General features: G+C 44.7%; 1 protein-coding gene across 1 annotated transcript; it reads right to left on the bottom strand.

The window, feature by feature from the left end:
• Positions 1-53,666: 53,666 nt before the first annotated feature.
• Positions 53,667-140,728, bottom strand: PPP1R14C (protein phosphatase 1 regulatory inhibitor subunit 14C). Its single transcript, XM_052645671.1, has 4 exons — positions 139,972-140,728; positions 73,815-73,898; positions 72,432-72,464; positions 53,667-55,237 (listed from the first exon to the last, which is right to left on the bottom strand). The coding sequence occupies exons 1-4, from the start codon at positions 140,278-140,280 to the stop codon at positions 55,163-55,165; spliced, it is 501 nt and encodes a 166-aa protein (XP_052501631.1). The 5' UTR covers positions 140,281-140,728; the 3' UTR covers positions 53,667-55,162.
• Positions 140,729-144,179: the final 3,451 nt, after the last annotated feature.

Genomic DNA, 144,179 nt, shown 5'->3' with positions numbered 1-144,179 from the left:
AATGGGGGTGGGGAAGCTAATTTCTACTCGTCTTTCACCCATCTCTTTCTGTTAGAAGCTCAGTGCAGGCAATTTTATCACGAGGAGAAGGAACTCAGGGTACTGGCTGGTGTTTTATTTTCACATCTGCCTATGCCCTTTTGTGGTCAATGTCACATCAACAATCATACACGGGGGTCGTTTGGTACGCGTGATTCTGCACTAGCATTCCTGTGTTGTGAATACAGTTCCGAAGCTCTCAGCTTGGCCGGCAGGAAACACCCCAAAGACCCCAGAAGTTGCTGCTCTCACTCTTCCTCCCTCTCATTGCCACTGCCCTCCATCTATTCCATCCAGACACAGAATCCACTGTCTCTGGGAACAGCCAAGAGGCATCATCTGATAGTGAACACATCTGAAAGGCATGTGAAAGACATCGCTTTCAGATGCAGAGGCATCTGAGAAAAGAGACCACGAAAACCTCTACTGAACACACTGCTCGTTGGGCCCAGGGAAGTCAGATGTAAATCACACAGAGTCGCCATGTTCACTTGCTAAGGTCTACTGCATACGAAGCAGGCAGCAGGGAATGTTGTTGCCGAGGTACCCACCAGGTATGAAGGGAACTGCAGCCTCTGGCCCCCCGCCCCGCTTCTGCCACCCTGGAATCTGAAGATTCACTGCTCCCCTGTCCCCAGCCAGGCCTGTGGGCGGAGCTGACTCTGCCCCCAGCTCCCAGGAGGCAGGGGCACCTGATTGGTTTATGCTAATTACTGTATCTCTTCTTCCTGGCCTCAGTGACTGGTTCAGGGATAGATACTGGACCCGAATGGTCAATATGGCAGGAAGAGATTTGCAGGGGCTTCAGAGAAAGGGAGGGATAGTCTCTTCCATCAGAACCACAGGAGCAAAAGCTCTCTTTCCCTTTGAATGGGATGGAGGGTGGATATAACTGCAGGACCTGCTGGCAGCCCCTCCAGTCCTCCTGAGACCTGGGAATGGGGCCAACATCACAGAAGCAGAGCCAAGGAGGGAAAGTGGGGCCCAGTCACACTACAGGGGGCCTGAGTCCAACCAGACCTCAGGCCAGGCAGACAACTGGGCCTGTCAGTTACGTAAGTGAATCAGCTTCACTACCTGAGCCTGCTTGATTTGTGTTTTCTCTTTCTTGCAACACAGTAGTAGAACTTGAGCGTTGTTTGGCTGGGAAAACTGGCAAACCAACAGCTGGCTCTAACATGATGTGACAGGTGCCACTTCCACGGAGGCCAAAACCAAGCAGAAGAAATGATTTGCTCTGACTCAGAGGGAAGGGATTCTCCTACTTCACAGGAGACCGGGGAGTGACCTGATGCCCGATTCCCTCCTCAGACACCTTCACGGGCAATTACAATGCCGGCCCTTAGAATGTTTCACAGTCATAAGAAAGCTCCAAGTCAGACAAGGGAGCACAGCGCCTGAGGTCTCAGAGCTACATGTCACTGTTGGAACCAGAATAGAGACCTATAGATTTTTCAGGATTTTTAAAAATTTTAATCCAGCAAGGTTTTAAAGAGCCAAATTTGTTTTGTTTATAAATTCAAAACTGGTTTGTTATTTTTAAATTATTATGACCCTTTCATTTGGGATCCGCCTGCAGTGCAGGAGACCTGGGTTTGATCTCTGGGTTAGGAAGATCCCCTGGAGAAGGGAAGGGGCTACCCACTCCAGTATTCTTGCCTGGAGAATCCCATGAACAGAGGAGGCTGGCGGGCCTCAGTCCATGAGGTCACAACAAGTCAGACATGACTGAACGACCTTCACTTCACTTCCCTTGTTAAGCAGTAAATCCAGCTTTTCTCTATATTTGAACTCATCTTTTTTGTTAACTCACAGATAGAGGGGTTGGGGGCTGTAGACATTTTGCAGAGTGGAAAAGTGCTGACTTGGAGGCAGTGTTCCAAGTGTCATAGGATCCTATCACGAGGTAGGTTGTGATGCTGTTAGACTTCTTTTGAGAAAGCCAGGGAGCGAGCCTTGGGGGGTTTCAAGGCTCCGTATCCTAGATGTCTATGAGGATGAAGGTGCTTCGGAGTCATGAGGCCATAAACAGAAACATGGTCTCAGTCCTGGGATTCAGCATGAAAGAGGCAGCACATGTTAGAGTAGAAAGGAGTGAAGCTGAAGCAGGGAAGCGTTCGCCCATATTCTTGGAGAAGGGAGAGGCGGGCGCAGAGGAGAGAGGGGTTATCAGAAGAAATAGTCAGCACCATTCCTTACGTTCCCTTTGAACAAAATCTTACAAGGAGAAGGCTCAAGAGGAGGGGGAAGAAGAAGAGAATCCTAGGAATAGCATTTTCTATATCACAGGGATCAGGGTGAAGATGGTGAGGAAAAACAATAGAGGGATCCAAATTGTTAAAAAAAAAAAAAAAAAGACTGAAGAAAAGAGGTCAAATTGGGATTAAGGAGAGTAAGTGCAGGGTAGCAGCTTATGCCACCCCAAAATATGACTGCAAGTATTCAGGACATGCCATCCCCGAATATGCAGCTCTGATGGGTGGTTATTTCAAGCTGTAGACCCTTGAGAAACAGCAAATGCAGGAGGAGGTTTTCTCCGCCGTGTCCCCTTCTCGGTCTCGAGACTCTCAGCTGTCAACACCTCCCCTCTTAGGGAGTCTTATCAACCACAGAGGACTGCGTCGTCACAGGAGAGGAGGCTAGAGGTCAGCACAACACCTGGAGATCGTCCCAGACAACCACACCTCCCAGGGAGCCTTCACCTCTCCTAAAAATTACTCTTCCTTGAAAAGACTCTGATGCTGGGAGGGATTGGGGGCAGGAGAAGAAGGGGACGACAGAGGATGAGATGGCTGGATGGCATCACTGACTCGATGGACGTGAGTCTGAGTGAACTCCGGAAGCTGGTGATGGACAGGGAGGCCTGGTGTGCTGCGATTCATGGGGTTGCAAAGAGTCAGACACGACTGAGTGACTGAACTGAACTGAACTGAAAGAAGCCTACACCCTCACCCCTTTCCTTATTAAGATCATGCGCATGTGTGCTAAGTTGCCTCGGTTGTGTCCTACTCTTTACAACCCTGTGGACTGTAGCCCACGAGGCTCCTCCCATCCATGGGATGCTCCAGGCAAGAATACTGGAGTGGATAGCTGTGCCCTCCTCTAGGGGTTCTTCCTGACCCAGGGATCAAACCTGCGTTCTTTTACCGATCTAAGTCTAAAGCCTAAGCCACTTCGGGGAGTTACTCTCTGGGTTCTTTCCATGTATAGCAGGCATTATGCATTGTGCTCATGCTCAGGTGTGTCTGACTCTTTACGACCTCATGGACTGTAGCCCGCCAGGCTCCTCAGTCTGTGGGATTCTCCAGGCAAGAATACCAGAGTGGGTTGGTGTTTCCTTCTCCATCCTGTATGCATTAGTGATGGTCATAACAGACTGTGATTCACGGATCTGGTGTGGATGCAGGAGGGTGCATCTTCACAAGCATCCAGGTAACCCTGTCCAGGCACATAGCATCTATATCTGAGGTGGGGAGGAGGGTGAGAAACTCATCCAGAGCAATCCCTGGGAGAAAATGTCAGCAACTCGGATGAATCACCTGGATGAGGACAAACCATCAGAAGCGACCTGACTTCCTGTCCTCTTGGAGTTGATGGTTTACTCATTCAGTTCAGTGGCTCAGTTGTGTCCCACTCTTTTCAACCCCATGGATTGCAGCACGCCAGGCCTCCCTGTCCATCACCAATGCCCAGAGCCTACTTAAACTCATGTCCATCCAGTGGTGATGCCATCCAACCATCTCATCCTCTCTCATCCCCTTTTCCTCCTGCCTTCAATCTTTTCCAGCATTGGGGTCTTTTCCAATGAGTCAGTTCTTCACATCAGGTTGCCAAAGTATTGGAGCTTCAGCTTCATTATCAGTCCTTTCAATGAATATTCAGGACTGATTTCCTTTAGGATGGTCTGGTTTGATTTCATTGTTATTCCAAGGGACCCTCAAGAGCCTTCTCCAGCACTACAGTTCAAAAATGTTAATTATTCTGTGCTTTATGGTCCAACTCTCACATCCGTACATGACCACTGGAAAAACCATAGCTTTGACTAGATGGACCTTTGTTGGCAAACTGATGTCTCTGCTTTTTAATATGCTGTCTATGTTTGTCATAGCTTTTCTTCCAAGGAGTAAGTGTCTTTTAATTTCATGGCTGCAGTCATCATCTGTAGTGACTTTGGAGCCCAAGAAAATAAAGTCTGTCACTGTTTCCATTGTTTCCCCATCTATTTGCCAGGAAGTGATGGGATAGGATGCCATGATCTTAGTTTTTTGAATGTTGAGTTTTAAGCTGGCTTTTTCACCCTGATCTTTCACTTTTAGTTGGTGAAAAAAAAAAGATTCCAATTACGTAAGAATGTACTTTGTTTTCTTATCTGTTTTACAGCAATGGCTCCCCATCTTTTCATTATGAAGTATCATTTGTATTATTTTTTAATGTAATAGTTAACCAGAGCTTCTGACCAGCATGACACAACCAGGACTTGAGAATAACCTGACCCAAATTCAGGCCCAAAGCAAAGAATCTTGATTTTTGATCTGGGGTTGTAAATACATGCTAAAGAGCAGGTCATACCTAATAACCAGGGGTGTGAACCCAGCAGAGCAAGAATCAGGACCAATTGAAGCTGACACTGTCTTTCTGTGAAGGAGCCAATAGGAAACTGTGTCTGTAGAACAGGATGCTCCCCCTCTAAAGAAGGCTGCAGTTGCTGGGCTCCAGCCTGTGGCTGTCATGCAGGAACGTGACCAACCAGATTGCTCAGTTTTCCAAGAGTAGACAAAAATCAGACATTTGCAAGTGAGATCTCCTGGTTTGAGATCTCCAGGTCAGAATACTAGAGTGGGTAGCCTTTCCCTTCTCCAGGGGATCTTTCCAACCCAGGGATCAAACTCTCTCATTGCAGGCAGATTCTTTACCAGCTGAGCCTGTGGCTCAGGGAAGCCCTATATTATTATATATGTACTATATACTGCACTCTTACAAATAGAATAAGTTATAGAAAATAAAATGCTATTAATAAAATCATAAAGAAGAGAAAATATAGTACCGTTCTGTATTTATCCATACTGTAAATTTATGTCATCTGTTTGAGTCATCCATCTGTCAGTATATATTGATAGCTACATTTCTTATGATACAAAATGCTACAGATGTTATAAATATTACTAACACTAGACATCCAAAGTGAAAAGATAGTGTGAAAAAGAAACTCAGATATTTATTTACAGAAATAACTATTCATGCCCTGATTATGAAGAAGCAGCAATATAACTGCCTATTGTTGCCTGGTATAATCAATACAATTGCTTCACGGTAGACTAGCCTCTACAATAAGAAATGAATTGTCATAAATATTCATACCATAGTATTATAAACATTGTTACATTTTTTAAAAACATCACTTACCTGTGGTGATAGACCAATTCACAATTTCTCCAATTATTGGAAACTGAGATAAACTGTATGGTAATATAATTCTTTGAAAGCAAAGTAATAAAACAGTACAAAAACTGACATTTAAAAAATTTTATATTAAAGTATTAATTTTATATTAAATATCACCCACCTTATGCCAATGTAAGGGTAGACTAGTATCTACATATATTTTATGCAGTCATGACATACCTAACTTTTTCCTAATTTTTTTGTATTTCTAGACTGTGTGATTTTTTTTCAAATTGTGGCAAATCTCAGAAAATTTTTCCAATATTTTTTTTCTGAAAAAAAAATCCGTGTATAAGTGAACCCATGCAATTCAAATCCATGTTGTTCAAGGGTCAATGGTATTGAAAAGAACTGGTCCAGGGCCGTTGCTCCAGATCACGGGTCAGAAAATTCCCTTAAAAGGCCAGATGGCAAGTGCTTGAATCCTTGCACACCACTGGCTCTGGGTTGCATTGCCCAGCTCTTCCGTGTGGCCTGAAAGCAGCTGTGCATCATTCATGAACTAGTGGCTGCTGCAGTGTCTCAATAAAGCTTAATTTACAAAATCAGGCAGTTCTCCTGTGGACCAGTTTGCTGACCCTTTCTGTAGAGTGTCTTGTTCCAGAAAATTTTGACATGTATCTGATCAATCTCGTTTGCCTAATTTAAAAAAGAAAAGAAAAGAAAAGAAAGCTATTTTTAACTGTTTCAGTTGAAATTTATTGTGATAGGAATCTTCCAGAAATAGCCTGACTCCATACGTGCCTTGTGGTAGGATACACCACACAGGTGCACAGGCGGTACAGAGTACAGAGAAGGGGGAAATGGGCCCCTACAAGCCCCAGCTGGCCCAACATTGCAGTAGCAGTTCAGAGAATTGCTTCGGATCAGCCCCCAGCTCTGCTCGTTTCCTGGGTCCAACGTGCTTCCCAGTTGGTGTTGTTTTCCACCCTCGACACAAGGTCCTGCTGCTGGAAACTGTGCCTCACACTTTGCATCCTTGGGATGTTACCAGTCAACACCAATAAAGTCACATGCTAACTTTAGCACAGCCCTGCCTGTAAAACCAGTCAGAACTGTCACCCTGTAATTGCAGTCGGCAACACTTCCTAACGCCTTGATTCCTGCTGATTTTCTGTGAAACTCAGCCTCTTGCTTGCAATAAACCTGTGTGGCTGGCTTTGATCTTTGTTGCTGAAGTTGCCGAAGCCACTGTTTTATGCCAGCCAATCCCCTTCCACCTAGGAGCAGACCCCAAAGTTTTAACTGTCACAGCTTTACCAGGGGAGAGAATTGTTGGGCTGAAGGAGCAATAAGTGGTCACAGCCATCCTCCTATAGAGAGCTGGGTGGAAGACTAAACCAGGACCACACAAAGATAATCTCAATAAGCCTCTTTTTAGGGATGTTAGCTTGAGGATGAGAAGCGTGTTCTGGTCAAAATCTAGGGACAGGTGACAATATCTAAAACCATCACCATTGTGGGACTTACCTGACTATCCGATAGTTAAGACTCCATGCTTCTACTGCAGGGGGCACGTGTTTGATCCCCGGTCAGGGAATGAAGATCCCATAGCAGTGCAGCCAAAAGTTAAAAAAAAAAAAAAAATAATAATTAAACAAAACCATCACTGCCTTAGGTACACAGGGCCCACCAGCTGGAGCCTCATATAACTGACTTCATTCCCTCCTTGTCCAACTACCCACAGCCCCAAATTGTTAATAAAACAGAAAAGCAAGTGTTGCTTGTGAACGACCCATCGTTGTGTGTTGTGAGCACTTGGTTCTGTACAGACTCTTTCTCCTAGCTCAGCCCTCAAAAACCAAGTCACTAATTCATATGAGTCACTGTCCAGACTGATTTGACATGAACAAATCTTAATGTGATTCTGAAAAGCTGACACTAATATGTTGGTGACGTCTATCAACTCAGCCTCATCAGAAAAGAGCCCGGAGCCTCTTTTTACCCATGTGAATCCCTCAAAGACCCAGGGAGTTAAAAATATGGATTATCTTAGCAGCCACAGAGTGCATCCCATCAGGGAGCTCTGAGGTAGCCCGCAGGGAATGGGAGAATGTACGTGGGCTCTCTACTCCCAAGGTCACAGAAAGGCTAGCTTCTGGGAGCCCAGGAGCGCTGCACAAAGCTGTTAGGTGCCCTGAGCTGGAGGCTTTGTGCGCAAATTATTTTCTCCCTCATAAGGGTGTGTCAGTGTTAGCAGGCTTCCACTGTGTCCTGTGGCACAATGCAGGGTCAGGTTGGGGACATCACAGGGCACGTGGAGGGAAATCCATTAGCAGCCCAAACAACCCTGCACTGTCTCCTTGCCCTCGAGTGTGCTGATGAAAGGATGCTTCTAGCTATGCAGTGGGTGAGCCCTGCACTTCCACTGGGTCTGTGGGGATGAGGCAGCTCATTATCTAGTGAAACATTGTCTGAATCTCTCCAGCAAAGTAACAGAGAGAGTGCTGGCCTGCAGGTCAGAAAATCAGTCCAGGAGCAGACTTGCCACTCATAACTCAGCAGCCTTGAGGATATCAGCTAACCTCTTAGAACTCTGGTTTCTAATCAGACAGCATTGTTGGAAGAGGGTCACCCTAAATTCCATACTAAGAACGAGTCTGCTAACGTTTTATGACCCGTGTCTCTGTGGTACTATTACCCCAGAGCACGTGTGCTTGCTGCATAAAAGGCAGAATGTGCTGGAGTGTGTAGAAAAGAAACAGGAGTTGTTGAATGCAGCTCTTTTCTCATGAGTGGCTTTCACTCAGCTCTCTTTCCAGCAGCGACTTACACATGGTTCAGCCTCACCCGTCCAGTAATTACCTGGGAAGTGTAGAGAAGTAGGTCATCGTCAAGCTCTGATCACTGCTGCTGAGGACCTTCCATCTTACTTGACATCCTTTCCATCAGATTGCCAGGCCTCTTGCACAGGCATGTGTGCACAGTCTTCTAAATGAGACCTCTTCGTGCCCCAAAAGACAGAGACTCAGTAACAAGGCTCTTCAGGATGGTTTAACCTAAATTCATTTCATCTTCCCTCTCACGGCTGCCTGCATTTCCCCTGCTCACCCCTTGATTGACTCACGCCCATGCTGAACCCCATACTGGCCCTTGACAAGCTCTGCATAGAGTCACGTTGGCTTGGAAGGCTTTCTCTCCATATCCAAGCCCCATTGCTGTCCCCTCTTGCCAACAGTCATCACAGGGAGCCATCTCACAAATCCGATCCTCAGCCCCACGGAAGCCCAGACCAACATCTGGACTGCAGCCTCCCAACAGACCCTGAGCCAGAACCAGAGTGAGACCACCTTTGGATTCCTGACCCACAGAGGCTGTGAGATAAGAAGCTTTTGTTGCTCTAAACCACTTGATTTTAGGATCATTTGTTATGCAGCCATAGATAATAGATACTCTAGTTAAACTTTTAAGACACATACAGTGCAAATCCTAGATCTTGGCTGCCTGTTGCCTAGGGATATTACTGAGGATACCCACCCCTGCAGTGGGGTATGAAATACTTGTGTTACAGAGAAGGTCAGATATTCAGAGTGACAGCCGTGAGCGAGATGAGGGTGGGGGCTGGCATAGCATAGCTGGTGCTCTCCACAGTTTTTACTTTCTTTTCAGAAAGGCTAATTTCCATAGCAGTTGTCAGGAAACCTCGTGGTGCTCCCTGGCAAATATATTCTTGTTCTTGTGGTGCTGGATCTCTAGCATATATTTAAAATTTCTGGCATTTGCAGCTGACATGAAAACCTGGTCAGAGAAAGCAGTCCCAACTCCTCTCTGCCCCCATAAGGATCCCCATGATTCCTTCCCAGCCTCTCTATTGCCCAGTAAGATGAGCAAAGTGCAAGTTTAACAGAAGAAAAGTGCATCAAAACCAACTTTCTCCCAACGTATCAGGAGGGACACTTAGAGTTCCTCTCTTCAGGATCTCATGAGAAAAAGAGACTTTCTTTTTCTCTCACACAACAATTAAGTGTGAATTGTGTTGAATTATGACAGAAGAGGTCGAGAAAGACAGCAAAAGCAACACTGAGCATGAGGGAAGGTTCTTTCCTCCGCGTGGTGGGTGGTCTGCATGTGACAGCGGAAGGCCCTCTGCTACCACGACTACCCTGTCCCCATCGGCCGCAGCGCCTGGCGCTCCGTTCCAAGACGCATGGAGCCAGGGCGTGCTGTGTGGCTTTTTTTGTTGTCATTGGCATCAAGAGGGGCCAGAAACACATTCCCCTGCAAAAATGTGTTTCCCAGTGCTTCCGAGGGACTGTGATTATAAAAAACCGAAAGAGAGAAAGAGGCGGAGGAGGGAGAGCAAGAGAAGAGCTTAATAACTGGCAAGGGGAAGTCACTTAGTCTCAGGCCAAACCCTTCAGGTCTTTTGCAGGCCTGCGGAGGGTGGAGGGTGGAGGGTGGAGGGCTGCCAGCACCAAGGACCTAACTTGGAGGTCAAGAGAGGGCCCCGGGTGGCCTACGTCATTCACACATGTCCTTGGCGAACCCCAAGAAATTTTTGCACAGAGCCTCAGACTTGTTCCCAAAGGTGACACCTATGAACAGATGGGCCCTCACACCAAGGTACAGGCCCAAGAAAAAGGTGAGAAGCAGTGAAGTCATAAAAACCTGAAAAGTACCAGCAATCATTTCAGAAAGCAGCCACCTGGTGGATCTTCTCCTGGAAGTGCCTGTGTGTACCAAGTGGACACCCGTGAAACACACACAGGTGAGGATGTGAGAAGCTGTCAGGGTCCAGAAGCTCCTCCTGGGCCCCCATCTCCCAGTCATTGCCCTGGTCCACACTACTCCTGGAGGTAACCGCCATCTTGACTTCTAATACCAATGTTTAGTTTACCTGTCTTCAAACTGGATACAGTATATAATAATTTCACATATTTTCTTTGATTCTGGCTTATTTTTCATAATATTATGTTTCTAAGATTTATTTATCTTTTTTGGGTAAAGGATTAATTGTTTTGGACTTCCCTGATGGCTCAACAAGTAAAGAATCTGTCTGCAATTCAGGAGACATAGGAGATGCCTGTTCGATCCCTGGGTGTAAAAGATCCCCTGGAGGAGGAAACGGCAACCCACTCAAGTAATCTTGCCTGAAAAATCCCATGGACAGAGGAGCCCGGTGGGCCACAATTCATGGGGTCACAAGGAGTCAGACATGACTGAGCAACTAAGCGTGAGCACAATTAATTGCTTTATTTTAACAGCCATTCAGGATTCCATTGTATGAATTGTCATCATTTATTCATTCTACTGATGATGGTTGGTTATTGCTAGATAATGATACTATAATCACTCTTTGCATATCTCATTGTGTTCATAGGCCCCATTTCTGTAGGGTATATACCTAGGAGTGTGTATCTTCAAATTTAATAAGTTAAACTCTCCTGTAATGATGAATATATAGTTAAATTCAGAATATTTTAATAATATAATGGGGGAGCATGAATCACATATAATCTAATACAAATATTAAAAGACAAATGTGTTGAAAATAACTATAATTACAAAATTTTTAATAGACACATAATAAAAAAGATGTACATTGCGGCACCAAATCATAAAATGTGGGAGGGGAGTGTAAAAATGTAGAACTTTTGTATGTTTTTGAACATAACTGACTGTTATAACCATAAGATGTTTTATGTAAACCTCATGGTAACCACAAAGCAACAACCTATAACAGATATACAAAGGATACCGGCACACAGAAGGGAATCAAGCATACCACTGGAGAATATCATCAAAGCACAAAGGAAGAGGGCAAGAGAGGAGGAGAGGAACTACAGAAGAGCCAGAAAGCAACTAACAAGACGGCAATAGTATTTCCACACTTATCAATAATTTGTTTAAATGTGAATGGTCTAAATTCAACAATTAAAAGACACACAGTGGCTGAATGGATTTTTAAAAAAGATCCAACTGTATGTTGCTTAAAAGAGACTCATTTTAGTTTTAAGGACACACATAGGCTCAAAGTGAAGGGATGGAAAAGATATTCCATGCAAGTGGAAACTAAAAGAATGGAGCAGTAGCTATACATGCATTTTAAAAAATAGACTTTAAGACAAAAGCTGGAACCAGAGACAAAAAGGTCAACAAATAATGATAAAAGGATCAATTCCCCAAGAGGATGTCACCATTGTAAATATTTATGCACCAATATTGGAGCAAAACTGACAACCACCACCACTACCACCACCCCTAAAGAAACAAACCAACGAAATCCTCTATTCTCTAAAGAATGAACAAAGATTAGGCTTTGGCTCAATTGCCTGAGCCTAACCTTTGACTCTGCCTGGGCATCCCAGCACACCTGTGTCTTGGGATGATGCTGGTCCACACCGGGGAGGAAGTGAATGTCACCTTTGTTTTTACTCTAGGGTGGCATCACTGACTCAATGGACTTGAGTTTGAGCAAATTGTAGGACATAGGGAAGCCTGGCGTGCTGCAGTCCATGGAGTCCCAAAGAGTTGGATATGACTTAGCGACTGAACAACGAGGTTCATTTTAAAACATTCTTCACAAGACTCAGGAGCGAAAGGTGCATATAAAGAATAAATGCTCACTCTTTTTTTTTTTTTGCAGTGGTTCAGATCTAGCAGGAAAATGAAATTATAATGTCAAACAAGAAAGAAAAGAGAGATTTTTAAAAGTTGCTAGATCACACTACTCGAAATAAAATCTCAGTTTAATGCAAGAGTCCCTAGGTAGGGTCCCTCTTCCAATCCTGCAGACTCACTTATTCTGCTCCAAGTCCAATGCTTCCCACAGCGCCTCCTGCCCTTTATTTCTCCTTTCTTGCCAGGGAAAGCCCAACAATTAGTGGCATCCCTTCTCTCCCTTGTAAACACCTCCTCTTCTTCCCAATTCAAACACTCAAAGCTTCAAAGAAATGAAGAATTTCTCTTCCTTACAAAATAATCCTGGGAAGAACTGACCTGACACACCAAAGTGCAATAAACTCCTTTTTCCATGAAACTTGAAGCAACCAGTAGTATTGAATCGCATTAGACCCCTTCAGGATCCCACCGGCAGGAATACATTGGGTGAGGGCATACCTGAATTCCTCCGGCTTCACAGGAGCATGTGTGGTATGATCCAAACTCTTCCATTTCATAGCAAATATTTTATAATGTAACCCAAGTGTTTGCTTTTGAGATATTGTATTCCAAACCTTTCTCCCAGGGCTCACCCTTGCCTTTAATATCCAAGCAAAATGGCGTGATGTAATTGGAAAGGCCAAATGCCATGGAGCCCCAGCGAAATACAGGTGCTTCTGATTACTCAACAAAATGGATGTTTTTTGAGGACCTATTATGTTAAAAGTCTCAATGTTAGGTGCTTATAAAATACAGAGAGATTAAATAAAAATAGTGATGGCCCCATCCTCAAGAGCTTTTATAATCCAGTGAGTTTTCTGTGTCCTTCACACCAGATCTCGAAACAGCACTACTCCAGGGGCTGGTGGCTGTCCATTTCCTGTAAAGCCTGGAGAGGAAAAGTGACTGTGGACAGCCAGGGGTGAATCTTTTACTAGAAGCTTGTGCCTGTTTCTCAGGGTGGCCTGCGGTATAAATAATCACACAACATAGCGGATCAATTATTTGCTGTTTCTGCAGGCATTTGGAACCATGTCACTTCTCTTCTCCTAGCTGTGAGTTTTTGTCATCACATTTCGCCCCAGTAAGAGTTGGCAAACCTATTCTGTGCAACCAAATGCTTGAGTGAAATGGGATTTAGCTCCTTAGGGCTCAGCTCTCCCATGAGAAATGATCCCCCCAGCATCCCTACTAGGTCTCTCCTGTTGCCAGGCAACAGCCCTAAAGCTCCCTGAGCTTTCAGTCAGGGCTCTGACTGTGGGAATGACTTCCTTTGTCCTCATGTGTGCCTTCCTGCTTTCTAAATGTCCTCTGGTGGCTGAGGTCACCCTGCATGCAAGAATCTATATCCTGATTTGTGTCTACTTCTGAGCTTTTTCCCCCCAAGTATCCCAAATCGTCCTCTTTATGTCATGGATGTTATACCATCTATATGCACACAGCATATATGAACACATTTTACATGCAAATGGAGCTAGTTCCTTGGAAGTTCTCTGTTTCTTCCTTGCCAGCTGCCAGATTTGGCAGGCCGGCTGACACCCAGCCAGGCCATTTTATTCATCAAGGCACAAAATCGGGGTTTGGCCCCTCTCTTCCTAAGAATCACAGAATATAAAGGCTGGGAAGAGCTGGGGGTGTCCTCAATTCTCCTTTGACAACTCTGGCCCTTTCCTTGAAGCTAAATTAAACTGTTCTCCCCAGCTATTGTAAACCTGTCTTCCTTATGATGGAGTACTTGTGGCTTATTCCTTGGGGAGCACTAAAGACAGTGTCTAAAGAACAGCTGGATATATAAGAAAGAGGGCAGTCTCAGCCTCTGCGGAGAGTGTCCATCAGGACCTGAGGCTTCTTTGTGGCAGGAATGTGTGCGGCATGATAAAAACCCTTCCATTTCATAGAAAACTTGTGATGCAATCCAAGTGTCTGCTTGGGATGTCAGTTCCCAAGTCTCTCCTGGGAGGTCATTCTTTCCTTTAAGATCAAAAAGAAAAAAAAAAAAAAGGAAGCTTGAGTACATTGCACATTCTTTATGAAGCCTGAAGCCCAGTGTCCCATGTATTCTGGGAGTGTCAGAGGGATTGTATTCCTTGCAGTGTCCTCTCTTTCTCTCTCTCCCCATCCCCACTCTCCTCCCCATTCCCTGGATTTCTCTGCCTCTTCTCTTTATCTTCCACAGAAGGTCTCTTTAATATATATGAGCTGCTGCCTCAAGCTAAGCCTTTATAGGGTAATAGAGGACATCTTTGCTAGTTAAGTATTTCCTCTGGATTAAAAATAATCCAATCAATACTGTCCCATTCAAAAGGAAAAAATGGGGCAATACATATTTTATCCCTCCATAGAGTATTTTTCTAGCTTTTGTATTAATTGTTAATGCCCCATGTAAATTACAGCAAAATTTGGTGATTTAAAATAACATACATTTATAATCTCACAGTTTCTGTGAATCACAAAACTGGAAGTAGCTTAACTGGGTGGTTCTTGCTTGGAGTCTCTCGTGAGGTCTGTCAAGCCCAGGACTGCAGTCATCTGAGGGCTCAACTAGGGCTGAAAGATCTTCTTTCTAGTTGGTTCACTCTCATGCCTGATGTGGAGTGGGAAATGACAACGCACTCCAGTATTCTTGCCTGGAGAATCCCATGGACAGAGGAGCCTGGCAGGCTACTGTCCATGGGGTCGCAAAGAATTGGACATGACTGAGCGACCGAGCATGGATGCCTGATAAGTTAGTCCTTGCTGTTGACAAGTGGTCTTACCCCTTGCACCAATTTCTCCTTGGAACTGCTTGAGTGTCCTTACAGCATGGAAGCTGGCTTCTTCTAAAATGAGTGATCCAAAAGAGAACAAGACGGAAGCAGCAAGGTCTTTTATGGGAAGTCATACTCAGTCATGTCTGCAACATCCTGTTGGCTTGCGCAGGTCAGTCTTTTTCAATGTAAGAGGCGACACACAAGGGCATGGGCATCAGGAGCAAGGACCATGGTGGATAAGAAGGGCACCATGAAGACTGCCTGCTGCACTGCTTAAAATGAACATCAGACCTCAAAAAACACACATTTCGCTGGATCAAAAATACCATTGACTGCAAGATACATCTTTATTTTATGTAACAATAAGAAAGAAAAAATGGCCAATATTGGGAGACTCTCCAAATAAAGCTGACCCACCAAAGCTACACCTTCAGTTTTCGGATAAATAATAACAAATCCACCCCACAGAAAGAAACAGCAGAAAACTTGTAAGTCTCAGTTTGCATGGAGTGAAGGTAGGGAAAAAGTACTCCCTAGAGAATTTGAACTCAAGTGGATAGGAGCCCCCAGACTGAGACAGCTTTAAATAGAACCTAAAATCCCCTCTTAAGAAACTTGATCTCAATCTAGATGAACTAAATTGAAAAGACATTCAAATTTTAAACAAAGTTAAAATATGGGAAAATGTGTATCTTAAACTCAAGAAAACATGGTAAGTCACCTCAGTGAGAATTCAGGTAAAATGTACAGAAATGGTTTAGAGTCAGCATTCTTTAGGGCAAAATCACAAAAATGGAATCTTATTTTTGACAAAAGAACAGAACCTCGGTCCATCTGCTGTGTTTTGTTGGCCAATGTTGTGTCTTTTCTCACATCGGTTTCTTAGACTCAGCTAATTAATTACAGAAGAAGATGAAGAGAAGCAGAAAGTTTATGAAAGGAATCGGCATAGAATCAGTGGAAATAAAATAAACTTTGAATTAGATCCAGGTCTAATTCAAAGAAGATTGCAGGTCTTTATAGCTGTGCGATCTTAAACAAGCTGCTTTCCCTCTCTGAGTTGTAAGAATTAAATAGCACCTACGAAACACCTAGCACAATGCTTATCATATTTGTTCAAGAATGATAACTATTATGATAATTACCATATATTTATCAATTTCTAAAACTGCACTTCTTTTTTGAGATTTTTTTTTTAAACCTCAACTAAGAGAAAGCCTAATACCCAGGGAAGACTACCTTCCTCCTGCTGCTCATTCAGTAATATCTGTCAATAACTGAACATAGGTCCTGGGCTTGAGTGTTAGTCCAGCTGCAACAGCTAGACAAGGCACGTGTGTCTACATGATTTTATCTCCTTCCCAAGGAGCCTTAAAGGAAGAGCAGTGTTTTGCCAGATTTACTGTTTTGAAGTCTTCCATTCAGGCTGAGAGCTCTGCATCTTCAGTTGTGTCCAACTCTTTGTGGCCTTATGGACCATAGACCATCAGGCCCCTCTGTCCGTGGGATTCTCCAGGCAGGACTACAGGAGTGGGTTGCCATATGCTTCTCCAGGGGATCTTCCCAACCCGGGGACCGAACCCGAGTCTCTTAGGTCTGCTGCGTTGGCAGGTGAGTTCTTTACCACTAGCATCACCTGGGAAGCCCCACTGAGGTCTTAGGGGTTCACTGTATAATATCCTTTTTTTTTTTCCCTTCTCCCTTCTTCAACTGAAGAACAAAATGCAAGAGGTAGACAAAGGAGGTCAAAAATGGCAGCTATATTGCTGAGAAAGTCAATTAGAGAACATGGCGTTAGACCTGTGATCAAAAGAGCATGTCACAAGCAAGAGGAACTTGACAGTGAAGAAACCTGGCAGATGCTGTCTCAGCCAGGTGATCAAGGTCAATATCGACAGTTGTAAACCATGTAGATACAAGTACCCTTGGCATGTATGGTATGACAAGAATAACACTTTACCTCCAAGGTCTTCCTCCCCAAAACCTATAATTCTGGTCTAACCATCAGAAAAACTTCAGACAAGTTGAAAATGATGAATTTTCTACAAAATACCTGACCAGTACACCATCAATGTCCTCAAAAACAGGGAAAATCTGAAAAACTGACATAAGCCAAGAGGAGCCTAAACAGATGTGACTGAAGATTGCAATGTGATACCCTGGATGGGATGCTGGAATGGAAAAAGAGCATTAGGGAAAAGCTAAGGAAACCTAAATAAACAATGGACTTGAGTCAATAAGACTTCGGTCAATTTGGATTCTTTAATTTAACAATGAATCATACTAATATAAGATTTTAATAATAAAGGAAACAATACAGATTATACAGCTCTCTCTGTACCATCTTCTCAAATTTTCTGTCAATTTAGAACTGTTGTGAAAAACAGAGTATTGAAGAGAAAAACAGGTGGGCCATGCCAGTATACCCCAGCCCTTCATCCAAGTGTAGATGGTAGGGCAGCTACCTGGGACCTGCAGAGCAGACTCCCTGACCCAACATGGCTCCCCAGGACCACAGACAGAGGAAACCAAATCCCCAAGACATAAGTCGTTTCCCTGATTGACCCCACCCGACCATGGGCCACCAGCTGTGACCCCTTATCAGGTCATGAAGACAGCCGCCATGGAGGGTCAGGGAACCATTGCAAGGGGCCAGATATGTTTCCAAAGAGGCTCAAGGCAAAGCAGTCAGCTTGTGGATGCATGGGCTCAGCTGTCTGATCTCAAAGCCTGGGTTTGCCACTTTCTACCTGTGTGACCCTCGCAGGTGGCTTAACATCACTGAGCCTCAGTTTTGTGATCTGTAAGATGGTGATGGCGGTAGTATCTACCTCAATGGGCTGAAGAGGATTAAATTAGATAGTATAGCAAAGTGGCTGGAACAGTCCCTGCTAAGTCACTTCAGTCGTGACTACACTTAGATCAAGAAGTATGAATTTCTAGTACTCCATAAATCCATATACTCCCAGTCACACCTCTTCATCCCACAGACATAACTACTATTTTTAATTTTATGGGAATTACTTCTGTGCTTTTCTTTATAGATGTATCACCTAAATATGCATTCCTAAACAGTTCTATTGCTTATATTCTTTTGACTTTGTTCTTTAGCTTAACATTTTATTTGTAAAATTCATTCAGGTTAGGCATGTGACTGCAGTTCATTCATTTTTGCTGCTGTATAGTATTCTGTTTCATGCTGCTGCTGCTGCTAAGTCACTTCAGTCGCGTCCGACTCTGTGCGACCCCATAGACGGCAGCCCACCAGGCTCCCCTGTCCCTGGGATTCTCCAGGCAAGAACACTGGAGTGGGTTGCCATTTCCTTCTCCAAAGCATGAAAATGAAAAGTGAAAGTGAGGTCACTCAGTCATGTTTGACTCTTAGCGACCCCATGGACTGCAGCCCACCAGGCTCCTCCGTCCATGGGATTTTCCAGGCAAGAGTACTGGAGTAGGCTGCCATCGCCTTCTCCCGGAACAGTCCCTAGGACATAGTAAGTGCCTGATGATTGTATGTTGTTACTATTACTCTCAGAGAAACAGAAAGCCAGGGAAAGAGGGGCCCTCCCTGACCTGGGGGTCGGCATGGGAGAGCTTTCAGGGGGCTCAGGAAGAAGCCCTTGCTGAGATAAGGAGGTGAAAGGCAGTGAAGGGAGCGCGTCCATGCTGTGGCCGCAGCCCAGGGCACATGTGGGAAGAGAGGCAAGACCAGACAGGAGTGGAGATGAGTTCAGCCGTGAGGCCAAAGAGCACCAGGTTTCTGTATTTCTCTAGGGAGAGACAGGGCACATCAGGGCTGAGGTGTGTGTGCTTAGTCACTCGGTCATGTCCGACTCTTGTGACCCCATAGACTGTTATGTAACCTGCCAGGCTCCTTTGTCTGTGGGATTCTCCAGGCAAGAATAGTGGAGTGGGCTACCATTTCCTTCTCCAGGAGCTGTGGTAGGCAGGCTTTTTCTGTAAAAGGGCTTTATGTGCACAAAGGCAAAATCAAGGATACAATGCATCTCTGTTATGTAATGATAAATACACACATACCTTGTGTTATCATGCTTTGCTTTGTTGCATTTTTACAAATTGAAGGTTAGGGGCACCCTGCACTGAGTAAGTCTGTCGGAACCATTTTCCCGAGGGCATTTACTCACTTCATGTCTTTTATACAATTTGGTAATTCTCATGGCATTTCAAACGTTTTCCTTGTTATTAGACTTGTCATGGTGACCTGCCATTAGTGATCTTTGATGTTACTATTGTAACTGTTTTGGCATTTTAAATTTTTTTCTATTTTTTATTTTTTTGGTTTGGTGGTGCCATGCAGCAGGCAGGATTTTAGTTCCCAATCAGAGGTCGATCCCGCACCCTCTATGGTGGAAGCTAGGAGTCCCGACCACTATATCACCAGGGAAGTCCCTTGGCATTTTTTCGTTTTTACATGTAGTAGCCATTTGAAAAATCCTGATGTTGGGAAAGATTGAAGGCAGGAGGAGAAGGGGATGACAAAGGATGAGATGGTTGGATGGCATCACCAACTCAATGAATATGAGTTTGGGTAAACCCCAGGAGTTGGTGATGTACAGGGAGCCCTGGCGTGCTGCAGTGCATGGGGTCGCAAAGAGTCAGACACTACTGAGCAACTGAACTGAACTGAACTGAACATATGTACATTGATTTGTTAGACGTAATGCTATTGCACTAGACTACAGTTTAGCATTAACGTGTATATGCACTTGGAAACCAAAATCTTATGTGACTCACTCCGTTTTAATACTTGCTTTATCGCAGTTGTCTGGACCTGAAACTGCAGTGTCTCAGAGCATCGGATGGCTTCATTCCTCCCCATCTCAAATGCCACCCACTCTCATACTTTAATGTGAGTATAGGTGTAAAAATTAAAACAACCAATATAAATTGCAGGATTTGCTGGTCTAGAGTTGTTAGCAAGTCCATTTTCAGCAACACTGCGTTAGAACCCAGAGCTTCAGAGTCACTCACTTCTCCTCTCTTGTTCTCCATCCCCTGAAGTTTTTGGGACAGCTGGCAATAAGAAGCAAAATGAAATGCTCTGGTATGGAAGTAGGGGTGGCTTCCCAAATATTGCTGAGTTACAACCGCACCCCTGAGATTTGCGGTGCACAGAGCAGCAGAGCCAAGTGATGAGGTCACGATTTGGGCTCCTGGCAACCTCTCTGCAGCTATGGCAGGAAGCAACCATAGACAACTTGCAGACCAACGGGGTGGCTGTGTTCCCATACAACTTTATTTATAGACACTGAAATTTGAGTTTCAGGTAACTTTTACATGCCACAAAAGGTCATTCTTCTCTTGATTTTTTTCCAACCATCTAAAAACAGTGGCGGAGAAGGCAATGGCACCCCACTCCAGTACTCTTGCCTGGAAAATCCCATGGACAGAGGAACCTGGTGGGCTGCAGTCCATGGGGTCTCGAAGAGTCGGACACGACTGAGCGACTTCACTTTCACTTTTCACTTCATGCATTGGAGAAGGAAATGACAACCCACTCCAGTGTTCTTGCCTGGAGAATCCCAGGGATGGGGGAGCCTGGTGGGCTACCATCTATGGGGTCGCACAGAGTCGGACACGACTGAAGAGACTTAGCAGCAGCAGCAGCAGCAAAAACAGTGGAAAAAAATAGTCTTAGTTCCAAAACCCTACAAAGATAACAAGATGAATTCAGCTTTCAGGTTATAGTTTGCCCACTCCTATCTTGAAGGATGGTCCTCCCTGGTAGCTCAGTGGTAAAGCATCTGCCTGCCAGTGCAAGAGATGTGGGTTTGATCCCAGGGTCAGGACGATCCCCTGGAGGAGCAAACGGCAATCCACTCCAGCATTCTTGCCTGAAAAATCTCATGGACAGAGGAACCTGGTGGGCAACAATCCAGGGGTTGCAAAAGAATCAGACGTGACTAAGCGACTGAGCAAGCATGAGCGTGAAGTATAAAGAATGGTTTTAAATAAAGCCTTAATTCTATAAAGTCATCAGCAAACTACAGACCTAAAGCCTCTTCTTTATATTTTCTGGGGCAAATGGTAACAACATCTCTGCAGAGAGGGTTCTCCGCATCAGAGAGGCAGTTCACCTTACTCTGTTCATCCGTCTTCCTGGTTTGCAACATCTCACCCCACCTTTCCATAAGCAGTTGCTGTCTCGGATGGTAGGAGAAGGAAACTCAGAGAAACCCTTATCACTCTCAACTGGGTGATTCTGGGCTCCTGCCACCATTACAAAAAAGCTTCTTTTAGCCTCATAACTGTTGCCAGAACTGAATGAGTTCAATTCAGGTGCTATAACTCACTTCTATGGCACCTCCCAGGCAGGCAAGGTGTTACACTAGACGGAAGCTCTTAGCTCCCAGCCTCCCGGGAAGGGTAAGCTTAGGGTATGCTTGAGAAAATGACATGTAAACAACAAGGGTATGGTCCAATCTAGTTGTGATGCCTCCACCGTTAAAATAGTCTTCGGTTTTGTAATCAAGTGGCCTGCACGCTGAAACCGGAAATCTGAAATAGTAACAGTAACGGTAGGTGCTGACATTCACATGTGGGTGCAGAGTGTCAAACAGACGCTAGATGAGCAGGAGTAAAGAAAGAAAAGGAGAAGGGGAAGCAGAGCTCCTTAATCAGTCCTGAGACTGCACATCTGGACCATTTTTCAGAGAAGGAGACGAGGCCACAGAGGTCATGGTTCGTCCAAGCTCACTGGCCATTTTGCGGGTACAGTGAAAGCTGGACCTCAGTGTCCCCGGCTGGGACGTTCATGTCAGGCATAGACTTCTACTAACAAATTGGCTGAAATCACAGGATTTATATCTGTTTACGCTGACAGTCTCATGTTCCTCGACTTAAGGAAGAGGGCATTCGTGTGGGTGTCCAGGACAGTCTTGTGTATATTTCCATCCCGTAAGTAACAGTACCCTTTTCACTCTCAACAGTGTCTGGGCTGAACAACAAATTACACGATCACTCTAGTATTTGGCTGGACAGACGGCCAGTGTCTGCCAGACTTCAGAGACTAATCAGAGGGGAAATGTTCCCTGATTCAGCTTTAGGGTGGCAGGCTCCCCTGGGATGGCCAGAAGCCTATGTTCAGAGTGCTCTGATTCTCTTCACCCAGTTCTTAGCCGAGGCATCAAGTTCAAAGAGTCTTTTGTCCAGCGCACTCTGCAGGCATCTTCTTCGTGCTCTGGAGCCTGATCCTTTCAGGAGCAGGAGCCGCTCAATGCAGACATGGCCTTTCAGCACATCTGCCCAGGCCCCTCCCCTCTGAACAGCCCCGGCCCCTCCAGACCATCCCCGGAGAGCAGCCTCAGCAAACTCCAGAAAACCCTTTTACCCGGAAGGTATGGCTTCCAAGTTGGATGCCCTCTGGGAAACAGATTAGAAACTTACTTGGTGTTGAAAAACAAGTACCTAACCATCTGGGAGGGCTTCCCATGGGGAAGTCCATGGGGTCACAAAGAGCTGGACATTACTGAGCTGCTGGCCTGAACTGAACTGAGGGCTTCCCAGGTGGTGCTAGTGGTAAAGAATCCACCTCCCAGTGCAGAAGACCTGAGAGACTCAGGCTCAGTCCCTGGGTTGGGAAGATCCCCTGGAGGAGGGCATGACAGCCACTCCAGTATTCTTGTCTGGAGAACCCTCGTGGGCAGAGGAGCCTGGCGGGCTACAGTCTATGGGGTCGCAAAGAGCCGGACACAACTGCAGTGACTTAGCACTCGCACAACCTTCTGGACAAGAGAGTTAGAGGTAAACAGCACATGGGCTGAAGAAACACAGTGTGACCCTAACCATCCTGATGTTCAGTTAACAAAGGAAGAAAGGAGGGGAGAGACTGTTTTGAGCAGGTGTCCCCCAAAGTGACCCGAGGACCCTCCTGAAGGGCGTGGTAGAAGGCGGATTCCCGACCTCCCTCCTACAGAGAAGCTGAGGACAAGGCTGTGTGTGCTAAGTTGCTTCAGTGATGTCCGACTCTTTGCGACCGCACGTACTGTAACCCTCCAGGCTCCCCTGTCCATGGGATTCTCCAGACAAGAATCCTGGAGTGGGTTGCCATGCCCTCCTCCAGGGGATCTGCCTGACCCAGGGACAAACCAGTGTCTTGTACATCTCCTGCATTGGCAGGCAGGTTCTTTACCACTAGTGCCACCTAGGAAGCCCGAGGATGAGGTCGGAGGCTGCATCTTCCCAGATTCCAGATGATTCTAATGGGCACCACATGCTGGGGAGAAACTGCTTTAGAAACATGTTTCAATAAATGCACTCTGACCAATCTTCTCTCTCTGTAGCGTTTATACTGTCTTGTGGTGGCTTAACAGGCCTTTTTCCTAGAACTGAAAGGGTGAGATCCCCAAAAGACAGATTCTGATGAGAAAAGAACCAGGCAATCAATCAAAGAGGGGCAAAGGAAGCAAGAAGAGGGGAACAATCATGTGAGCATGGGTCTCTGGGAGCTTTTCCAGCTGGCCTGTGCTGAACACCCTTTCCCCTCGCCTCCCCAGGTAATACAACATGACTGGGCTTATTAACTCAAAATGTTCCTCTAGCGTTGTGGGCTGGGTCACTGGTCTGATTCTTCAGAGGCCAGTTTGTCCATTTACTCTGCTTTGCCATCAAGTATCTCTCTATGCATCTTGTGAGGGGAAAACAATTGGGAAGCACTGTAATTATTCCACCGCAAGCATATTTATTAGCCTTCTAATGATTGTGCACTCAAGTCTAGTGTGTGTGTAGGTGTATATGTGGCATGGATTCCCCACCACCAACAGATTCTCCCACACCAGGGGGGTGTTACACAATTCTGACCCTACCTACCAGGAGATAGCATCAGATCTCACAGATTAAAGAGCTCAGTCCTATAAGAATGCCCTCAACCTACTTCAAACGCTAATCACAAGCCTAGGTCGTCACCTGTGCTTCTGACTGACCAGCTATAGACCAGAAGTTCCCATGACCCCTCTCCTCGGGTTTGATTCATTTGCTTAAGTGGCTCACCGAACTCAGAGAAGCATCTTACTTACTAGATAATGGGTTTATTGTAAAAGGATATAACTCAGGAACAACCAAATGAAAGAGATGCACAGGGTAAGACATGGGCAAGGGGCGTAGAGCTTCCATGCCTCTCCAGGGGCCCTACCCTCCCCAAACCTCCCCAAACCTCCCCATGTTTACCCACCCGGAAGCTCTCTGAACCCGTTCTTCTGCGTCTCTCTGGAGGCTTCATTATATAGGCATGATCAGTTAAATCATCGGCCACTGTTGATGGAGGATTCAACCCCCAGCCTCCCCCTGTCCTCTCAAATTTGGGATTGGGACTAAAAGTTCCAGCCATCTATTTACCCACTTGGTTCCCCAGGCAACCAGCCCCCATCCTTAGGTGACCCAGGGGCTTTCAAAAGTCACTTCATTAACTTAACAAAAGACAGCTTTATCATTCTCATCCGTTTTATTTTTTTAACCTTATACTTAATCATCACTTTTGAAAAATCCCAAGGGTTTTAGCAGTTCTGTGCCAGAAACTGGGACGCAGACCAAATACATATCTTATTTTAATTATAAACCGCATTTTCACCCTGTCTTTTTACAGGTTTACTTGGGAAAGGGGGGTGGGGAGCAGTGATTTCAGCTTGCTTGCTATTGAACGAACGGAATGAGAATGCAACGTTGTCATATCCACGTGTCTCTATCAAAGTCCCACAGTCAGTACAGGGCTGGTTTATCCAGGAACAGCTGGAAGACTGTGCATCCCTTCAGAAAAGGCTGAAGCTCTCAGTGCTAATCTGATCAGAAAACCTCCCATCTAGGCCCTCTCCCCTCCCCTGGCTGGCTTTCTCTCTTTCCCGATTTACTCCTTCCTCCCAGAGCTGGTGGTGTTTCTGGATGCTTCTGAAGCATCAGCAATAAAAAGGAAAAGCCAGGGGCAGAATCCCGGTGGGGAGAAGGAAAGTGCTGAGGTGACTGCTGCCCCATAGCTGGGTCATTTTACATCAAGTCATTCTCATCGAAAGATCGAGAAGGCCACTCATGTCCTTGCAACACGAATGGATGCACATGGTCTTTCCCCTGAGAGAATCACATTAAGACTGATTTGCCCTTTTAAGCTACCCAAGTGCAACTCTAGAAGGTGTGGTGAGGCTATATTTAACCTCAAACCCAAATTTGAACGTCAGCCTCCAGTGAGGGATCGTTGTTCCCCTAGGAACCAGCCAGACTGGACTTTGCTCTCACCCAGCCTTCACTCATGGGGCCAGGCCTCCTGAGGGGGGCCCTCTGGGGATCATTTACTGGCAGCCACACCACAGACACTCCTTTCCCGGAGAAAGGACTGGACCGTAGCAGGCTAGACGGACACACCCCAGCCTGCCCTGCTTCACAGCAGACAGGGAAGGAAAGCCGTCCGCCAACTTCTCATGGGCTTAATAGCAGAGTCAGAACGCATGTCCAGGGACTTGTGGAGATGCTGCCCATTTAGTGAGACTTTGGTCCACACACTTTCTAGAACAAAAGCCCTTGTTAGTTCATGCATCCCTCATATTTTCTTCCCATTCCCCAGACATCTGTCAGACTCCTGACAATTCTACCAAGCAGGTTTTCTGTCTTCCGAAGGAGTCGGTGGGCCTTTCTTCATATCTTCCAGAGAGTGGGGGCCAAATGTTAACCTATCACTGTGGACCTGAGAAAATGGGCTACAACTGCACCAGTTTTTAAATTAACTATTGAAAAAAAAAGAATTTTGTACATACTGCTATATTTAAGATAGATAACCAACAAGGACTTACTGTATAGCACATGGAACTCTGCTCACTGTTTTGTGGTAGCCTGGATGGGAGGGGAGTTTGAGGGAAAATGGATACATGTGTACCTATGGCTGAGTACATTTGCTGTTCACCTGAAACCAACACAACATTGTTAGTTGGCTATACCACAGTAGGAAATAAATAGAAAGTTTTCTTTTAAAAGAGTTTTCTGAGAGAATGGTGAATATTGAAATGAAAAGTGGTGGTGTCTCCTTGATTATATTCCTTCAAGACGAGAGAGCTCCAGCTACATGATGAAGCCCTCACTCCACTGTTTGCAGATATGCATAGACTAACTTATTTTCTTGGATTTCTTTTAAAATCCTGTGACCTGTGGGAAAAAAAGAAAAGTGCCAAAATGTGTGGCAGACAGTGTGTGGTACAATTATAGATTTGTTTTCCCTTTCTTCCTATTGGATGTATTTTGCAATGTTCTAGAACAAGCGTATATTATGCATCAGAAAGAACGGGAGACACTGTCCTGGTGCTGGGACAGTCATAGGTCATACTGTGCAAATGGATTAACTTAGCGGCAGATGCTTCATGAGGGATGGGGAAGGGCTGGCACAGCGGCATCATTTCCGTGAGTCATGCAGCTGGAATCCAGAGTCAAGTCTTCCACGTGGGCAGAGCTGTCCTCTCTCAGGAATATGCCCAAATCCACCTGGGCCTACGGTTAGATTTGGAAGCAGAGATGGTTGAGGTATTTCCCACCCACCTTTATGCATGCTTGCGTGCTAAGTCACTTCAGTCATGTCCAACTCTTTGCGACCCTATGACCTGCAGCCTGCCAGGCTCCTCTGTCCATGGAATTCTCCAAGACTCCTGGAGTGGGTTGCCATGCCCTCCTCCAGGGGATCTTCCCAACCCAGGGATCAAATCCAAGTCTCTCATGTCTCCAAAATTGGCAGACGAGTTCTTTACCAATAACACCACCTAGGAAGCCCAGCAACATTTATGAAACCAGTTAAATGCCAGCTTCCAGAAACCTCTTTACAAATTTGAGAACAACAACTATGAGAGCTACCATCAGTCATCCAGTCTTGGCTAAGTGGTCCAGGAGCAATGGAAAGAGAAAGAAATGAATGGACTGCTTCCGATCCATCTGACTTTGTGTCTTTGGCCCATAAAAGTGACCCTTGTCAGCAATTCTCTTGGAGCTTGCCCCAGCCTGGTTTAGCAAATCATGTCTCCAGACTTTGGTTAGCTTGAGCACAAATTGGGGTCAAGGAACAGGGTAAGTGTTTGGACTTTTCTAGGTAAATATATTAAAAATAGGAAGCAAGTGAGAATTCCCCTCCTCTTGCCAGCTCCCAGCATTGATCTTTTTAATGGTATTTTTTAAATTTTTTTTTTTTTTTGGAGTATAGTTGGTTTACACTGTTGTGTTAGTTTTTGCCATACAGCAAACTGAATCAGTTATACATGGACGTATACCCATTCTCTTTTAGATTCTGTTCCCATATTGGGCATTACTGAGTATTGAATAGAGTTTCGTGTGCTATACAATAGCTCCCAGCGTTGCTCTTTAATAGCATGCGCTGGACAAAGGACTATTCAGATACTTTCTCAGTGAGGTGGAGATGGTAGCTTGGTAGCCCTTTATCTATTCCAACCCAAGGGCTATCATATGCTGCAATCACTTTGAAGGCTTAAAAGTACAATTTTCCAGACCTTTGATGGGTCAATCCTTAAATCATGTTCTCCTGAAAATCTTTTCTGGGGACCCAGCCTAAAATCCCACATCTTTAGACCTCCCAACAATTTTGTAAGCAGCTAAGGGCCTGTGTTAAATCCCTTTGTGCTTAAACTATAATGAACACTGTTATCTGCAACTGAACCCTGACTTTCAGCAAAGATGTACTGACTGCCCCATAAGACAAGCCCTGTGCTACTTGGTGAATGCATGGACAGTAATTCATCTGTATCGAGTACCTCTTATGTGCCACAGATCACTCCAAAGTTCTTTTCCTCCAAAACCTTATTGATGATAATTACAACTGGATAAACAAATATAATTACAAGTGTACATTATGATACAGCCAGTTAATACTATAACAGGAGCTCTAAACAGAGCTATGTAACAGAGGAGAAGACAGAGATCAAGAGTTGGGTAAACTTTCAAAAGTGGGGCTCCATACTCCCTATATGTAACACGGCTATTAACTCCTAGGCTGCTCCTAAAGCCCTCTTCCTTTTCTGGCTGTCTGTCCACCTACTGAGGCTTAATACATTTCAGTCCTGCGAGGTTGGTCTCCTCATGATTTCTCACCTCACCACCTCTGTTTATTTTATCCCCCATACTTTGAGTGTTCCTCTTTGCCCATCCAATCTGACTCCTTATTCCCCTCTACTTTCTCTGAATTCCTACACCATTTCCACACTCACTGTTTTGTGTTCAGTCTTCCTGATGTAGTTCATATAGTTTGTCATTTTCACCCATCTGCTTATCCTGCTTCAGCAGCCCTTGGAAACAAGGAACCTTATACTAAGCACATGGCAGTCACTGGATAAGGCGCTGGATAAGGCACTGGATACATCTGATATTTTAACAACCTCTGCTGCCTGATTCATTTGTTTACCCACATAGCCCTCACCCTTGCTGTCCTAAATGAGGTCAACACAAATCAGAACTCAAGGGAGAGGAGGAAGTGGGGTACTCAGTTTAAGAATGAAAAGAGGACAAGAAAGGCAGAAAATGGGGAAGGTAATACACCAGAAGTCAAATGAAAAAAGGAAGGGAAGAAATACTTTGTCCTAAGGCTAGACAACACATTTCTATCTTCCTCCGAGCATCATCTCCATTCTTGATGATGCTGTTTGACTTTCTAAGTGCTTGTTCAGATGATATGAACCATGTCAGAGTCTTCTGATGCTCATGCGAGTGTGACAATAGAGGTCAAGTTCCCAATCATGACCCCAGTCTGCCATTCACAATCCCCATCAGTTGCAATGGTGCACTTGCTTTATTTCCATCATCCAGGTACCAAACACAAAATCCTCTCCATTCTTTCCTGTCTACCATACTGCTGGGGAAACCAATCTGCTTCTCTTCTTCTAATGAACTAAAAAAAAAGCAAAATGCTTCTCCTGAGAGTAAACTAGGATTTGGAAGTTTTTGCAGTGTTTGTTTCCATCTATTTATCTTCCACTTGAGAGTAGACGGATGCATTCATCTTTATTGAGTATCTCCTATATGCCACAGATCACTCTGACATCCTTTCCCTTCAAGACCTTATTGATAATTACATTTGAGTAAACAAGCAAACCAAAAATTACAACCAGCTAGTGCTATAGCAAGAATATACCTGAGAGCAAACCAGGTTCGGAAGGCTTTACAGTGTTTATTTAATCTCTCCACCTCCACATCTCCCCATGCAGAGCAGTACATTTGACCAATGAAAAGGCTGGTCAGCAGCTGAGCTGAATATGTTATGAGCACAGATAAATACCAAACCAGCATGTGAAGATGCACGGCCCTTAAGTGGATCCAAGGTGTTTTTTGTTTTGTTTTGTTTTTAACTTACAGCTCAATGGCCTTTGCTATTAACACGGAGACTCTCACTCATGCTACTGCGGTTCTTCCCTAAGGACTCTTCTAGACACCATTTATTCACCTAGATGCTCCCAAGACAGAAATTACTCCCTTCGTGTCAGGCACTGAGGGCAGGCATGGTAACTCTCTGCTGCCCCGGGAGACTCGTTCATCACAGGCTGCTGATCATCCACTTCCCAGAGCAGAGGGATGTCATGCAGGTGCATCCGGGAGCCACCTGCACAGCAGCGCTGGGCCCTGCCCCCTTCAGACTCCCAGCAGGCCTCCCCCCACCCAACACTGATATTTCCCATAGCAGGCTCACAACCTCTCTAGGCAGAGGCTCCTCTTATCTGTCTAATCATGCAAAAGGAAAAGGAAAGTCACTCAGTCATGTCTGACTCTTTGCGACCCCACGGACTGTAGCCTACCAGGCTCCTCCATCCGTGGGACTTTCCAGGCAAGGGTACTGGAGTGGGTTGCCATTTCCTTCTCCAGGGGATCTTCCCGATCCAGGGATGGAACCCAGGTCTCCCATATTGCAGGGTGACAGTTTACCGTCTGAGCCATCAGGGAAGCCCAATCATGCAAAGGAACAGACAAAATAAGCAACAACAAAACCTAGCCCCAGGTGGAGTTAATTCTTTAGCCAAGGTCACACTGCAAGATGGATCCTCAATCCTCAGGCGCTACAATGGATCCCTGTGTGGATAAAGTACAAGCTGCTTAACACATGTGTGAAGCTCCTTTTGACCTGGCTTGTCAGCTCCACCCTTCCCGGCCTCAAGCTGCGCCTCCAGCCCTGCTCAAATCATTCGTGTCCAGATGCTTGAACTGTGCCATTACTGCTGCTAGAACTTTCTTCTCCAGCTGCCAACCCACCACCTCCGATGCCTCCTCATACTCATCTTTACTCATCCTTAGGGTCCCAGAACCCCATTCACCCTCTCATTCAATTGATCAACAGGCGTTTTGCTAGTCCTTTCCCTATGTGGTGTTGTTGGACTCCGAGGATATGACAAGGAATAAGGGGAACTGGTCCCTTCCACCCAGAGTTCACAGCCCAGTGAAGAGGCGTAAGTAAACAGGCAGTGATAAGATGCTGGGGTAGGTGGTGTGAACGGATAAGAACAGGGTGTGTATTCAAGGTTGTCCAGAGAAACAGAGCCAATAGACACTAGAAGGGATGAGTGTGCGTGCAGATCGAAATAAAGATAAAGAGATGTATTATAAACACTTGGCTCATGTGATCACAGCGGTAGGCAAGTCTCCAGTCCTGCAGGGTGGGAGTCATCAAACTAAGACCCATAAGAGCCCATTGGCTCTAATTCTAGTCCATCTCTGAAAGCTTGAGAACCAGGACAGCCAGTGGTGGAGTTCCAGTCCAAAGGCCAGCTGGCTAAAGATCCAGGAAAAACCGATGTTTCAATTCTAGCCCAAAAGCAGAAAAAGATCCGATGTCCCAGCTCACAGGCAGGCAGGCAGGAGGAACCCCGCCTCACTCAGGGCAGGGTCAGCTCTTTGTTCTATCCCAGCCTTCATCTGATTGTGTGAGGTCCACCCACACTAGGCAGGGCCGTCTGCTTTATTTGGTCCACACATTTAAATGTTAATCTCATCCAAAACGCCTTCAGAGAAACACCCAGGATGATGCCTGACCTAATTATCCTGTAACCCAGCCAACCTGACACACAGAAGTAACCATCACAAGGTGCTGTGGGGACACATAGCCAGCCCCTTGACTCTGGATGTACTCTCGTGACCACCCCCTAAGACTCCATCCAGGGTCCTTTCTCTCTGTTCCAACAGCCCTCACTACACTCCTTACCGTAATTCTTGAGGGCTAGCATTCTCTCTCTCCTGACTGTAAAGTCCTTGACGTTGTTAAAATGCTCTTCAGACCTTGCTCTGAAGTCAGACCTACTAGGCTGAAGTCCCAACTCTTCTACTTTTAGCTGTATAGCTGGGCAATCTTTCTAACCACCTGGGCCTCAGTTTTCTTATTTGTAAAATAGGATAGCATTAGTGCCTACCAGCCACACTCACAGGAATGTTGAGAATTAAATGAAGCAATACACAGAATGTACTGAGGGTCTGCTGACACACAGTAGGTCTCCAGAAAACAGTAGCTCTAACAGTCATTCTCTGCGTACTCCAGCACCCAGCAGGCTTCCGGCACATGACAGGTTCTTGTGGAGACCTGCACATTGCCACCTGACTCCCTCTCCTATCCCGTCAGCAGCTGCATCTGTGCCTACAAGCATCTCAGGGCCTTGTTCTTGCAGAACTCTGCTAGCATGCCCCCAGACAGGAGCGGTGGGAAGGGAAGTGTCTTGTCTTGCTGGAAAGCTGATGACAGGCTAGATGTCTGTGAAAGGCTGTAAGTGCCTGGAGCAGCTGCCCTGAGGACTATTCCCAACAGGTGACAAACGGTGGTCTTTAGTGACCGGCTTGACCTTCAGTTAACAGTAAGAATGACTTCAGTAGGGAAATTGATTTTTGGCCAATCACCTTCAAAAGATGGAGACCTTGGGACAACTCATTATCCAGTATTTGATTTCCACTTGGAGGAGAAACAGGACCCAGGGGAATGAATTGACATTGTGCAGTTTCATTTTTCCCACCATTAAGGCCCTGCCTGTCTTTCTGGAAGCTTTTAACAAGTCCTTAGTTAATTTTTTTTAATTGAAGTATAGTTGATTTACAATATTGTGCTAGTTTCTGCTGTATAGCAAAGTGATTCAGTTACACATACATATGCATTCTTTTTATATATTCTTTTCCTTTATAGTCTTGCATAGTATACACAATACATCTCCCTGCGCTATGCAGTAGGACCTTGTTGTTTATCTATTCCATATAGAATAGCTTACATCTACTAACCCCAGTCTCCCACTCCAGCCCTCCTTCAACTCCCTTCCCCTTGGAAACCATAAATCTGTTCTCCATGTCCCTGGGTCTATTTCTGGCTCATAGATAGGTTCATCTGTGTCATATTTTAGATTCCACATAAAAATGATATCATTCGGTGCTTTCTCTTTCTGACTTACCTCACTTAGTACGGTAATCTCTAGTGGCATCCATGTTGCTGCAAATGGAAATATTTCATTCCTTTTTCATGGTTGAGTAATATTCCAATGTATACAAGTACCCCATCTTCTTTATCCGCTCCTCTATTGATGTACATTTAGCTGGTTTCCACATCTTGGCTATTGTGTATAGTGCTGCTATGAACATAGGGTGCATGTATCTTTCAGGATTAGAGTTTGGTCTGAACCAGTCCTTTGTGTAGTGTGAACTCAGTGGTGTACAGACACGAAAGGATTTTTTAAATTAATTTATTTTTATTGAAAGATAATTGCTTTACAGAATTTTGCTGGTTTCTGTCAAACCTCAACATAAATCAGCCATAGGTATACAAAAGGGAGGGTATAAATCCCCTCCCTTTTGAACCTCCTTCTCATCTATCTCCTCACACCCCCCTAGGTTGATACACAGCCCCTGTTTGAATTTCCTAAGCCATACAGCAAACTCCCGTTGGCTGTCTATTGACATGGAAGGATTTTGCTGTCCTTCTACCAAGGTCTTCCGTCTGTGGTCATGGAATCAGCCCTGGAATGGTCCTCTATCCTGGCCCGGCCTCTCACTCTGTGCATCTCAGTGACCACACTTGTAAAGTAGAGAGCATCACCTTCCCCACAGACCTCAGAGTGGCATCTGAGATAGGACAGATAGAGTATCTATATCAGCTGGGCGGTACTTGTGAAAAAGCCTGGGAGAGTTTGCAGAGTTACGCACATACAGGGCAGGAGCTTACATAGGAGGAACTCAGCCTGAAGGTCTTCCATAACCCAAACTAATTTTTCATTTCAGTTCAGTCGTTCAGTCGTGTCTGACTCTTTGCGACCCCATGGACTGCAGCACGCCAGGTCTCCTATTCATCACCGACTCCTGGAGCTTGCTCAAACTCATGTCCATCGAGTTGGTGATGCCATCCAACCATTTCATCCTCTGTGGTCCTCTTTTCCTCCTACCTTCAATCTTTCCCAGCATCAGGGTCTTTTCCAACGAGTCAGTTCTTCGCATCAGGTGGCCAAAGTATTAAAGCTTCAGCTTCAGCATCAGTCCCTCCAATGAATATTCAGAACTGATTTCCTTTAGGATTGGCTGGTTTGATTTCCTTGCAGTCCAAGGGGCTCTCAACACTAGGATAAATGTAAAATGGGAGAAATATTTTCTCACAGCATGTAAGTAAAAAACCATGGAGTCGTGCTTTTTAAAAACAATATAGCTTTTTCTCTAAAACGTCCATGGTGTGTCAAGGTGTTTGGACTTCGTCATAGCTTTTTATTTCCAAATCGTTCCAACCCATCTTTCGGCATGAACACCACCAACTAAGCTAGTGCTTATGAGATACAAAAAAGATGTTAAAACGACAGGGAATATTAACAACAGCATGATGGCCCCCAATGTCACTCTGGCTGAGGTTCCTCAGCACATACCACTGTGTGGCTTGAAACTGGGTATTTACTCATCAGCTAGTGACTTCACTTTCACTTTTCACTTTCATGCATTGGAGAAGGAAATGGCAAATTACTCCAGTATTCCTGCCTGGAGAATACCAGGGACAGAGGAGCCTAGTGGGCTCTATGGGGTCTCACAGAGTCGGACACAACTGAAGCGACTTATCAGCAGCAGCAGCAGCAGAGGGCACTGCCCAGGCCAGAGCATAAGCTGATTATAATTCACTAGACCCAACACGAAAGCTGAATGTCATGAGTTTGTGTCCCCACAAAAGATATTGAAATCCTAACCCCAATACCTGTGAATATGGTCTTACACAGTCTTCACAGATGATCGAGTTAAGATGAAGTCATTAAGGCAGGCCCTAACCCTACATAGCTGTGTCCTTACAAGAAGTGGAAATGGACGCAGAGACAGACATGCATAGAAAGAAGACAACAGTCATGTAAAGACACAAGGAGGAGCCAGCCTTCTACAAGCCAAGGAAGAGCAGAGGCTAAGCTTCCGAACCTAGGAAAGAAGCATGGAACAGATTTTTTTCCCCAGCCCTCAGAAGAAACCAATCCTGCCAATACCTGAACTTAAACTTCTCATCTAATGAACAATGAAAATATGAATTTCTGTTTAAGCCACCTGGTTTGTGGCTGTTTGTCTTAGCAGGTATACTGCTAGTATATTAGCAAACTAATATACTAAGCTACCCTCGGTTTTTTTAATTTAGAGGGACTCTCTTCCATAAAGTAATATCTTCTCAATTATTTAACTAGCACATAGCTTCCAGTGTGCAGTTAGCAGTGGTAACCTAGGAAATGTTTGAGAAAGAAGGACTTGTAGAACTCTGGCCTTCATATAAGAATGTGGAGCTCAAAGCAAAAGAATCTAGGAAAGTGTACAAATAACAAAGGAAATTATAGCTAACATTTACTGGCTCTTTCTACGTGCCAGGCACTGAGTTCAGCCCTTCACATGCATTAACTCATTTACTTTGCACAACAACCTTATGTAGTAGACACAGTCATCATCCCCATTTTTCAAATGAGGAAGTCAGTCAGAAAGGTTTAGTTACTTGCCTGAGGTGGCACAGCTAGTAGTAGGTGGGAATTCTATGAATTTCAGTCCTTCACAGTCAGGCTCCAGAGCATACTCTAATGGCTAGAAAGAGCTGGAAGCCACCAGTTTTATAAGATATGGCTAACCCAGGGCCTTCCCTGGTGGTCCAATGGTTAAGAATCTGTGCTTCCACTGCAGGGGGCGTGGGTTTGATCCCTGGTCTGGGAAGTAAGGTACCACATGCCCTGCAGTGCAGCCAAAAAAAAAACCAAAGATATGGTTAATTCCATCATCGGCATCTCTGAGATAATGAGGAAGTTTTAAGTACACACCTTGAGTCCATATTCACTGATGGCCTCTCATGGCTACCCATCATTCCAGGCACTGGGAAAGCAAAGCTGAGCCTGATGCAGACCCTGCCTGCAGGGGGTGCAGGCCGTAGAACACATGTTAGGGCCCAAATCTTCAGTCTTATTTGCATTTCTCTGCTAACTCTTGGTTCTGCCCACCACAGAACTGAGACTTATCCTAGGAAAGATTTTTTATCATATAGCTGTGATGCTTAATTTTATGTTTCAGCTTGGCTAGACCAAGGTGTGAAGTGAAGTGAAGTGAAAGTCGCTCAGTCGTGTCTGACTCTTTGCGACCCCGTGGACTATACAGTCAGTGGCATTCTCCAGGCCAGAATATTGGAGTGGGTAGCCTTTCCCTTCTCCAGGGAATCTTCCCAACCCAGGGATCAAACCCAGGTCTCCCACATTGCAGGCAGATTCTTTACCAACTGAGCTGTCAGGGAAGCCCCAGACTATGGTACTCAGTCATTTTATCAAACAGTAATCTAGGTGCTGCTGAGAAGGTATTTTGTAGATGTAAATAATTTTTTCAAGTGGTTGATAGTAAATAAGGGAATTAAGCTTGATAATAAAGGTGGGCCTCATTCACTCAGCTCAAGGCTTCAAGAACAAAAACTCAAGTTTCTCAGAGAAGAGAAATTCTGCCTCAAAACTGCACCATCAGCTCTTATCTGAGTCCTGAACTTCCAGTCTGCTCAACAGATTTTTGGACCTACCAGTTCCTGTAATCATGTAAGACAATCCTTAAGATAATAAAATGATAATATTAATAAATAATAATATCATAATATATAATTCTGAAACCTAATATTTTAAAAATATACAATTATATTAAAAAGAGTGTATACACATAAATATAGACATACACGTTTGTATGGGTATATGCAAATGTGTATTTGTATATGTGTATTCTGTTGGTTCTGTTTCTCTGGAGAACCGTGAGGAAATAATATTCTCATTAAAAATCACGAGATTAAGGTTGAAGATTTGGGTCTGAGTTCCAGATCTATCACATACCAGCTCTGGAAATTTCAGAAATTTCTGGAAGGCCGAAAAATTCTCTTCAGAAATTCTCTTCAAGCTTTAAATTCCTTACTTATAAAATGAAAAAAATTTTAAATGTTTGAATAAAATTTGCTTCACCTGCTTCCTAGAGATGTGTCGAATGACACAGATTAAAAACAGTTTTGAAACAAAATGCCAACCCAGTGTCAGTTATTACATTCTAAGGGCATAATTCTTACAAGTGTAGATGACTATTTCTTTTTCTCTCCAACTTTGCACAACTGGCCTCAAAGTGGGACAGTAAAAAGACATGCTAGGTATCAGAGGGAATGAATGGAGACAGAGCTGACTGGAGGTCATGGTGAGTTGGTGCCAGAAGGTGATCAACACACACCGTGGGGCATCCTTGCCGGGGGCACAGGGAGGACAGAGGCAGGCAGCACCTGCATATACTGTTGGCATGGAGACAGAGGAAGAAGGTATTTTCCATCAGCCCTGCAATCTTCTTAGGAGATGCATGACCTGGAAAATCAGGCAGAGGGACTGCTCAGAGTTGTGCAGTGAAACTGCCCTCTGAAGGTTCAGCATCTTGGGTCCAGAGGTCCCTGAGTTCTAGCTGAGCAGCCCCCTGCGATATGACAGGTGGAGGGGAAGCCCCCCTGACCCTATACAGGGCCTGGAATAAGCCTTCAGAAGCATAGAGCATTTGGCTGGGTTAGGAGTGATATCCCTCGGAAGAGGAGCCTTCTGGTGGGTTAGACATGGGGAAGGCATGAGAGATGGGGTGCAAGGTGCCAGGGAACCCAGCAAGGGTATCATGAGAGGAGCACTCTATTTGCTGTATTCAGAAAGGTGTAGACAAGCTAGCCACCCAACAGCACCCTCCTCTCAATGACGGGATGCCCTGCAGTTACTTCTCTGTCTACACAACAAGGATGCCATGCTGCTGGTTTGGCTGAGTCCTCCCGCAAGCCCCCAGTGACTCCACCTGCTTCAGCCTCATGTATTACAGAGTGCTCAGCAGTCACCCTCTCCAGTGTTTGGGGGGCAGTCTTCATCCACCCCTTCTCTCTACTCCTCTTTAAGCCAATGACCCCAAAAGCCAAATGACACCACACCTGTAGGGTCACAGGGCCACTATTTCCCTGGTCTTTGGGGTTTTATCCAGGCCAACAAATTATTTCTGAGAACAAAATGTTTGCATCTCAAATCCAACAGAACCAACCCATTCCGCTAATATTGTAGCTCTAACTTAAAATGTGTCAAGTGTGACTGGTGTGAGCTTGTTTGATGCCTTGCAGCCATGGTCTGGAATTTCTCCATTTTCTCAAAGCTCCTTACCATATACTTGTCATGACAAATATTGATTTTGTATTCAGCCCTCAGGATGTGTCATATTTTTCTTTTGTATTTTCAAGACTGTTCTCTGTTAGTGTTTTCTTTGTCTTCCAGAACATTATCACCATTCCCCATATGTTTTCTCCCCTAGATAATCATAAAAATTAAAAGCCTTCACTAGCATGCACCATTGATGATGCCAAGTTTTCTAAGCACGTTTATGGCTTTGCGTCCAATGAACACTGTCTTCTCCCCTTGTCCCCACGTGGCACCTGTTCTGAGGCTGTAGTTCTAGAGGCGGAAAGCATTTCCACTGTTCCCACAGTTTACCACCTGCCCCAGCCACACACCGGTTTTCAGAAGTGGGATAAACCTCAGTCTGTAAGAATTTTATAGAGGAAGAGTGACTCTGGCACTCTCCTCCTCCAAAGTAAACCTCTGAGTTCAAGCAAGAAGTTTCCATAGAAATGATAAATCGTGCAACACATAACCATACCGGAAGGAAGGAAGGAGGAAGGAAGTCATGGACTATCAGGGAGACAGGGGAGGCGGCAGATTTTATGGCATTCCAAAGCCATCTAGTCAAGGCTATGGTTTTTCCAGTGGTCATGTATGGATGCCAGAGTTGGACTGTGAAGAAGGCTGAGCACCAAAGAATTGATGCTTTTGAACTGTGGTGTTGGAGAAGACTCTTGAGAGTCCCTTGGACTGCAAGGAGATCCAACCAGTCCATTCTGAAGGAGATCAGCCCTGGAATTGCTTTGGAAGGAATGATGCTGAAGCTGAAACTCCAGTACTTTGGCCACCTCATGGGAAGAGTTGACTCATTGGAAAAGACTCTGATGCTGGGAGGGATTGGGGACAGGAGAAGAAGGGGACGACAGAGGATGAGATGGCTGGATGGCATCACTGACTTGATGGACGTGAATCTGAGTGAACTCCGGGAGTTGGTGATGGACAGGGAGGCCTGGCGTGCTGCAATTCATGGGGTCGCAAACAGTCGGACATGACTAAGCAACTGAACTGAACTGAACTGAACTGAATAGGTTTACGGACATAGGTAGCCTCATCTCAGTGGTATTCAGAGCAGGGTCAGGCATAGGCTAGTGGACCAAATCTGCCAGCATACTGTAGACAGCCCTCAAATTAAGAATGGTTTTTATATTTTTTTGAGGATTGTGAAGAAGGTGGGCTGGAGGGAATTGACAGGGCCTGTCAAGAGCTTTGTCACCACAAAGCTGAAACTATTTATGATCTGGCCTTTTACAGGAAAAGTTTGCTCTAGAGTTTCCCAGACTTGCCTGATCACCTTGATTCACTTGTGAAGACTGTCACGCACACAGATCCCCTGTAATGATGAATCCATCACAGCATTGTTCATAATTACTGAAAGTCAGGGCCTAAACATCCATCCAAGAGAGAAAGGGCATACCTCCTTTAGAGTAAATGAAGTGGCCAAATTATTAATATTTACACAGGAAACCCTCACACGTGAAAAACAGGTTGCAGACAGATACATAGAATATGATGCTATTTACATGAAGTTTTTAATGTAGTATTATTTATGGATCCTTCATAAGTAGTGAAAGTATGAAGACATCCATGGCAAGGATACACGCCAAAGTCAGGTTCATAGTTACCACTGTAGAGAGAGGGATCAGCAGAGGGGCATAAAGAGGACTTCGATTTATCTATGTTTCACATCTTAAGCTTAATGGCTTGTAGATATCACAGGTGATAAATATATACAGATACTTACACAGACATAGATAGATACAAGTATAAAACATATTTGAATATTCTTCCTTGGATTTTTTTATACACTATAAATATTTTTGTTATAATGATTTCTTTTTAAAATTACTGCTCAGTAATTTATAGCTCTCAATAGATATCCAATATAGTGTGGAAGAAGACTCTTGAGAACCCTTTGGACTGCAAGGAGATCCAACCTGTCAATCCTAAAGGAAATCAATCCTGAATATTCATTGGAAGGACAGATGCTGAAACTGAAGCTCCAATCCATTGGCCACCTGATGCCAAGAGCCACCTCATTGGAAAAGACCCTGATGCTGGGAAAGATTGAAGGCAAAAGAAGAGGGCGGCAGAGGATGAGATGGATAGATAGCATCACTGACTCAACCTGAGCAAACTCTGGGAGATAGTGCAGGACAGGGAAGCCTGGTGTGCTGCAGCCCGGCATGCTGCAGGTCACAAAGAGTCAGACATGATTTAGTGACTCAACAACAACAATAGATGTTCCAGGAAGCTGAAGTATTTATTTAAGGGTCAACATGTGGATCACATGAGAGAAAGTGCACATTTTCTGTTCCCTTTTCTTTTTAGATTAATTAATTGAATGATGATTTAAAATATCAACTGAGTTTTTCTAATCATTTTAGGGTGCAATGTCAGCTGGGTGGATGCTTGAGTGAGAAGGCTCTGCCACTTTGGTTTTTCTGGCTGAAGGAGGGAGCATGGCTTCCATAAGTTTCTTTCTGAAAGTAGTAAGGAATGCTGGTCAATATCTTGATTAAATACATGGACAGGTGGAGACTAATTCTAGGAAGAGCCAGGAATAAAAGTCAGTAGGGTAGCAATAGGCAGGGGGTGGTGGTTTAAGAGACAAAGCTGGCTGTGGCCTTAGCTGGGGCTCACAACAAAGACACACTGGGAGAGAAAAAGAATGCAGCCTGAGGCAGCCAGGGAAGAAACTCTACAAATGCTGCTTCCAGACACAATGAAACAGATTGGAGCTGTCAGAGCACAATGAGACCCGCAAATAAAACCTCGAGGCTGGGAGGAAGGATTCTGCTAATCGGAGTGGATAATTTAAGAGGTGAACACAGCACAAAGCCCTAGAGGGACTGATGCAGGTTTAATTAAAGATGATTTTCTATAACCTTGTCCTTGATTTAAAAAACACTGGCCCCTAGAAACACTGGGGATTTAAAAAAAAAAAAAAAGTGTGTGCCTTGTTAGATGGATTTCACCTTCTTTGAGCCTTAGCTATGGAGGGCCATTTTCCCATCCACAATTTTGCCCCACTGGGATGACTGCTGGATTTAGGGTATTGACCCAAAGGCCATCTCCACCCCCAGCCAGGTATGACCTCAAGAAGGAGAAGTGATACAAACACATTTCAGTACTAATGAGGACAAAATGTAATACACAGACAGCAAGGATCAACCCAAAGTTCTTTCAGTTCCTCCAAGCTTCTAACTACGGAATTGGAAAACCTGGAGAACCCTGGGGTTCAGATCCTTGTCCCCCATGGGCAGGTGCTCCAGCCTTGCCCCTGGAGACTCTTGATGGTGGCCTCACAGACTTAAGCTGTGCTGTCAACTCCACTGACTTCCCCTGGCTTCACCCTTGTGGTTGAACCGAATCAGATTAATAATGGTAACAGATGCAGAAGGAAGAGAGAGGAGAAAAAGAAAGGGCCCTAAGGGTAGTGATCATCATTTTTGAAACTGAGAATGAGCAAGAAAGATATTCTAAGTAATGACAGGCATATAATAGTAATAAGGGGCTGGGTGAGATGTAAGATGTGAGAGTTGGACCATAAAAAAGGCTGTGCACTGAAGAATTGATGCTTTCGAATTGTGGTGCTGGAGAAGACTCTTAAGGGTCCCCTGGACAGCAAGGAGATCAAACCAGTCAAGCTTCCAGTAGACATTAATGCTGTGGCCGACCTTTAACGTTTATTGCTCATTCCTACTCCGCAAGATAGTTAGGGCAAATATTCTTGATTTTAAGAGGAGGAGGTGGAAGCCCAGACAGAATCACTTGCCCAAAGACACCAGGCTGGGTTCTGACAGATCCAAGTGCTTTTTTCACTCTACCAACCTCCTAGGGCCCACGTGGGGCCCTCAGTGGACTTTATCACAGTGAAGGCCATACCTGCCCCATCCACCCCTTTGCAAACTTATCCAAGGCCCCTCTGATAATTTTCTGAGCTTTACCTTTCTCTGCAATATTTGCATCACATGAAACATCCTGTGGACAAAATATTCAGATCCACGTACCAGAATCACAGACTGCTTCATCTAGTGCCAAAGCAGGGCCTGCCTTGATACACATTTAGTTTTGCTATGATACACATTTAGTAAGAGATGCCCTTACTCTGTTTGGTGGTGATTTAGTCACTCAGTGGTGTCCGACTCTTTCTAACCTATGGACTGTAGCCTGCCAGACTTCTCTGTCCATGGGATTTCCCAGGCAAGAATACTGCAGTGGGTTGCCATTTCCTCCTCCAAGGGATCTTCTCAACGCAGGGGTTGAACCCAGGTCTTCTGCAATGCAGGCAGATTCTCTACTGATTGAGCCACCAGGGAAGTACTTTGTTTGGGGAGCCCTATATCACACTGGGGGCCAAAAGACATGATGGTCCACACTTGACAAAAGCGAAGATAATTCAAGCTTAAGATCCCAGGAGTATGTGCTGGTTAATGTAAAGGAGAATGAATGAATGTGGGGCCTCTGATAAATTGGTAGGGAGGGTCACTGTGTGGAGGAAAACAGGGGCCAGGGACCTTGCTATGGCTGCTTAAGCCTCTTCTAGAAGGTGTGTGCTAACCCCACCCCTCTTAGTACCCCAAGCTTGCTTCCTATAAGATTCTTATAAAATCAGCAGCACAGCACTAAGGGAACCATATTCAATACCTTGTGAATAACCATAATAGAAAAGCATTTTTAAAAGAATATATATATATATACATATATATGAATTCAGTTCAGTTCAGTCGCTCAGTTTTGTCTGACTCTGCGACCCCATGAATCGCAGCCCGCCAGGCCTCCCTGTCCATCACCAACTCCTGGAGTTCACTCAAACTCATGTCCATCGAGTCGGTGATGCCATCCAGCCATCTCATCCTCTGTCATTCCCCTCTCCTCCTGCCCTCGATCCCTCCCAGCATCACAGTCTTTTCCAATGAGTCAACTCTTCGCATGAGGTGGGCAAAGTACTGGAGTTTCAGTTTTAGCATCATTCCTTCCAAAGAACACCCAGGGTTGATCTCCTTCAGAATGGACTCGTTGGATCTCCTTGCAGTCCAAGGGACTCTCAAGAGTCTTCTCCAACACCACAGTTCAAAAGCATCAATTCTTCAGCACTCAGCTTTCTTCACAGTCGAACTCTGGCATCCATACATGACCACTGGAAAAACCATATCCTTGACTAAATGGACCTTTTGTTGGCAAAGTAATGTCTCTGCTTTTGAATATGCTATCTAGGTTACTCATAACTTTCCTTCCAAGGAGTAAGCATCTTTTAATTTCATGGTTGCAGTCACCATCTGCAGTGATTTTGGAGCCCAAAAAATAAAGTCTGACACTGTTTCCACTGTTTCCCCATCTATTTCCCATGAAGTGATGGGACCAGATGCCATGATCTTCATTTTCTGAATGTTGAGCTTTAAGCCAACTTTTTCACTCTCCTCTTTCACTTTCATCAAGAGGCTCTTTAGTTCCTCTTTACTTTCTGCCATAAGGGTGGTGTCATCTGCATATCTGAGGTTATTGATATTTCTCCCGGCAATCTTGATTCCAGCTTGTGCTTCTTCCAGCCAGGCGTTTCTCATGATGTACTCTGCATATAAGTTAAATAAGCAGGGTGACAATATACAGCCTTGACGTACTCCTTTTCCTATTTGGAACCAGTCTGTTGTTCCATGTCCAGTTCTAACTGTTGCTTCCTGACCTGCATATAGGTTTCTCAAGAGGCAGGTCAGGTGGTCTGATATTCCCATCTCTTTCAGAATTTTCCACAGTTTATTGTGACCCACACAGTCAAAGGCTTTGGCATAGTCAAGAAAGCAGAAATAGATGTTTTTTCTGGAACTCTCTTGCTTTTCCCACGATCCAGCAGATGTTGGCAACTTGATCTCTGGTTCCTCTGCCTTCTCTAAAACCAGCTTGAACATCTGGAAGTTCACGGTTCACATATTGCTGAAGCTTGGCTTGGAGAATTTTGAGCATCACTTTACTAGCATGTGAGATGAGTGCAATTGTGCGGTAGTTTGAGCATTCTTTGGCATTGCCTTTCTTAGGGATTGGAATGAAAACTGACGTTTTAGAGTCCTGTGGCCACTGCTGAGTTTTCCAAATTTGCTGGCATATTGAGTGCAGCACTTTCACAGCATCATCTTTCAGGATTTGAACTAGCTCAACTGGAATGCCATCACCTCCACTAGCTTTGTTCATAGTGATGCTTTCTAAGGCCCACTTGACTTCACATTCCAGGATGTCTGGCTCTAGATGAGTGATCACACCATCGTGATTATCCCGGTCATGAAGATCTTTTTTGTACAGTTCTTCTGTGTATTCTTACCACCTCTTCTTAATATCTTCTGCTTCTGTTAGGTCCATACCATTTCTGTCCTTTATCGAGCCCATCTTTGCATGAAATGTTCCCTTGGTATCTCTAATTTTCTTGAAGAGATCTCTAGTCTTTCCCATTCTGTTGTTTTCCTCTATTTCTTTGCATTGATTGCTGAAGAAGGCTTTCTTATCTCTCCTTGCCATTCTTTGGAACTCTGCATTCAGATGCTTATATCTTTCCTTTTCTCCTTTGCTTTTCACTTCTCTTCTTTTCACAGCTATTTGTAAGGCCTCCTCAGACAGCCATTTTGCTTTTTTGCATTTCTTTTCCATGGGGATGGTCTTGATCCCTGTCTCCTGTACATTGTCACGAACCTCAGTCCATAGTTCATCAGGCACTCTATCTATCAGATCTAGGCCCTTAAATCTATTTCTCACTTCCACTGTATAATCATAAGGGATTTGATTTAGGTCATACCTGAATGGTCTAGCGGTTTTCCCTACTTTCTTCAATGTAAGTCTGAATTTGGTAATAAGGAGCTCATGATCTGAGCCACAGTCAGCTCCTGGTCTTGTTTTTGTTGCCAGTATAGAGATTCTCCATCTTTGTCTGCAAAGAATATAATCAATCTGATTTCGGTGTTGACCATCTGGTGATGTCCATGTGCAGAGTCTTCTCTTGTGTGGTTGGAAGAGGGTGTTTGCTATGACCAGTGCATTTTTTTGGCAAAACTCTATTAGTCTGCCCTGCTTCATTCCGCATTCCAAGGCCAAATGTGCCTGTTACTCCAGGTGTTTCTTGACTTCCTACTTTTGCATTCTAGTCCCTTATAATGAAAAGGACATCTTTTTTAGGTGTTAGTTCTAAAAGGTCTTGTACGTCTTCATAGAACCGTTCAACTTCAGTTTCTTCAGTGTTGCTGGCTGGGGCATAGACTTGGATTACTGTGATATTGAATGGTTTGTCTTGAAGACAAACAGAGATCATTCTGTCATTTTTGAGATTGCATCCAAGTACTGCATTTCGGACTCTTTTGTTGACCATGTTGGCTACTCCATTTCTTCTGAGGGATTCCTGCCTGCAGTAGTAGATATAATGGTCATCTGAGTTAAATTCACCCATTTCAGTCCATTTTAGTTTGCTGATTCCTAGAATGTCGACGTTCATTCTTGCCATCTCTTGTCTGACCACTTCCAATTTGCCTTGATTCATGGACCTGACATTCCAGGTTCCTATGCAATATTGCTGTTTACAGTATCGGACCTTTCTTCTATCACCAGTCACATCCACAGCTGGGTATTGTTTTTGCTTTGACTCCATCCCTTCTGGAGTTATTTCTCCACTCTTCTCCAGTAGCATATTGGGCACCTACTGACCTGGGGAGTTCCTCTTTCAGTATCTTATCATTTTGCCTTTTCATACTGTTCATGGGCGTTCTCAAGGCAAGAATACTGAAGTGGTTTGCCATTCCCTTCTCCAGTGGACCATATTCTGTCAGACCTCTCCACCATGACCCGCCCATCTTGGGTTGCCCTGCGGGCATGGCTTGGTTTCATTGAGTTAGACAAGGCTGTGGTCCTAGTGTGATTAGATTGACTAGTTTTCTGTGAATATGGTTTCAGTGTGTCTGCCTTCTGATGCCCTCTTGCAACACCTACCGTCTTACTTGGGTTTCTCTTACCTTGGGCATGGGGTATCTCTTCACGGCTGCTCCAGCAAAGTGCAGCCGCTGTTCCTTACCTTGGATGAGGGGTATCTCCTCACTGCCGCCCTTCCTGACCTTCAACGTGGGATAGCTCCTCTAGGGCCTCCTGCGCCCATGCAGCCACCGCTCCTTGGACATGGGGTTGCTCCTACCGGCCCCCGCCCCTGGCCTCGCCGCAGCCGCCCGCGCTCAGGGCACCGTCTGCAGCCGCCGCGCTCCCGGCAGCAGCCGCCTGCGCTTGGTTGCTCAGTCATTCCCAACTCTTTGCAACCTCATAAACTATAGCCCCCCAGGCTCTTTTCTCCATGGAATTCTCCAGGCAAGAATACCTGAGTGGGTTGCCATTCCCTTCTCTAGGGAATCTTCCCCACTCAGGGATCAAACCCAGGTCTCCTGCACTGCAGGCAGATTCTTTATTATCTGAGCCACCAGGGAAGCCCCACATCAGCGGCACGATAGCTTTCCTTCAGAACCACCATTTAAAGTGAAAGGGGAGACCAGAGGCCACAGCAGCATTATTGTAAAAACCTGAACCCCGTGGGGTGATGGGCAAGCTCCACCCACTTTCCTAAGGAGATGATCCCCTCTGACAGCTACAGGTAATTTAAAAGCGCTTGTGAAGCCTTGGGTGGAAAACCAACACAACTTCCAGACTCAGCCAATCCCATATAAGCATTTGAAGGGTCAGTCCTAAAGCATCCAAGGCAGACATTAACACTTACTTTCCCAGTGACCCATAAATAGCCACCAAGGACTTTTCAAGAAAACCCTGACAACACAAACGTGATGACCCTTCAGTAATGAAGTTAGTATCTGAGGGAGTTGACTGGATTGATGATTGGTTATAATCTTAAGAGCTCTTGCTGCTGCTGCTAAGTCACTTCAGTCGTGTCCGCTCCTGCTTGTTTTCCTCTGGGCGATCACCACTGAATGGACATTCTGTCTAATATTTGTTGTTGGCAATAAAATGGGAATTTCAATTCTCAAAGGGTTTCTGCCTTCAGGGTCTGGAGCGCATTAGAAATGTGGCTTTGTCTGGTTCATTCTGTACACGAATGAGTCATTCTTGATCTCAGGAGGTGGAAGGGTAAGCAATTACTTAAGCAGGGGGCAAATTCTGTTCTGAAATGTGCATCCTGCTTGCAGAGTGGCTTTAAGAAGCATCTTTCATGTTTCCTCTGCAAAAAGATTGTAAATTAGGAAGCAACACTTTGGATTAAATGAAACTCATGATAAAACATGAGCAAGAACAATTAAGGGTTGACTTCCTCCTAGAAATTAAAAAATATTTTATGAAATTTAAATTCCCAGACCAAATATAATACAATATATTTGTATGCTTCTGGAACAACAGAAGCATATACAGAGAAGTGGTTTGCAGAAGGCCAAAGCATTATTCTTTCCCTTTCTTTCCTTGCTTTTTCCCAGGGATAGGATGACAGAGTGTGGATTTTCTTCCACTCCTTCCGGTGCATGGTATACCACTATTCACAGGCTTGTTTTCATGCATTTTCTTGTTTGATGACCTAAGCAAGATTCCAGAAGGGACAGGAAGGGGAGGAAAGACATTCCTCCAGGTGGTCCGTCAGCTCAGAGTATGCACTGCTGAGGCAAAGGGCACTGGCTGCGGAAGCAGACCTGGGAAGCTGAGCCTGTTGGAGGTGAATCTACATCAAAAACGAATGATCCTCAGAGCCTATGAGTGGAATTCATCCCACAAAAGCAGAAGAGGAAAGGGACATGGAGCTCACTCCTGAATAAGTCAGTGTATGTGCGTGGGGGTGGGGAGGGGCGCAGGACCATCCCCAGCGGCTTCCCTGCTGGGCAGGTTGCTGTTTGCTCTGGGAGTAGCATCTCAGGGAGAAGCTAATATTCATAGAAGCAATTTAGCAAGTGGAACCTCTGAGGATGAGGTGGGAAAGACAGAAACCAGGGAATCAGGGAGGGCTGGGGCCCAGGACGGGAGGCTGGGCTTGCCCAGCTCTTCTGGAACACCCAGCAACCCTGGCTTCCTGTAGGACTATGGCCTCCAGAGCTTGGTTCTTCACCTGTTCTCGGGATGGACACTGTGGGAACCTGAAGGGAGCCTAGACCCTCTCCTGCCCGAAATGTTCCCACCTCTCTGCTCTTCCCTCTCTGAAGCAATTTATATCTCTCCTTTAGAGCACTCTCTCTCTCTCTGTTGCTCTGTGTGTGTCTCTATCTCTGTCTGACCTCTTGCTCTCTCTCTTACAAAGTTTCAGAGGTTTTGAAGACTCCCCTTAAGGCTACATGAGCTGTAGCTTTAAGAACTCCTAGCTTAAAGATGTGACTTTCCTGGTGGCTCAAAGGTAAAGAACCTGCCTGCCAGTGCAGGAGACATAAGACACGTGGGTTTGATCCCTGGGTCAGGAAGATCCCCTGGAGGAGGGCATGGTAACCCACTCCAGTATTCTTGCCTGAAGAACCCCATGGACAGAGGAGCCTGGCAGGCTACGGTGCATGGGGCCACAAAGAGTCCCGACACGACTGAAGTGCCTCAGCACAGCACGAGCTTAAGGAGATAGGCAGGGCGCGCTCAGCTCTGAAAGGAGCACGTGGGACTTCCCTGGTGGTCGGGTGGTTAAGCCTCCACACTTCCAAGGCAGGGGGTGCAGATTTGGTTCCTGGTCAGGGAACTAAATTCCCACATGCCGCGCAGCATAGCCAAAAAGTAAAAATTTTTTTAAATGAAAAAGGGAGCACATGTTTGAAACAGAATAAAAGATTTAAAAAATATACTTTTTTTTTTTAAAGCAGTTTGGGAGGTTTTGTTCAACTCCTCACCCATCATTAATTTCAGAAAGAGATGATTCTCTAAGCCTACACTATAGATTATGCATTTTGGTGCTCCATGTTGGGGTTACAGCCAAAAAGAGTGAGGTGCTAAATGCTATAAAAATATTTTTTGAAATTAAGATACTTTGCCTGATTTGTCTCCTAATCCATAGCTATCAGAAAGGGGGTTTGAGTCATTAACGGCCCCCTTTACAAACCTAATCCACACCAGGAGTAATTTTCTACTAATAATAAGAGGAAAACCAACCTGCAAAATCACTTACCCTCAAACAACTTGTGACCCCAAGGGGTATGATGTGTGACATTTTATATGGATCACTTTGCTGTCTGGGAGCACCAGGAATTCATTCCATGAGCTTGCTTTCCTATTTTCTTGTTCAGGGACCACTGGATTGACTGTGATACTGTAAATAAAGTTTACAGTCACTAAACTGCTTTTGGAGTTTAATTTGAGGATGTCAAGGTAGCATGTGATAAACTGCCACTCATATTATTTAAGTACCTATTTTAAAGAGAAAGATTCAAGACAAGAACTGCCATCTGCCTGTCTTCTCAGCTTCACTCGAGTTGTCAGTTTTCTGTAAATTTGTTATGTCTCTCTTCCATCGGCCCATTTCCCCTTATCTCTACCACACAGCATCCTCCTTTTGTTGCTAACAAGGAGAGAGAGAAAAAATAGCTTTTGTGAAAGTAAAAGTAAATTCTGCCCACAGAAAATCATTTCCAGACATGAAATCTCTCCAAAGAAAATTTCTGACTCTATATAATTGAAAACGATGGATCAGATTAGTGTCTAAACAAAAAAAAAGTATCTACTAGTTACACAAATGATGCAAATCATCCTCAAAGAGACCAAGAAGATTGATCATTGCCAAGACTTGGGCGGCGTATGAGATTTGACCCTATTTCCAAGTTGAAAAGTTAGCCTGCCTGAGAGCCAGGAATACATCAAAGACCCAATACTCCTGGGTCAGAGAGAGAGGACAGCTTATTATTCACAAGAATAGTAGCTAGAGAAGCAGCATTTTGGAATGATGATTTTGCAAGTCCCAATTCGCACAGGGGGTTGCAAAGAAGGCTGAGTGACAACCATACTTGCAAAGGGTTGCACTACAGGAGAAAGAACTCTGAACTTACGGAACCCGTATCTTTTATAATAGGCAGTAAGCTTACCTCTTTTTTGCTCTAGAAGGAGAAGCAATCTCTATCCTCCAACACAGTTTGCTGCACATACAATCATACTTGAAAACACTTGTGCAGCCCTAAGGCAGTGTCTGGCCATAAACACGCAGAAACACTAGAGACCCATATATAACTGTCTCCCAACAAAGATAACATTGAATTTGTGTGCATATGTGTGTCTGTAAAATGTGACTAAGTCAACATAGCACAAACACTTTTTTAAACCCCCATATACTTGATAGGACTTTCTACCTCTAGAATCCACCATAATAAGGTGAACCCAAACCCAGCAAGGTCATTTAATACACCCTACTTTGAAGAGCTTGAAGCTGAAGGAAATATGTACCAGAGATAAATCTGGTCTTATTTATCCAACGGACCCAACAAAAGCATCAGAAGACCAGATCTCCAGGGCCTAGTTTGCAGTTGTGGTAACAGTACTCCACTGAGATGCTCATCCAGTATGCTGTGGTGGGAACACCCACACAGCTGAGAGAGGTGAAGAACAATCCAGTCTTATACAAACCATTCATTCCCAGGTGCACGACGCCACGGTGGCATCAGAACACTGAAGAAGTGAAGCATTTCCAGCTCCGGTGTCTGAGTTGGGGAGGAGGGCATCTCCAGGAAGTCTGGATCTTTCTTGCTCACAGAAGACTGGGAGAATCCACCTGTTTTTCACAGGCAAATTACAAACACCCAGCTAGTTACATCCCAAACTTCAGAGAGAATGTCACCAGGTCTCAGTGATAACTCTCCAGGATCCTCTGGGTTGAAATAAATTCAAAGAAGAAAACAGCAGTGGGGAGAATCACTAGGACCCCTGCCTCTGTTCAATCTGAAACCAGCTTTCCCAAAGTTCCAATGCCAAATACACTGAGTTCTTTGTATGTTTTTAGACCATAGACAAGGGGCCCTCCCACCCACAGTACTTCTCCCCACCCAAGACCACTTAGGCCATTTCTGCCATCAAAGTGTTCTTAGGTTAGTGCCCAAAGCAGGGGTGAAACGATGTGGGTGAGGGGGGTGGTAGGAAGCTGCCCAAAGTGTTGGCATTCAAGGAAGATCCCTAAGAAACAGAGGGAATCACGACAACTTTAACTCAGAAGCAGAAGCGTGGTGCAAGTGCAGGAGTGTCAGTAGTCACACGAAGGGCTGGCTCTGAGCCCAGGTGTCTCGCCGAGCAACACTGGAGGGACAGGAATAAAAACAAGCCCCGCGCTTGCAGGCCGGCTGTGGAGCAGCACCCAGAGCAACACTAGGCACCCAGGCAAACACGTGGCTCCCACTCTGGCCATGGAAAGGGATGAGGTCGCCTCCCAGATGCTCTCCCACCTGCGTCTCTAGGTAGGGGCTTGGTGCCTGCCTGGCAATCTCTTGGCATTGACCCCTTCAGCCTGTACCCCTCAGTGTGGCTCGCACAGAGCTCATGTCCCCAGCCACTTCATCTTCTTGGAAAGAACCGGAAATAATGACTTACTCATCTACTGTTGGTCAACTGATTTCTGCACAGCACACAGCCTTTCATGGGGTCTCCAGTTTGTAAATGAAAATCAAACATCTGTGTGTAACAAGAGCTGGAAACCACATCACCCTGGGCTGCTCTTTCTCCTAAATTCACCTTCTCAGGAAACTGAAGAAAGGGTGCTCTGTACTTTGCTGCCAAGGCCAAACCCAGGAGCTTTTTGTTAGGGGAGACAACAAGAAGAGCCTGGAATAGGCTGTGCCACAGCTCCAGAGCAGGCGGGGCCCTGGGTTCTCCAGTAGAAAATAAAATGAGAAACAGTGTGCTCACATTATGGCTGCCACCTGTCACAACAGCACAAGCTGATGACCTGCCATCAGACGTGGGCTTTGGGTTATACAAGAATGGCCAGTGGCCCAGGCACTCAATCGGGGGACCTTAAAAATTGCCTAAGCTCTGCTTCTACCTACAGATGGGGAGGACCATCAGGAGGCCGAGGACCCCTCCAACCACAGAGCCTCCCCACCGCACCCACCAGCTCAGGGGCCCGGCCCACTGTAGATGCAATGAGATACTCTGATAGATGCAGATGAGGGGCCCTACTCCTGTGTATGGGACTGAATATCCCCCTTCTGATATTAGGGAGGCCTAATGGTCAAGGGCTTGAATCTCGGCTCTATAACTGTGTGATCTCAGGTAAGCTGCTTACCTTTTCTGAGTTGATTTTTTCTCACCTGTAAAATGAGAATAGCAATCCATCCCATGAGATTAATGTCAGATATAATGAGATAAGGCAGATAAACACTTAACACGGTGATCAAGAAGTGGGAGCCACTATTACGATTGCTGTAAATGGATACCACTCCATTTAAATGTGGATTTCCCAGGGTTCAAGCAATCACTGAGCCAGAAATTGGTTCCTTTGAAGTCATTCCCCAAGTGCTGACCCTTAATTGCTCTCCAGTAGAAAATAAAATGAGAAATAGTTAGCGTGCTCACGTCATGGGGGCCGCCTTTCATAACAGCACAAGCTGATGCCCTGCCGTCAAACGCGGGCATTGGGCTACACAAGAATGGCCAGTGGCCTGGGGTACTCAACTTGGGGACCTTAAAAATGCCTAACCTCTGCTCCTACCTACAGATTCTGATTAAGTTGGTCAGGACTAGGGTCTAGGTATCAGCAGCTTTTAAAGCTTTGCGGGTGGTTCAAACATACACTCAGGTCCAATATGCACTCTCCAAGGTGGGAAGGAGTCAGTTGAGTTTTCTCGAAGAATCATTTATAATGTTTATTCAATTGGAAAACACATATTGATCCCTCTGATGGGTCAAGCACAGAACCAGGGGCGTGATTGATAAGACCCAGTTCCAACCTCAAGAATCCTAGAGTCTAACAGATGAGACAACAGGTGAACAGCCAGTAGTAACAGTGGAGACATGCCACTAGGCTGTACACACACTTAGGAAGGGTCCAACCCAGCTCTCCAGATACAGCCTGTTGGTGGAGAGGGTGTACCAGACCCGGGTAATGATTTCTGCAAAATTTCTGAGGAAAAAAAATACAGAGAACATTTCAGACACCCCAAGGAATTCAGTAGGACCAGACATCAGTCCGAAAGGCCAAAAGAGAAGGCTGGAGAGGTAGGGACCAATTCTTTGAAGAGAAGTCAGAGGGGTTTGGGTTTTAGGTAGGGGAGTGGAGTGATCAGAGCTGTTTTGGGGAAAGATATTCTGATTACTGGGTGGAAAACAGATCAGAGGGACATAAGACAGAACACAGGGAAGTCAAATCCAAGATAGTTGTAGCAATCACGGCAAGATTTCCCTGGGACAGATTTAAGCAGTATTAACAGAGGAAAAGCTTGGTGACTATGGATGCGTTGCGACCTGGATGAAGAGGCGAGGAGGAGGTCCCAGCTTGTGGCTTGAGTGCTCCAGGGAGTCAGGTGATGCCCGGCCAAGAGCAAGGCCGCGGGGGGCGGGAGGGGGGCAGGAAGTGTGTGATGTGGTAGGCCTCAGAGGCCTTCAAAGGTAAAGTTCAAAGGAAAAGATTATAATTTGGGCTGGTCAAACCTAACAGAACTCCTGCAAGTTTTGATTTTTGTGTACTCATAGCGTGTAAGGCATTCTAACAATAACTGGAATATCTGATTAATCTGAAATCTTGAGAATATACACCAGATGGGCAAAAGGGAGTTTGAATGAAGTGAAAGACGCATGGCCTGGGGGAGTGCTGGTGTAGAAGGCAGGCAGGGCCAAGGCACAGAGTTATTTTCTGTTTCCTGCTCAAGCGGGGATTCTGTCCCAGCTCCCCTCGTTTCACCCCCTGATTTGAAGATGCCTCAGGTGAGGTCCAGGATCAAATGAACAAAAGACCTGAAAATGAAAAGCCAGGGGTGCTTGGTACCCTTGTCTGTGGCTTCTCAGTTGTAAAGAACCCACCTGCCAATGCAGGAGGTGTGGGTTCGATCCCTGGGTCTGATCCTTGGGTCAGGAAGATCCCCTGGAGGAGGGCAAGGCAGCCCACTCCAGTATTCTTGCCTGGGAAATCCCATGGACAGAGGAGCCTGGCGGGCTTCAGTCTATGGCGTCGCACAGAGTCAGACACAACTGAGCATATGCGCACACACCCTCGTCTTCAGAGCATCTGACAAAGTAAAATCACGCCCATGTTGTTTTGCAAGGCAAACATGTAAGCAGAGTTGTAAGCAGCTTTGTTTATTTGAGTAAATAGCTTGTAAATAAATCATTGGTAAACATTACAAAATTAAATACATTTTCAAAGCTTGCCAGTGTACATAAAATTCACAAACATAGTTTTTTTAAAAAATAAAATATGTTCAGAGCACCCTTGATATAAAATGCCTGACCCCTGTCCTCTGACAGGGCCACCTAGAGACACCTTACAGTAGGGAGGGGGGTTTCTATGGGAGGCAGTGGGGGCTTCCTGGAGGACACCAAGAGTTTCTACTCTGACCTTTGACCCCACCCACATCCAGCTGCATTTTGCTCCTTCTCCAAGGAGCTGGTATAAAACTGAGAGGGGCTCAGCAGGTGCCCCAGGCTCAGCTCCAAGCAAAGGGATCAGATCAGGGTGCACAATTAGGGCCAGAGTCCTCACCATAAGCCAGTGAGAGAAGCCAGAAAGGAAATCTCTACCACACTTCCAAACCAGCCAATGCTCCTGCATCGACCTTCTCCAGAAGAGCCGAGGTTTTCTCAGTTGTACACCCACTCATCGCTCAGCTCACCCACTCTGGTCTGATGCCCCCCAGGCACAGAAGTGCCCAGATCTACTTCTAAGGAGGAAGATACTGAATCTGCTCACTTCCTTATGACCTGCTTTCATGGAGAGAGAATAATAAATGGTATTTTGTAGAAAGCACAGCATGAATTGCTACACGGCGCTTCCTGGTTCCACCGCCAAACACCCCTCAGACAGTATGAACGTTTCTCGAGAAATTCGAATAGTCATTCAAAGAAAGGGTTCAGAAAACTTTAAAATACCACAAATGAGGCAATAAGTACATGACCTGGCGAAGCATCCCGATTAACAGAATAATACAAAGTCCATAAATTAAGCCCTTGACCAACTCCACATTGTCGTAGTGTAGCTCATTAAAATAACGGATACGCTGAGTTCTTTTCACTTTGGTGCAGAAAGTGAACATTGGCGGTCTCCAGCACTCACATGAGAAGACCTAGCGGCCTCTTGAAAACACACATGCTGTGACCTCCAATTAAAGGATGACCACAAGTTTATTCCATCCATGTGAAATAAAACTCACATCCACATTTTAACTTAGTTGCCTGTAGATATATACAAGTACAAGAAATTTGACCTTTGTGTCAAATGTACAACTCAAGAAAAAAGTATTACCAAACTAGCTGTAAGAAAACCATCATCCCTGTATCATTAGGTCCTTAATATCTGGTTTCTCCAAGAAGATGCTGCCTGGTCCAGCCCCTCCTTGCATGTCTGCCTGATTTGATGCTGTCTGGTTGGGCTGAAGCCAGAGTCTGTGATATCTTTGCTATTAAAATATTACACCAACCAAACCTTTAAAAACCAAAAAAGGAACACTCTTGAATAAATGTCTAATAGATATCACCCCTCCCCACCCCCAAAAAAGTTGCTCATAAGGACAACAGTTCTTTAAGAAAAGTCTTCGTGAAGTCCAAATTCCTCCCTGCATCTCCAGCAGAGTTCCACCTGGGCTGGAATTATACAGCCTTCTTCTGTGGGGGGCTCAATTTCCTCATGCCTCTTATCCGAGAGAGCAGCTCCTTAATGAACTCCTAAAAGAGATCAGAAGAAGTTATTATGAGAGAGACACTATTCAAATAAGGGTTTAAAATCTGCTTAAGGCAGCTAACCTTAATTGATGAGCTTGGTTGGGTGTGTTAACCCAACTGGCACAGTATAGGACATTTTTTAAACAAATGAAGATACTTAAACTTCTCACCATCTTGTGTTCTCACTGCTGTACTCTCTCTAAAGAGAAAACCAAGCTGCCTTCACTCATTGACATTATCTACTTGGCCCCTGAAGGCCTATGTGGTTTAGATCAATGCTACGCAAACTTCACTACATCTTTAACACTTGTTTACAACTCACCAGGGAAATGTGTGGATTCTGAATGAATAAGTCTGGTTGGGGCTGAATATTTTGCATTTCCAACTGGCCACCAAATGATGCCAGCGTTAGTCTCTGAACCTCACTTGAAATAGCTAAACTAGACCCGTGGTTTTCAAACTTGAATGCACATCAAATCACAGGTGGGCAGGAGGGCTTATTAAATAAACTCCAGAGTGCTAGGCCCACTCCCCCAGAGTTTCTGATTCAGTAGATGCAGGCTGTGGCCTGAGAACTTGCATTTCTGACAAGCTTCCAGGTGATACCTGTTTCTGGTCTCAGGATCTTACTGAGAACCATGGGCCTAGATCGTAATAGAAGTCTCTTGACTTTTTGGGACTGCAAATCACAGTTTGAAAAGAAAAACAAGACACATTTATATTTACAATTCAGTACATACAAAAATATATCTGAAATAAAAACTTGAAGAATGAACACTTACTATGATGAAAATGAAAGGGGAGAGTGAAAAAGTTGGCTTAAAGCTCAACATTCAGAAAACGAAGATCATGGCATCTGGTCCCATCGCTTCATGGGAAATAGATGGGGAAACAGTGGAAATAGTGTCAGACTTTATTTTGGGGGACTCCAAGATCACTGCAGATGGTGACTGCAGCCATGAAATTAAAAGACGCTTACTCCTTGGAAGAAAAGTTGTGACCAACCTAGATAGCATATTGAAAAGCAGAGACATTACTTTGCCAACAAAGGTCCATCTAGTCAAGGCTATGGTTTTTCCTGTGGTCATGTACGGATGTGACAGTTGGATTGTGAAGAAAGCTGAGTGCCAAAGAATTGATGCTTTTGAACTGTGGTGCTGGAGAAGACTCTTGAGAGTCCCTTGGACTGCAAGGAGATCCAACCAGTCCATTCTGAAGGAGATCAGCCCTGGGATTTCTTTGGAGGGAATGATGCTAAAGCGGAAACTCCAGTACTTTGGCCACCTCATGCGAAGAGTTGACTCATTGGAAAAGCCTCTGATGCTGGGAGGGATTGGGGGCAGGAGGAGAAGGGGACAACAGAGGATGAGATGACTGGATGGCATCACTGACTTGATGCAAGTGAGTCTGAGTGAACTCTGGGAGTTGGTGATGGACAAGGAGGCCTGGCGTGCTGCAATTCATGGGGTCGCAAAGAGTCAGACACGGCTGAGCGACTGAACTGAACTGAACTGATATGCCACACACTCTTTTTTATTCCACTCTAATTTCATTTAAAACATAATAGTGGGAAGACCCACGAAAATGATGTTGTGACTATTCATGGATCAGAACCCAAAGAACAATCTAGAATAGTTCTCACTTCAAGCCATTAGCAATCTTTTGTTGTTGCCTCATGTATTAAAGTTTCTGGCTACTAAATAAGTCACATTTATTAGATAATAATTACTTTGTCTTCCTTTTTTAGATTTGTTGAAACAAAGTTGACAGCCAATCAGACTTTCTGATCAGCAAGGGACAGCCAGTGATTGATAGAACTGTGCACAGCAGGGACATCCGAGAGCAAAAATGTTAAGACTTCCTTTCCTTTAAGACCTCTGAAAAACAGCTCTCAGACAGTCACCCACCAATTACAACCCTGAGCCATAGCTCCCAGACTAAATGGTTCCTGTGCTTCTATCCAGCTCTAAAACATAATATGCTTAAACAGTTAATATATGATGAGCTGCCATGATTTCGTTTTTAATAATCTTTTTGCTAATATGAAAGTTACATGTGCTTTTTCTAGAAAACCTAGAAAATATAAACCAATAACAATTACTCCTCAGAACGAACCACTATTAACATATTTTCTTCTATGGAAATTATTTTTACCTAATTAAGATTATACTATATAAATATATCCTTTATTTGCACTTAGCAGTGTGTGTGTGTGTGAGTCACTCAGTCATGTCCAACTCTTTGTGACCCCACGGACTCTGACTCCAGCCTGCCAGGCTCCTTTGTCCTTGGAATTCTCCAGGTAAGAATACTGGAGTGGGTAGCCATTACCTTCTCCAGGGGATCTTCCCAACCCAGTGATTGAACCCGGGTCTCCTGCATTGCAGGCAGATTCTTTATTATCTGAGCCACCAGGAAAGCCCACACTTAGCAGTATGTCAAGTCTTTTTCCCACAACATTAAATAGTTATTTTAAAAATAAATTTTAATAGTTATACAGTCCTTTATTATATGGACGTTCTACAATCTGTTTAATTCCTCCATCACTGGATATTTGGTTGGTTTCTGGCTTTTCAAAAGTATAAACAATGCCACAATTAACATCTTTGCGTATAAATCTCTGTATACAATTTGGATTATTCCCCTTGGAGAGCTATTCTGTAGTAGGTCAAAGGACATAAACATTTTAATCACCACCATTTCTGAACTTGGACAGAAAACATAAATATGGGTATGACTAGCACTGATCTAAATGGCTTTCAACTAAAAACAAAAACAAACGAAAAACCCGAAAAGTCTTGTGATCTATATATATAGTTATAGCAACCTAGCACAAAAAGATGCAAGACGGAAACAAAAGCTTCACATAAAAATACTATATGTAATACTATATGTAAGATATTTTCTATTCTACTCTATTTTGAAAAAATACAGATCAAGATCACGTAATGGTTAACATCTATAATTTGTAAACACAGGAATCTAGACCAAGGTTATTCAATACATTAACCCTTAACCACATGTGGCTATTTCAATTTAAACTAATTAAAACAAATAAAAATTAAAATTCACTTCCTTAGTCACACAAGCCACATTTCAAATACTCAGTCGCCACATATAATATGTTAAACTAGCTAATGGTTATCATATTGAACAGTAGGATTTTTCCATCATCTCAGAAAATTCTGTTGAACTGCTCAAGATGACAGTACTTGGAATCACAAAACTAGATGCCAAAACCTTGGAGAAAAGTGCAAATAGAGAGGAAAAAAAGGCCAAAGACCAAGGGCAGAGGCTCCCTAACAAGTGAGATCTAAAGGCTTGGAGCCAGCAAAGGAGACTGAAAAAGAGGAACCAATGAAATTAGGGGAAACTCAAGAAAGTGTTCTGGTTTTATTTTACTATTTTTTAAAAATTGAAGTTTAGTTGATTTCCAATATTGCGAAGGAAGTGTGTGGTTAAGAAGCCAAAAGAAGGAATTACTGATGAGAGATTAAGTCAAAGACAAAGCTACTGAATTAGGCAAGAAAGGGGCCGTTGTGTCTTGGAGGAGAGAAATTTTAATAGAATGGTTGGGATGGAAGTTCTTAACACTGAAAGGATCCCAGGGACTTTTTTTGCAAACAGCTTCACTAAGATATAATTGATATGCCACAAAATACACATAGTTGAAGTATACAACTACTATGGGCATACTATCTGCACAGTGAATAGAATGGACATATCTAATACCTCCAGGTGATTTTTCATTTTCCTTGTAATCCTCCCCTCCTACCCCAGTTCTCCTGCCCCAGGAAAACACTGATCTGTTTTCGGTCATTCTAGATTCATTTGCATTTTCTAGAGTTCTCTATAAATACAATTATAACACTCTATACTTTTTAGTCTGGCTTCTTTAACTCAGCAAAACTATTTTGAGGTTCAGTAATACTGCTGCATGTATTAATAGTTCATTCCAACTTTGTTGCCAATTGGCGTATCACTTTAGAGAAGTATCACAATTTGTTTACCTAGTCACCTGTTGATGGAAATTTGAGTTACTCCCACTTCGGGGCTATTATGGATAAAATTGCTTAAAAACATAAATGTTAGAGAGAGTGTGGAGAAAAAGGAATCCCCTTGCACTGTTGGTGGGAATGTAAACTGATACAGCCAGTGTGGAGAACAGTATGGAGATTTCTTAAAAAACTAGGAGTAAAACCACCATGTGATCCAACAATACCACTAGGCATATACCCTGAGGAAGCCATAACCGAAAAAGACACATGCACCCCCAGTGTTCACTGCAGCACTCTTTACTATAGCTAGGACATGCAAGCAACCTGGATGTTCATCAACAGATGAATGGACGAAGAAGCTTTGGTACATATATACAATGAAATATTACCCAGTCTTAAAAAGGAATGCATTTGAGTCAGCTCTGATGGGGTGGATGAACCTAGAGCCTATTATATAGAGTGAAGTAAGTCAGAAAGAGAAAAATAAATATTGTACATTAATATATATGGAATTTGGAAAGATGGTACTGACGAACTTACTTGCAGAGCAGCAGGAGTGACGCAGACATAGAGAACAGACTTACGGACATGGTGGTGGAAGGAGAGGGAGGGATGAATTGAAAGAGCAACACTGAAACACTGCAGTCCCTTGGACGGCAAGGAGATCCAACCAGTCCATCCTAAAGGAAATCAGTCCTGAATATTCACTGGAAAGACTGATGCTGAAGCTGAAACTCCAATACTTTGGCCACCTGATGCGAAGAACTGACTCACTGGAAAAGATCCTGATGCTGGGAAAGATTGAAGGCAGGAGGAGAAGGGGACGTCAGAGAATGAGATGGTTGTATGGCATCACCGACTGGATGGACATGAGTTTGAGCAAGCTCCAGGAGTTGGTGATGGACAGGGAAGCCTGGTGTGCTGCAATCCATGGGGTTGCAAGGAGCTGGACATGACTAAGCAACTGAATTGAACTGAACTGAACATTGAAACATATACACTACCATATGTAAAATAGATAGCCAGTGGGAATTTGCTGTATGATGCTGGGAGTTCAAATCCAGTGCTCTGTGACAAGCTGGAGGGGTAGGATGGGGTGGGAGGTGGAAGGGGAGGTTCAAGAGGGAGGGGACATATGTATACCTATGGCTGATTCATGTTGCTGTATGGCAGAAACTAACACAATATTGTAAAGCAATTTCAAAAATAGAAAACTACACAAATCATAAAAAAAAATTGCTAAAAACATCATGTACAAGTCTTTGTATGAAATATGCTTCCTCTTATTTTGGGTAAATACCTAGGAGTAGAACAGCTGAGGCATTGATCTATGTGTCTATCCTTACACCAATAAGGAAAGTATAGATTTTTATAATAAGTCTTAAATCAGGTAATGTTAATCAGCCAAATTTATTAATTTTTTTCAAAACTATTCTAGGTCCTTTAAATTTTCTTGATAATTTTAGATTTGTTTTGTTTGTAAATGCCTACCAATGAAATCTGGCTGGGTTTTCATTGAGACTGCATTAAGTCTACAGATCAATTTGGAGAGAACTGACATCTTAACAATAATAAATCTTCTCACCCATGAAAATGGTATATCTCTGTACTCATTTAAGTCTTGTTTAAGCAACATTTTTGGTTTTCAGTGTACAAATATTACACATCTTCTGTCAGATTTATTTCTAAGTATTTAATATTGTTGATGTTATTGTGAGTGGTGTGGATTTATTTCAATTTTGATTGTTGCTAGTATATAGAAATACAATGCTGCATTTTTATATATTTATCTTGTATCCTGCAAGCTTGCTGAACTCATTATTTCTGATAACTTTTGGGTACACTCTTGGATTTTCTACATAGAAAATCATGCTGTATGTTAATAAAGATAGCCTAAGTGAATAGCAGAAGAGGGGATAAATATGTTACAGTATATTGTAACATATAATGTTATTGCCTTCTTTGAGAAAGACCTGTGTTTGCGGTGCTTACATTCACTTGAGACTCCAAATAACTTGATTTGGGGAGAGAAGAGGAGCTTCACCTAACTTCTTTGCAGTTAACACTTAGTATTTGAGGGGCCTTTATTTGGCAAGGAGAGTTAGTGAGTAACACACTATTTTAAGAAGATAAGACTGGACAGTTCAAAAATGTTAAATTTTGGAATTATTTAACTCTTAAAAGTCAGCAGAGTAATAGAAAGTTCTGTTGCCAAGGTGCCCACTGAAATTCACAAGGAATTCCAGAAGACACTTGAGTAGGGGTAGAGAGACACATGAGACTATATTGTTTTATAGTATAGACCTGGGAGACCCAGAGACCTTTCTAGGTTTCCTATGAGGTGAAGACATAATGACTAAGATACTAGCCTTTTCTTTCTTTCTTTCTTTTTTTTTTTTTTACCATTCTCAAATAAACAGTAGATTTTCTAATGAAAAGCAGATGCCCGTAAGAATCTAGTGTCTTAGCAAACAGATCCATGTCAGTTTTTAATGTAGTCATGAATTATAGTAAAGAGGATTATCTACACTTAAACAATGTTATTGCACAGGAAAGCAATAAAAATGAATAAACTAGAGCCTTCTGTATGAGCATGGACAAATCTCAGAAGTCTCATGTTGGGCACAATAAGCAGGCTGAAGAAGAAATGTTACAAAGTATCATTCATATAATGGATTCAAGATAATCCCTGCACACTTGTCACTCCTACTTGGCTGCAAGAATCCAGTTCCTTCTTGTTTTCCTAGCACGGTGCATAATACAGGAGGTGCTCAGCAAAGGTTTGTAAAGCCAAGAAATAAGTACAAAAAGCAATTAATCCACATAGCGAGGCATTAAAGTGAAGCAGCAGGGAGAGAAAACATGAGAATCTTTGTATGTCAGTGGAGAAGGCTGGAACGGTGCAAAGTATCAACTGGCCCCAGCTACTCTGGAGGGAGGTTCCAGAGTTCTCTTTTCAGCGCTGGAACACTAGGCCTCCTGGGAGAGTTAGGGAAGAGGAGGAACACTTGGGGGAGAGTGGAGTCTAGGATGCTGGAGGTGGGGAGGGCAGCGAATGGAAGAGAGCTGTGCACAAGCACACACACAGAAGAGATCAGAGAACAAAAGAAAGAAAAGAAACATCTCCAGTGACCCTGGAAACCTGACTCAATGACAAGCGGCCACCGGATTTATGGAGAGACTCCTAGGAAAGAAAAAGCAAAGCAGGCTTCTGAGGGGACCTGGCAGCTTCGTGAAAACAGAAGGTCCCTCCTTGCTCTGGAGTTTGGGCGGTGTGGGCTGGCACGGGGCATGGCCTTGCAGTGGCCATACTCTGAGCTCTCGTTCCTAATCCCTCCTGGGCCCTGTGGCTTTCAGCTGCCACCCCCTCTCGCCTGCTGGGGTCTGTGCCAGAGGTGGCAGATGGATGCGCGTTTTGCAATTATCACCAGAGCCAGGCGTCTGCAGCCCTTCCCTAGTCGCTCAAACTGACTCATCTGTTAGTGATGACACTGCACTGCTCTGGGTGGGTCCCTTGAAAAGCGGGAGAAGGAGAAATCTGGGTGTCACTACAGACCGCTGCTGTGTGCATGACTAAGCTGCACTCACTCATGTCGCTCTTTCAAGCGTTTCAAGTCATTGGAAAAGATAAACAAGATAAATGGATATTATGATGCAGCCCCTTGATGAGAAATATTTCCCGACAAACAGATTTTTCCAAAGAAATGCTTAAAACTGCCGCTTGGTGAATGATGTCACCAATGAGAACGATTGTGTGCAACATGCAAGTTCTGACAAAGGGCACCCGGCAGAACTCTGGGGGCTTTACCTGCTTGTCCAAAGAACACCACCCACCCCTTAGGTGGCATGAAGAGAAACAGCAGGGGAGGATTCTGAAGGCTGGAACCCATGAGGATCAGCAACTTCTTGTGTGCCTCCTCTTTGTCACCCCGATCACTGCACCAAGCATTTCCTAAAAAGGCACATTCGGGGACCATCTGTCTCTGAGCCTCGCTGCCAAATGACGGCAAATCAAGTCAGCTTGCACCTGTTTCATGTAGCTACCTGACACTTCTTCCAAAAAGCCTGGCATTCAACAGATGACATGGGAATCAGGCAAGTTGTGATTGGCAGAGATGGAAGAATTTCATTTTTTTAATCGACATATAATTGACATACAACATATTAGTTTCAGGTATATGATATAATGGGGTTCCCTCATAGCTCAGTCGGTAAAGAATCTGCCTGCAATGCAGGAGACCCAGGTTTGAGTCCTAGGTTGGGAAGATCCTCTGCAGAAGGAAATGGCAACCCACTCCAGTATTCTTGCCTGGAGAATCCCATAGACAGAGGAGCCTGGCAGGCTACCGTCCATGGGATAGCAAGAGTTGGACATGACTTAGCAACTAAACCACCATACAACATAATATAAGAATATATCACAAGATAATCATGACAGTAAGTCTAGTTAACATCCATCACCACACAGTTACAATTTTTTCTCTTAGCAACTTTCAAATATACAAAACAGCACTGTGAACCATAGTTACCAGGCTCTATGAGAAGAATTTCAAGATCCAGCAAAGATTAGATATGTGAGAACAATGGAAGTGTAGGCAGTATGTACCTCTTCTTAAACATGATGGCAACACCTGAAAACTATTCCAAATGGCAAAATGTACCCCCTCAACGAAACAGCTAAGCATTTAAAAATCACACTGCAAACTTTCACTGGCTTGACTATCTGGGTCACACAGGATGCCAAAGGAGCAGGCAGTGAATCAGTCCTGATGAACATGGCTTTGGGGGCGAGCCCATCCCTGTGTGACCCTGGGATTTGCTCTCCTCAGTCACTGGCATTATTCAGCAGCACCAGTGCCTTCATCACTCATCACTGAAATACTTCACTTCTCCATCTTTTGGGGGAGAAGAGGAGGGGAGAAGGTTTATCTTCAGAGGAGTTCATTTGCCGACAGGGCCACACCAGAACTGATCCTATTTTTCATGATCTGAAGAGAGGCTTATGAATCTGTTTTGGGTGAGGGTTTGTGCCTGCTGTGCTTATAATGACTTCTGCCAACATAAATTCCTGAAGGTCTTAACTGCATTCATTTTGTCCATTAATTTCCTTGACTATCCACCATTAAAGATTAATTTGCTCTGCTGATGAGAGCAGTCTCATGAATCTATTTTAGAGATACAGACCACTGCTCTTAGATTAATTTATTTTGTATCCAAATTCTAACCTTTTTGTATATGCAGCAGAACAGTTCATTTGCCCTCACCAGATCCAACCTAACTGGCATTTAATTCTTCCTTCACTTACTAATGGGATTCTCACATACCGTACACCTGAAATTTATACCACATAAAGTCCACATAAGCAATCCAACTCCAATAAATAATCAGTGGACTAAATTCAGCAGAATTATAATTTCCCACTTCATAATTCCTAAGAAAACTAATTTCATCAAGGGTCCCATTATCAATGAAGGAAATACTTAGTACAAACACCTGAATCTTGTCTAAAGGAAAGAAATCCATTTCTAAATTGTTTGAGACTTGTGTGATTGTGACTCCCTTTGCTAAAGATACAGAAATCAAAACTCATGTGTCAAATTGCCTTTAACATAGTTTTTCTCCTGCCCAGATAAATCTAAACACAAGAAGAGAACATAAAGCTGATTTTAATATAGGGTTGATCAGCTTTTAAAACATGATCATGGTATCACATGATCACTCATTTGAATTTAATAGAAAAAGAAAAGGCCATAAAAGCACAATCAATCACTGGAAAATGCCAACTGTTTAAAGTCACTGCCCTTTAAAGCCTCTACCTCCTCCACTGAGTCTTTTATAAAACAATAATCATTAATGTCTGGGGGGAGGAGGACAGTCCAATGGCAAGATGCATGTGGTTCTTCCAGCAAAGCCAAAAAATAAATAAATAAATCTACTTTAAAAATGGGTCCAAAAGTCAGCTCCGACACATCCTGGCTCTTTCTCCCTGGGCAGAAGAGGTCTGGAGCCTAAAGAGCCCTAAGGAAAGTGTGTGAACAACTGACATACTGGGACTAAAACCCTTTTGGCGCTTGATAAAGCTTCCCATGTTTCTGGCTAATAAATCTGAACTCTTTATGATCTACCCACCTAATTACTCTAACACATAATTAGGCTCTTGTAGCCAACGGCTCCAACCGCTAGAATGTTGTTCCTATCTGACTCCGGTCTTTCTTTGTAATTTCCCAATTCTCACTTTTCAGAAACATCATTCTGAAGGTGATTGTTTTCAAAGGGTAGATTTCCACTCATTAATCTCACACTCAAGTTCTACTCCTCTTCCCAGCCCCAAACAGCAGTCTTTTTTGAGGAAATCCCGTGAGAAGCCAGAAGAAAAGTTTTCCCTGCGTGCAGGCTCTCAGATCCATTAAACAAGCAAAACGGTGGCCTCCTTGGCTTTTCCAGCAAAGTACAGATCCCCTAAAATCACTCTCCATTCATCAGTTTGATTTATAACTTAGAGAACCATGAGATAAGCTGACACCCCAGCATTTCTGTCCTTTTATCCCTATTTAAAAATTTTTTGAGCATTGAAATTCTCACCATAGCTGGCTGTGGCCTTTAAAAAGATTGTTCTTATTTTCTACTTATTATTTAACGTTTTTATTTATTTTGGCTGCACTGGGTCTTAGTTTCGGCATGTGGGATCTAGTTCCCTGACCAGGGATGGAAGCCGGGTCCCCAGACTCTGGAGTGTGGAGTCTTAGCCACTGGACCACCAGGGAAGTCCCTAAGAGATTGTTTTTAAACTGGAGACACATGTTTGCCACCCTCTCTAAGTCCCTAGATTACAGAAATCTTCTATAAATATTTGTTGAGCGGATGAACAAAGAGAATATAGCAAAACACCAAGCCAAGCCTTCTCCAGTCACTCACACCGATTCTCCTAGTTTACATTTTCTTTCTGTTGCAGTCAGCTCAGTAATCAGGGCTGGGAGTGCTTCCATGTACACATAAACTGAACAATATTTAAATGACAGATTAAGATACTAAATGGTGGGTGTGTGAGTAGAAGGTGACAGTGGCCGGCATCAAAGCCTATCAGCAATGTAAGAGTCACTGTGACATCAAAGCAAGGAAAGAGCATCTGCCTTCCTACCCACCAACACACGATGAACAATGGAGCAGGCCTGTCCTTCTGAAAACGCTAGTCAGTTCCCATTTGCAAACAGTAGTTAGACATCCTTCTTCTGTACCGTCACATGCGGCATGACATTTCCATGACCCAGCCGACTACCGGGATCAAAGATGCCTCTCACCGCCTACTCACAGACTGACTCATCCTGCGTGAACCTCTCATGCATATCAATGGACAGACTCTGATGGCTCAGAGTTGCTAAAGTCTCTGCTCCCCCCTAGCCTGGCTAATTAGCCTTGACATCCCCATCCTTGATTTCTACAAAGCCCACTGCGTGCATGCTCAGTGGCTCCGTCATGTTCAACTCTTTGCAACCCCATGGACTGTAGTCCACCAGGCTCCTCTGTCTATAGGATTTTCCAGGCAAGAACACTGGAGTAGGTTGCCATTTCCTCCTCCAAGGGATCTTCCTAATCCAGAGATTGAATGTGTGTCTCCTGCATCTCCTGAATCGGCATGTAGATTCTTTACCACCGAGCCACCTGGGAAGCCCTACAAAGTCCACTGGCATACTTCAAATCCAAGTAATAACCAAAGCAAAATTACTTATTTTCTTCATGTTTTACATAGAAATATCCTTTTTCTACCTATCAGTTCTATGTTAGTATCAACTACATCAGAAATGGCTTCTACTGAAGTGGAAAAAATGAAAGCATCATTCTGACTAGTCAATCACTAATCCATTAGTGTGGGAACTTCAATTATACTGCTGTGTTTTCTAAAGGGCCCAAGTCAGGAAAGATTTAAATGTCAAGAGTCCACAGTTTGGCATATCAATCAAAATGGGCAAATACAAGTCTCTTTCTTCCTAACCAGGGAGCCACACAGGATGAAACCACGGACCCAAAGTCTGTGACAGAACAATATCACTTCTGTGAAATCAGCAGATTCTTTCAAACCTGCTCTTCAAATTAAATAATGCAAGAATATCATTATCAGTGCATTTGGGCATTTTATGCAATTAATATGTAATGGAGAAATATTGCCTTATATGGAGCCAGATTCAACCAGCCATGTGGCAAGCTTCATGTTATGTGCTTTCCTACGTACCCTGACTTCTCCACTTATTAACTATGTCACCTGAGGCAATTTATACAGGCTGTTCTGTGTCTCAACTGATGATCATAGTGCCAGCCTCATAACTCTGCTGTGAAGATGAAATGATTAATACATGTATTAGATCAGTGCCTGGCATGTGCTTAGAGATGACTAAGCTATTATTATTGTTGCTATCACTAATAATATTCTCATTGCAAATAGCCCTTACTAAAACCTAAGGAGGTGGTTATTAACTACCCCCATCTTCATAGAGGAAGAAAAGGAGGCTCAGAGAGGTTGAGAAAATTGTTATAAGTCACACAAATTTGGTGCTGGTATAAGACTCTAGATTCAAAGTCCAGTCTTCTTTCCACTCCCCGGTCCCCACCCCAACCGCCAACTCATCCTTTGCAATGAGACTATAAATAGATCTGTCTGATTCAGCAAAGACGACTTCCTTACATTTCTAACTTCAAAGAGGCATAATAATTGTATGTAAAATTCTTTTGATCAAAAAATAGTACTTCCAGAGAAGGCGACTTGAAAAGGAACATCATTAATTGTCAGGCATTTAGCTGAGATAAGTCAAAGTCCTTTAATGTCCTGCATGTCTTGCTGTGCAAGCAGCTTAGGAAGACTGGCAGGATGGAAAGAAAGAGCACAAAATCAGGTGTCAGAAACTCAAGGATAAGTCGCGGGTCTCTCTGCTCACTGCTGTGAGATCTTAGACAAGTCACCCAAATTCTCTGCTTCAAGTGATGGTTGTGAGGATTAAAAGATAATACTTGTTCCCTCAGTGTGAACTCTAGAGCTCGGGGGAAACACAAGCTATTATTTTTATCATCACAATCCAGGTGCCAGTAAACTCTGTTTCTTGTACACATAAGCTTAAAGACAAAACTATCCAAACTTTTCTGAAATGATCCTTTAATACATCAATGACATTGACTGAAATTCTGCACCATTTTATACCATTTCTATTCCTAGGAAACATGAGCTAAAAAAGGGGGCAAGATAGGCTCCCTCATAAACTCCAGCACCTTTCCCTTCCTTCTTCCTTTGGGACTCCGAGGAACATTCAAATACCACATCCTCTCATCTCATAAGCCTCCTCAAAGAGACCAGCTCAGTTCAGCTGCTTAGTGTATGCGACTCTTTGGCGACCCCATGGACTGCAGCATGCCAGGCTTCCCTGTCCATCACCAACTCCCAGAGCTTACTCAAACTCATGTCCATTGCGAGTCAGTGATGCCATCCAACCATTTCATCCTTTGTCGTTCTCTTCTCCTCTTGCCTATACCCATTCCCAGCATCAGGGTCTTTTCCAATGAGTCAGTTCTTCACATCAGATAGCCAAAGTATTGGAGTTTCAGCTTCAGCATCAGTCCTTCCAATGAATGTTCAGGACTTATTTCCTTTAGGATTGACTGGTTTGATCTCCTTGCCGTCCAAGGGACTCTCAAGAGTCTTCTCCAACACCACAGTTCAAAAGCGTCAATTCTTCTGTGCTCAGCATTCATTTTAGTCCAATTCTCACGTCCATACATGACCACTGGAAAACTCATAGCTTTGACTATATGGACCTTTGTCGGTAATGTCTCTGCTTTAAGGAATACTGTTATTGCAGGAGGAAAAGATCCTCCATCTCATTTAATTATAAGGAGTGTAAACACTTTTCTCCTTGAACATTGCAAAACCTGGGGGAAAGGGGAGGAGGCCTCTCATGCATATCCAACCTTTCTCACCTAAATACCAAAAGATGCACTTCCCCACGCAGAAGAACTGAAGAAAAAAGGGAATGATAAGTGAGTACGGGGCATGTCTACACCCACCAGTCTGCATCTACTCTCAGCAGCCATCCCTCACCCCCACATCACATGTTAATTTATCGGCATAATTCATCACTTTTCCTGACTAAGATTCCACTAAGCTTGTCCAACCCTTCGCAACAATTCGATACTGCTCTCCAAATATCTAATTGTTTTAACTCTTAATTTCCCAGCTATGTATAAATAAAGGAGTTCTAGTCCCCGAAGAGCTAAAGGGGGAGTCACCTGCTGCCGTTCTGTCCTTACTTCGACAAAGCCTAAAGTCAGATTATCAACCCTCAGATAGGAGTTTACCGGGTCAAATCTTAAAAAAAATAAAACAGGAAAACCTAAAAACCTCTCCAGAAAAGAGTTGTCCAAACAGCAACAGTTTGAGAAGCCCCCTGTTCCATATGGGTGTGTGTGTGTTTGCGCTCAGTCGTGTCTGACTCTCTGCAACATTATGGACTATAGTCTACCAGGCTCCTATGTCCACGGGATTCTCCAGGCAAGAATACTGGATTGGGTTACCATTTCTTACTCCAGGGGATCTTCCTGAGCCAGGAATAGAACCTGTGTCTTCTGCATCTCCTGCACTGGCAGGCATATTCTTTACCACTGAACCACCTGGAATGCACCCCCTTCTCCATACCCACATACAATGAAAAAAAAAAAAATCTGATCTGCAACCTGGTCACTCCATGGTGAGACCCACCAATGGACAAATTGTGCTCATACACACATATTCCAATCAGCTTACTGAGTCCTAACATTCAAACATGAATACACTGCCCAGAATTAGCAAGGATGGACAAAGACAGAGAAAAAGGTGATTCAGAGAAAAAAGAGGAAATGCAGAGAGCAGAATAATCTTCAAAAGGAAACAAAACATTGACTGATATCCTCAAAAAGAAAAAAGAAATAAATGCATCCATAATATGAGAAGAAATACTCAAACAAAATAGTGAACAGTGATCAAGAAACAGTTCTTGAATATTAAAAATAAGACAGCTGAAATTTAAAAATATCAATAAAAAGTGTAGAAGATAAAGTCAGGGAAATCTTTCAGAAAGTAGAACAAAAGATCAAAGAGATGAAAAACAAAAGGAAAAAGATAAGAAATTAGAGGCTCCATCCAGAAGACGTAACATCTGAATGATAAGAGAACCAAAAATACAGAATATTGAGGGGAAAAATTTGTAAAAATAATAAATAGTAAAAAGTTAGTTTTGAAGAGCTGAAAGGCATAAATCTTCAGACTAAAAGAGTTTACAAATTACCCAGCATATGAACAGAAAAGAACCCACCCTAGAGCATATCATTGTAAAATTCCAAAATATGGAGATAATCCAAGTTAACTGAAAGGAAAAGAATAGGTCACCTAGATTCTGAGAATGGAAAAAGCTTCAGAATTCTTCACAACCGAAGTAATACAACAATAGAATAATGCCCTTAAAATTGAGTTTTAGAAATGAATTTTATTTAGAATTCTATACCATCCAAACTATCAATCAAGATACACTTTTATATATACAAGGATTCAAAAATTTTACCTTTTATACATCCTTTCCCAGAAAGCTATTGTAGGATGATGTACTCCAACTTAAATGAGGAAGACTGAGATTTAAGAAACAAAGCATCTGACATGGGACAGCAGTGAACAGAAGTCTCAACACAATAGCTACTCAGCAGACCCAGAGAATAACTTTTCCATATTGTTGCAAAGGGGCTCCAGGAGGAAAGCCTGGTGTAGAGTGAGTAATGATGCATTTGAGCATACAAAAAATATACTACATAGACAAAGATTCTGGAGAGTTCAACAAAAAATACCAATAGGCACTAGACAAAAACAAATGACAAGGTACTTATCAGCTCTAGGAAAAACAAACGGCTATGCAAGAAAGAAGCATTGGTAATATTTCACTGTTTGACTTATCAGTGAAAAACATTTGTTTAAATCATAATATTATTAATCTTGACTACTGGGTTAAAACAATACTGTTATATAATTTTATTGAAGGGATGGAAGGAAATGAATTGTGTGGAGAGTAAGAGATCTATCATATTTCTCTTATGTCAAGGAGTGAAAAAAGTAGTAAATTCATACTTAGCAATATAAGAGTAAACAGCAGGGAAACAGCCAAAATTGTTGTTTATAAAGATACATAAATATAAAATATATACTCTAGGGAGGGGAACTAAGGAATGGGAAAGACAATGCTACTTTTTCATCATAAGCCTGTTTTGGGTTTTCAAAATTATGAATATATATATCACATTGATTAAAAATATATACATTTTGATAACTAAAATTTTAAAATCTCTATGAATACAGTATGTAATCAATATAAAGGGAAACTGGAGATTGTAAGAATAAAGCTCAAATAAGTAACTGACCTCAAGGCAAATGACCCTAAAACCTCCCATTCATTTAAATTTTACACACTCTTAAAAGCATGCTTTCCTCTCACTTTGTAGTTATACCACATCAAAAATAGAAGCCCTCTCATTATTGCTTTGATACAGTAAATTAACTTCAAAACATCTGATAGATCTTCTAATTTCTCCTACTTATCATAGGAGCAAAGTGCAAATACCTCTTTTACATATATTTTCATAAATGATCAAATCCTTAATTTGTACACTGGTCATTAGAGTATTCATTAAATGCTTTGGTCTAATCAAACTAATATCCACATGTTTTACATTAATACTTATGCTCTTGATGAATATCCACACAAAGCATAAAATTTATCCTTCCAATAAAGGCAACCATTCAATTATGAATAACAGAATCAGCTTTAAGCTTTTTAAAAATACATACCTCTACACTAATAGAATGTATTCTCCAGTCATAAATCTAAAATTTTTGCTAAAATGATTTCAAATTTTCTTAATTTTCTTTGAAGTTTGGCTTTTATATGATATAAAAGCATGCAACACACCCAATTCTATTAGTTTTAAGTCTTCCAGAACCAGACATGTTTAGGTTTACAAATAAGGAAGTCAGTGTTATTCAAACACATGCACTTCACTTATGGATATAATGGTTACTTAGTGTACACATAATCAAACCACTTATTGTGATTCTTTCTTAAAAATAGAGAAATTGATTTAATTAAAAACGAGGAAAAAACCAGCTCAAACTTGACATTTAGGGAAAGTGATTTGCTTACCTCTGTTGGTTTGTAGCAGTCTACAAGAGCTTCCTAGAAGAAAATACACAGAAGCTTTATTTTAAAATTCAACATCATTTAAGTGAAATCATTTAATTTTTATAACATTATTAACAGGGTAAATCAATATTTCATACTGACTACCAAGAATCACACTGTATTTCACTATCTGTTAGCCCTCTGAAGACACAAAATTGTACCTTTCACTTTCACTCTTTAGAACACACACATACACATCTGTCCTTCGGGCTGCCTATGTGGTTCATAACAATCTGGGTACACTTAAGTTGAGACAGCCTGTGAGAGATGGTGACAATCACACTGGACGTGGAGAATGAGAGCCTGGCTGTGATTCAATCACAAAGCAGCTTGTCTCACCTCTGCAGGCTTTGGTTATCCTTCCTTGGGAACCAGACAGGGTGACCTGATGGCAGTTAAAGCTTCTTTCAAGTAATTACTTTTTTGATTAAAAAAAAAATTATGTCATTACATCTTCTATAGAACTGGTGCCTGGGGTTTTTTGCTTGTTTTTGTTTTGCTTTTGTAACTTTCATAACTGGGATGCTATCATCTCCCAACTAATTTACCAACAAGAAATAAGAGCCTGGCTCTACCACATTAAACTGAGACGCCAGTAATTATTAACACACTAAACACATTAACACATTTAAATGTGTCCTTTACTTGCCTCTAGTGATCGTTTGTCTTCTGTGATAACTAACAGCCATTAACAGTAATTATCAATGAACAGTGAGAACCATGGCAGGTCACAGGTTAATTGGTTTTAGTAACTCACAAATGCCGATTTAAAAATGATAGATTTGACTTCCTGTGGAAAGGGAAATAAGTATTTTTTTGCTCTGGACAAAGGAAATGGGGGAATCTCAATATCCATTATATTAGGTGAGCATGAACCAATAAAAGATATTTTATTAGAATTATGTTGTAAACAATCTTATCTAGAAATGAATTTCATGAATGGTATAATCCACAACTGCAAGACCGGAATCCTGGGTTTAGGTATTGCAGTTCTAGCTCAGCCCCTCTCCTTCTCATACAATTGTGGGACATGCCTTCCTTCTCTGGCAAATGGATCTCTGGAGGCAGAACCATCCTTCTCCCAAGAAGCTGGAGCTGAAGAAACCCATATCCGTAAGGTGTTGTAAGATCTGACTATAGTCAGGTCCTTTGGGCTGTTTTATCCCCAGATATGCAGTTTATGTGGGTGAATACTCAGCCTCCTATTGATTCCCTCTGCAAACTGCCATTGCCCAACTGCTGGTGCCAATACCACCCGAGGGCAGGATCAGTGAGAGCCATGCTCTGGAGACCCAAGTGGATTCAAGCATTCATCAAAGGATCGAGATTTTGAATACTACTTACTCGTAATTTTAAAGCCCTCTCTTCTTCACTGTCTGCATCAAGAAGATCATCAATGTCAATTTCCACATCGGGCATTTCTTCTTCCTGGGGGACAAATATGGAAACATTCTATTTAGTAAGATACTGCATTGTATCAAACCAATGTCTTAGTAAGATACTGCACTGTATCGAACAAATGTCATTGAGTCATATAGATGTGCTGACAATTAACGGGGGTGGGGGCACAGGGAAGAAACTCAGAGGAAGAGGAGGGAAAGAAGAAGGAAGGGGAAATAGGACAGAAAGGAGGAAAGAGAAGAAAAATGAAGACGAGGTGGGAAGGGGAAGGAGGGAAAAGGAACAGAGGGAGGAGTGGGAGCAAAGGAGACATTAGCGTCACAAAACAGACACTAATGCTACCTCAACAATGAGGATTTCCCACTTTCTGAGAGGAAATTGCCTTTCTGAGTTTTTAATGGGGGGTTGATCAATTATAGGAAGAGTAGTGTGACTTGCAGCTTCCCACCCAACATCTACACTTCCCTTGGTGACTACTTTGTCTGTTTTTGAGGGTCGGGGGTACAGGGGGACATGGATCTGCATCTCCCTTCCTAGCTCTGGGTCTGGAAAAACCTGAGTCCACCAGGGGTTTCTGAGCCAGGGCTCTTGGGTCAGCGTCACCCCAGCCCCAGTTACAGACTCGATGCTCTTTCAACAGCAGCATCCTGGCTGGAGAGCGGGCTGAGGCAGCCCGTTACCTAGAAACTGCTGCAACCATCGTGCAATCATGAAGGGAGAGTCTGACTCATGGTGGGCAGACTGGGGAGAAGTAAGAAAAGAGGGTTCTAGAAAATGTCGCCTCTGAAGCCCACCTACATTCCAGTAGAGCCCTATTATTGTGAATCGAGTTTAATATTTCTGCAGCCAAAGACATCCCGTCCATAACAGAGGGCGGGCAAGTGCAGCGGCAGTGCAGTGATAGACCGCCTGATCTGGAATGTGACCTCCAGCGCCTGATCTGGAATCTGACCTCCAGCGCCCGGTCAACCCCGGCTCCCTCTCCTCTCTGTTACTTGATATTCCCCACGTCTTGGTCTGAGAAAGCAGAGAGAAAGATTGCATTTAGAAGAGTACTTTAATTTCGCATTTCCCCTTCCCATGAGGAGTCACCTGCATGCCAACTAGTCCCAGCCTCAGGGATGGCAAGGAGTATTTACAGAAGTCAGAGAGAAACTTGTGCATGGACACCTGCGCATCCACCTGGGCTTCGCTGCTCGGTGCCAGCTGCATTGTCTGGTCCTCAAAGGCAAGGCTGACTTTCTGAGAACTTCCTTTCTAGCAAAGCGCATTTTTCACTAGCTAATGGTGCTCAACCATTCTTTTTCCTGCTCCTACACAAAAGTGAGGACCCAAGTGTTTTGAGGAAACTGAGGCAGATGATATACTACTGTGAAATAAGAAGAAAATGTTTATTGCTGTCTGTATGCCAGTTCCTGACACAGAGCTCTTCAAACCCTTGTAAATAGTGAAAGTGAAAGTGAAGTCGCTCAGTCACCTCCAACTCTTTGCAACCCCATGGATTGTAGCCCACCAGGCTCCTCCGTCTATGGGATTCTCCAGGCAAGAGTACTGGAGTGGGTTGCCATTTCCTTCTCCAGGGGATCTTCCCAACCCAGGGATCGAACCCAGGACTCCCACATTGTAGGCAGATGCTTTACTGTTTGAGCCACCAGGGAAATCCTTGTAAATGCTTGTAAATAGGTGACTACTGTGTGTGTGTTTTTTTAAAACTATTATAAGATATGAAGTCGATATTGGAAAGTTCAGATAAAGCAGAAGAAAAACTGAACCCAAAGTAGAGGGGCAAGTCTAAGACGTTAGTCTTCTTAAAGTTAAAATCTCTTTTTAAAATTGTTAATAATACTAACAAAAAATGGGAAGGAAAAAGCAAGTCTCCTTAGAGAAGTCAAATGACCTCAGAACTGGGGAAGAATGATTCTTGCTGGAGGGTAGGGATAGGAATAAAATTAAAACATAATCACCTGGTCTTCCAGGACATCAGAAAAGCAGTACAGGGTTGGAGGTATGTATCTGCCTATAGGAATATTTGACAGTACCTTACAGGCCCTAAGACTCAGTCTACATGAGGCAATGAACACAGCATCACTGTGCTCCGCTTAGAGCTGGCTGGGCTGCTGAGCCTTTTCCCTCCTTCCCTGGAAGCCATCCAGCCCACACTTTTATCCAGCCAGTCTCTCAGGCTGGTACAGAGCCATTCTTTCAAATGAGATAACCATTTTTAAGCCCTCCCCAGGGCTTTGGAAGCAACAGTTAGAACTGGACATGGAACAACAGACTGGTTCCAAATAGGAAAAGGAGTACGTCAAGGCTGTATATTGTCACCCTGCTTATTTAACTTCTATGCAGAGTACATCATGAGAAACGCTGGACTGGAAGAAACACAAGCTGGAATCAAGATTGCTGGGAGAAATATCAATCACCTCAGATATGCAGATGGCAGAAAGTGAAGAGGAGCTCCTCTTGATGAAAGTGAAAGAGGACAGTGAAAAAGTTGGCTTAAAGCTCAACATTCAGAAAACGAAGATCATGGCATCTGGTCCCATCACTTCATGGGAAATATCTGGGAAAACAGTGGAAACAGTGTCAGACTTTATTTTTTTGGGCTCCAAAATCACTGCAGATGGTGATTGCAGCCATGAAATTAAAAGATGCTTACTCCTTGGAAGGAAAGTTACGACCAACCTAGATAGCATATTGAAAAGCAGAGACATGACTTAGCAAACAAAGTCCATCTAGTCAAGGCTATGGTTTTTCCAGTAGTCATCTATGGATGTGAAAGTTGGACTGTGAAGAAAGTTGAGCACTGAAGAACTGATGCTTTTGAACTGTGGTGTTGGAGAAGACTCTTGAGAGTCCCTTGGACAGCAAGGAGATCCAACCAGACCATCCTAAAGGAAAGCAGTCCTGAATATTCATCAGAAGGACTGATGCTGAAGCTGAAACTCCAATACTTTGGCCACATGATGCGAAGAGAACAGACTCCTTGGAAAAGACCCTGATGCTTGGAAAGATTGAAGGCAAGAAGAGAAGGGGGCAACAGAGGATGAGATGGTTCTCACTGACTCAATGGACATGAGTTTGAGTAAACTCTGGAAGATGGTGAAGGACAGGGAAGCCAGGCATGCTACAGTTCATGGGGTTGCAAAGATTTGGACATGACTGAGCAACTGAACAAAGGACAGAGCAGAGAGATGGAGACAGATGTGGCCTCTACTGGGGGAGGATGCCAGAGGACCCCAGGGCTGCACTCCACTCAGTCAGGATGCTGGGGAAGACCACACTGACGCTTCCCCGTGTGGGTGCCAGCCTCCCTGTTCATCATCTACCCTTCACACTGGTATTTTCTTGCTCCAGTGCTGCCTGTGCTGACTTCTTATATTGTGTATATTTGAAATTGTGGTTGAAAGGAAGATTGTGGGTGGAGAGGGGAGCCATTTGGGGAGCCACAAAGAGCAGTGTGGCTCTCAAGGGGCTGCCAGACTTTCCACAGTGAAAGGACTGGTGGAAACTGACACACCAACAAAGAAACTCACTAGATGACAGGACAACTGGCAGCCCATGAACACAGATTGCAGCTGGGAAGACGCAGTGTGGGATAAATGACGCCTGAACACATGGACCCTCCCTGGAGCCAGGGAAGACTGACGCCACGGCACACACGGTGCGGATATTCTAGCAAATGTGGTGCAAGATTAATTCACCTAAGCCCGCAGCTCAGCACGACTTTAATAACCACCATGTAAGGGCAAAACACCCAGAGCCTGTTTCAGCTGAAGCTATTCAAGAAAAACCAAGTAAAAGCGAGAACCTCACAAGTTTCAATCAGTGTAACGGTCTATACAGCCTCGCCCAAAGTTCCCTGATTCCTCTCTCAAAGCAGTCATTTGGATTCAGTGATTAGACACGCTTTGGGTGCAAAGTATGCATTTATGTCACGGTTTAATGAAATCAAGTAGAGGAAACAGGATATAGAAACTCGTTCAAGTAATTACAGCTGAGGGGAGCTCCGTGCCTGCTCTTCTGAAAGGAAATAAAAGAATAAATGAACAATGCCCTCGTCAGCACAGCACAGCACAGGTTTCCCCGCAAACATCGTTCAGCTTTGAGGCCAAATTTGGTCAAACAAGCTTTTACTTGCACAGCGGCAGAGTCTCGCCTACAAGGCAGCGTCTGCAATTAGGTGTCCTCTCACCACGACTGTACCGGGCTCCCCAAAAGTTCTGACCTCGTATGACCCATTTCCCCCACCCTTGAGGTCTGGGCCATCCAACGTGGCCACCACATGTGGTATTTATGTTTAAATTCACTAAGATGAAATAGAATTCAAAATCTGGTTCCCCAGTCACCTTAGCCACATTTTGGGGCTCAGCTACCACATGTGGCAAGTGACATGGGGTCTTTCATTTCACTGGACACCATGGCCCTAGGGTCCACTCACTCTCTGGCCCAGACAAAGCAAAGCCCCTTCCCCTCTTAAAGGAGCTTGACAGGAATAAAGAAAACAGCCAGCATCCCAAGGTCACTGCCATGCCCCAAGGGCATATAGCTGAGAAATCCTGGGTTTGGCTTTCTAAGTGGGAAGGTTGATGCAAACCAAGTATTTACTCGTTGAGTAATTATACCGAATCACTAGGTATCAGCATTTTCTACCAACCGATGAGCTTCTCAGGACCCCCACCCACTTCTCTCAGAAGCTAGGAGGAGGTCAGGTTGAGTGTATGGACAAGAGCAGAGCGTGGAACACAGAGCAGGGTGGATTCTGAAGGTTGGTGATACTGAAACCAAAGCCCCGGGGAGGACAGAGAGACGGGGCCACGGAGGTACAGGTGGGAAGACAAAACAGATCTAGCATCAGGCGTAGAATCCTGCATATATTTGGGGTTTAATCATTTTAATGAGGAGTGTGGACATAGTCCAAATTCAATTGATGTTCCCTTGAGCTCTATCTTCTGGGTAAAGCAGTATCAGTGAATAACCTTGGGGACAGATCAGGTCACTTACAAGGAAGAAACTCCACCCATGACATACTCTGGTTTGCTAGAATTTAGTTGTGTTCAGGGACTTCCCTACACTAAAAATAGATATGCCAACAGGGGCTCAGGTGACAAGATATGAAACAACCTCTTCAAAGTGGCTGGGTAAGTCACTAGCTAACATCATCCCCACTGAGTCAGAGGTCTTCCTGTTGGTACCCACAGAATGAGGCCCTTGATCATGTGTGTGCATCCTTCTGGTTAAGAAAGTATCCACTGAGCGTTCACCATGCGTGAGGCTCTGTGTGTCAACCCTGTGAAGCCATGCTCTGGAGAGGCAGCCGACACACAAAAACAAAATGATATCCAGAGACACCAAAAGACAGACAAACCAAAGTGCTTTATGATAAAGGAAGGAGAACACTTCCACCTGGGGCAGGGAGGGAGGGTTTCACAGAGGAGAAGCTGGCCTTGTAGAATGGCAGGATTTGGACAGGCTTAGAGGAGAGTGAAAAAGTTGGCTTAAAGCTCAACATTCAGAAAACGAAGATCACGGCATCTGGTCCCATCACTTCATGGGAAATAGATGGGGCAACAGTGGAAACAGTGTCAGACTTTATCTTTTTGGGCTCCAAAATCATTGCAGGTAGTGATTGCAGCCATGAAATTAAAAGGTGCTTACTCCTTGGAAGGAAAGTTATGACCAACCTAGATAGCATATTGAAAAGCAGAGACATTTCTTTACCAACAAAGGTCCATCTAGTCAAGGCTATGGTTTTTCTAGTAGTCATGTATGGATGTGAGAGCTGGACTGTGAAGAAAGCTGAGTGCCAAAGAATTGATGCGTTCGAACTGTGGTATTGGAGAGGACTCTTGAGAGTCCCATGGACTGCAAGAATATCCAACCAGTCCATCCTAAAGGAGATCAGTCCTGGGTGTTCATTTGAAGGACTGATGCTGAAGCTGACACTCCAATACTTTGGCCACCTCATGCGAAGAGTTGACTCATTAGAAAAGACCCTGATGCTGGGAGGGATTTGGGGGTAGGAGGAGAAGGGGATGACAGAGGCTGGATGGCATCACTGACTCGATGGATGTGAGTCTGAGTGGACTCCAGGAGTTAGTGATGGACAGGGAGGCCTGGCATGCTGCAATTCATGGGGTTGCAAAGAGTCGGACACAACTGAGCCACTGAACTGAACTGAACTGAACTGAGAAGGGGACAGAGAGCACCCAAAAGAGACAGGATGGTATACAGGAGGCAAAATACCAGAATTGTTCTAAATACCGGGTACAGAAAGGGAGTCAGACTGCTCTGGGCTGCAAATATTAATACTAATGCCTGTGAAAGCCAGAAATGAGAGCTGAGGCAGGTGGGAGTATGGAGTATGAGTGCAACAGGCAAGAGAAAACATGCCCCACAGAAGAGCAGCAAAAGAAAAGAAAACAAAAACAAAAAACTCAAAACCCTCCATTCCCGACCACTGCAACCTTTTAGGAACAAATGCTCAGTGCTACCAGATTTTCCAAGTTTTCAGAAAAGTTGAAAAGATGGATTTTTTAATGTTAAAATATCCTGATTTTTTTTCCAGTTGGCTTACAAGTCCTTAAAATATTGTGAAAGACAAACAAAATCCATCCCCTTCATGTTGCCAGCCTTTCCTTGCAGACTGTAGCAACGGAGGGCTCTAGAGCAAGGGTGGGGAATAATGTTGGGAGAACTGGCCCAGCTGCGCAGTCCCAGCCCAGGGGCCCAGGGGTCCAGGGGCCCAGGGTACGGGGTAGGGTTGCTGCTGAGAGGCTGCTGCACTCATCTATGGGAGCTAACAGGGCCTGGATGTCAGTTGAGGCAAGAACGGAAAGATTTCAACAGTGATAAATAGGAAGGGGAAGGAGATGGGATTTGGAGATGAACTGGAAGTTGGAAGAGGGAAAGAGAAGATGCAGGTTTCCAGCCTGAGAGGTTTTGTTTGTTTTGCTTACAGTTTCTTTCTTTTTTTTTTTAATTTATTTTATCATTTGGTGCTGGGCCTTTGTTGCGGCATGCAGGATCTTTAGTTGCAGCACGTGGGATCTAGTTCCCTAATCAGGGATTGAACTTGAGTTCCCTGCATTGGTAGCTCAGGGTCTCAGCCACTGGACCACAAGGGAAGTCCCAAGCCTGTGCAGTTTTGAAGAAACACACAAAAACAGGGCATGCCTCGGACCCTGAAGATACCTCACAAACCAAAAGGCAGTTCAGAGGGCAGCTATCTCCAGCAGCCCCACCCCTAAGCAAAAGGGGGACCCCCATGCTGCCACATCCCCGTGCAGGCAGGACTCTGCAGGGCCTGTGACCACCCCTGGCTCACGCACCAGGACACAGTGATGCAACCTCATATTGTGTTCCTGAAACACAGACGGCCTGTGGGGAAAACACACACACTCATACACTGCTAACCAGAGATTTTATACCATGAACCCCAACAAGTGTGGTGTCAGCCGTTAAAAAGTACAAATGCTCACCTCCCTCCACAACAGGGAAGGCGGCAGGAAGGAAGATGCTAAAGCAGCTTGAAAACCCTCAAGCACTTTGAAAACGGAGGATGGTTTTTAAGCTCCACCACACAGCCGAAGGGCTTCCCGAAAGTGACAGTGGCTCATTGTTCTCCACAGTCTCCGCCCAAAAATAAGGACGTGAAGGGCCGTGAGGTCAGAGTGTTGTGAGCATGGTGCCAGCGAGGGAGACATGGCAGCGGGGCTGGGTGGGCACTCGCCTATTCTGATACCTGCACTCCCCACAGCTCCCCTCCACAGGCTTAAGAGGGAACTGGAGGAGGAAAAACCAAAGAAGGTCCCCATTCCCAGGGACTATGTGAGTGTTATTTATTTTCTCTGAAAATATTTACATTTCATGCTTTCATTAATGACAGCCCAAAACCATTTCTGTAAGCAAGCACATTTCTTCTAAGAATTATCTGGATGACCATCCCATAACTAGATCCAGCTCTGTGTTTATCATCAAGCAGAATTATGTTAATGGCCTAAGGAGAAAAAAGCCAACAGATGGATTTAACACTGACTCATTCACACCAAGTGAAGCCCCAAGCCACTGTTCAAAAGACTGTGCTGCCCACAACTCTGCCTTGCTGTTGTGTTAGTGGTTCAGCTGTGTCAGACTCTTTGTGACCCCATGGACTGTAGCCCACCAGGCTCCTCTGTCCATGGAATTCTCCAGGCAAAAATACTGGAGTGGGCAGCCATCCCCTTCTCCAGGGAATCTTCCTGACCCAGGTATCAAACCCATGTCTCCTGCATTGCAGGCAGATTCTTTATCATTTGAACCACCAGGGAAGCCAACTGTGCCTAATTCCCCTTACAGAAGGAATGACATCAGCCATCTCAGTCAATTCACATTGTACATTTGAGTTGGTTGGGTACTTTATGTTTAATTTGCAGTTTTGATTTTGTAGTCAGAAGAACCACAAGCATAAAAAGTTTATGCTTGGTTTTAAGCGGCTTATATCTAAATATTATCATATTAAACCTTTAAATCACATCATAGTAAACCTTTAAAGCCCTGGAATTTGTAAGAAATTTTTACTTAAAAAGGAGCCCAGCCTACCCTAAGGCACATCACTGTGAAATATCAGAACACTGGAGATGAAGCGGAGATCTGGGAAGCTTTCAGAAGGAAAACAGGTCACACACACAAGGACAGAAAATCAATGTCATCAGGCTTCCCAACAACAGTGCTGTGAGCTGGAAGCCAAGAGAGCAAACGTGCCAAGATCCTAAGGGGAAACGATGCCTACATCCCCCCGGACTGTCAACTAAGAGATAGGGAAAAATCACAGACATTTTATGACACATCAGGTTTTATATCTTAATATGTTTACCTCCTGTTTCAGGAAGAAATGCTCCAGTGAAACAGATAAACTAAGAGAGTCATCTGTCGCTGTGGACCATGGAGGCCAGAGGGCGTACAAGGATCAGGACTGAGGAGGGGGGCATGAAGAACTGGGAAGGGATCAAGACTGAGTGGGGAGGCGTAAAGAGCTGGAAAGCTGAGCGAAAGGAGAGGAGATGAGCCTCTTTTTAATACGGGCACCAGATCCAGTCCTGGATGGGCCCACATCCACCAGGCACTTTAGAGGAGCTGGGGTAGGAGAGTCCTGTAATAGAACTCAAAGGGTTAAACGAGCACACACCATTCCAGATTCAACACTGACAATCCCATGTCACTAGCACATATCTAATACACGCTTGGTTTTTGCTTTTTTGAGTTTGTTTGTTTACATCCCCTTTTTCTTGGATTGCCTTCCCATTAGGTCACCACTGAGCACCAAATCCAGTTCCCTGTTCTATACAGTAGTTTCTCATTAGTCATCTCTTTTATACATAGTATTGATAGTGTATATATGTCAGTCCCAATCTCCCAATTCTTGTTTTGAAAGTTAAATAACCTTCAAAGGCTGATGCTTGCTCCGAGCCAAACAGCAAAATCCGTCAGATTTCTCCTTTAAAAAGATTAGAACAGCCTGACTGGGCTTCACCTTGTGATAAAGCGAAGGGATGATTTAAATAATAAGCAGAGAGGCTGCCCTCCTTGCCTCCCGGTCAGACATCCCTCTATCCCGCACTCCCCACAGCTAAGGTTCATTTCTGGGGTGTCAGTGCATACACACAGCGGTGGCAGGAGAGAGCAGGAAAGCCACAGGGCAAACCCCATCCCCAGTGCCATAGGCAGCGTGTCTCCCTCTCGTCCTGCTCAAGGAAACACTGTGATACCAGTGAACAAGACTGACGTTACTTCACAACACCTAGAATATATTTTAACTTTCTGATAGTTCACCAACTTTACTTGGTACTTTCACTATTATCATTGAATAAATTATTTGAGATACATCCTTGTGTCACAGCAATCCAGTTGAGAACTGTCACCCTGTTCTGTTCTTAGTCACTCAGTCATGTCTGACTCTTTGTGACCCCGTGGACTATAGCCTACCAGGTTCCTCTGTGCATGGGGATTCTCCAGGCAAGAACAGTGGCATGGGTTGCTATGCCCTCCTCCAGGGGATTTTCCCCATCTAGGGATCGAACCAAGGTCTCCTGCATTGCAGGCAGATTCTTTACCATCTGAGCCACCAGGGAAGCCCAATCAACAATACAAAACAGGGACTTCCCTGGAGGTCCTGTGGTTAAGACTCTGTACTTCTGGTCTTTTCAGTAGTCACATACGAATGTGACAGCTGAACCGTGAAAAAAGCTGAGCACTGAAGAAATGATACTTTCAAGTTTTAGTGTTGGAGAAGACTTTTGAGAGTCCCCTGGAAAGCAAGGAGATAAAACCAGTCAATCCCAAAGGAAATCAACCCTGAATACTCTTTGGAAGGAACGATGCTAAAGCTGAAGCTCCAATATTTTGGCCACCTGACAGCTGACTCCTTGGAAAAGACCCTGATGCTGGGAAATATTGAAGGCAGAAGGAGAAGAGGGCAGAGACAGTTGGATGGCATCCCCAATTCAATGGACATGAACTTGGGCCAACTCCAGGAGACAGTGAGGGATAGGGAAGCCTCGTGTGCTGCAGTCCACGGGGTTGGGAAGAGTCAGACATGACTGAGCGACTGAACAACAACAAGCTCCTGAGAGGGGCGCAGGTTCCATTCTTGATCAGGGAACTAAGATCCCACATGCTGCACAAGGTGGCCAAAAAATAATAATAATAATTTTAAAATAATACAAAACAAATGCCAGCCCAGAGATATAAAGATTCACACTGCTGGTCACAGGAGGATACTCCAGATCTAGGCACATTTACACTGGGATCTAAACACCCCAGGCAAATCCATGTGACAGCCGTTAATATTTACTGAGGACCTGCTATTTGCCAAAACTTTCTAGATGCCAGTGTTAGAGAATGAATTATGGACAAAAATACTTGCTCTCAAGGAGATTGATGGGGAAGACAGACAATAAACACCAAAGTACAATATACACGAATGGTGATAAAGGGGTTTCCCTGGTGGCTCTGGCACCCCACTCCAGTACTCTTGCCTGGAAAATCCCATGGATGGAGGAGCCTGGAAGGCTGCAGTCCATGGGGTCGCTAAGAGTCGGACATGACTGAGCGACTTCACTTTCACTTTTCACTTTCATGCATTGGAGAAGGCAATGGCAACCCACTCCAGTGTTCTTGCCTGGAGAATCCCAGGGACGGGGGAGCCTGGTGGGGTGTCGTCTATGGGGTCGCACAGAGTCGAACACAACTGAAGTGACTTAGCAGCAGCAGCTGGTGGCTCAGACAGTAAAGAATCTGCTTGCAATGCAGGAGACCTGGGTTCATTCCCTGGGTAGGGAAGATCCTCTGGAGAAGAAAATGGCAACCCACTCCAGTATTCTTGCCTGGAGAATCCCAAGGACAGAGGAGCCTGGCAAGCTACAGTCCATGGGGCCGCAAAGAGTCAGATACGACTGAGTGACTAACACTTTCACTTTTAATTCAAACCTCAAGGGGCGAACTTCTATACGAGCAGCTGCATGGGTTAACAAAGTGGGCTGAGCCTGAGCGCTTTTCTAGGTGCATGCATAAAGGCACCCTACTGAGCTTGGGTGGGTGTGATGGTGGCTGTGAGCCACTGGCAATGCAGGACACTTGGTGTGCGTGCCCAGGCCAGAGGCGACCTAGATACTAGGAGCTGCCCGTGGAAGCAGCAAGTCAGTGTGGAGTCAGCCGAGGGGTTGCACCCCAGTTCCCTTCCCTCCCCTCTTGGCACATTGCTCTCCCTCCACAGGGCTCTGAGGAGCTGGTCTTCCCCACCCCCAAATCTCTGCCCTCTCTAAAACATTTAGCAATTCGTTTTAACAGAAGATTGTCCTTGGAGAGATAATGTAGCTCTCCAAACAGTTTTTAGAAAGGGCTCTCAGAGTCAGGGCAGAAATGACATTATGTGTCCCATCCTTGGTCTCAGTGGTGATGAAAGGACATCTGGGTGACCAGGGCTCAAAAGCTGCCTCTTTCCACACAGGCCCAGGTGGCCCTGCTTCTCAGTGCAAATGAGACCCCTCCAGCAGGTGGCAGGAAGTGGCACAGGGCATCGAGTTTGGAGAGAGACAGGCCTAGGTTTAAATTCTGTTCTTGTCTCTTACAACATGCAAATCAGGCAAGATAATTCATCTCCCGACCTGGGTCCCCCACATCCATAATCCTCAGGGATGAATAAGCCGCTGGCCTGAAGGTGCCCGGCTGGGTAGCGCAAACTAACAGATGATAACATGACCTCAGAAAGTGCTCAGTTGACTGGGTGCTTCTGATGGCTGGATTTCTCTTTAAAAAATAAAGCTCAATGTGGAAGTGTCTTCCAAGGAATCCTTCATTCCTGATGCCTGAAAAGGGCAAGTGAAGACCTAACACATTACCAACTTGTTCAAAAGCACAAGGACTCAAAGGAAGAAAAAAGAAAGGAAATATAAGCAAAAATCTCCAGATGCCAAGCTTTCTCAAAACAATAGCACTTGGTTCTGCATTTCTGCATGTGAACATTAAAGATGCATGGCTGGCTGCTAACAGCACCAAACTGACAAGAAGAGGGAGGAGAGATGGCTCCTAATAAGGGATTTGAAACCAGCGATGGCTGAGGCAGATGGCAGAGATGGCAGGGACAACCTTCTCAGCCGTGGCACACCTGAGGATGGGGAGGACAGGACGTCCTAAAGGCTCCAGATACAGCAGGTGGACGGCCACCATCCTCACGCCCCTGTGCTGACCGACAGCAATGCCTCACCTCTGACCCTCACTCTCCACGGCAGCACCTATGTCACGAGGAACACCACACGTAAGCGGGTCCTGAGGGAGGTGGAAGACCCAGACATTAAGACACCATAAAAAGACAAGGGACTGGGCAGCTGCAAACTACGAGCAAGGCAACTCAGCAATGACTTCAAATCGGTCCTGGACTGCAGGCAATGACTGAGGACGCTGGGGAAGAATAAAGGAGTGTTCTAGAACAGGGCTAGTGATGCCCAAAGAGAGCAAGAGGCCACAGCCATGCAGCCTGTCTCTAGGAAGTCATACTTGTCTGTGTCCCATTTCTCATTTTCAGTGATTTGGCCAGAGCTGTCTTCTGATGCAAGATGGCATACACTCTCCCTTGCAACAAAACTACTTAGGTGCCAAGCCGAACTCTTTTGGCTAGAAATGCTCAATTTATCCCCAGGGTGTTACAAAGGCATTAATAACTCTAAGTCTGGTACAACCCCATTCTTAGAGAAAAGGCAGTTCTCCCATGCTACCAAAACTTTCACTGAATCGTTCAGTAGGAATATGGAGTCACTGTGGTGTCTTATTTCCTGAACACGAACACTGAATCCAATCATTTTCCAGTTCCTATCTTGGGAAGGTTCCTAAATCAGCTATGGCCAAATGTCTCCAGGGCTGAAGGTGCAGAAAAGAGCAAGATGGAGGAGAAAACGATGTGGAAATGCCACTTGGAAGAGAGGCCAGGCACCAAAAAGAAACTGTGATTCCCATATGGAGACTTCCAGGTGCAGATGGAATATGCAAGACTTGGTGAAATGAGCTACCAAGTCATGAGAAGACATGGGGGAACCTTCATGCTAAGTGAAAGCAGCCCATCTGAAAAGACTCCAACTATAGGACATGCTGGAAAAGCCAAAACTATGGAGACAGTAAAAAGACCAGTGGATATCAAGGGCTCACAGGAAAGGAGGGATGAGTGGCTGAGCACAGGCATTTTGGGAGCAGAGAAATCATTCTGAAACCGTCATGGTGGATCCATGCCATTACTGTCAAATCCCATAGAATGTACACACATTGAACCCTAATGGAAACCATGGACTTCAGTTAATAATAATGTATCAATAGTGACTCATCAACTGCAATAAGCACAACTGCATTAATAACAGGGAAAACAGGGAGGGTGGAATTGGTGAGGGGGTGTAGGGGAGCTCTGTAATTTCCGGTCAGTTTTTCATCTAATATAAAGCTGTTCTAAAAGTAACGTCTATTGATTTTTTAAAAAATAACTATCAGATACAGAGAATAGACTGGTGATTGGCTGGGGTGGGGTGATGCGGGTAAAAAGGGGGGAGGGAGTCAAAACTTGGAAACTTCCAATTATGAATAAATAAGTCATGGGGATATAATGTCACAGCATAGCGACTACAGTTAGCAAACTGTATTGCATATTTGCAAGCTGCTAGGTTTAGAAATTCTCATCACAAGAAAGAAATTCTGTTATGGTGATGGATGTTAGGCTTATTTTGGTGATCATTTTTCAGTATATATATCAAATCATTATGTTGTGCACCTGAAACATAAGGGATGTCAACAAAACTTCAATTTTAGAATGTGCTTATAATTTTAAAAAATGACTACTGTTGCTGTGGTGACAACACAGCAATGTGACAGGCTGACCGTCTCGCTAATAGCCTTGAGAATCCTTATTATAACATATGGAAGTCTAAAACATCCTGATGCAGGGAAAGATTGAAGGCAAGAGGAAAAGGGGGCAACAGAAGATGAGATGGTTGGATGGCATCACCGACTCAATGGACCTGAGTTTGAGCAAGCTCCAGGAGACGGTGAAGGACAGAGAAGCCTGGCGTGCTGCAGGCCATGGGGTTGCAAAGAGTCGGACACGACTGAGCGACTGAACAACAAAAGGTCCCGACTGCCATGGCTCAACTGCCAGGCTGAGGGAACAGGCCAGCTTCCTCTTCACCCCTCAAAAGCCATTTAACCAGAGCTTCTATGAGAACTGAGCAGACCAAAGGGAGAGAGAGCTGCTTTGTAAACAATTACCATAATAATTTGCATTTAATGAGGGCTTGCTCGATGCAGGCAATGCGACTATTCAGAGAGGCCCTGCCCCTGAAACCTCCTCCCCCTCTGTCCCCACCATCAAATCATCACCAAGTCTATCAATTCATGGCTTAAGTGTCTCCTGAACCTGCACTTTAACCACTTTCCAAGTCTAAGCTAATCATCTCCCCCAGGCTGGAAGCTGGTACAGGATGGATTTCCTTACAGTGCAAAAGATACGCTTAAGTCTGGAGACTTAGGTAGAGAAGGGTTCAAGGTTACAGAGGGAAAAAAAAAGCAACTGTTTCATAGAAACAATTAATTATAACCTTGATGCCATAAGGGGTGGCTGTGAGGTATTGCCTAGTCTCCCACGGCTAAAATCGAATTTCTTTAAGATCTGATATTTGGACACTTAACTTTTTTTTTTTTTTTTTTTTAATGTATGTCCAGTAATTTTTTACTATTGTTCTCCTATAAAAGTGTTGGGACCTAACAAATGCCATGATAGGCTTCAGGGATTAAGGTAGGACTCACGGGAAAAGCTGAGTCATTGCCCAGTGAGGTCATCCCCTTGGATGCCAGGACTTGTCTAATCAGCATACTCCCCGTAACCTGGTTTGAGTTTATCAGGATGTAAAAGACATCCCCCTGCAGCCAATAGCCAATTAGTAAATACCAGGAAACCCCTGCAGCCAATAAAGATTAGCCAATTAGTAAATACTAGGAAACTCCTGCAGCCAATCAGCCCTTGCCAACCTTCTGTTCTAAAACCTATAAATACTGCTGTAAATCTGGGCTCAGGGCTCCTTGCTCCACTCCACTGCGTTGGATGTGGCGGGAGCCCTGGCTCGAGCTAGAAATAAAACCCCTTCATGCTTTTGCATGCTGTGGACGTCTTATTCTCTCAGTTTTGGGGACTCGGACTCTGGGCATAACAAAAAGCACTCAATTTTTAAAAAGTCAACTGCTTTCAACAATGTCATTGAAAATTTAAAGTGCACTTGGGGAGAATTTTAGAGTATGCCTCAGGGACTCAATGCAGGGCAGCACAAGATATCAAAGTTTGGGAAACCGCAGGCGCAAGATGAAAGCAGGGCAAGGGCCAGAACTCCCTTCTCCAACTCTTGATTCCCCACTTGGAGAGATCTTTCACTTTTTTAAAAATTTAATACTTTTTTGGCTATACCGCACAGCATGTAGAATCTTAGTTCTCCCACCAGGAATCAAACTCATGCCCCCTACAGTGGAAGTTCAGAGTCCAGCCCACCACTGGACTGCCAGAGAAGTCCCGAGAGATTTTTCCAGGGCACTTCCCAGCTAGAAGCTTGAAGGGCTCTTTCTCAAGTGATGATTCATGGAATACCTGCCTGAGAAACCCCTTGTGAAGATGCAGATTCCTGGGCACCTCCCTCAGGGTCACTGGACCCTGACACATAGGGAGGAACTCAGGACCCCCACAGGGAACCGGAGCCCAGGGGATTTAAAGTCAGTTAAAGCTTGCAGGGCTTCTCTTCCCCAGGGGCTTAATGGTAAAGATCTGCCTGAAGTGAGAAGACTCGGGTTCGATTCCTAGGTCAGGAAGATCCCCTGGAGAAGGAAATTCTCCACTCCAGTATTCTTGCCTAGAGAATCCCATGGACAGAGGAGTCTGGCAGGTTATAGTCTATGGGGTGGTAAAGAGTTGGACACGATGGAACGACTAACAACAACAAAAGCTTGCAAACCCTGCCTCAGGAGGTTCTGAGTGTCTCCTAAGACAGTGACAACAAAAAAGGGAAAAGCCATTCCGTGTGCACAATCACTGATTTCCATGGCCCTCGTAGAACCTTCATTCCGCACTGGCTGCCTCCTAGGGGCTGGCCAGGGGCTGGGTACTGAAAACAACCATCAATAAGACAAGAGACCCACACCCATGCAGAGATGATGCTAATGGAGGCAGATGGTCATGACCCAAGGCACACTGCTGCTTGGCCAGGCACTGAGGCTCAGCTGAGTGAGTGTGGCCGCACCATCCCCATCAAATTGGGCCTGGGAGGTTGTCTCCAGGTCCAAGGCCACCATTTCTCTGCCATTGCTCAACCTCGCTTCCTCCGGGACCCTCAATGAAGACATCATCTGAGTGTTCCTCACCTCCTGCTGGTAACCCTATTTTGAAAATGAGCCTCGCCTCCCATAAAAAACAAAATCTTCCTTAGCTTTTGTAATTGTGCAGGTCCTGCACACACACTGATGCACACTCAGTCAAATGCCCAGGGTGAAGGAAGCTGTGGCAGGGGACCCGAGCCATCACACAGCTCTCACCGAGGAGCAGCCCTCCTCCCCCAGGGGTCAGAGATCATCTGGCAACAGTGCAGCCAGAGCAGGATCCAACCCATATCCTCTTCTTCACTGACCACAGCAATCAATCAGGGGACAGATGTCACAGGCAGATTGCCACCACATTGGAGAGTCATCCCATAACAGCCTGGAATTCAGCAATTTGCCAACCTACAAAGCAGCCCTTTAACTTTGGGGCCTCCTTCTCCCTAATTTCACAGATTCTGGGGACATGGTAAACATCAAATGCAACTCAAACACTTGGTGCCTTTAACATGCAAGCCAAGTGCCCTCCTGAGCCACTGCTGGAACGGCTTCTAGAAGCGAGTGCTGGTGAGAAGAGGTCCAGAGCGGAACTTCCTAGACAAACAACAGGAAGCAGAAAGCGGTCTTTACCTGAGTTGAACCTGCAGCGGGTCCAGATTAAATTCTCAGGTGGGGCTGAGGTCTCAGCCTGGGCTGCACTCCTGACTTTCTCCCACAAAGATACCTCCCCACCCTCACTTTGCATGGCCGGAGGAAGGCAAGTCCAGCAGATGATCCTTGTAACCCTCTGCAGCTGAATGATTCCCCCAGGTTACCTGTCAGGGAACTAAAGGGGTAGAGCAAGCAGAGAAGTTCAAGGCTTAGTGGGTGGTGAGTGGAGGGTTACTAGCCATGTGGTGCCATTGGGAGCGGAGGGGAGGGCACACAGGCCTTCCTGAAACTTGGAAATTCTCATCTGTCTTCCATAAATGCTGCCAGCCCTGATTATGATAGAGTTTCCCCTTTATAGTAACAGCTCTGGGACTTAGACCCTAGGTGAGTCACACACAATTCCAGTAATTCTCAAAATTCTGATTCTGTTATTCTGATTCAGCCACAAAGCAAACTTCCGCTAGTGAGGCAGTAGGTTGCTGCCTCATGTCCACCTGTGACTTCTGCTCCTAGGACAGACACTCATTGGAGATCACAAATAGTGGCAGATGGAAGAGGAGTAGGGGCTCCATACTTTCATTTTAACAAAAGAATTGACTGAATGACAGATTTATTTTTAGAAGGAGAAAAAACGGTGATAAATAATGAGGGGGACAAGTTTCTAACACTTACTCTGATTTTACTCCCAGAAAGCTACTGAATGCTCAAATCTTTCCCTGGAGCTTCATTTATTTTGTCGTGAGCAGGGAAAAATTTTGATTGAGGATGACATATTCAAAGCCACCTGGTGTGCTCAGTCCTCAGTCATGTTCAACTCTTTGTGACCCCAAGGACTGTAGCCTGCTGGGCTCCTCTGTCCATGGGATTTTCCAGGTAAGGATACTGGAGTGGGTTGCCATTTCCTCCTTCAGGGGTTCTCTTCCCAACCCAGGGGTCGAACCCACATCTCCTGCAGTGGCAGGTGGATTCTTTACCACTGCGCCACCAAGGAAGCCCCCTCTTTTCTGTATCTGCTGCTGCTGCTACTGCTAAGTCACTTCAGTCATGTCCGACCCCGTGCGACCCCACAGACAGAAGCCCGCCAGGCTCCCCCATCCCTGGGATTCTCCAGGCAAGAACACTGGAGTGGGTTGCCATTTCCTTCTCCAATGCATAAAAGGGAAGAGTGAAAGGGAAGTCGCTCAGTCGTGTCCGACTGTTAGCGACCCCATGGACTGCAGCCTACTAGGCTCCTCCATCCAGGGATTTTCCAGGCAAGAATACTGGAGTGGGGTGCCATTGCCGTCTCCGCTTTTCTGTATAAATACTAACAAATGCCATACGCCATTAAGCCTGATCCATGCTGTGCATCTCAGCACCCATGCCCTGGCATTTGCCCTGGCCATGGAAGACACCTGCATGTGCAGAGACCAATTCTGGAAGCCTCTCCCCTCAGTGCACCTTATCAAAAATTTTTTTTAAGTCCTTAGAACAGAAATGAGATTCAAGAATCCAATGCCTTGCTCCTACTCTGCTAAATATTGACATAAATGAAAGAGGGACCAGAAGGCCTCACACCTGGTGGCCACTCCATAATTATCTGCTGAGTGACTGCTTGAATGATTTATTCTGAGTCCCAGTGGGTCTATGCTCTAGCAAGCTAACTCCAGTGTTATAAAGGCAAGAAGGATGAAGATTTATGACAGCCCAGTTGCCCCTAGGACTATAAGTCTTTGCCAGCCTCTAGCCTGCTTGAAGCAATCCAGCTAGTATTCAGCAGGCATAACGACAGTATACGGTGATGATTCCCTTCTGAAAGTCCCGCTGTTACTCCTGCTTAGAAAGGAAGGATCTACTAGGATGACAGTTCTCAGGGTCTATGACACAGGACAGGGGACTCCCGTTTCTCCACTCCCTGAGGCAGGTTCTTCTGCCCAGACAACGACCAGGCCGGAGGGTCTCAGTCTTCTCCCCTTGGTACCCAGTGCACATGAGGAGATGAGTGCAACCCATTCAGGCCAGTCACTGCCCATGACCGGACACTGTGTTAGCATCCGGAGTCTCCCATTCTCTGGTTGCCCACGCCCTGTGGTCCTTGGCAGATTCCATCTCCCCACAGTCACTAGCATATTAAAACCCACCAAGATGTATATCTGCTGTCTCCACCAGCAAACTCAGAGCTCTGGGAAGGTGGGACTGTGCTTCCCTTATACTTGTAACTTCCTCCCCTGCCCATACAGATCATGGTATCCAACTCACATACACACACAGTGACCTTTTTATAGTCAGTGAATAAATTGAAGCCCTCTCCCAAATAAAATGCTCAGGCCTCAAACTTTACCATTAAACACATTTCTAAACGATTCGAGTTAACGAGGAACCCATATAATTGCATGAGTACTTAATTTCCTCTTGAAATTGACCCAGAATTGGAGATAAGATAATCATGCAGGTTGTATAAGAGAGGCTATAAATAGTAACTCCTCTAGGTATGTAACTAAAGCTAGTCCAAAGGGAAAGTGGGCATATATTCTTTTTATAACTCTTGCCTTTGTTGAATGATTCAACCCAGACAGAGAACCTCTTGGATCAATTGTTATATTTAGGAACTGGCTCTATCTCACCTTTAAATTCCACGTCAGTAATTAAATTCAACAAGCATCAGAGCTTAAACAAGAGGATTTCCCCTTGACTCACTGAGATGTTAAAGAACAGAAAATATCTACTGCCAAGGAGCTTAATTAAATGAAACAGGGTTTTCAATTACAGAACAAATTATATAAGAGCATCTTTTACATCTTGCAATTCGCCAAGGCAGTTATTTTATCAGGTTAACAAATGCCAGAACTGTCTGAAATGTCTGGAAACTCTTGCTGTCTGATATAAAGCAAGAGTAGCCCGCCTCCTACTAAGTAAAGGGGTTAGTCGTTTCAGAGTGAGGAGAGGCCAATGCAACTTAATAAAACGTAAAATGTTTATTTTTCACTGTGCTGGGTCTTCACGGCCCCAGGGGCTTTTCTCTAGTTGTGTCAAGCAGGGAGGGCCGCCTCTCTAGTTGATGTGCACGGTCTTCTCACTGTGGCGGCTTCTGTTGCAGAGCGTGAGCTCTAGGGCAGGCGGGCTGCAGAAGCTGCGGTGCACAGGCTTAGCCGCTCTGCAGCATGCGGGATCTTCTTGGACCAGGGATCGAGCTCGCGTCCCCTGTACTGCAAGGTGGATTCTTAACCACTGGACTATCAGGGAAGCCCAAAAAATATTTTAAATGAAAAATTGTTGTTTATTTTTCATCACTTCAAAGTAACATTCAAAAAACCATTCTAGGATAATAAAGTATTTCTTGGTAGACAGTTGGAGGGTTCTGCCTTTAATTAATGGAAAAGGAATGATATGTAATTGACATACAAATTGTAGCAGGACATTATGTGGTTCTCGTCACTAAGTTACACTTACCACTTAAAGATCAGGCCAACCGTATCCTTTTGTACACATTCTTTAAAGGGAAAACAAACAGAGGTATGCAATACAATGGCAAATCTTGGCTCAGGTTTCGTCCAAATCCTCAGTAGGCCTATGGATCGGTTGAGTAACTCTTTCTTGGGATAAGAGAAGGGCAATCAAAATGGAAGAGGGATGTTGAGGGAAAAGAGATAAGGGAACCATGCCCACATCAGGCATTCAGTAAACATCTGCCAGGGTGAGAGGCAGGGTAAGGAGGCTTAGGACAGTGGGTTCAGGGGCTCCATCCCTGGAACAACAGTTAAAGGAAAAGGGGAATGAGTTATCATCAAGAGGAACTGTTCAAAACCAGAATGAGATGTGTCGGAAGGTATTCCAGACCTGAATCAGCAGAGGCTGATAGAGGGTGCCATTCCTCCTCCAGAATATAGTCTCCTTGTGTTTATTAATGTTGATTCTTGCACCCTTTCTCTGGCAATGTGACTGAAGCGGCTTTAGAAAGCTCCCCTGGGATGGGTGGGATGGATCGGGAGACTACTACGTACAAAATAGACAGTGAGAACCTGCTGTACAACACAGGGAACTCCGCTCAGTGCTCTGTGGTGACCTTAATGGGAAGGAAATCCAAAAGAAGAGGGGATATATGTATACGTATGGTTCATTCACTTTGCTGTACAGCAGAAACTAACATAGACAGCAAATATTCCAATAAAAAAATAAAATATTTTGAAAAGAAGGCTCCCCTGATGACTCTGATAAGCATCAAGCTTGGGAAACACAGCCTAAAGGAAATCAGTCCTGAGTGTTCATTGGAAGGACTGATGCTGAGGCTGAAACTCCAATACTTTGGCCACATCATGCAAAGAGTTGACTCACTGGAAAAGACCCTGATGCTGGGAGGGATTGGGGGCAGGAGGAGAAGGGGACGACAGAGGATGAGATGACTGGATGGCATCACCGGCTCGATGCACATGAATCTGGGTGAACTCTGGGAGTTGGTGATGGACAGGGAGGCCTGGCGTGCTGCAATTCATGGGGTCGCAAAGAGTTGGACACGACTGAGTGACTGAACTGAACTGAAGCTCTTCTGTCTGTGAATCAAAGCCTGGCCCTTACCTGTGGTCCAGTGGCAGCCTACACAAATGATTTGTACTTTGCAGTAAAATAGGGGATTAAGAAAGGAGACATGCAGAAAATAGCAGTGAGCACTCAGAATATTTCAGGATCTCTCTCCTTCCCACTAAAAGGCTGACTAGGTTTATAACTGTGCCCATGGCATCCTGTAGGACACTCAAGTAACACTCAAGAACAACACGAACAATTCAGGCCAGGACTTAAGAGACATGTAAATTACTACACAGAGAGGCTGGCATCCAGATCAAGCCCACAGAATGGATGGGCAAAGTCAAAATGGACCAGTGCAAACTTAGTCAATCAGATCTCAAGCATTGAGTTTCTATGCTTTGGGTGGACCTGAGGCAAAGTATTCAAGACCTCTCCAAGGAGACACAGCACCTCACACACGGGGAGCTTAGAAACAGACAAAGTGATACCGCAAACCAAGTGACTCATTCTGTACACCGAGTCTGAAAGCTCCCACCTCTGTGCACATGGGTGTCCACACCTGGAATGCTCCTCTGTCCCCATATAAACCCAACTCCCAGCTTAAGATCACTGTAGTAACTGAAACCATTTCCTTCTAGAACAGCTGGCAGGGTAAGGTCTCTTTTAAAGTCTCATATCAGGATGGCTAGAAGTGAAGAGGAACTAAAGAGCCTCTTGATGAGGGTGAAAGAAGAGAGTGAAAAAGCTGGCTTAAAACTCAGCATTCAAAAAGCAAAGATCATGGCATCCAGCCTCATCACTTCATGATAAATAGAAGGAGGAAAAGTGGAAACAGTGACAAATTTTCTTTTCTTGGGCTCTAAAATCACTTTGGAAGGTGACTGCAGCCATGAAATTTTAAAAGATGTTCACTCCTCAGAAGGAAAGCTATGACAAATCTAGACAGTGTATAAAAAGCAGAGACACCACTTTGCTGGCAAAGGTCCGTCTAGTCAAGGATATGGTTTTTCCAGTAATTGTGTATGGATGTGAGAGTTGGACCATAAAGAATGCTGAGTGTTGAAGAATTGATGCTTTCGAATTATGGTGCTGGAGAAGACTCTTGAGAGTTCTTTGATCTGCAAAGAGATCAAACCAGTCAATCCTAAAGGAGATCAATCCTGAATATTCTTTGAAAGGACTGATGCTGAATCTGAAGCCCCGGTACTTAGGCCACCTCATGCAAAGAGCCAAGTCATTGAAAAAGACCCTGATGGTGGGAAAGGCTGAAGGGAAAAGAAGGGGACAACAGCGGATAAGACAGTAAGACAGTTAGACAGCATCACCGACTCAATGGACATGAATTTGAGCAAACTCTGGGAGCTAGTGGAGGACAGAGGAGCCTGGTGTGCTACAGGCCATGGGGTTGCAAAGAGCTGACAAGACTTAGCAACTGAAAAATAATAATCAGAATGGCACTTAAATAATGATTCTAAAAGTAGATGTGAGGCATATGTCTTTTCTTAATGGTCATCTGAATTTAATTCACCCATTCCAGTCCATTTTAGTTCGCTGATTCCTAGAATGTCGACGTTCACTCTTGCCATCTCTTGTTTGACCACTTCCAATTTGCCTTGATTCATGGACCTGACATTCCAGGTTCCTATGCAATATTGCTCTTTACAGCATCGGACCTTGTTTCTATCACCAGTCACATCCACAGCTGGGTATTGTTTTTGCTTTGGTTCCATCCCTTCATTCTTTCTGGAATTATTTCTCCACTGATCTCCAGCAGCATATTGGGCACCTACTGATGTGGGGAGTTCCTCGTTCAGTATCCTGCAGATGGTGACTACAGCCATGAAATTAAAAGACGCTTACTCCTTGGAAGAAAAGTTATGACCAACCTAGATAGCATATTCAAAAGCAGAGACATTACTTTGCCGACTAAGGTCTGTCTAGTCAAGGCTATGGTTTTTCCAGTGGTCATGTATGGATGTGAGAGTTGGACTGTGAAGAAGGCTGAGTACCAAAGAATTGATGCTTTTGAACTGTGGTGTTGGAGAAGACTCTTGAGAGTCCCTTGGACTGCAAGGAGATCCAACCAGTCCATTCTGAAGGATATCAGCCCTGGGTGTTCTTTGGAAGGAATGATGCTAAAGCTGAAACTCCAGTACTTTGGCCACCTCATGCGAAGAGTTGACTCATTGGAAAAGACTCTGATGCTGGGAGGGATTGGGGGCAGGAGGAGAAGGGGACGACAGAGGATGAGATGGCTGGATGGCATCACTGACTTGATGGACGCGAGTCTGAGTGAACTCCGGGAGTTGGTGATGGACAGGGAGGCCTGGCGTGCTGCAATTCATGGGGTTGCAAAGAGTCGGACACGACTGAGCCACTGAACTGAACTGATCGGGAACACTCTGAGAGTATTATACACACCTAATTTATTTTTGTGTCCCTCCCATTTCTAAGTACTGTTCTTTGCACATTGTGATAATAACCAAACATTTGGCAGATAAATTCATTCTGCAGATATTTATTGAGCACCTACTATAGGCAAGGCCTTGTTCTAGGTACTAGGAAGAGAGCAGGAAACAAAATTTACAAAATTCTACCCTCCAGGGACATAAGTATGCAAAATAATGTTGAATGGACGCAAGTGCCATAAGGAAAATTAGAGCAGGCAAGAGAGGCAGGAAGGACTGAGGTATTGCAATTCCCCAGATGTTGAGGGTTCATAGTGAGTAAAGTTCTGAAGGCAGTGAGGGACTGAACCATGAAGATGTCCAGGGGAAGAATGTTTTGAGCAGAGGAAGAGCAAGTTGCAAAACCCTAAAGAGGAAACACAAATGGCTTGGAAAATGAGGACACCAGTGTGAGAAAGCAGAGTCAGTGCAGGGAAATGAAGGGGAAGATCAGAAAGGTAAGGCCTGGGGGCCAGAACACAGATCTCATAGATCAGTATAAGGACATATACATAATCTGAATTACAGTAATGAGATCACTCTAGCTCCTGAGTTGAGGATGAAGGGGGAGGAGGCAAAGGAGGAAGAAAGGAGAGCTGTAGACTAAAGTAATCCAGGCAAGTGAAGTGGGTGACACAGACCACAGAGGAGGAGGTCAGCTCCGGGATACTTGGAAAGCAGAGCCAATGGGGTCTGTTGACCAACAGAATACAGGATGCAAGGAGAGAATGGCTCGAAGGTTTCTGACTTGAGGAACCATTCAGATGGGCTGCCAGGTCTTAGCTGAGCAAGATGGGTTGGAAGGGCAGGTGAGGGTGGGGGCGATGGAGCTGCAGATGGAGCTTGGTTTTGGATATACTGAGGCTGAGCCACCTTCTAGGCATCTAAGTGTTGATGTAGAAGATGCTGTTGGATACGGAAGGATAAACTCTGATGGAGAGGTCCAGGCTAGAGACAGAAATTTGGGATTCACAAGTGTATAGATGATATTTTAAGCCATGAGACCAATAAGAACCCCAAGAGATGGGATGTAGAAAGAGAAGAGGTCTGAGGGCTAATCCCCGAGGCCTCGAATGCGTAGAAATTAGAAAGATGTCAGAGGACCAGCAGAGGGAGTGGGAAGAGAACAGTGTCTGGAAAACCAGCAGAGGGGAACAAGTTTTAGGGAGAAGGGCTGATCAGCTGCATCAGCCCCCCAAGTGAGACTGGGCCACTGCCCTGAGCGCCATGGATGTGACAGCTTCCTGACAAGAACGGCCTTGGTGCAGTGCTGGAGGCAGAAGCCCCAGCTGAACACAGTAAAGCAGGCTCCTTTTCAGTGGACCTCACACATCACTTGGCACACTGTTGACACTCCATTCAATATTTGCGCCCAACAGAATATTCTCAAACTCAACATCACCTGCACCGTCAAGCCATAACGGCATTTCAGAACAGACAGTAGAGCCAAGCAGACCAAGGTCTGGGTCCTGGCGCTGCCAGTTACAGGCTGTGCAACTTAACCTCTCTGCTCCTTAGTCTCCTCCTCCGTAAGATGGGAATAAGGACGAGAGAGCCTACCTCACTGGGCCATTTCAAGGATTCAATGGCATGTCCTTTGCTTAACACAATGCCTGCTGTATAGCAGGCACTTCTCCAATAAGAGCTTCTGTGAGTCTGAGGAAGTCAACCGTGGACCCAGGCCAGAGAAAAGATTAGTCTCGATTCAAATTCTTTATCATATCTGAGTGATGCTTTTGTTTACAGAGTTCAAAACATTTTATTATGCAGCTTTACAGGGCGACTGGCCTCTGTCCAGAAGACTGCTTAGCAAACACTGCATCTATAGCCTCTGAGAATCCCAGAGTACAGACTATTACATCCACTGATTAAAAAGGCAAAGTCCTGAACCACAAATCAGCTATGAATCAGTAACTTACAGCCTACGTGTCTTTTTTTCAAGAAGTTTGGGTAAAGCACAAACCATCACAAAGCATAGTCCTGGGTCTGGTGGAATAGTGCAAAACTAAATAAGGTAGTCTTCTTCTTTTTTTTTTTCCTTCTAAAGAATAATTGCTAATATTTACCAATACCTCTGTGCCAGGCACTGTGCCTATAACTTTTACAGTCAAGAGTTTAATTACTTCTCATCTCAACCTAATTGTAGGTGCTCATATGACAAATGAGGAAATAAAGACTTTCAGAGGTTACAAGATTTGTCCTGGGTCAGGCAGCTTGACTGAAAGGTGATTTGACCAAAAATATCTTTTACCTCTCCTAACCTGCAAGTGGGATGGGGACTCAAAGCCAGAGGTGAGAAGGCCTTGCTGCACAGTCACCGACTTGGCCTTCACCTTCCTGGAGATGGTCGGTTTTGGGGGGCAGTGGGAGGTTACAATCCAGAAAAGATCTGTGTGACTCCACAGATTCCAAAGATGAGCAGGAAGGGGGTTAAATTCAGTACAGAATCAGCCAGGATTAAGATTCCAAACCATGGTTGTTGGTGTTAAGATGTCTACAACTTTTAAACTCTACCCAGAGGTAGAGGTATGCTTGATGACAAAGCATTCCATATGTAAACACCTTGAGAGTTCCTTAGACTTCGAGGGGGTCAAACCAGTCAATCCTCAAGGAAATCAATCCTGAATATTCATTGGAAAGACTGATGCTAAAACTGAGCTCCAGGAGATGGTGAAGACAGGGAAGCCTGGCATGCTGTAGTCCATGGGGTCACAATGAGTCAGACATGACTGAGCGACTGAACAACAACAAGTATGTAAACATCAGTTTTAAAGCTTCCAATGGGAGTAGCCCTCGAAAGTAAGGTGAGAAAACATTCCCTCTGAAAAAAGAAAAAAAAAAAAAAACTACGACAAATTAACATCCACATGATGAGCTTGGCCATCCCCAGAAATCCCTCCCAGGTAAAAGACAGCTTGATGATGTAGGGTAAGGGAGTTAGAGAAGGCGAGGCTCAAGAAAAAAAAAGAGAGAGAGAGAGAGAGACCAGCACTTTACAGGAACAGATCACCTTCAATGAGGTGAGAAGGGGCAGCAGTCAGACTAGTGGGCTGCTGTGCTAAGTCAAGAAGAGAGTAGGTATATAGAGAAAACATATATATGTGGAGATACATCGTTTTGAGGGGGTCTGTTTTTCCTCATGATTATTTTTGATTAGTTAGCTTTCGACAACGGGGGTAAGGAATTCCTGAGACCAGCTGGAGACTGGGATCTGCTGGGAGCTGAACGTAATCAATCCTAATGTCCATTTCTTTCTTCGGGCGAGAAAGTTCTTTATTCTGTATAGAATGGTGAGGAGGACCTGGAGGGGAGTTTTAACTCCAGGCTATTTTGAGCTGTGTAGCTTTCCTTCAGATGATGATACATTGCGGATGAGACTCAGGTATTTCCTCAGTCCTCCACAAGACTACCGGGACTGCCAAATTCGATCAGGGACACACAGGTATCTTCCTTATCCAATCAAGAGACCAGAGTCTCCCTCAAATCCAATAACAGTGACCATGAAAAATGGGACAAGGATGTCAATTAAGTCATCAGAGAACACTGTGTTCTGCGCTATTGCATTCTGACCTCCATCTGAGCTGGCACTGTGTCAACAGAAGGAAATGCATTAAGAAGCACAGGGGTGGGGAACAGGGACACAAACATGCCAACTGTATCATTCTTCATCTGGCATTCTGGAGGGAGAGGGATGGCACTGACCCTCAAGGACTGATTTCAGTTACATCCATAAAAAATAACTCAAAGGAGGGAGAACTTAGAGATTGAACAGGGGTAAAGAAAACACCTGCTGTGAAGGTAGTTCCCTTTGTTCAGTTCAACCAATCTTCTGATGTCCCTCCTCAGTTCCCAGGTGCCCCTGCCCTCCTGGAGAGCTGCCCTGAGCAAATGACCACTGTCACCTTCCTGCTACACACCAGCCATCCACGGGCGAGTCCTGTCAATCTCACCTCCGGGGAGCATCTGTACCCACCCCATTCACCGCTCCCCCACCTCCATCCCCTTGGTCCAGGCCACACACCCCCTCCAGCCTCCTAACTCTCTCTGGCCTTCAGCCCTGGGTACTCGACCTGTTCTACCCATAGCAACCACACCGGTTTTCTCCAAATTCTAATCTGCCTTCAAACATTTAGAAACAGAACTTAACATTTAAGAGTGCGTTGGATAAATATTTGTCTGACCATCTAATTAAACCCTTAACCAAAAGAAGAAAGATTCAAGTAGATTATCCCACCATAAAACCAGAAGTAGATTAATCTGTTCTAAATTAGAAACAATGTTTTAAGAACACACAAAGTTAAATTTTCACAAGACAACAAATGGTAGCCATCATCTAATAAGATAAATAAATGTTGATAACAAACAGATCTTTCTCCACTGTAATTGAATCTGAGAATATAATATACTCCCTCGATCTTTTCACATAGTTGAAATTTCTGTGTGAGTGAAAAATACTGGAAAAGATGAGATTTAAATGTGGTTATCTGGTGTAAAGGGCTTCCCAGGTGGCGCTAGCAGTAAAGAACCCACTTGCCAATGCAGGAGACACAAGAGACATGGGTTCGATCCCTGGGTCAGGAAGATCCCCTGAAGAAGAGAATGGCAACCTATTCCAGTATACTTGCTTGGGAAATCCCATGGACAGAGAATCCTGGCACGCTACAGTCCAAAGGGCCTCAAAGCATCAGACACTACTGAAGTAACTTAACAAACACACACACACACATTCGGTGTAAAATAAAACTTTAGGTTTAAGACAGCAATATTGTGACGAGTCATTAGTTGTGGAAATATAAATCATACCAAGAAGTAAAGCATGTGAAACAAAAATTCATGAATAAATCCAGAACAACTTTTAAAAATATCCAACCTGACCATCTCACTCCCTTGATTGCTTCAATGTCTGACTAAACTCAAAATTCTGACTCCTTGACTTGCCTACAATGCTCTCCTGGTCTGACTCCACCAGCTTCATTAAAGTGCCAGTCCCCCATTCACCGCAGGCCAGCTGGCTTCACAGCCTCCCAATCAGCGCCTGGGAGAGGCCTGATCTGCCCAGTGCCTCCGGGGCCCAACCCTCCCTTTATTCATCAGCCCAGGGCTTCCCTCTGCTGCTTCTCTCAAACCGTTGTGTTTATGAATCACATAACCATAAAATACTATGAGATTATTAATGCAGGCTTACTTGATGTGGCGTTTCTCCATACAATGACAAGCCCACTTAGTCGTCACGATGAAAGGCCATTTAAACAATCCCTGGCAAAAGCCTAATGAAATAGCTGAGTTAATTCAGTTCAGTCACTCAGTCGTGTGGACCCGTTTGTGACCCCATAGGGGCTTTTCCTGTAGAACAGTCCCCTTGAAGCTTGGTTCTAGATTACAGAGGACACATGCTCTTCACACTGCAGAGTGATTTCCTTCAATAAGGATGGGAAGGCTGTCCCAAGAGCCTCGGAAGACCCTCACAAAGGAAAACCCCGTGTGTAAAGCTTCCTGGGATTAGTTTTTCTCCTTGACTACATTAAATAATGATTTAATATGAGGGTAGAGATGTAGCAGGAGCAATCCCTTTGAGAAGTGACAGTAACACTCCATGTATCAGCAAAATCTCTCTGGTTGCAAATATTCTGGCACCTCCTTCCTGGTATAGGGCGGGTCTGCACTTTGCTGCTCCCTCTGAAGTTGGCGGTGAGGAGTGACTCGTTAGGGCCAATAAACTGGGCGGGGAAATGCTGTGCACCCTGTCTGCTAGAAGCTCTAAGAGCCATGGATGACTCACATGCCACTGGATCTGTTTGTTAATCGTGTCCAAGGGGGAGCCCCGTCGGCCTGGGCCCGAGTGAGTGAGGAGCAGAACCCCCACATCAGCCAACACTGGACACACCGCACGAGTGAGAGCTATGATTTGTTGTTTCAGACCACTGAAATTTGGGGTCACATCTGATTGCTTCTTGGCAATCACATCATGGTGGCACTCATGATAAAGAGCCCCGCCTCCCAATGCAGGAGACATAAGAAACATGGGTTCCATCCCTGGGCCGGGAAGATTCCCCTGGAGGAGGGCATGGCAAAGCACTCCAGTATTCTTGCCTGGAGAACATCATGGACAGAGGAGCCGGGCGGGCTACAGTCCATGGGGTCTCAAAGAGTCAGACATGACTGAGCACAGCAGCAAAAGCAAGCTGATTGCAACATAACCTAACCTATCTTGACAGATAACGCTGATTTGTCACTGATTGTTGGAATTAAAACTGTCGTCAGTTTCCTATTACAGACTAAGAGTCTGCAGAACTGTTATGCAGTAGCAGCCTTCAGACTGGGAAGCCCTGAGCCCCACACCCAGCAGGGGACTAGGCAGGGAACCTCAGCTTCCTTCAATCTACAATTACTTACTGATACACATTGTCAGACCCTGGGCTAAATGCGAGGGGTACCATTGACTATTGCTGGAAAACTGTTCTGGTGGCTGTGGGGAGGGTCCCCGTGGCAAGTTGGACAAAGTTGGGAAAACAGTGAGGTAGCTGGCAGGGCCAAGAGCAAAGGACAAGAACAGTGAGGTAGCTGGCAGAGCCAAGAGCAAAGGCCAAGAAGCCTGGGGCCTCGGTCAGAGCAGCTTAGCATGTGTCCGTGACAATGAGAGTGACTGTGGGTGATCAGAGCTGACTATGGCCAGGCACTTTCTAAGTACTTCACACCATTAACTCCTCTCAACCTCTCAGCCAGCCTATCAGATAGGCAGAAACCACAGTTGTCATTTCACTGATAAGGAAAGAAGTTCAACAACTCACCCTAGGCGATCCAGTGAGGCTGAGAGGTAGGGATGTGGGAATGCAGACATAAGAAATTAGCTATCTTAATAATAATCTGAAATTAAAAGGGGAAGAGATCTGTAACAGAATGTGACAGCTAAGATCCAACCACAGATGGTACGGTTAGCCAAGAGAAGGCCCTGACTGCTCACCCAGAAATCAAGGGAAAAAAGAGAGAATTAGTCTTCCTCTCCCCCAAAGGATGAGTCACGACCAAAACCTCTCTTGATTGTATCTCAGCCAGGCCATGTGGGCCAGCTGAGGTCTGCTCAAAGACATAGTTCATTCATTCACTGACTCATTCACAGATCTTTTGGGGCGCCTGCCATGCACAAGGAACTGTTGGACATTCAAATATACAATCATGAGTGACCCATGTAGTGGCTGCACTCCAAGAGCCTTTCCTCCAATGAAGAAGACAAACTAGGAGTGAGGACTCCCCTGGGCAAAACAGAGGTCACTTATCCAGATCTTTGGCAAAGAGAAGCTCTAAACATGCCAGAAAGTAACGTCCCCCAAATTGCAAGAGATGGCAAATCACACACATGGCCGTAAAGGGAATGCGGTGGGGATGGGGACAAAGAGTCGGGCATCCACGTTTCCCTGGAGGAGGTGGGGTCTGCCCAGCCAGGAGAAGGCAGGTTGCCCGCTAACAGGAGGAGGTGTCAGTGAGTGCAAGAGCCCCTCTGTGCTCCACACGAGAGTCACCGCAGCTCAAAGACATGTCGGGCCCAGTGCTAAGCCTCTCTTGCAAGAAAGAGCATCACATTCTACCTGGGAAAGATGTTCACCAGGTGCAGCATTTACTGTACTCATACAGGTGACGACGCCTGCAGATTAGCTCATGGAGAGCCCAGACACTAACTTCTGATCCGCCTATGACAAAGAAGACGATGTTCTTTAACCTGCCCGATTCAGTGGTGCATCAAGTTTTGACAACAAACCCTTCTTCAAAAGCTGGATGAATCACCGACCTGACACTCAAAGTGACTACTCAGAACTTGAGAAACCTTTGAACGGTCAAAAGGAGAGCCTCACACCAGAACACGTCTCTTCTGCTTTTCTCAGATGTTCAAAGTAAACAGACTTAGTAACGCCTGCACCAGTGTGAGATTTCACATAATCACTGAAACTTTTCTACCTTTTACTCACTCAAGAAATTTCCCAGTTTAGTGACACGGGTAGAAACCAACACTCAGATGCTCAGCCATAGGTTTGTAAGAACTCTCCATATCCTATGACATTTGGAAGGATTTTTCTGAACACTGAACTTCCCTGAAGTCCTAAGACAAAATACATTTTATTTTTCATTCTATTTCCATTCTGTGGAGAAAGACAGAATTTATAAACCCATTTTCACCAACTTATTTTCCTTTCTAGGGATAGCTGTAATATAGAAAATTCAAGTGAAATTTATGACTAACATTAGCTAGAGTTGCTTGCTAATAATCCAAGATAACTCATTTTAAAAAAATCACTCCCACTGAAATGTAAAAAGCCTCAACTGTACAGCAGTTGTGAAAAGGATAATCCACAGACCAGCAGAATATTTGCACCTTAAATGGGCATTTATGAATTTCGACAGTGATAGCGTGCTTACTTGGTGACAGGCACTATACCGTGTACCTTACATATTATATATCATCTCATTTAATCCTCACACTGATCCTATAAAGTAGGTATACACCTTTATTATCCTCACTTTATAGTTAAGCAAACAAAGAGGCTGAGTAACTGGCCCCAAGGCACACAGCTTGAAAATGACAGAGCCAGATTCAAACCCAGGAGGTCTGAATGTTGAGAATGCTCCCTAGGCCATACCAAACTAAAAGTGCTCTGTTACTGACCCTAATCAATTTGATAAAAATGGCTCAGTTTAGTCAAATGACAAGACTGTTTTATTTTCCTTTAATAGCGTTTATACCCAAGCTAGTTAGCTGCATCGTCCATGTCAAGCCCAGCATTTTTAAAAAATGGATTCTTATTCTACCTCTTGCATCCAATTTCCCACTGCTTCTAGCAGCTGCTATGGAAGAAAAAGAAGAAAGGGGTAAACATACTGCAAACTATTTACTGCACAAGGTAATTTTATTTCGAGTCTCAAATTAGAGGAGCAATGAAAAAGAAAACCTGTCAGAGCCCCAACTCAAAAATAATCATCACGTTAAAGAAAGATCTTAACAAAGATACCCACAAAGGGTGCGTGTTTGTCAGGTAGATGGCTCACACAGACCCAGAGCAACCTCTCTCTCCAGAGAGCTCCAGTTAAGGCGAAGGACAAAACATCTTATTAGGTTTAGAAACAAGAGGCCTAGGCTCCTATGTGACATTTTTTCCTAATTAAGGCATAACCCAGGAAACCATTATGTGCAAGAAACCTTTTTTTTTTTTTTTAATTTGAGAAGTGCCACATCTGGGGAAACAGGAAACCGCAAAAATGATGAGCCAGGGTAACAGAGAAGAACATGAATGACTAACAGTTACTCAAGTCAAGATTGTTTAAAGGTTCAACCATACTATTAACATTTCTCCTCTAAGGACAGTCTACATCCTACAGCAGAAAGCAAGGGAAAATGCCCACCAGTGCCTCCCCTCACTGAAAAGTACCCTCGAATGAGAGGAGCTGATTGCCCACCAGGCTGAGCAATCCTTATCAAAACGATCTCAATGGTCAGCTTCACCGGAAGCAGTGGGCCACTCATTGATTAACAGGCAAGCAGAGAGAAGAAAAACTGCGGTTCTGAGGACAGGCCTCATTGATTCCACTTTTAAAAAGATACATATCACTTACTGCTGCTGCTAAGTCGCTTCAGTCGTGTCCGACTCCGTGCAATCCCACAGACGGCAGCCCACTAGGCTCCCCCGTCCCTGGGATTCTCCAGGCAAGAACACTGGAGTTGGTTGCCATTTCCTTCTCCAATGCATGAAAGTGAAAAGTGAAAGTGAAACCCCTCAGTCGTGTCCTACTCTTCGCGACCCCATGGAACTGCAGCCTGCCAGGCTCCTCTGCCCATGGGATTTTCCAGGCAAGAGTACTGGAGTGGGTTGTCATTGCCTTCTCCTCATATCACTTACTACTAAATTTAAATCTGACCATGAGTTCCTAAGGGAGAAGCTATAGTTGGTCGACCTTCCTCTCCCCCAAATAAACCTAAACTTTGACAGTCCGTCCTTACTTTGGAGGCACTGTGACAAGAACGTGGACATTAATTTTTCTAGTGATGATGCAGATTGGCACTGAGTCATTTATTACTTCAAGCAGAGCCCCTCTGAGACCGGATGATACAGTTCAGTATCAGCACTTGGCCCTTCCAACTGCACACAGGCTTCCTTCAAGTTCAATCAAGCCTGTGGTTTTTACACTCACCGGCCCCTCCTGCCAGTCACACTGTTCGGCGACAGTCTCAAATCTCTGCAAAATCACCCAATTGCACTCTGATCTCCATATCACTGCTTTAGGAGCTCATACTGATGCTTCCTCCTGCATCTCCCACTGAAGTGACCCCAGGGAGGTCCTCCAAACACGCACTCAAAGCATCACTTCCAAGAAGGGTTTGTATGGCTGTAGCAAGGTTTACATCAGAGAAAACCAAAGGCGAAATGAGGGGCTTTTGAGATTTTCCTGAATGTGTGGATTCCTTTCTGCAATTCTGGATGAAATATTAAACTACCATACCTGACAGTCCCAAGTACTTACATGTCATTAAAGTACTTTCCCCAAATGCTGTTACACATTGCTCTAGTGACAGGTTCTTCATATAAGTGGGAACTAATTTCCCATTTCATGATGAAGAAACTGAGGCTCAGAGAAAGGTTATTTGCCCGCAGTCACACAACCAGAACCTTGTATCAGTTTATGCTGCTGCTGCTGCTGCGAAGTTGCTTCAGTCATGTCCGACTATGCGACCCCTTAGGTGGCAGCCCACCAGGCTCCCCTGTCCAGGTACTGCAGTCTACCAGGCTCCTCCATCCATGGGATTTTCCAGTCAAGAGTACTGGAGTGGGGTGCCATTGCCTTCTCCAAGTTTATGCTATTCAACCTCAAATATAATAATAGCTGACATTTACTGAGAGCCTAGTATCTACTAGACCCCACAAGTGCTCAGTGCTAAGTCAGATCTGACTCTGTGCAACCCTATGGACTGTAGACTGCCAGGCTCCTCTGTCCATGGGGTTTTCCAGGCTAGAATATTGAAGTGGGTTGCCATTTCCTCCTACAGGGAATCTTACCAACCCAGGGATTGAACCTGTGTCTCTTGCATTTCCTGCATTGGCAGGTAGATTTCTTTACCACTGAGCCACCTGGGCGCTTTATTACCTAAATCATCTCAATTCACTCTCACAACATCCTTCGCATGACTCTCAATTTTACAGATGAGAAAACCAAGGAGCAGGAAGGCTGATTTCCCCAAGGCTGTACAGTCACTATGTGGCCCAGCTGGGACTCAAACCTTCCTCTTCCTCACTCATTCTATGCATGATATTACCCTTCAGTTTCACCACAAACACACTAAAAATAATCAGACAGATGTTTCTTTACCCTAATATAAAATCATCATCATGAATAATGACAATTATTTTAATAGCTCATGAACCAACAACTGAGTTTTAACACAAGATGCGTATTTGGGGATTCAGATTCTAATAAAGGGCAAAACTGCTGGGTTAGTTTCCACTTAAGAAGACAGGCCAGTGCTTAGGCCTCCTTACTGGGCTCTTCAGCCCCCCGGGGGCCATTTCCCTCACTGAGGATGAAGGCCCCAAGGCTGGAAGTCTCTTCCCTCCCTGGGCCCCTCCCCAGACCTCCCCACTCTGAGGATGGCAGACACCACAGGCCTCCCTTCCTCCTCAGAGGAAGTGGGCTTGGAGAGGAACTTGGGAAGTAGAACAGGGCTTTGAAGGGGACTTGTCCACTCAGAGTGATGCAGACAGTCTCGGAAGTCAATGAGCAGAGTTGGTGGGCTTTCCTTGGAGAACGTGCTATGCCTGCAGTACCCAACAGGTACACAGATCTTCTCTTCAATCCTTCTCTGTGGATGGAGAGACAAGTCAGCTGTGAGAGCTAAAAACTTGCATATCAGGGATCCCAGAAGCCTCCGGATCTCCTCAGGCTGGCTCAGAGTCAATGGGCGCTTCATCTCAGATCATCGCTTCCACGCATAGTAACACAACAACCAATGGCATAAAGATCCTCTTCAGTGTTCCTGACCCAGGATTTTGTAGCGTTGTGACTGTTCGGACAGCCAGGGGTAAGCTTGATTCCAAAAAATGAAAGCAGAAACCAAGCCATCACGGTAATGAGTCTATGACTGGGCTTTCCTCAGACACGCAGTCATCTCTTGGGTTGAGACACTCTTCCAGCAGGTCTATCCACCTGTCATGCTGACCGTGCTAACTCTGAAGAACTGAACTTCAAGGGCTGGTCGGGCATAAAAGGAAAACGACAAATCTCCAGCTGCTGCACCCTCTTCCCCCTCCAATCGGAGCCCGAGTCTCCTGAGATTTCTCCAGCCGGCTTTGCCCCTTTCTGTCAGCCCCCTTAAGGGCTTCACTGTCCTCATGGCCCCCAACACGCTGCTCTGCCCACATATGGGTTTTCCTCCAGTCTTCCACACAGGCCGCATTATCAGACAGACAAGACCCTTCATCCCGACCTCCCATCACTGTTCCCAGGTGTGCCCAAGACAGGTCCCCACGAGCCTTCCCAGGGGAGTGCCAGACCAGGAGGGCACAGAGCCTCCTCAGGGTACCTGTGTTCGGAGGGCACCAGAGGGCCCAAAACATCTACCACAAACCCAGCAAGTCGTCTGTCAGGAATGAAGGTGAAGTTTACAGGCTGGGAACACAGATATCAGAATTTCTGGTGAAAGGAAGGCAGCAAACAGGACATGGAGTCAGGAACTTGGGAAACCAGAAGGTAGAGGGACAGGGCAGATGACACATGGGGTGTGGCCCGGTCACTGGCCTGGGGTGGCATCTACCTTAAATAATCCCCATAGTGGGCGGCGGCGTGGAGCCCTGAGTACCAGGGAACACACAGGAACCCTACTGGGAAATGATGTCACAACCCACAGCCTTGTGGAGAAAGTATGTTCATGACCGAGATAAAACCTTAAACTGATGAGCAACTGAACAAAGTTCGTCCCACAGCCTAGGCCAGGAGCAAAGAGGAAGGACACGGACAGCCAAGAGAAGCACATCTTCCTCACCTGAGACAGGGCCTTGACGATGAGGTCCGTCCCATCTACCTGCTGGGAGGGCCACTGGGCCACCCTGGCTGCTGGTGTTTGGATGTAGGCCCAGTTGGTCCAATTACAGTAACTCTGCCTCACCCGCCCTCTGCCTTCATCTACAGGAGAAGAAGATATGCCAGCAGGAAGGAAAGAAGAGGGCACCGGGGGGCTACCCCTTCCCACTAGAATCACCACAGCTCCTGATAGCCTCTCGGACATGCCTCACATGACCCAGTTTCCCTTCTTTGCTGTCAACAGACAGGGTCCAGGCCTCGGACACACGACAAGGATTTTTACCTCTTATCTACCAAGATAGTTCCCTTCCCAATATAGACTTGACCTGAAAGCGCCACTAAGACCCACACATGGACCCAAACGATCACTTTGGTTTCCTTCTCTTCTCCCAGATCCCTTTGCAGAAACAACGGATACAGAGCGGTGCACCTTAGTTTCTCTGGAACTATCCAAATGCTTCTCCTGAAAGCACTTCTCCCTCAGCCAATCCACAGTGCAAGGACAGGGCCTGAGTTCTCTGCTGACGGTTAAGACGGGGCTTAACTGTGTTCAGAGGGCGCCAGAGGGCCCGAAACATCCGCAAGAAAAGCCAGCAAGTCATCTGTCAGGAACTAGGGTCACGTTTGCAGGCTGGGAACACGGATATTAGAATTCCTGGTAAAAAAGGAAGGCAGCAAACAGGACGTGGAGTCAGGAACTTGGGAAGCCAGACAGTAGAGAGACAGGGCAGCTGACACACGGTGCGCCTGGGGCACTTGCCTGGGGTGGCACTTGCCTTAAATAATTCCTGCAGCTCTTTCATCCCACTTCCTTGAGGGGCCTCATCAGTCAGCATAAAACCCACTGCCTCGCCCCCAGTGTCCCCCACACAGCGAACAGGATTCTCCCGATTCAGACTCCCCTCCAAGTGCTCTGCTGAACCCAGACACCTGCACAGTGGCAGAGACCTGCCTGACACGCGCCTGACCACTAGGAACAGCTGGAAAGAAAAATCTCACTTCTCTGACCCGAAAGGCTTTTGTTTGAATGTGGACTACTTGAAGACGATCATAAGAGCTCTACTGGCTCCCACGACACCAATCCACTAATCCTCTGAAATATCCATAGAAAGAAGTAGAGTGCAAATTAGACAGAACAACTCCTTCACAAGAGCTAAGGAAGTTCTCGCATCTGTGGAGCCTGAACTTGGTACTTTAAGTGTCTGCACCAACGGAAACAGGATGCTGCTTTTCTGTCATCCCTTTGGCACTAAGACTGATAATCAAGGGGAAAGTTCAGTTTAAGCCAAAAGATACTGTCTTGAAACAGGAAACAAGACAAGAGGTACTTGCCCCAAGGGAGTCAGATGCAAACTGTACCATAAGCATCCTTCTTTATCCTTGATTATTTTTGGGGGGAGGGGGGAGCGCCACCCCAAGTGGCATGTGAAATCTTAGTTCTTTGACCAGGGATCAAACCTGGGGCCCCTGCAATAGTGGAAGCACGGAGTCCTAACTACAAGGCTTCCAGGGAATTTCCCAAGCTTGATTTTTAGGAACCATTCCTGGTTTTGTAACTCAAGGAGGCCATGGGTGCCCCTTGGGACTTCCCAAGGTGGCTCAGATGGTAGAGAAGCTGCCTGCAATGCAGGAGACCTGGGTTCAATCCCTGGAGAAGGAAATGGCAACCTACTCCTGTATTCTTGCCTGGAGAATTAGAGGGACAGAGGAGCCTGGCAGGTTACAGACCTTGGGGTCACAAAGAGTCAGACACGACTGAAGCGACTTAGCATGGGTGCCCCTTAGAGACGGAGACAGTCTCCAGGGTGGCTTATCCAGACCGGTCAGCAGGTGACTGTCAGCGTCATACCCCAGCCTCACACTCCGTCACCTAGCGGTCCAACAAGGACCCTCTTGTTCATCCCAATCATGAGAACTCTTTCCCTGCTACCCTCAAACCAGGTAACCCAATCAAAGGATAAACCCACAAGAAAGGGCGGGACCCCCACCGGCTATGACAGGCTAGAGCAACAAATATTTCCAGAGGGGTTTTAAATTCTTTCTTAGAGTAACTAGTGACTTACATGCAGATGGTTTAGAAATCCTGTTATCAAAGGGAGAACTTCAGAAAGTTCAAGACCCACTGGAGCAAACCAAATGGTGATTAAAATACCACAAGTTTTTTGTTTTTTTTTTTTTTGAGCCTGTGGTACAAACTGCTCTTCCCAAACACACTGGTGGTAAGACATCTGAGTTTTACTTTAACTGTTTCTGCTGAAATAAACAATCAGCCTGAAACCTCGTAGTGTCAAAAGCTGTGTGTTATGGTTACCCAGTAACACAGGGTTTGGATGCTGTAAAATGATTAAGCATTAGAACAAACAAACTGCACAAAGTAAGAGTTCTGGTAACTGCCTACATTCCTGTTGGGGGAACCACCACCCAGGAAATGTCAGAGTGACTTTCTTGCAGTGAGAAATGCCCACAAATGCAAAGCTAGGGAGCTCACCTTTGTTTGTGCTTTTTATGGTTGAAGTAATGTTTTACATGGAAATTACTGTGCAGTCATGAAGAGAGAGGAGTTAAATATTTATAAAGACCCACAATATAAACAAACTCACTTTCTCCAAACTATGCTCAATGTATCAAGTTTCTGTATCCTTAGTACAAGATCACTCTGATCTCAGGAAAAGAGGAGGTGGGTTCTGTGACGCCTGCTGGCAAAGACCCCAGTGAATCAGATCCAAGAGATCCACAGGGGACAAGCCTTCCCACCCCACCAGCTGTTCTGCAGCCCTCGGTAAGTTAGTGACTCTCTCTGTGCCTGGTTTCCAGCTTTTTAAAAACAGGACCAGTGATAGTATCCAGGGGCTTCCCAGGTGGTACTAGTGGTAAAAAAAAAACCTGCCTGCCGATGCAGGAGGCATAAGGGACAGAAGTGCCATTCCTGGGCTGGGAAGATCGAATGTAGGAGTGCATGGCAACCCACTCCAGTATTCTTGTTTGGAGAATCCCAAGGACAAAGGAGCCTGGTGGGCTACAATCCATGGGGTCGCAGAGTCGGACACGACTCAAGTAACAGCATTCTCATGCACCTCATAGGTTTGTTAAGAGGATAAAGAGTTAATATGAAGAAGGCTCAATGTTGTTTGGGCTTTATTATTTGCTCAATAGGGATTAAATGCCATAGTAGCACCATTAGCAACATTCAAACCATTCATGGTATGTTTCAAGTACCATGAGACCAAAAAGACAAATCCTTCATTATTTATCATCATGTGACATTCCAGGAAATCACATTTACTTATTAAAACACATGTATTCAACAAAGAAATGGAGTAGTCATCATGGTCAACAAAAGAGTCCGAAATGCAGTACTTGGATGCAATCTCAAAAACAACAGAATGATCTCTGTTTGTTTCCAAGGCAAACCATTCAATATCACAGTAATCCAAGTCTATGCCCCAACCAGTAACACTCAAGAAGTTGAACAGTTCTATGAAGACCTACAAGACCTTTTAGAACTAACACCCAAAAAACATGTCCTTTTCATTACAGGGGACTGGAATGCAAAAGTAGGAAGTCAAGAAACACCTGGAGTAACAGGCACATTTGGCCTTGGAATACGGAATGAAGCAGGGCAAAGGCTACTAGAGTTTTGCCAAGAGAACGCACTGGTCATAGCAACACCCTCCTCCAACAACACAAGAAAAGACTCTACACATGGACGTCAACATCGAAATCAGATTGATTATATTCTTTCCAGCCAAAGATGGAGAAGCTCTATACAGTCAGCAAAAACAAGACCAGGAGCTGACTGTGGCTCAGATCATGAACTTCTTATTGCCAAATTCAGAATTAAATTGAAGAAAGTAGGGAAAACCACTAGACCATTCAGGTATGACCTAAATCAAATCCTTTATAATTATACAGTGGAAGTGAGAAATAGATTTAAGGGACTAGATCTGATAGATAGAGTGCCTGATGAACTATGGACTGAGGTTCGTGACAATGTATAGGAGACAGAGATTAAGCCATCCCCATGGAAAAAATTGCAAAACAGCAAAATGGCTGTCTGAGGAGGCCTTACAAATAGCTGTGAAAAGAAGAGAAGTGAAAAGCAAAGGAGAAAAGGAAAGATATAAGCATCTGAATTCAGAGTTCCAAAGAATAGCAAGAAGAGATAAGAAAGCCTTCCTCAGTGATCAATGCAAAGAAATAGAAGAAAACAATAGAATGGGAAAGACTAGAGATCTCTTCAAGAAAATTAGAGATACCAAGGGAACATTTCATGCAAAGACGGGCTCGATAAAGGAGAGAAATGGTATGGACCTAACAGAAGCAGAAGATATTAAGAAGAGGTGGCAAGAATACACAGAAGAACTGTACAAAAGAGAGCTTCAAAACCCAGATAATCATGATGATGTGATCACTCACCTAGAGCCAGGCATCCTGGAATGTGAAGTCAAGTGGGCCTTAGAAAGCATCACTATGAACAAAGCTAGTGGAGGTGATGGCATTCCAGTTGAGCTAATTCAAATCCTGAAAGATGATGCTGTGAAAGTGCTGCACTTAATATGCCAGCAAATTTGGAAAACTCAGCAATGGCCACAGGACTGGAAAAGGTCAGTTTTCATTCCAACCCCAAAGAACGGCAATGCCAAAGAATGCTCAAACTACCGCACAATTGCACTCATCTCACACGCTAGTAAAGTAATGCTCAAAATTCTCCAAGCCAGGCTTCAGCAATACGTGAACCGTGAACTTCCAGATGTTCAAGCTGGTTTTAGAAAAGCCAGAGGAACCAGAGATCAAGTTGCCAACATCCGCTGGATCATGGAAAAAGCAAGAGAGTTCCAGAAAAACATCTATTTCTGCTTTATTGACTATGCCAAAGCCTTTGACTGTGTGGATCACAATCAACTGTGGAAAATTCTGAAAGAGATGGGAATACCAGACCACCTGACCTGACTCTTGAGAAACCTATATGCAGGTCAGGAAGCAATAGGTAGAACTGGACATGGACCAACAGACTGGTTCCAAATAGGAAAAGGAGTCCGTCAAGGCTGTATATTGTCACCCTGCTTATTTAAATTCTATGCAGAGTATATCATGAGAAATGCTGGGCTGGAAGAAGCACAAGCTGGAATCAAGATTGCCAGGAAAAATATCAGTCACCTCAGATATGCAGATGATACCATCCTTATGGCAGAAAGTGAAGAGGAACTAAAAAGCCTCTTGATGAAAGTGAAAGAGGAGAGCGAAAAAGTTGGCTTAAAGCTCAACATTCAGAAAACGAAGATCATGGCATCCGGTCCCATCACTTCATGGGAAATAGGTGGGGAAACAGTGAAAACAGTGGTTGACTTTATTTTTCTGGGCTCCAAAATCACTGAAGTTGGTGACTGCAGCCATGAAATTAAAAGATGCTTACTTACTCCTTGGAAGAAAAATTATGACCAATCTAGACAGCATATTGAAAAGCAGAGACATTACTTTGCCAACAAAGGTCCATCTAGTCAAGGCTATGGTGTTTCCAGTGGTCATGTATGGATGTGAGAGTTGGACTGTGAAGAAAGCAGAGCGCCAAAGAATTGATGCTTTTAAACTGTGGTGTTGGAGAAGACTCTTGAGAGTCCCTTGGACTGCAAGGAGATCCAACCAGTCCATTCTAAAGGAGGTCAGTTCTGGGTGTTCTTTGGAAGGAATGATGCTAAAGCTGAAACTCCAGTAGTTTGGCCACCTCATGTGAAGAGTTGACTCATTGGAAAAGACTCTGATGCTGGGAGGTATTGGGGGCAGGAGGAGAAGGGAATGACAGAGGATGAGATGGCTGGATGGCATCACTGACTCGATGCACATGAGTGTGAGTGAACTCCGGGAGTTGGTGATGGACAGGGAGGCCTAACGTGCTGCGATTCATGGGGTTGCAAAGAGTCAGACACGACTGAGCAACTGAACTTAACTGAACTGAACTGATTCAACAGTGAACATTTGCTGGACTTTTTGGAGGACCTAATATGTTATGAACCAACGTCCCTACCCCCTAGGAGCTTAGAGACAAATTAGGAAGATAAGATAGATATACATAAGAAACCACACCACAGGCAGCATATGGGAAGTGCCAGCTGAGCAATCCTATCACATTTATGTTTGATTGGCTTATAAATACTAAGATGTTTTGGGTCGAGGGTGTGTGTGTGTGTGTGTGTGTGTGTGTGTGTGTGTGTGTGTGTGTTACTTGCTCAGTTGTGTCCGACTCTTTGCAACCCCATGGACTGAAGCACACCAAGTTCCCCTGTCCTTTACTATCTCCCAGAGTTTGCTCAAACTCATGTCCATGAGTTGGTGATGCCATCCAACCATCTCATCCTCTATGGGCTTCCCTGGTGGCTACTCCTGGTGGAGGAGAATCAAAAACAAACTCCACTAAATACAGTGAAATATTCTAGATTAGGTCTTGGAAGAGAAAAAGGACCTAATCTAGGGGGAAAACAACAACAACAGCAAGGAAATCTGAATAAAGACTGTAGTTCAGCTAACAGCATTAATATTACACTGAGGTTGATTTCTTAGTTTGGCTATATGTACTAGATTACAAGATGTTAGCATCAGAGGAAGCTGAGTGAATATGGATATGAGAAAAACTAATACTATCTTTGCAGTTCTATCCATCCAAGTTGTGTTGGGGGGTAGGGTAAGGTGATGGTGAGAGAGAGAGTGCGGAAGCTAAGAGGAAGCAGAAAGAGGAGATGGGAGGAGGAAGACAAGGGGAGAGGAAGGGGCAGAGAAAGGGTGGGAAGAAGGCAAGAAGGGGGCTAAGGAAGAGGGGAGGATGGAGGGGGAGAGACCAGAAGACAGAGAGAGAAAGAGGAGTATTTTATCCATTTAGTGTCCAGAGGAAAACAGTGGCTCTACATGTATAAGCAAATTATTTCCGATAACCAATATTGACATTCTTTTTCTAAAATTTGCTCTAAATGCACCTGCCTTCTGAGGCAGAGGCTATCGATAGCATTGACCATTTTCTTGATAACTCGGGTCAGATGTCCTATGCGTTGCACTGCCACCCTCCAGGCCAGCGACACGCACACAGTTCTTTGTCTTCTGGGAAGACGGTGCCAATCTCCTGAGCTTTTTATAGCTTCCCTGTCAACCCCCTACTGTCAGGCTGTCAGCTGTCACTTCGAGACAGTACTTACATCTCCCAGTACTTACATCTAGCAGCCTACTTTGTGGCTTCTAAATCAGAATAAACTAAGAAATCAAGCCTGTTAGAACCGTGGCTAAAGGAAGAGCAAACAAGCTCCTCCAGAGAAGAAAGAACAGACTCTCCAGGGCAGCTCCTTCACTCCCCAAATCTCCTCCTTCTGCTTTCTTCCAGGTCCATCTCTGTATTCCGAATGAGTGACCTCCAGAGAGGTAAGGTTTCACTCAGTAGGTGAAAACATTCAATGGAGACAAACTTAGAAAATAAAACTTAAAAGCCAGCGGTCACTACGTAAGAGAGGGAATCAAAGCCCTGTCTGTAAGGGATAGTGGAGCGCATGGACACTCAGCTCTCTGGCCAGTCTCTGTCTCTTGCCTGAAGCAGAGGACAGAGCCAGCCCTGGCCCAGCCGCAGGGCTGCCTGTCCCAGTGTCCACAAAGGGCTCCGAGCAGCTGGAACTGGAAACCACCAGAAACAGGAGCAGTGGCCAAGAAAATGCTGGCAGAAGCGGCCCCACCTTCCAGCAGCTACTGCGGGGCGGGGCGGGGCGGGCGAGCGAACTGGCTCCAGCGTCCAGCATCTGCTGAACACACCCCACCTCGTTCGCGTCCCTGGAGGAGGGAGGCACGGGGCAGACAGGCCCTGGGACATGAACCGCGGCCCCAGCATAACGGAGCAAGATGGCGGCCACGGGGAAGCCACCGCCTGACAGGCCGCCAGCGGACAGGTATGAGGAGCGGCACTCGTGTGAGACCTGCCTGCTGTCCAGCGCCAATTCCCGCTCCTAGGCACAGTGCCAACCTCCTGAAAAGGCGCGTCTCTACTCCCCTGAAGGTGGTCTTTGCACTGGCACTGAATTCTGAAAATAAGAAATACATTTCACTGCTCACTAAATTCACTGGATGAAATAATGTGCTTTGAAACGTTTTTGTTTACTCTCTTTTCCTCTGTAGAGTTTTGTTTTAAAATATTTTGATAGCAACATAAAAGCTCTAATTCATAGGCTTGTGGCCTGTTGACCCAAACTGTCATACACACACACAAAATTTTAAATAACTATAATAGAACAACAAAGCTACCCCAGAAATAGAAAATTCCAAAAATTACCCTCCTCACACTGGAATGTTTAACTTATAAAGAAAGAAACAAATGCTCTAAAATAAAAAAACAGAAACTCTGGAAAGAATCCCATAATTTCATAGTTCTACTTCAGGCCTGACACACAGTAGGCCCATAACAAATATTGATCAGATGGATGACTGGATGGTTGAATAGATGAAGTCCTATTGACTAGTCTGAAGCTACCTGGCCTTTCTTAGGACTGTGGCCAATAGGACTTGTCTAAAACCATATTTGGACCTGTTGAAGAAATATAATTAAGTTGTCAAGGCAAGTCTGCTCTAAAATCAAATCGGAGAACCTTCTCTTTGAGTCTGAACCTAGGGATTTCACATACTCTTGCTGAAAAGGCAAGTTCAGACCTGACCATCAACCAGCTGATACCTACTGACCATTTCCTGTCTGTAGGCCATTGTGCCAGGAATGGAAGACAGAGTATAGTAAGCACAATGGGAAGATCCCACCCAGCAAGAAAACATACCATTAGAATCTAAAACAGCCCCCCACACACAAGGTCCTTGTTTCTTGACTATAGCACGGTAGGGAAGAGGATGAGCTTTTCAATGAATGGGGCTGGGTCAACTGGATATCCCCAAGGGAAAAAAAATGAATCTTGAGGTCTATAGTATACCATCAATTTCAGGTAGATTATAGATCTAATTATAAAAACTAAAACAATGAAGGATCCAACAGATAACATTGGAGAACATCTTCATGACCTTAGAGCAGACTAAGATTTCTTAAACAGGATGCAAAATACACTAAGTATAAATGAAAAAACTGGTAAACAGGACAACATCAACATTAAGAACTTCTGTTCATCAAAAACACTTAGACATCACAATAGTGGAAAAGGCAACTTACAAAGTGGGAGAAAATACATACACTACGTATTTCTGACAAATGACTGACCTCTAGGATGCATAAAAGATTAGTATCCAGGATACGTAAAAATCAGAAAGACAACTCAATCAAAAGTTTATTTTTTAATGGGCGAAAGAGTTGAACAGGTACTTCACAAAGAGAATACCCTGAGGGTCAATAAACATAAAAAAGGACTGAACTTCATGATAAATGCAGATAAAACCACAATGTGAAAGCACTGCATACTTAACAGACAGTTAAAGTGAAAGAGAGAAAATACCAAGTGATGGCAAGGATGTGAAACAACTGGAACTTCCCAAACTCTAGTGGGAACGTTAAGTCACTGTCATTACTTTGGAACATTGTCTGGGAATATCTAGCAAAGCTGAGCATATGTATGCCCCGTAAGCCAGCAATTTCACTGCCGTGTATACCACCCAACAAAAATGCAGACATATGTTCACCAAAAGACCCACGCAATAATGTTCACAGCAGTTCACTTCAGAATAATTCCAAACTGGAAACCTCCCCAATGCCAATCGAAAGCAGAACACATTAAAAAACCACTGAGATGTATTCAGACACCGAGCACTGTACAGCAACTCAAGTGGATAAACCTCGATGGCGTGCACTGACTTGGACGTGTTTAACATAATGCTGAACAAAAGACATGAAAGTTATTTAAAAAGGCCATCATCCTTGCAGGCGAGGCTGGGGGGTATACTAACGATGGAAACAGGGTACAACAGGGACTCGTGTGGTACTAGCAATGTTCCGTTGCTTGATCTGGATGAATCGTGGCAGATTCAATTTGAGACAATTCATCAACCCGTCCACTTAGGATTTGTGTACCCTGTCTGTTATACTACAAGAAAAAGTTTTTTTTTTAAATGCTCTCACTCATGATCTCATCTCACAATTTTTTCTGTCTCTAGTCCCTTGATTATGTCAAGGTCCATCCTGCCTCGGGGTCTCAGCATTAACTGAATCCTACTGCAGAAAAACTCATCCTCTCCCGTCTTTGCGCAGCTGATGTCAACTCTCATTGTGTAGGTCCTGGTCCAGATGCAATGAACTTCCCCAAAGAGGCTGCCCCTGGTGCCAGCAGCTAGGCACACTCATTCAGTCTTTATTCCCTTAGTCTGTTTTATTTCTTCCACAGCACTTCTCACGGGCTGAAACCATTTTGTTTTACTCTCGGGTATTTGGTTCCAGAGTACAAGGATTTCGTCTCTCTGGTTTATTGCTGTGTCCCTACTACCCGTATCTCTAACATTCAAAACTACATCTGGCTTATTTACCCAAATAATTTTAAGTTTATATCCACTCAAGAGCCTGTGAGTGAATGTCTATGCCAGGTTTATTTATAATTGCCCCTAAACTTGAAGCAACCAAGACACACTTCAATAGCTGAATGGACAAATTGTGGTACACAAAGCAATATTATTTAGCTATAAAAAGAAATGAGCTATCAAGTCATGAAAAGATGTAAATGAATCTTAAATACATGTTGCTAACCATAAAGAAAACTGAGTGCTGAAGAGTTGATGCTTTTGAACTGCGGCATTAGAGAAAATTCTTGAGAGTCCCGTGGACAGCAAGGAGATCAAATCAGTCAACCCTAAAAGAAATCAATCCTAAATATTCATTGGAAGGACTGAAGCTGAAGCTCCAATCCGTTGGCCACCTGATGCAAAGAACTGACTCACTGGAAAAGACCCTGATGTGGGAAAGGTTGAAGGCAGGAGGCGGAGGGAATGACAGAAGATAAGATGGTTGGATGGCATCACCGACTTGGATGGACATGAGTTTGGGTAAGCTCCAGGAGTTGGTGAAGGACAGGGAAGCCTGTCGTGCTGAAGTCCATGGGGTCTCAGAGTCGGACACGACTGATCGACTGAACTGAAGTGAAACAAGCCAGATTGAAAAGGCTATATACTACATGGTTCCAATTATGTGACATCTAGGAAAGACAAAACTGTGGCAATGGTGAAAACATCAGTGGTTGTCAGGAGCTCAGGGGGAAGTAGGAAAGGTTGAATGAGTAAATTACGGGAGATTTTTCAGCACGATGAAGCCATTCTATAGGATACTGTAAGGATGAATACATGACATCATGTATTTGTCAAAACACAAAGTACTTTACAGCACAAAGGACAATTTAGGATGTGCAAGTTTCAAGAAAAATTTTTAAGGAAATTCTTTGATGGTCCAGTGGTTAGAACTCCAGGCTTCCACTGCAGGAAGCACAAGTTCAATCCCTGGTCAGGGAGCTAAGATCCTGCAAGTTGCATGGTATGTCCAAAATAACAATAATAAAATAAATAATCACTTAAGAGTTTGGGCGATCCCAAAATGGAATGCAGAATATGGCAAAATCAATCTAACTATATTACAAATGTATGAAACAACATCACTTAAAGAGGTATGGGGAAGAGGTGCTGACCTAAGTACCTGGAAATGAGTAGAGTCTATAACGCTAAATGCAAAGTGAACTGTGCACAAACACTGCACTCCCGTTGATAAAGCTATTTCCCACAGGGGTATGGGTAACAGTTCTGATAACTGCTGTACATGTACCCCACAACTGCACAATTAAGTGAATGGATGGCAGGTGGTGGGAACCTCAAGTTTCTCATCGATGGAATAAAAATTTATGGATGAGCAAGAGAAAGAGGCTAGAATAATGCACATGGTAATGGATTAGAGTGGGAGACATCACCTTGAACTCATGTTTGGCTTAATATAGAGAGTGATGGTTGGTTACCTATAGAAATATTTACAGATATATGTATATATCATAGTTATTCACACATCCCTTTCTTCACTCTGACAGCTGACAGACCCTAGAAGCAATGACCCTGGTAGCCACACCGAACATCCATGTCCTGGTTTCTAATACCATTCTTTTACAAAAAGAACTAAATCTCCTTGTAGAAATGGCTGACTCTATGCCTAGGGCAAAAAGTACACAAGATGAACTTGGAATATCTTGTAGAACCAGAGAGTAAAGAAGTATTAAACACACACAAACACACACGGGCAAACACACGCACACACATACAATGATGGGAGTATGTCAAACATACAAACAAAGGAGCCAATTGAAACAGCTTCCAAAGTTGGAACAATTCAGGCAATAAAATAAATACAGAAGGAACAAATTTTAACCCAAAGTACATAATAAATACCCACAGCCCTCAAAGATTTAAATAAATTATTGGCTAAATAAACAAGTGGGAGAGAGGAGACAAATGTCCCACGCAGAAGAATTCCATTTAACTTATGTAGAAATATAAGGAGTTGGAGCGTAAGTCCCCCCTCCTTAGGTGTGACGGAACCTGGAAGACACTATGCCAGCCAGGTGATCAAGATCGACATCAACAGTGATAAGCCCTGATGATAAGAAGTCCCTTGACAGGATGTGATGAGAACTACCCTTCACCTCTGCGATTTTCCTCGCCCAAACTCATAATCCCAGTCTAATTATAAGAAAAACATCACACAAGTGCCATTTGAGGGGCGTTCTACAAAATAGCTAACAGTACCTCACACAACTGTCAAAGTTATGAAAAACGAGAGGCATCGGAGAAACCACCACAGTCAAGAGGAATCTAAGGAGATGTGACAACTAAATTTAACACGGTATCTTGGGTGAATTCTGGAACAGAAAAAAAGACGCTGGATAAAAACCAGGGAAACTGAATAAAGTATAAATTCTAGTTAAAATAACATACTGATATTGGTTCATTAATTGTAACAAATGTACCATACTAATTTAAGATGTTGCTAATAGGTAAAACTTGTTGCAGAGTACATGGAGTTCAGCTCAGTTCAGTCACTGTCATATCTGACTCTTTGCAACACCATGGACTGCAGCATGCCAGGCTTCCCTGTCCTTCAGCATCTCCCAGAGTATCCTCAGACTCATGTCCATCGAGTCAGTGATGCCATCCAACCATCTCATCCTCTGTCATCCCCTTCTCCTCCTGCCTTCAATCTTTCCCAGCATCAGGGTCTTTTCCAAAGACTTGACTCTTCACATCAGGTGGCCAACATATTGGAGCTTTAGCATCAGTCCTTCCAGTGAATAGTCAGGGTTGATTTCCTATAGGATTGACTGGTTTAATCTCCATGCAGTCCAAGGGACTGTCAAGAGTCTTCTCCAACAGCACAGTTCAAAAGCATTGATTCTTCTGTACTTAGCCTTCTTTATGGTCCAACTCCACATTCACACATGACTACTGGAAAAATCATAGCTCTGACTAGACAGACCTTTTTCAGCAAAGAAATGTCTCTGCTTTTTAATATGCTCTTTTGGTTTGCCATAGCTTTTATTCCAAGGAGCAAGCGTCTTTTAATTTCATGGCTGCAGATCTCCACAGTGATTTTGGAGACCAAGAAAATAAAGTCTGTCAACTTAGTTTGGAATACTACATTCATAATTTTTCTGTAAATCTATAAACTTTTTTTTTAAGTGGGCCCAGCAGAAGGTGATTGCAGGACTGGTAGATGGATATTGGAAAGAGGGAGAAATGGATGGCAAAATGACTGATGGGAGGATGGGCAGAGGGTAAGATGGCTGATGGATGGATAATGGGCTGAGTGGCTCCAGAAAGCAGGGCAGACAACCACTGCTGAGAGCACAGAAGACGAGAAATGAGATGGGCATGAGGGTCGCAGCACCCGGGAGGGCGTGAGCCCCATCCGTGGAGAGGAGAGACAGCCCCACGGCAATGGGCTGAGGGTGAGCAGAAGGTGTAGACAAGCTCCCTGCTGTGTATGCTTCCGACTCTATGCAACTCCATAGACTGTAGTCCACCAGGCTTCTCTGTCCATGGAATTCTCCAGGCAATAATACTGGAGTGGGTAGCCATGCCCTTCTCCAGGGGACCTTAGATCTGGGCAAAAAGAGGAAGAAACAGGGAGAGTCTTCTGTGTATGCGTGTCTGGCACTTTACTGAGGCATCATTTCCATACGATGGAATGCACAGATTTTCAGTGTCCTGCTCTGTGACTTCTGAAGGAAAGGCTCAAGATGAAGAAGTTTAAGTCCCTCCTTGAGCAGCAGGATGGAGGCTCCTGAGAGGAGGTAAGAGTGTTGCTCACTCACACTCACACCCACCAGGGCTGCTCAGAACTCAAGCTGGTACCGTAGAGGCAGCTGAGTAGGATAGTGTCTTAGTCATAACGGTTGGCTTGAGAATTTGGATTGCACTTTGCGTGCTTTGTATGTTCTCCGCATCTCATTCTTTGCCCTCCTTGACTGCTCTAAATTGCTTTAAGCAAGGCAATTTATAGTACAGTGTCAAGGATAAATAAACTAGCTCCTCTTTAGAATAATGAGTGAACTCAACTGACAGATCCTCCACGTATGAAAGGTGGCCTACTATCCCTCTCTGAAGTTTAACGTGGGAATAGTCCAGAAGTTTGAGACGTGACTGTCAACTAAATGCTTTTAAAGTCTCAGGCTAGTTTGGGTGATGGTCTGTTTACCTAGATACATACACACACCTGTGCGCACACACACACCTGCACACACACACACACACTTTCATTATCTAAACATCCATCCATATAAACTGCTTCTGGCATAAGATTACTAAATATTGAACCATCTGGGTTTGATGAAGAAATGGAATATTTTAGCTTAACAAAAGACACTTGTCTACCAGAGATAATACATGTTATTTATTTTAGTTGTAATATTTGGAGAGTGTTATCATTATAGCAAGCATAATCATGTTTTAGCACCCAATCAATGACTCATTTTCTTTCAACTTGTTAAAGAGCTGCCACACCCCATCACAAACAGGAGAAAAACCAGTTGACTAATTAGAACTGTTATGTGCAATATTAGCTCATGAGAACAGGAAAGTCATCTTTACCAGTCTGAAAATGCAGCACCTTACCTGCTTGCCTTGAAACAGACTCGATTCAATTAATATTTGCAGAAATGAATAAAGCAGCTCTGTCAGTAGTACTACTGACAAAGAAAACATAAAAGATATTAACAGATGGTTGACCACAAAGCTCGGGACAAAAATATTCTTCAGCAGAAGCAAAAGATATTGTTTAGGATTTTTCATATTTTATTTGGAAGAAGAATTATTTCTTTACTTCACATCAAAGGTAATATTTGGGATTTTCAAATATGAAGGATAAAATACCTACTCTGTATCCTATGGCTTATTTAAAGACAGTTTCCAACTTTTTACTTCAAAACTCCATTTGAGCAGATAAATGGAGAACATAAGAACCCCAATACTAACTACTCGTGCAAACCTGGCAAAACGAAATAAGTAATACACTTAACTGTGATATACACTTGAAAACTAATGGATTTGAATTTTTCTAAAGAAACAGCTGAATCTGGTAAATGATTCATCTGAAAAACAACAGAATGCTATAAACTGTTCAACTAAGATGCAGAATATTTGAAAGTATATAAAATAAATTAAGCTGAAAAGTTTTGCCTGATATATTGGTCAAAAATGCTAGAATACATGGAAATGATCGGGGGTGAAGGTGAAACTGATGTTCACAGTTTCCAAGAACTGCTTCTGAGTCTGAGTCTTGTTCTTCTTACTGGCAATTTAAACTTGGGCATGTACCTAAGCCCTTCTGAGACTCAATTTTCTCATTTAGAAATAGGATGACTACTTACATCACAGAGCTTTTGCATAGATTGAATGGGATTATCTGATGGGGCTTTATGGATCCTATCATAAAACAAAATAAACCAGTATTATAAGGAGCAATCAATTCTGCTTTCCACTTTCTACCAGAACTGTCTATGAAAAATTTTAATTTCGTTTTTCTGTCCTGTTATGTTAGTTCTAAATCTAACTATAAAGTGACATTCCAGGAATAAATTCCCCAGTGGAAATTAATTTGTTGAGTACAGATTTCTTCAGCCTCTTATTTAGGCTAATTTATGCTCCTCGCCTTTTTAAAAATTTATTTCCTAAATCTGCCGCACTTTTCTCTCTCGAATGCTTATTTTATATCTCAACACAAATCCTCCTCAAGTTAAAATAAATACCACCATTAGTTAATTAATTATGAGCTGCCAAGATAAAGGACAAACAATTAGAACTGGAAAAGTCCCTAACAGCCAATATTAAAAATTATATGCCTAAAAGCTTTAAGTCAGATACGCCAGCTCTTCTTAAAGGTTAGCCCAATTAAATGCAAAAAAAAAAAAAAAAAAAAAGGCAGATAAGAGTAGCTCTGAGTATCTGCACTGTTAGATTTCAAACTCAACTTGGAAGTCAATGGTAGGGGGAAAGTACTAGAGGGGGAAAGAGTGTCTTTCTCTTTTTTAAAAGCCTTCTCAATTTGATCCTTCCCATCCAAGTGACATCACACAAGAGATTATGAAAGGGAAGGGTGGAGACACTCACTTTAGCTACTGAAATGACTATGGAAATCAGATGATCTTTGAGTGAACTAGTCTAATTGTCTCAGGTTTGCCTTGAAAGCAAAGCCCCTCTATTACTGCTTACAGCATCACCCTCCCTTTAATAAATCTCCTTTTCTCCAGTGTGCATCCAGATTTATTATAGAACCTCTAAAGATCATTCAAGGAAGCCTTAGACTTCCTCCCCCTTTTTTAAGATGAGGAAAGAAAACCTGAAAACAAAAGCCTGTCATGAATATGATAGGTCGAGAAGGTCGTCTGGCTGGTAAGCGGGCCGCCCACTAGAACAGAGGCCAGGTCATTCCCACAGCATCATATTAGAAACAGATTTTGAGTCATAGATTTCATAGACACCAACAAGGTCCCACAGCCCATAAATGATATAGCCTGCCCTGTTTATTCATTCCTGAAGTTCAGTTATTAAATGATGACTTTCTCTTACTTAAGACTTTACTTCCTATTAAAATGAAAGATAACATGTTTTTAGTCATTTACATTATAACGTCAATGAATTTAAGGTAATCTTCCTGAAAACAGGCTTAGAGTAAAGGAAGAAGGACACAACCACTAGGCAGTACATTTGTTGTCATTGTTCAGTTGTTAAGTCGTGTCTGACTCTTTGTGATCCCACGAACTGCAGGACATCAAGCTTCCCTGTCTTTCACCATCTCCCAGAGTTTGCTCTCGTGTCCATTAAGGCAGTGATGCCATCCAACCATCTCATCCTCCGTTGTCCCCTTCTCCTCCTGCCCTCAATCTTTTCCAATGAGTTGGCCCTTTGTATCAAGTGGTCAAAGTATTGGAGATTTAGCTGCAGCATCAGTCCTTCCAATGAGTATTCAGGATTGACTGGTTGGATCTTCTTGCAGTCCAAGGGACTCTCAAGAGTCTTCTCCAGTACCACAGTTCAAAAGCATCAATTCTTTGGGCCTCAGCCTTGTTTATGGTCCAGCTCTCACATCTATACGTGACTACTGGAAAAACCATAGCTCTGACTAGACAGACCTTTGTCAGCAATGTAGTGTCTCTGCTTTTTAATATGCTGTCTAGGTTTGTCACAGCTTTCCTTCCAAAGGGCAAGTGTCTTTTAATTTCATGGCTGCAGTCACTTTATGCAGTGATTTTGGAGCCCAAGGAAACAGTCTGCCACTGTTTTCGTTGTTTCCCCATCTATTTGCCATGAAGTGATGGGACTGGACGCCATGATCTTGGCTTTTTGAATGTTGTGTTTTAAGCCAGCTTTTTCACTCCCCTCTTTCACCTTCATCAAGAAGCTCTTTAGTTTCTCTTCACTTTCTGCCATAAGGGTGGCAGAAAATTGGTTCAAAATTGGGGAAGGAGTATGTCAAGGCTCTATATTGTCATCCTGCTTATTTAACTTATATGCAGAGTACATCATGGGAAATGCCAGGCTGGATGAAGCACAAGCTGGAATCAAGACTGCCAGGAGAAATGTCAACAATCTCAGATATGCAGATGACACCACCCTTATGACAGACAGAAAAAGCAACAACTATAATTCTACAGCCTCCAGAATGAAAACCACAATCACAGAAACTAATCAAAATTATCACATGGATCACAGCCTTGTGTAACTCAAGGAAGCTATGAGCCACGCTGTGCAGGGCCACCCAAGATGGATGGGTGGAGAGTTCTGACAAAACGTGGTCCACTGGAAAAGGGAATGGCAAACCATTTCAGTATTCTTGCCTCAAGAATCCCATAAGCAGTATGAAAAGACAGTAAAGAAATGTATGGAAAACACATATTCAACTGCAAACAGGAGAGAGTTGCTGCCATCAAAGGACTTCCAACTATGTGGATGCCTCCGTTCTCCTCCTATAATGGACAAGTTTCCTTTACTTTCTCTTTTTCTCTTACCTAATTTAAATGGATGATGGCATCTTATTCCTCTTTCCCCATCTATGCAAATGTCTGTTGGAATGAATGAATAAATGAATATTCTTGCCCTCCACAAGTCTTTCCACAGTTTGCCCCCAGGGTTCTTTCAAAAAGGAAAAACCCTTGTGATCATTTTATCTTCAACCATAAAGTGATGCTTTAGAGACTAAATCACACTCTGGTCTCCTTTTTTCTCAGCTTTTATGCAGTGGAACAGATTTCCAAAATGCCAGTGCTGACTAAGAAAAACCTGGTGAGAATTTATTGGCCTGAACTTTTAAGCAGAGGCAGGAATCCTGGCTTTCATTCCTTGTTCCATCAAGACATGTGTGAGCCTGTCGCTCTGAATGTTATCTGCTGCTGGAAAAGCCCTCACCTCTTCCCAGTACAGCAAGCATCTCCACTCCCAAAGAAGTGAACAATTACTGTGCAAACAAAGTAATATTCTTGTCCATAATAAAAAATTAAAATTACAGAGAAGAATGGCAGTAATGTGTGATTACTCCGTTTGAAGACTTTTATGACCCGGGCATCAATGCCTTATTCCATCATGATACTCTTTTAATTCACAGTCTCAAAAAACTGTGTGCTGGGTTGCTCAGTCATGTCCAACTCTTTGTGGCCCCGTGGACTATAGCCTGCCAGGCTCCTCTGCTCAAGGAATTTTCCAGGCCAAAAAAAAACTACATGGATATAATTCCTAACCATGAAAAAGAATCAAAACTTCATCAATGATAGAAGTTTGTTTTTGTTTTTGTTTTTTTTTTTGCCATGCTGCATGCTGTATGTGGGATCTGAGTTCCCTCACTAGGGATTGAACCTGAGTCCCCTGCAGTGGAAGAGAGGAGTCTTAATCTCTGGACCACTAGGGAAGTCCCAAGAAGAGCAGGTTTTTAATACAGGCAGATCATACTACATTAATGCACTTAATTTGGGTTATGTACTTCTGAAATGCACGGCACCAGATGATGCTGCCAACTGGTCTACAGGGCCAGTCTGTGCATCACTCACTTGACAGCCAGGTCCTGGACCCCTGAGTGCAGACAGGATGAAGAGGCCACCCAGGCTGCAGAGACCACAAGATCCCACCCTGATGAAACTGGCAGCAAGGCCAGGGGACAGGACTACAGAAAGGTGCTGAGACACGGGTAGGCACAAGCCGGCAAAGGCCTGTCGGCCAGCTTGCCAGGGACAGCACCTGTCACAGAGGCTTCCTGGAGGAGAACAGGTAAGAGGTAGACAGGTGAGGAGGAGGAGGAAGAGAGAGGTGACGCTGGCAGAGGGAGAAAGCAAGGGGGATGGGGTTCCCGCCTCACCTGCTCTGGGATCTCGGTTGATAACTGAAGAAGCAGGGGTGGGGTGGGGACAAGAGATGGGACCAGAGAGGGGACCCCTGAGCTTTGTCATAGCCCCAAAGGCTATGGGGGTGACTAGATCGGGTCGGGATTTTGGAAACACTCCAGCCACATGGATGGGGCTCCGAAGCTCCCGTGGGGAGGGAGAGCTGGAGGTGAGGGATCAGAGGAGAAGACCCCATCCCAGGAACTGGAGACAGGGCTTCGCTCCAGCCTCACCACTTGAGACGATATTACCTCTGAATGAGACCTGTGGCTCAAGATCTCTGTTCTGCAGTCTCTCGACCTCCCTTCCTGACTTACTGCAAGGACTGAACTCCAGCTCAGCAAGGATTGGGTGTGCAGTAAGAACTTGAGACAAGCAGCTGATGGGAGCAACGGCAGCATGGAGGCCATGTGACTTTGGGAGTCACCGTGACCTTGGACAGGGACAAGGAGCAACTTCTCTGACCTCAGTTTCTTCCTCTGTAATGTAAAGCAATGAAGATAATACTTCCCACCCCATAAAGTTACTGCCAGGATCGGCTGTTGGAGATAAAATGTATACATCACCCAGCCCTTGACCGAGAGCTATTTGAGTAGCAGAAGTAGTAACACCAGCAGCCTAGTGGAGGGACTGTGGTAGTACCAGTACTCGTAGTAGCAGGAATTTGAGGGACAGGAGACCAAAGTGTCTCGTGCTGTAATACAGGTGAGACGTTGTAAGGTGCTGGACTAAAGGGGTGGCAGTGAGAGGCCACGCAGTCAGACTCCAGGGCTTGAAGGCGCAGGCATCAACAAGGTCTCCTGACTGCTGGGTGTGACCCGCAGGGAGAGGTCAGAGAAAGGAGCCAGCGTGATTTGGGCTGGACACCTGCAGACAGCGTGCCCACCGCCCACCGAGGCAACTGAGGAAGAGGGCAGGTTTGCAGAGGATGACAAGAAACTCAGCTTCAGAGCAGCTGAAGGTGAGGCTCCCACCCGGCATCTGAATATGTCTGGTACTCCAAAAACAGATCAGGGCTAAAAATGGAGATCGAAGAGTTGTCAGTGTGTGAACAGTGACTGAAGCCACGGGGATATTCATATCACCCAGAAAGAGGATGTAGCAGTGGTAAGAAAAATAGAGAGAATAGAGTAGGGACCCAAAGACAGACCCGGTGTGACACCACTGAAGAGGAAGACAGAGGAAGAAAATGCAGACAGGACGCTGGAAGAGTCACTAGTGATAAGGATGAGACCCAGGAGAGATCTGCTTAGAGCAAAGGGGTTCCCAAGGAAATGCGGAAGGGCACCGAAGGCCTCAGAAGGTCAATGAAATAGAGACCCAAACAAACCCACTGGATTGAGCAACAAGGAGATCCTCAGGGAAACCGTGGCAGAAGCCAACATCAGATGGTGATGGATAAACAGTGGTGTCATGGAGGAGAAAGATCTGGAAAAATAGTAAGGGAAGGAGAAGATAGGGCCACAATCAAAGGAAGTACAGGATTGAAAAAGGAAAGCATTTTTGTGGTAGGGGGTTGTTGGTAACAAAAAGAAACACTGCAACTTGTGTGTGTGCTGGGGTGAAAAGGGGAGGCTGAAAAAGCAGCCCAGATAGGAGAGTAATTAAGAGCCTGCTTGGGAGGGCAGTTGGCCTGGCTTGAACACCGGAGGCTGCGAGGGGCAGTTCAGGTAACAAGAAAGGTACCCTGCAAAGCCAGGTGAAGGTGTGAAATAGCCAAGTGCAGGAGACAAGAGACAGGATAGCAGACAGCAAGACGCAGTTATGCACATGGTGTGCAGACCAGAAGGAAGATGAAACAGACTTCACTGCGCCCTCCATCTAGAAAGAGGACAGCTGTGAGGTGAGCAAGGGCACCCTAGGAAGCCAGGTTGTTTCAATGGTGGGAGAAAAACAGAAGATCCTGGAAGCCAAGAGTTGCCAGAGATGAGAAGGGCAGGTAGGTTAGTGTGGCGAGGGGCACAGTAGAAGCAAACGAAAAGAGTGAACAGGACACTGGAGGAAGAAGTTCAATTGTCAAAGAATTCTCTCAATCTAAGCTTAAAAATCAATTAGCTGCAGCTACTGTCTTTAAGTTCCTATTTCAAGCAAATAAGTCAATGAAGGTAGGCGTATACCCAAAAATGTTGAAATCAAACAGTGAAGATGCAAGAGCTTGATATGGATGACTGTTTACCAAAACCCTAGATTAGTATTTTTCCATAGCCAGGAGTATGATAAAGGAGCATCGCTAAAAATAATCCAGGACTAAAACAACAAGGACTTTTCAAAAGTTTTCTGAAGGTTGATTCTTTTTCATTCATTCACGCTATTGCTTCATGTTTGAGCCCTACTAGGGACACAGACGAAGAAAATTAAAATCAACCCTGCCTTCAAACTGTTGATGCCTAAGACCCTGATGCTGAGAAAGACTGAAGACAAAGGGAGACACGGGCAGCAGAGGATGAGATGGCTAGGTAGCATCACCGACTTAACAGACATGAATTTGAGCAAACTCAGAGAGAGAGTGGAGGACAGAGGATCCTGGCATGCTGCAGTCCATGCTGCAGTCCATGCTGCAGTCGCAAAGAGTCGAACACGACTTAGTGACTGAACAATAGCAAGATCTCTTCACATAAATGAAAATTCACAAGCACTTCCAGAATAAGGAAGGCGCTAGAAAAAAGGGAGGGGGATGATATTTGCTCATGTTCAAGTTCAGAGACACACCAACACCTCTGACCTCATATCCATCTCCAAACTCTACCAACAACTAGGAATGAAGACTTCATTTTCTTCCCCACTTCTGCCCTCCTGTATCATACAGAATGACCAACAGTTAGTGGCTGGTTATGGTTCCAACTGGGGCTTCCCAGGAGGCTCAGTGGTAAAGAATCCATCTTCCAATGGAGGAGACGCAGCGGGAAGATCCCCTGGAAGAGGAAATGGCAACCCACCCCAGTATTCTTGGGTGGAAAATCCCATGGACAGAGGAGCCTGGCGAGGTACAGTCCTTAGGGTCACAGAGAGTCAGACACAACTGACTGACCGAGCACGCACGCAATGTGTGGTTCAAATTACACCGACTAAGTTCCAGCTCCGTGGTCTGACCCATGCAGAACTCATAACGACCCCGCCAAGGGGCCAGGATGATTCCCTTAAACACAGGGGAAAGTGAGGCTCAGAAGTTAATAAGAAAGATGCCCCATCTCAGCACTACTCAATGCAGGGGCCAGTGTAGCTTTCAGGTTCCCTCACTTCAAAGCATTTACTCTTTTACCTGCTGCCTCCACGTCAGATTTCCCTAACCATTGCTCCAAAGGGAACTTGTTAAGCACAGTTTCCTTTTCAGCCTTTGGCAATTTCGAATTCTTTTATTCATAGAATTTTAAACATGTTTAATTTATTCCATAATATTTTACAGATTGAGTTTATGGTATTTTCTTTAAGCAGTTCTTTTTTTTTTAGTTGGAGTATAGTTGTGTTACAGTGCTGTGTTAGTTTCTGCTGCACAGCAAAGTGAAACCAGTTGCATGGATACATACAGCCCCTGTCCTTGGATTTCCTTCCCATTTAGGTGATCAGAGCACTGAGTGGAGTTCCCCGTGCTACACAGTAGGTTCTCATTAGTGGTCTATTTTATATGTTAGGGGCTTCCCTGGTGGCTCAGACAGTAAAGAATCTGTCTGCAACACGGGAGACCCAGGTTTGACCCCTGGGTCAGGAAGATCCCCTGGAGAAGGGAATGGCAACCCACTTCATAATAGGGTATATTTGTCAATCCCAATCTCCCAATTCATCCCATCCCCCCTTCCTCCTTGGTATCCATTTTAAGCAGTTTTGTTGGAAAGCCGATTCATTCTCAAATAGCTACCTAAATGGGGATTCGCCACATTATCCGCAAACCATCTTCTTGACAGCAGTTTCTACCTTCCAGCAAAGCAGGCTAATTTGATGTTATAGAGTGTTGAGAACAAAGTAAGGACCTGAACTGAAAAGAAGCAGCCTGATCCAAGAACAAACCCACAGACATCTGTGTCCCTCTACATGCAACATCAGTCAACCCAAAAGTTATCACAGCTGCATCCAGGAGCAGGTAACCTACAGGGTTCACAGAGAGTGCCAGGCACTGTCCCATCTCAGGAAGCAGTGGTTAGGGTACATCTGGCTTTCTGGACACAGCCCTGCTCTGCTGTGTTCCAGCTGAGGGGCCTCAGGCAACTTCTAGACTTCTCTGAGCCTCAGTTTCCACATCCACGGGACTATCAGAGGTTGTTACTAGGATTACATGAGTCATACCTGATACAGAAAGTACTTAATAAATTTTAGCTTTGTCTCTTAAATATGTTTAAGTGTTTCCCTTTCTGGAGCAGCACATTTTTAATGGCAGGTCACAACCCCCAAATGTGTGATGAAATCAATTTAGAGAGTCACAGCCAGCAATTCTGGTAAATTAAATAGAACAGAATATTGTATTTAAATATTAATAAAGTCATATTTTATATTAGGGGCTTCCCAGATGGTGCTAGTGTTAAAGAACCTGCCTGCCAATGCAGGAGACTTAAGAGATGTGGGTTCGATTCTTATGTCAGATAGATCCCCTGGAAGAGGGCATGGCAACCCAGTCTAGTTGGAGAATCCCATGGACAGAGGAGCCTGGCAGGCTATAGTCTATGGGGCTGCAAAGAGTCAGACACGACTGAAGCAACTTGGCATGTATGCATACATTTTAGATTAACTTGGTAATTTTTCTTTTGCGTACATGGTAACATTAACTGGTCTTTGTGAATCTCTGCATCCATCTATATGTCAGTGTAGGTATCAGGAAGCAAGGGAATTTCTTTCTAGGGCCACAATCAAAATATTTTGAAAACCACTGATTTACAGAATGAAGATGGTAGGCAGTAAGGGAAGATGAAAAAGTATAATGTGCCAGAAACCACTTTTTAAAACACAGACATCATGTTGAGGTTTGACAGAAAACAACAAAATTCTGTAAAGCCATTATCCTTCAATTAAAAAAATAAATAAAATTTTTAAGAATGCAGACTGATGCTGGAAAAGGAAAGTCCTTCTGAATGGACAGTCAGGATCACCAGGGGATGCCCTCTGTGTACAAGTCTGTTTATGCCTAGGCTGCTGTGGGGGTTTCAGTAATCCGAGATTAACGACGGGCTTTTATTTCCAAAGCAAATCAAATTGCAAAACTGGAAGTATCGATGTTATCTTGATGCTGGGCAAGATGAGAAAAATTGACATGACTTATCCAGTAAGTCCTCTTGCAATACTTGTCAAAGTAGAATTATGCCAGATATCAAGTGCTCTTTAAAACCATCAGGGTTTGGGAAAGATATGAAAATGTCTTAAAACAGAAATCCTTACATGCTGATGCAGAGTTAACCTTGCAGTTCCAGGATGATCAAATTCTTAGGTGAAAATGTAACTACCTGTACAAGTAGATGAAATGGAAAATAACTATAAACATAACCATTTTAGAATCTATAAAGACATTTATTTTTATATCCAAAAGGCTATGCTGTTTAATGATACTATGCTTAGGCTGTGTAAGAGGGGTCACAGCCCTGGGCCACTCCTGCCACAGGCATTTTCCTGCAGAGTACCAGGTAGACTTCCTCATCCAGGACCGGTAAGCCTCCATCTGGTTTTAGGCTACACTTCAAGTCCCCAGCATCCCCTGATCAAATATGCAGACACTTCCAAGGCATGAACCAGCTCTTCCCAGGTCTGGCCTCCTTGGTTGGAGCCAGAGGCATGGTTAGGGGGTGGCGGAGGGTGTGGACAGACTGGACGTGCAAGTGGATACAATGCCCTTCACCAGGTAGGATGGTATCACAGGTGAACAGCCAAAGGAAGCAGGCCCTGGGCCAGGGAACGGTTCTTTTGATCAGTTCTCAGCTTTGGGAGATCTGGGAATTCACGGTTAAAACCTCCCTTTCTGGGTCATTATGAAGATACAGTTGTCAAGGTAGGAGGATAGAACACATTTTAAAGAGACACTTTAAAATATTCAGACACATGCTGTGAGGCCTTCACCTGTTTTCTTACATAGGACGCTGCAGAGTTAGAAGCAGGTTTGCTGGTTGGAACATGGACTCAGAGTGCATGCCATCCACCCAGTGCCATCTACCAGCTACGGAGCTTGGGAAAGCCTTTTAATTCTGCTGTGTCTGAGAGGATAACAGCACCCTGTTCATATGGGTTGTTGTAAAGACTAATGAGTCAGTGTACACAAAGGGCCTAGAACAACACCTGGGACCTAACACAAGTACTTACTCCATAAATTCTCTTTGTGTTATTCTCTATACAAAACTGATTGGCCACTGCAAACTTCTAGATAAAACCATAGCTGGGAAGTTATTCTGTGTATTTCTTTATCCCCACTCCTTTCTAATTTAAAATATCACACTTTATGGCACTCTAAAAGACCACTATTTCCTATTCTGAAAAGGATAGATCATCTAACTGCTGACTTGCCTGATGCAAGTTTTTCTGAAATTACATCTAGAAGACACCCAGCCTAGCAGACAGCTCAAGCCTCTGGCCGAGCTGAAGTCTGGCAAGTTGGCTTTCCATGTCAATTTCACACACACACCATTTGGACATTTACTAACCTTCATATTCAGGAGATTCAGAGCTACAAACCAGCTAGGTCCTTCTCAATTTACACACCAGAGGCTGAAATACTTGAAACTATCTGCGAGGAGAGGCTATCAGACCAGAGAGCTGAAGCTAAAAATAGAGCCGTACTAGTGGAGAAAGAGATGGAAGAAGACAGTCCTTTATATGGCTACTTATTAGTCCACAGGCTTTTTATTATTCAGTGAAGGTGTAGCATCAGCATAGTATTTATAAATTGCCAACATGACATAGCTCTTCAACCTAACATGACAGAACAAGCAACTTGAATAGAAATACCTGCCACATTTTAATAACAAGCAGGCAGCATATAGCATCTTGTGTCATTTTACCACAAAACCTCTCAGATTTTTAGCTGTTTGCTATATGTGGAAGTCTGAAATGTGAGAAGCATAAGGAAAAGATTCAAGGTCATCTTTACCCTTTAAAATAGGTACCTAATCTACATGTTTAATACAGTGAGCATTCAATCTTCCTTTTTTTTTTTTACCAGTTAGGAGAATTTTGAAAATACATGATTTACCAACCTTGCTAAGAGGCTGGAACTCTTTCCCAAGCTACATGTAATTGGTCTGCCATAAAAGGAGCATTACTAAAGCATAATTTCAACAGTAGTTTCTCTATTAACCCAAACCTTCTCTAAACCCAAAATGGAGCATAAAGACTACTATGAAATAAATGAAAACTAATTGGATTCTACAGAGGCAAGACTGAGTCTTCCATCCACCCCCACAGTAATCCCATCGAAATCAAATATATTGTTTCTTTAAAGAGTTTTGCCAACTTCCTACTTAAAAAAACACCATAAACACTTTCGATTTGGGCCAGTTTTTATTTATGCAATTAAAATGCTTTTATAAGAGCTGGGCTGGAGGAAATTTACAAGCCCATTAGTCATATAGTCAAGCTTCATTATATCATAATCATTCATCAGGAGTCCGTAATGAGAATGCTGTTTCCTTGCTCCATGAGAATATTAAGGAAAATAGGTATTCACAATAGGCCATAAAATGTGTGAAATCCAAACCAGAGGAAAAGCCAGTGGGTTCATCTGGCTTTCATTTTTGCTGAAGAGGGTAACAGCCGGATGAACGCAAACCCAGCTTTAACTCAGAAGCCATATCCTTAATTATTAACCCTCTTCATCCTTCCACCCTTTCCAAACTCCACTCCCTTAAGAGAAGTAGAATACTTCATTTACAATCACTGCCATTAAAAAGTCTCCTGGGAGAGCATTTTAGCTTCGGTCCTTTTTCGGTAAGCACAGTTTTGTTACAGTTTGTTCTTAATATTTCTCCAAAAACACATCAACCATTTCTCCTTATGCGGCAGGTTTGCGTACAGGCTTAGCCCCTGAACTGTGGGAAGTAAATATCGCCGCGGAGTGGGAGCTGGGGAATTCCCAGCACATCCGCAGGCTCCCTTCCTCCACCCCGAACCCTTCCAGGTTGCCCAAGGCTCTCATTCTGCTCCCATCAACGGGAGTAACTGAAACTGGGCAGGAAGAAAGAAACCTGCTTCAACAAAGCTCAACGCGTGCAGCTTTGGTAAGGCAAGGACAAATCGTGGAGACACGCGTCGGGGCTGGCTGGAACAGGGAACGCGTTCAGCTTACGGTTTTGGGATGTTATTTCAAGAACGCAGGGGGCCTCTGGGATCCCCAGAACCTCTCCTCTCGGTGAAGCGGCTTTCAGTCTCTTCCCTGCTCCCTCTCCACAAAACTTGGGGTTGCCAGGATCCTAGCAGGGAGTCCTGTTCTTGCGCGCAGCTGGGTGAGCCCCTCCGAGCCCCACTTTGGGAAGATGCAGCTGAAGCCGAGGAGAGCCCGGGGTTGGGAGCGCTGAGCAAGACCCGACCTCCCCACGATCATCATGGGGCCCCCAGCTCTCTGAGCACCCGGCAGCTGAACCTAAGCAGGGTGAGCCCTGGCACCAGAGGGCACCCTGGGGAGAGAACGCGCCGCGTCTCGCTCCCAGCCTTCGGTCCCCAGGAACCAGGGCGGCGCGCAGCCGGGAGCCGGAGCAGTGGAGAATTCCTGTGTTTGCACAATCCGGTGTGCGAGTCTGCACCCCGCCCCGCGACCCTCCCGACCCCGCGCCCGGGTACCTCGCAGCCATACAGCTGTCCCAGCTGCTCCACGATCCACTCCTCCAGCACGAGCCGTTTCCGAAGCTCCTTGCGATCGTATTTTACCGTCACTTTTCCCTGCTGGTGGCGCCGCTGCTGCTGCTGCTGCTGAACGTGCCCGGCGGGAGCCGCGGTGGCCACGGGCGCCGAGTCCTCCCGGGAGGAGCCCGAGCCGCTGCTCGAGCCCGGGCTGCCGCCGGCACCGCCCCGGGGACTCTGGAAGAAAACCCGCGCACCGCTGCCCGCGGCTCCGCCGGCCGCCTCGCTGCTGCCCGTCGCCACCGACATGTCCCCGCGCGCGTAGGAGCCGAAGTGCGGCCCGGAGGAGGGCAGGCGGAGCGCCGGGCGCCGCTACCACCTCGGGCCGGGCAGCGGCATGCGAAGGCTTCGCCGGCACCTGCTCCTCGCCGCCGCCAGCTCCAGGGAGGTCTGGAGAAGCGAGGGCGGGGGAGAGCGGGGAGGAGGCAGGGGCGGGGACGCAGCCTTAAAGACGCCGCCGACGACCCTCACGGTCCAACCGGGGAGGCGGATCCGTCGCCCGGCAGGCAGCAGCCAGGGGCGTGGGAGCTGCGCGCGGCGGAGCGAATGTGGGCGCGCAGACGACGCGGGCGCCGGGGTGTGGACACCGGGAGGACTGGTGAGGGTCTGCCGCCAGGGATGGTCCTCTGCGCGGATGACCGTGCTCTGTGCCCCGGGACACAAGGATTGCTCTTCTCCCGCCGTCCCGAAGCGCAGGAAACCCACCGCCGCCGGCGGCCTTGGCCAGCGCTACCGGGGGACTGGCGATCGCCGGGGGGGGGGGGCAGGCGACGCGGAAAGGGACGGAGCCGCAGGTCCCTGGCAAAGATTTTTCCACTCCCTCCTGCCTCCTGGGAGGGCGGGGACGTGTCTCCTCCCCTCCTGGCCCCACCCCACCGCTCCAAACACCCATCCCTATTCATGCAGCTTTCTCCCTCGGTTTGTGAGAAAATTGACTAGGCGACGTTTGTGCCATGAGGCAATCCCGCGCTTGAAAAATACTCTCCAGACCAGTTTTTCTCCTCTTACACCGTGTCTTGTTTCTTCATAGACAGAGCATGAAGGTATCTTTATTATTTATTTATTTTTTTTTTTTTTACTTTATTTTACTTCACAATACTGTATTGGTTTTGCCATACATTGACATGAATCCACCACGGGTGTACATGCGTTCCCAAACATGAACCCCCCTCCCACCTCCCTCTCCATAACATCTCTCTGGGTCATCACCGTGCACCAGCCCCAAGCATGCTGTATCCTGCGTCAGACATAGACTGGCGATTCAATTCTTACATGATAGTATACATGTTACAATGCCATTCTCCCAAATCATCCCACCCTCTCCCTCTCCCTCTGAGTCCAAAAGTCTGTTATACACATCTGTGTCTCTTTTGCTGTCTTGCATACAGGGTCGTCATTGCCATCTTTCTAAATTCCATATATATGTGTTAGTATACTGTATTGGTGTTTTTCTTTCTGGCTTACTTCACTCTGTATAATCGGCTCCAGTTTCATCCATCTCATCAGAACTGATTCAAATGTATTCTTTTTAACGGCTGAGTAATACTCCATTGTGTATATGTACCACAGCTTTCTTATCCATTCATCTGCTGATGGACATCTAGGTTGTTTCCATGTCCTGGCTATTATAAACAGTGCTGCGGTGAACACTGGGGTACACGTGTCTCTTTCCATTCTGGTTTCCTCGGTGTGTATGCCCAGCAGTGGGATTGCTGGGTCATAAGGTAGTTAAAGGGCAGAAGACACTCTGTCTCTTGGGCAAGAGACTGGGGACGTGGACCTTTCTCTGTGAGTCCCTGCTGGTTCCCGGTCTTCCATTTCTGGTATTGTAGTACTCCCTGCACGGCCGCCTTTCCTCTCTCAATACCATTGCCAGACAACTTCTTTTTAGCTAGGAAAATAACAGCAGAGACTACTTTTAAAACTTTATACAGCCAGTTCAGTTCCATCGCTCAGTCGTGTCCGACTCTTTGTGACCCCATGGACCGCAGCACACCAGGCCTCCCTGACTCCGCCAGCTCCCGGAGTCCACCCAAACTCATGTCGATTGAGTCGGTGATACCATCCAACCGTCTCATCCTCTGTCGTCCCCTTCTCCTCCTGCTCTCAATCTTTCCCATCATCAGTGTCTTTTCAAAAGAGTCTGCTCTTTGCATCAGGTGGCCCAAGTACTGGAGTTTCAGCTTCAACATCAGTCCTTCCAATGAATACCCAGGACTGATTTCCTTTAGGATGGACTGGTTGGATCTCCTTGCAGTCCAAGGGACTCTCAAGAGTCTTCTCCAACACCACAGTTCAAAAGCATCAATTCGTCAGTGTTCAGTTTTCTTCACAGCCCAACTCTCACATCCGTACATGACCACTGGGTAAACCATAGCCTTGACTAGATGGACCTTTGTTAATAAAGTAATGCCTCTGCTTTTTAATATGCTGTCTAGGTTGGCGAGGAAGGAAAGTTATGACCAACCTATACAGCCAGGAAAAGTTATAAATGAATGAGTTTCTTATAAGGTTTAGGGCAAGGAGATGGAGCAGAAGTTATAAGCAGAAAACTGCATGTTTATGTGTATAAAATTATTGGGAGACATATATTTATGTAGTATTGGTACATAACAATACATTTCTGTTCAGACCATTGAAAGAAATCATAAAGATACTCAAACACAAGTAAGCTGCTTGTACGAAATTCTTTTAAATGCTACTGGGCACTTCTCAAGGTGGCTCAGTGGTAGAGAATCTGGCTGCCAATGCAGGAGACTAAGGAAACTTGGGTTCAATCCCTGGGCTGGGGAGATCCCCTGGAGGAGGAAATGGCAACCCACTCAAGTATTCTTGCCTGAAAAATCTCATGGACAGAGGAGCCTGGTGGACTACAGTCCATTGGGCCACAAAGAGTCGGACAGCACAGCAGCAAAGGTTACTAGCAGCTACCTGAGTTTCTCAGAGATAAGGAATCAAGTCGATTTCCTCCGAACACTTTGCTCAGTGGAGAGGATTCTAGCTGGGCCCTTAGACTCACTGCTATAAAGACATAAAGACACTGGATATAAAAGTGGCCAGAGGTTTGTTCTGACTCTTCTGGCTTTGCATCTGGTTCCCTGGTTTCTTCTACCCAGGTTTGTGTCTGCTTTATTCTTTCATTTGGGGTTTTCCAGCCGGAACATGACTGTGAATGGGATTTTCCTAAAGCGTTCCATGCCCAGTGTTCATCATGGGGACATGTCTGGCCTTGCAGAATGAAAGGAAAGATCTAGTGGGGATTGTGTGGGGAAAAAAAAGTGGCTGGTATAGGTTTTGGTGCATGCATGCTCAGTCGCTTCAGTTCTGTCCAACTCTGCGACCCCATGGACTGTGGTCTGCCAGGCTCCTCTGTCCATGGGATTATCTGGTCAAGAATATTAGAGTGGGTTGCTATTTCCTCTTCCAGGGATCTTTCCAACCCAAGGATTGAAACTGCATCTCCTGCTTCTCCTTCATTGGCAGGAGGATTCTTTACCACTGTGCCACCTGGGAAGTCCCTAGGTCTTGGACCCTTCTCATAATTAGAAGGGGTTGAGGCTAAAATCCCTGCCCCCTGGAAGAGGCCAGCTGTCCTTAAGGTGGTAGGTTTCCTACCCAGCTACTCATGGGAGAAGGGAGACAAAACTATCCTGACTTGCTCCTGAGAGAGTGATGTGAATTCTCCCCATGACCTCCACCCCCACCTGCCTTAGGGGGTAGATCATTTTAAACCCTGTGCTCATAACCAAGAGGGCAAGCACATCAACAAAAAGGAGCTTTGTCAGCCAGGCTGAGGAGGCAGAGGAGGGTAGGCAGTGATCAACAAGACTCTCCCTCCAACCCAGAGAGAGACTAAGCTTGTCTCCCTCTAGACATCTGGCACTTATTCAAGTTAGCTAGCACCAGCTTTAACCAACTGGACTAACCAAGAGAATTTTGTTCAAAACAAAAACAGCTAAAATTGTACTTCATGAGGGAGAAACTATATAAAACCTCAGCCTCATTCTGGCACTGGGGCCTGGCTATTCCCATTTATTTTGAAAACTATGCCTGGGATCCAGGAGTGTGGCAAAGAGTGGGAAATTCTAACTCCCTATTTTGAGTCTTTGGACAATGAATTCAGTCATTCGAGAATAACTTCAAAGGAT

The sequence above is a fragment of the Budorcas taxicolor genome, chromosome 9 (assembly GCF_023091745.1).
Source record: "Budorcas taxicolor isolate Tak-1 chromosome 9, Takin1.1, whole genome shotgun sequence".
In the NCBI taxonomy this organism is placed as follows: domain Eukaryota; kingdom Metazoa; phylum Chordata; class Mammalia; order Artiodactyla; family Bovidae; genus Budorcas; species Budorcas taxicolor.
This window is presented reverse-complemented; position numbering and strand designations above follow the sequence as displayed.

Bases quoted from the DNA above. Each gene is read 5' to 3' on its own strand.
- PPP1R14C (XM_052645671.1), bottom strand. From the start codon at position 140,280: ATGTCGGTGGCGACGGGCAGCAGCGAGGCGGCCGGCGGAGCCGCGGGC. The intron at 73,899-139,971 runs GTACCCGGGCGC...TTTGTCCCCCAG, and splicing joins GACAGCTGTATGGCTGCGAG to GAAGAAGAAATGCCCGATGT. The intron at 55,238-72,431 runs GTAAGCAAATCA...GATCTCTTTTAG, and splicing joins ACTGCTACAAACCAACAGAG to GAGTTCATTAAGGAGCTGCT.